Genomic DNA, 121,896 nt, shown 5'->3' with positions numbered 1-121,896 from the left:
TTCTACCGATGATGTAAAAATACCAAAATGGCGATTTACAGTTAGTCATAGAATTAGGAATTAGAATAAAAAAATATATACAAAAAAAGTAATTTAATAGGATCTCTATGGTTACAGTCAGCTGGTGTTCTAAAGCCTAGTATTTCCATTTCCCTTTAATAGAAATTCTGCAATAACCTTCATGACCTAGTAGTGGACCAAAGACAGCAAAGCCTAAACATTCCATATATTAAGAATGACATGAGGCAGGTTATTTCACTGACAGAAATGTATTGAAAAAGTACATATTGTAAATAATGTGGTTGATGAACACAAACATTCCTGAATAGTATTTGTATTTTTGTATTTATTATGGATCCCCATTAGTTCCTGTCAGGGCAGCAGCTACTCTTCCTGGGGTCCAAACACACCAAAGCACCCACATTACATATAAAACAAAAGATAAAGCAGTGAACTATGTTTGTACTGAATGAGCTAAAGATAAAACAGTACATCATATAACATCCCTACACCACCACATATCCATAACACAAAATGTTCAATACCACCATACATATGTGTGCCTATGCATGTGTCTATACCTTTGTGTGTGTCTCTTCACAGTCCCCGTTGTTCTATAAGGTGTATTTTTAACTTCTTTTTAAATCTGACTCTACTGCTTGCATCAGTTATCTGATGTGGAATAGAGCTCCATGTTGTCATGGCTCTATCTAGTACTGTGCGCCTCCCATAGTCTGTTCTGGACTTGGGGACTGTGAAGAGACCTCTGGTGGCATGTCTTGTGAGGTATGCATGAGTGTCCGAGCTGTATTTTAAACAGACAGCTTGGTACAGTTCGGTACATTCAGCTTGTCAACAACCTCTTACAAAAACAAGTAATGATGAAGTCAATCTCTCTTCCACTTTGAGCCATGAGAGATTGACATGTATGTCATTAATGTTAGCTCTCCGTGTACTTTTAAGGGCCAGCCGCCCTACCCTGTTCTGAGCCAAGTCAGTGCAAAGAATACCTCATCAGTAGCTTTGATTGTTCAATATATGTTTAAGATTGGTCTAATAATAACCAAGTATTTGAAAATTACAAGACTTATACAAAGGACATTAGCACTTACATAGAGTATATCACAATAGCAAATCTACCACACACAATGTCCTAACACAAATTAAATGGAACTTATGATAACGAAGTATATTTCTCATATAGATGTTTCATTCTCCGTCTGATCCTTATGCACTTGTTGACTGTTCATCCATTTACGATGAGCGTACTGATCTGTCCAGGGAGTGTGTAGAGGATGAGGATGAGAAAAACCAGCAGGACTGCCAGGATGAGTAGAGCGATGATGTACTTCTTGTATTTTTTCCAAATGAAGAAGACGAAGGTCTTCAGGGGGTTGATAAACCAGTTGAAGGTTGTCTTGGGGCGACTAATATAAGGTAGAATGAGGAAAGAGACAAAATTAACAAAAAAGTTAGCAATGTTCCCAGTTTCATGGATTTTTTTCATAATTGTTTTTTATACAGTAGGCTATGACATAGTGTGAGCAGTAGGACTCATGTGTAGAGTTTGCACCGATTTCTCCAGGGGGAATAGAAGATAGGAAAAAAGGTCAAGTAAAAGTAGAATAAAAGGAATAAGGCATTAAGGTAAATAATAAATGAATACATGTTCATGTTTTAGCTTTGTCTTCAGTGTAAACTTAGCGAATTGCACAAAGTGTGCCCACGGATCAGATTCAATCAAACCTTCTAAACTGTAGCAATGTTTAAATGCAGTCTGTGACCCCATTTACACCTTGTATAAAACATGTGAATGGTATGTGCATTTGTATTCACTTAACAACAAACACATGTTAATGCAAGATCAAATGCGCTCAATGGCCCTGATTAAGCACATGTAAATGTAACATTATTCCCTTTTTATGCACTCTATACCTATTCTGACCTTGATCTTAAGCTATTCACCCGCTATTCGTTCAGGGTGGAGATCTAAGAAATGAAGGTGTGGTAGAGATGTCTTCAGATAAGCCGTATTCTGACTAACTTAATTCCACCACCTTTACGCACAAGGAAACCATGAACAAGGTTTTGCAAACCTACCGGTTCCAAGTGGAAAAAGCATATACTTTATTTTTTCTGAAGCAAATAACAGCATTCTCCATGCACTGTCATTTATAAATGGCTATTGATAAGAGCTAGGGGTCTGAGTACTTTCCCGAAGGCACTGTATTGCCAATTTCACTGTTGAAAAGGGGCCACAATACATGTCATGTTGATATGATTTTCAGTTTGCTTCCATATGTCTGCTTTCACAGTGATCATAAGGAAAAATCATCTAAAACAATTGCTATGTGTATTTATAATCCCCATTCTCCAAACGGATTATTCATTTACCTTGACTTATTCCACACTTTGTTACGTTACAGCCTTGTTCTAAAATAGATTAAATCAATAAAACATCTCTGCAATCTACACACAATAGCCCCTTAACGACAAGGCAAAAACAGTTTTTTTGCAAATTAGAGAATTAAAAACAGAAATACCTTATTTACATAAGTATTCAGACCCTTTGTTACGAGACTCGAAATTGAGCTCAGGTGCTTCCTGTTTCCATTGATCATCCTAGAGATGTTTCTACAACTTGATTGGAGTCTACCTGTGGTAAATTCAATTGATTGGACATGATTTGGAAAGGCACACACCTGTCTATATAAGGTCCGACAGTCGACAGTGCATGTCAGAGCAAAAACCAAGCCATCAGGTCGAAGGAATTGTCTGTAGAGCTCCAAGACAGGATTGTGTCGAGGCACAGATCTGGGGAAGGGTACCAAAACATTTCTGAATACAGTGGCCCCCATCATTCTTAAATGGAAGAAGTTTGGAACCACCAAGACTCTTCCTAGAGCTGGCTGCCTGGCCAAACTGAGCAATCGGGTGAGAAGGGCCTTGGTCAAGGAGGTGACTAAGAACCCAATGGTCACTCTGACAAAGCTCTAGAGTTCCTCTGTGGAGATCGGAGAACCTTCCAGAAGGACAACCATCTCTGCAGCACTCCACCAATAAGGCCTTTATGGTAGAGTGACCTGACAGAAGCCACTCCTCAGTAAATGGCACGTGACAGTCCGCTTGGAGTTAGCCAAAAAGCATCTAAAGACTCTTAGACCATGAGAAACAAGATTCAACCAAGATTGAACTCTTTGGCCTGAATGCCTAGCATCATGTCTGGTTGAAACCTGGCACCATCCCCACGGTGAAGCATGGTGGCAACATCATGCTGTGGGGATGTTTTTCAGCGGCAGAGACTGGGAGACTAGTCAGGATTGAGGCAAAGATGAACGGAGCAAAGTACAGAGAGATCATTGATGAAAACCTGCTCCAGAGCGCTCACGACCTCAGACTAGGGCAAAAGTTCACCTTCCAACAGGACAACGACCCTAAGCACAGAGCCAAGACAACGCAGGAGTGGCTTTGGGACAAGTCTCTGAATGTCCTTGAGTGGCCCAGCCAGAGCCTGGACTTGAACCCAATCAAACATCTCTGGAGAGACCTGAAAATAGCTGTGCAGCAACACTCCCCATTCAACCTGACAGAGCTTGAGAGGATCTGCAGAGAAGAATGGGAGGAACTACCCAAATACAGGTGTGCCAAGCTTGTAGCGTCATACCCCAATAGACTCCATGCTTTAATCGCTCGATGCTGTAAGGTGCTTCAACAAAGTACAGAGTAAAGGGTCTGAATACTTATGTGATATGTTTTTTTATTTTTAATAAATTAGCAAACATTTCTAAAAAACTGTTTTTGCTTTGTCATTATGATGATTTTTGTGTGTAGATTGATGACGGGGAAAAAAACGATTTAATCAATTTAAGAATAAGGCTGTGACGTAACAAAATGTGGAAAAAGTCAAAGGCACTGTAGCTGTGCCGGTACTCAGAATTTGTATTGTGTGCCCTCAAAATTTGAATGGATTAAATCTGGACACCCAAGCTATAGGCTTCTGTAGGGCTGAACCTGCCAAATTGATGTATGCGCTTTAGAATATTTTAATGATAGTCTACAGTATGCCTGGGCTTTTCTCCATTTTATTTTACAATTTGTATCATACAATTTGTTAAATACTAGCCACTATCGGGAGCCACCATCAGTAATACCCACATATATTTATAACTGTCACTTTAGTGTTCATTTTCTTCATTTTGTAGATTACATTTTGCATCATTCCATTCTGTTTACCTTTTACTTCCTCTGTCACTTCCGTGTAAATTATTCCTGTGGGTCGCTAGCATTACTGGATTATATTAGGCTAATGTTGTGCAATAATTCGGGACAAGTAGCCTATTTGAATCATTATGGAATTCAAGATCACATGTAGCAGGTTAAACCTGGAGCCTGGTTCACCACAACTGGACACTTGTCCTATAGTTCCATGATTAGTGAGAATTAGGGCAGATTTATATGACTATTGTTCAACCCCTATTGTACACTTTTTCCCATTTCCAATATTTCATGGATTGAACTTGAATATGACAACTTTCAGGATGAATCAAACCACTGTATTTTTGATTCATCAATATATTTAGTGCGTAAAGGCTCTCCAAACCAGTTTTTTTTAATAATTCATACATACTTTCCTAACCCTAAAATGTGCGTAAATAATCTACAAGATCAGAGTATTTTTGTTAGCTAGTATGCCCGTGTGCAGTGAATTTGCATGTTTGTACAATTGTGTTTCATGGGCTAAGCCAGGTTTGCAGTGAAGTAGTAGTAGAACCTTAAATGTTTTATTACTTTTTGAATCAGGTGTGGGTCTCTGGTCCGTGTGTAAACTTTTAAGCTTGTTTGCAGTGAATAGTAGTAGAACCTTGGATGTTCAGTTCTCCTTAACGTATACCTCACTGATGTGTGTAGTGTCACTTTTTAGCACCTTCTTCGGGTCATAGCAGCACTTCTGACAGGGTTACAGAGATTGCAGGAATTTAGTAGGTCGTCTAGCATTTCATGCATGCTTTCTTATGAAATTGTTTAGTTAATAAAGATAATTGTTTGCTGTATCTGTATTGAGTTTTGGTGTCCTATACTTTGATGCTGGACCATACCGGTCAAACAAAGGTGGTGGCAGCATCACTCTACTCTGCTCAATCCAGTACTTGCCCCACCTCTTGGGTGGTCTAGTGAGCTTTCTTATAACACTTTGTCTTCGCATTATCCGGTAGGCTATTGGCAATGTTATTTCTGATATTTTGATATAGGTATTTTTGAAAGAGTATAGATTAGGCCTACTGCAGATAATCTTGTCGCAATAAAATAAGATATCATATTATGAAATGACAGGTGCATTGTGTGAGCTCTCCAGGCTGCGCTTCCAGACCCCGATAAAACTCCCCTACTGATTAGGCCTACGTTTTTAGGGACAAGACAGTTATCCTACCTACAACAACACAATGCAATGAATATTAAAATATACAACCGGTTGTAATAATTGCGTTGTTTTCTCTATAATACATTACAATTGCATTCATACACCACCGTGATATATACAGTAAGGCCGACAAGCCATACATCGTTTAGAGATCCATCTAGCTCTCACAGTCTCACATCAGAATTAGATGTTCATCCATGTTAATCAAATGTCAAATTTCAAAGTTGTTGCAAACATCACATTTTGTAGTGTTCAAGCTTAGGTTTAGGCATTAACTCCAAATTGATAAGGTAAGGGTTAAGGTTTGGGATAGACTTAAAATAAAAATCTAAAAAACAACTTTCTATTGCCGGATTCGAACTTGCAACAGAGGCAAATGCATCCACCATCCTTGTCCACAATGCCCTAGCAAAACCAAAACCTACTTGAAGGTAACAGTGCTTACTGTTGCCCATAGTGGCTTGTTTCCACATCATCTCCTGACATCCACAGGCATGGATGGACATCGAATACTGACTTGTATCACAGGTGACCTGGCTTTTACAGACACTGTTCCAGTTGGCCTAAACAGTGGCAGAATAAATTAAACCACATAGCCTAGGCTATTTGTGTTTATCACAGTTAAAACCGGAGAGAAAAATCTGTTTGGCAAAGTCCCCAAAGCAAATATTGCATGTGACAGTTAGGTGACCTACACAGCATGATCAAATGCAAGTTCCTATAATAATAATCTTGCTGCAAATTTCACTTTTGGTTTGCTTGTATGCTATTAAAGTCCTCACTAAAATGTTTCCAAAGCAGCAAGATTATTATAATGGGAAATACAACGGCAATGCACTTCAACTTTGACATGTTGCAGGCTAAGTATAGGGAGAAGCCCCCAGATTACTGATGGTAACCCTACATTAAAAAGGCGCACACCTATTTTAGGACCACAGACATTACTGTAAGTCATGCAAAAAGTGCTGCCTCTGCTATTTCCGCACCACCAGCTGGGCTGGGCACTGCGCGCAACGAGCACATTCACACTCATCACAATAGGCAATAAACCTATGCAGAATATATGCCCGCAGTTTAGTACACAATAGGTAAATAGTTATTGCAATATTGTGGCGAAGATGGCAGCATGTTCATTCCGAAATAGCCCAAAATGCTTAACTGAATGAAATGTATTTTAATCAGGACAGTCAAAGGGATGATGGAAATTAGAAAACAGTTAATATGAGTAAATTAAAAAACACTGGAAAATGACATGAAATGTCGCCAGTGCACTTTGAAGAAGAAACAATGTAGCCAAACAACATTTCTCGCAAAAGGGGGGTGGGTACATTACAGCACAGTAGAGTACAGTAAAGAAAAGTAGTGTATAGTTCAGTATGGTAAATAAAAGTAGAGTATAGTTCAGCACAGTAATGTACTGTACTGAACTAAACTCTGCTGTACTGAACTCTACTGAACAATACTGTACTGAACTGAACTCTACTTTACTGTTCTATGCAGTACTATACTGTGCTGTATGTTGATGTCCAATCTATGATTGGTTCAGGTTTGGTCCGGTCTATACCAACCAAATTTGGTCTTGTTTGGTGGCGGAGCTCATTAAAATAAACCATTGTGTAGAATAATACCCAAATATGCAAAGGAGGATATTGCAGATTTCTGCCTTGGTGTACCCATTTATGACATTCATATCCATAATTATTAATTTCTGTTTACTACAGATCAGGGACCCATGATGAAATTCTGTTAATGCAATTCGGTTACCGGGTGTAAAAATTCCATTACCATGGAATTGCCCTGTGGCCATACAATCATGCCAAGCATAGGGTTGTTTTGGAAGATGGAAATGGGAAAATAACGGACCCGTGAAAAAACATTGAAATAGCACTACAATACCCTGATGTAGGCCTATATGCTATATTTCATTTTACTACTAGAACTGTGACCACAAACAAATCTGCATCAACGGGAGGGAAAAGTGAGATCCGAAAACAATGCAGACACAATGCGGCCAGAGTGCACGCATTTTAATACCAGGAGTATGAGGTCCGTGTTCGGAATGTCATCCTATCACACCTGTTTGGATAGCGATAATACATGGTGTAAATGTTTGCTTCCAGTTAGCTTGGGTCCTGGATGCTGATTGGATGAAACAGCATTCCAGCTGTGTGTACATCAGAGAATGTACCATGGGTATTACGCAAAACTACTTGTTTACTGTTATATTTAGGTTGGTAACCAGTTTATAATAGCAAAAAGGCACTTCAGCGGTTTGTGGTATATGGCCAATATACCATGTCTAAGGACTGTTCTTACACACGACGCTACACGGACTCAGCCCTTAGCCGTGGTATATTGGCCATATATCGCAAACCCCTGAGGAGCCTTATTGCTATTATAAACTGGTCACCAACATAATTAGATCAGTAAAAGTAAATGTTATGTCATACCCGTGACATACCACGGCTTTAAGCCAATCAGCATTCATGGCTCGAGCGACCCGGTTTATAATGGCCGCTTTGTGTCGTTCCTAAGAACAGCCCTTAGCCGTGGTATATTGGCAATATACCACACCTCCTCGGGCCTTATTTTTTAAATATACCACACCCCCTTGCGCGTTATTGCTATAAACTGGGTGGTTCGAGCCCTGAGTGTATGACAAAACATTTATTTTTACTGCTATAATTAAGTGGATAACTAGTTTCTAATTGCAATAAGGCACCTCTGGGGTTTTGTGGTATATGGCCAATATACCACGGCTAAGGGCTGTATCCAAGCCTTAGCCGTCGTTCCTAAGAACATGTACTTAAGAACAGCCCTTAGCCGTGGTATATTGGCCATATACCACAGCCCCTCAGGCCTTATTACTTAAATATACTACATCCCCTCTGGCCTTATTGCTTAAAGGTCTGCCCACGTACTCAGCACTCACACATTCTAAAAAAAGGAAAGCATTTAATTTGATATGACCATGAGAGCTTCTTGCACAATTTTTTTGATTGAATAACGATACTTTTTGTCACTTACTCTGGTTTTTCAAGTGGCTCAGGTTCCTTGCGGGCTTTTCCCACAGGAGCCAGCTCTGCCTCCTCGAGTGTCACCAACTGGAACTCTGCCTCCACTTTTCCCTAAACAACAAAGAAAATACAAAGAGTTATCATAAAGGGCCCCGTGTCTTGCACAATCATGTGACATGCCTGGACTTTAACCTTTTACCCTATTTAAAGTTTTCTCCACTTTTCATTTTATGTCAGATTGTCCAGCACCATCCTGGTTTCATTGGTTTCATTTTGTGTGTAATTCAATTTTTTGGGTGTAATTCAAATCCTGGTTTCTTTGGTTTCATTTTTTGTGTAAATCAAATTTTTGGATAAGGTTTAAAAGACAAGATACAATCTTACTATGTCAGATGATTGCGCAAAACACAGGGCCCTAATCACAATACACATACAGAAAGGTTATATTTAAGTTCTACACGTATCACTACCACCAATTCGAGACTAACCCATACCCTCACTAATCTGATTCCACTATAGTCATTGGAGGCTCAACCAAAGCTGCTCGAAGTCATTAACATTTAGCTATTTGATTTTGAATTTTAGGACCACCGCTTCAGGTATAAAAACATGTTTATTTATTTTTAATTTGGCCTTTACTACACTGAACAAAAATATAAATGCAACATGTAAAGTGTTGGTCCCATGTTTCATGAGCTGAAATAAAAGATCCCAGAAATTTTCCATGCACACAAACTTTTGTGCACAAATTTGTTTACATCCCTGTTAGTGAGCATTTCTCGTTTGCCAAGATAGTCATGCTGATTAAACTGACGGATTTTGATGTGGATTTTTTAAATTATGTTTCTTAGAATGACGCACGGGCGTCAATAGACTCTTAAGGATAACTGCCATGCACTTTAAAAGTGTCTGGAAAGTTTAACAACGGCACAATTAAGTGGACGACAATTAAGAGGAAGGTATAAAATACCAAACTTGCATGGAGTTTGGGCTAACTAGGATCCTCCCCATTACCTCAGTTATTAATGTGTGACCCACACCAGGATTTACTCCTGCCCAACCCTCCAGGTCAATTATAATCTCAATTTGCATTACCATAAGGAGATAAGTGCTCCCACTGCTGTCTACAAACTGAAGGTCCTCCGGCTTCATCTTTCTATTTTTCTTTTTCTTCTTGTTCTTCTTTGCCTCTTCAGCCTCCTTCTCCTCCCTCTCAATGTCCTCCTGACTCTTGAGCTTGATGAGGGGCCACCATCCTTTCATCCTTTTGTTAAGGAAGATAGAGAAGCGGGGACTGGCCTTGTCCTCGGCCATCTTTATGCTGCACTGCCCTGAGGTCTTGGCTGCCCGCACCATGTCGTTCAGACGCAGCTCAATGGAGCCTGGGAGAGAGGTGACAGAGGGGTGAGAGCAACCTTTAGCAGCTGAAGAGTATCAAGCTAAGCAATAGTTTTCCTGCCATTTTAATATCTACACACCCCAAAAGGAGTCAACATCACAGCAATAACGGCCGGCTGTGACACAGCCTGGGATCGAACCTGTGTCCCTAGTGACGCCTCAAGCGTGCCTTAGAACATTGCGCCACTCGGGAGGCCCCAAAGGTCATGTTTTTAACAATGGTTTGTTTGAGTGGTAAGCCTAACGAAGCCAACTGCAGACAAGTCGAGGAGTGAAGTCGGGGGAGGTGCATTTGCGACAGCCGTTAGTTGGACACTGTAGTGGTTTTCCAACAGCAAGGCTCAGTTCAATATGGCAGTTTCAACATATCTGCTATTGTTTATAAAAGCGTATCTGTATAAATGTTGAAATAAGCTTTTCTATACCCCCATATCACACACACAATGATAGAGTTCTTGAGTCATCTTAGATTAATTCAGACTATTTTGAGGAAGTGTATACTGGCTACGGCGTCTCAAAATGGACAAACAGTACTATTGCGACTTTTTTCAATTTTTTTAAGCGAAGGTCTTTTAAGGGAGGACAATTTTTATAACCATAATGCAACACACTTTGTAAAGGGGTGACCAACGATGGTCACCGACTTCACAAACGGGATCCACCCCTTTTCAAAGTGTGTTGCATTATGGTTATAAAAATGGTCTTCCCTAAAAACACCTTCACTTCAAAAATTTGAAAAAAGTGGCAAAAGTACTGTTTGTCCATTTTGATACACCGTAGCCAGTATACACTTCCTCAAAATAGTCAGAATTAATCTAAGATGACTCAAGAACTCTATCATTAATTATCGTTTTTGCGGAAGATATAAAGTTGCACGGCTAAGATCTCTAAGATGTTTGGTGCAGTATTACTCAATGACAAAAGTTGCTTGAAAACTAGTCGTCTCTTGTTGAATGACAACAAACTTCATTGAAGAATCCCTACTGTTGACCAATCACTGACGATGGGGTGTTACCTCCAAAAAATATGTTGTGTGCCTGAACAACCGAAAAGAAAACTTCACAAAATGTAGTCATAATATATGCATGAACACAGAGAGCCTGTTCTAATGGAAAAAAATATATAGAAAGCCTTCATTACAGCAGACTGAAAACAGTTGCATGCATTTCTGAATTGCGGTTTATTTATTGTTTAGGCTAATTATTCAAAGCTCCCTTTATTATTTCATTTTAAACCTAAAATGCTTGATTGCATTTCAAAGCATGAATGTCTCGTATGCTGTGTGATCGAATGAATGAATGATTGAATGATTGATTGATACCGTATATTGAAATACAGTGGGGGAAAAAAGTATTTGATCCCCTGCTGATTTTGTACGTTTGCCCACTTACAAAGAAATGATCAGTCTATAATTTTAATAGTAGGTTTATTTGAACAGTGAGAGACAGAATAACAACAAAAAAATCCAGAAAAACGCATGTCAAAAAAGTTAGAAAATGATTAGCATTTTAATGAGGGAAATAAGTATTTGACCCCTCTGCAAAACATGACTTAGTACTTGGTGGCAAAACCCTTGTTGGCAATCACAGAGGTCAGACGTTTCTTGTAGTTGGCCACCAGGTTTGCACACATCTCAGGAGGGATTTTGTCCCACTCCTCTTTGCAGATCTTCATTAAGGTTTCGAGGCTGACGTTTGGCAACTCAAACCTTCAGCTCCCTCCACAGATTTTCAATGGGATTAAGGTCTGGAGACTGGCTAGGCCACTCTAGGACCTTAATGTGCTTCTTCTTGAGCCACTCCTTTATTGCCTTGGCCGTGTGTTTTGGGTCATTGTCATGCTGGAATACCCATCCACGACCCATTTTCAATGCTCTGGCTGAGGGAAGGAGGTTTTCACCCAAGATTTGACGGTACATGGCCCCGTCCATCGTCCCTTTGATGCGGTGAAGTTGTCCTGTCCCCTTAGCAGAAAAACACCCCCAAAGCATAATGTTTCCACCTCCATGTTTGACGGTGGAGATGGTGTTCTTGGGGTCATAGGCAGCATTCCTCCTCCTCCAAACACGGCGAGTTGAGTTGATGTCAAAGAGCTCCATTTTGGTCTCATCTGACCACAACACTTTCACCCAGATGTCCTCTGAGTCATTCAGATGTTCATTGGCAGACTTCAGACGGGTCTGTATATGTATTCTTGAGCAGGGGGACCTTGCGGGCGCTGCAGGATTTCAATCCTTCATGGCGTTGTGTGTTACCAATTGTTTTCTTGGTGACTATGGTCCCAGCTGCCTTGAGATCATTGACAAGATCCTCCCGTGTAGTTCTGGGCTGATTCCTCACCGTTCTCATTATCATTGCATCTCCATGAGGTGAGATCTTGCATGGAGCCCCAGGCCGAGGGATATTGACAGTTCTTTTGTGTTTCTTCCATTTGCGAATAATCACACCAATGTTGTCACCTTCTCACCAAGCTGCTTGGCGATGGTCTTGTAGCCCATTCCAGCCTTGTGTAGGTCTACACTCTTGTCCCTGACATCCTTGGAGAGCTCTTTGGTCTTGGCTATGGTGGAGAGTTTGGAATCTGATTTCTTGATTGCTTCTGTGGACAGGTGTCTTTTTTACAGGTAACAAGCTGCGGTTAGGAGCACTCCCTTTAAGAGTGTGCTCCTAATCTCAGCTCGTTACCTGTATAAAAGACACCCGGGAGCCAGAAATCTTTCTGATTGAGAGGGGGTCAAATACTTATTTCCTTCATTAAAATGCAAATCAATTTATAACATTTTTGACATGCGTTTTTCTGGATATTTTTGTTGTTATTCTGTCTCTCACTGTTCAAATAAACCTACCATTAAAATTATAGACTGATCATTTCTTTGTCAGTGGGCAAACGTACAAAATCAGCAGGGGATCAAATACTTTTTTCCCCCACTGTATAAGCCTAAGTAAGTTACGGTATTAAAACTAAACAGGACACGCTCTTTGGCCTACAGCTCAATGGTGGTAATACAAGGCTACTATACAAAGCCTACTAATGATAACGACATTGCCTATTATGATTATCATTATAATAATAATAATAAGTACTCTTAAGAATAAGATGGAGATCAAGAAAAGGAGGGTTTAGGAGCGAGAGCTGCGTGTATATTGTGTGTGACAAACATGTGCTGTGAGATTACAATATTATTTTTCTGACTGTTTGGAACAGTGTAAACAACACTAAATAAATTATAAGTAATACCAGTCTGTTGAAAAGGAAAACATTTGTTAAGCCTTTGTTGCAGCTAGTAGTGACGTGAATGAATGGAAACCAATAGGATGCTAACATTAAATGTGTAACAGGGTACAGTTTGTAAAAGCAGCCTTGTGCCCCTGTCAGTGCCAGGTGTGTGAGATTGCAATTAAGAGTGTGGCCTTCACTATAAAAATTGCTGTTTTATTCTTTCAGCAGATCCCATTGCTGTGAGAAGGTTGGCGTGCACAGGGAACACAGGAGAGGTGGTCGATTGAGTATGTTACCATGCACACTAGTCATTTCATATTAAACTGATTATGGCAATAGGCCGAGTATGGCATTAGTCATGTAAACACCTTACCTTGCTTATCTTAATCGGCGTAATGTCATAATTGAAGTAAGCATACACTGATTAAAACACCTGTTTTTCTGAGCAATCTTTCTTTTTATTAGGTCATGTAAACAGCTTAATCGGAGTTCAAGCGGTATATTTGATCTGCGCATGTGCCAGCACCAGCAGCGCAAGCCTCCCTCTTATGCATGATTGAAGTGAGTTCGGAAAAAGTATGCATTTTAGAAATAGTTTTCCCATACAAAATGTATATTTACAATACCAGTAAAAAGTTTGGACACACCGAATCATTCAAGAGGTTTTCTTTATTTTTACTATTTTCCACATTGTACAATAATAGTGAAGACATAAAAACTATGAAATAACACATATGGAATCATGTAGTAACCAAAAAAGTGTTAAACAAATCAAAATATAGTGTATATTTTAGATTGTTCAAAGTAGCCACCCTTTGCCTTAATGACAGCTTTGCACACTCTTGGCATTCTCTCAACCAGCTTCACGAGGAATGCTTTTCCTACAGTCTTGAAGGAGTTCCTACATAAGCTGAGCACTTGTTGGCTGCTTTTCCTTTACTCTGCAGTCCAACTCATCACAAACCATCTTAATTGGGTTAAGGTCAGGTTATTGTGGAGGCCAGGTCATCTGATGCAGCACTCTCCTTGGTCAAATAGCCCTTATACAGCCTGGAGGTGTGTTTTGGGTCATTGTACTGTTGAAAAACAAATGATAGCCCCACTAATCACAAACCAGATGGAATGGTGTATCACTGCAGAATGCCGTGGTAGCCTTGCTGGTTAATCAGCAGCATACCACCCTGCATCCCACTGCTGGCTTGCTTCTGAAGCCAAGCAGGGTTGGTCCTGGTTTGGTTGCTGGATGGGAGACCAGATGGTGCTGGAAGTGGTGCTGGATGCCAGTAGGAGGCACCCTTTCCTCTGGTCAAAATATAGCCCAATACCCCAGGGCAGTGATTGGGGACATTGCCCTATGTAGGGTGCTGTCTTTCAGATGGGATGTTTTTTTATATTTAACCTTCATTGAACTAGGCAAGTCAGTTAAGAACAAATTCTTATTTACAATGACGGCCTACCGGGGAACAGTGGGTTAACTGCCTTGTTCAGGGGCAGAACGACAGATTTTTACCTTGTCAGCTCAGGGATTCAATCCAGCAACCTTTCGGTTACTGGCCCAACACTCTAACCATTAGGCTACCTGCCGCCCCAGGTTAAATGGGTGTCTTGACTCTCTGGTGTCACTAAAGAGCCCATGGCACATATCATGTCCTGGCTAAATTCACAGTCTGGCCATCATACCATCTTGGTCACCTAATCATCCCCAGCTTACAATTGGCTCATTCCTCTCCCCTGTAACTATTTCCCAGGTCGTTGCTGTAAATGAGAATGTGTTCTCAGTCAACTTACCTCGTAAAATAAAGGTTAAAATAAATAAATAAAAAGTGTGCCTTGAATTATAAATACATCACTGACAGTGTCACCAGCAAAGCACCATCACACCTCCTTCTCCATGCTTCACGGTGGAAACCACATATGCAGAGATTATCCATTCACCAACTCTGCTTGTGTTTCTTGGCCCAAGCAAGTCTCTTCTTATTATTGGTGTCCTTTAGTAGTGTTTCTTTGCAGCAATTCGACCATGGAAGTGGGTATTTCACGCAGTCTCCTCTGAACAGTTGATGTTGAGATGTGTCTGTTACTTGAACTCTGTGAAGCATGTATTTGGGCTGCAATTGCAGGTGCAGTTAATTCTAATTAATTTATCCTCTGCAGCAGAGGTAACTCTGCGTTTTCCTTTCCTGTGGCAGTCCTCACGGGAGCCAGTTTCATCATAGCGCTTGATGTTTTTTTGCGACTGCACTTGAAGAAACTTTCAAAGTTCTTCAAATGTTCAGGATTGACTGACCTTCATGTCTTAAAGTACTGATGGACTATCGTTTCTCTTTGCTTATTTGAGCTGTTCTTGCCATAATATGGACTTGGTGTTTTACCAAATAGAGCTATCTTCTGTGTACCACCCCTACCTTGTCACAACACAACTGATTGGCTCAAACGCATTAAGAAGGAAAGAAATTCCACAAATTAACTTTTAACATGGCACACCTGTTAATTGAAATGCATTCCAGGTGACTACCTCATGAGCTGGTTGAGAGAATGCCAAGAGTGTGCAAAGCTGTCATCAAGGCAAAGGTTGGCTACTTTGAAGAATCTCGAATATAAAATATATTTTGATTTGTTTAACACTTTTTTTGGTGACTACATGATTCCATGTGTGTTAATTCATAGTTTTGATGTCTTCATTATTATTCTACAATGTAGAAAATAGTAAAAATAAAATAAAAACCTTTGAATGAGTAGGTGTTTCCAAACTTTTGACTGGTACTGTATATGTTTGACTAAAGCCAGTGTGTCTATGTATGCGGATGACTCAACACTATACACGTCAGCTACTACAGCGAGTGAAATCACTGCAACACTTAACAAAGAGCTGCAGTCAGTTTCAGAATGGGTGGCAAGAAATAAGTTGATCCTAAATATTTCAAAAACTAAAAGCATTGTATTTGGGAAAAATCATTCACTAAACCCTAAACCTCAACTAAATATTGAAATTAATAATGTGGAAATTGGTGACTAAACTGCTTCAAGTAACTGGATCAGTGGTAGAAAAAGTACCCAATTGTGATATTTAAGTAAAAGTGTAGATACCTTAATAGAAAGTTACTAAAGTAAAAGTTAAAGTCACCCAGTAAAATTCTAATTGAGTAAAATGTAAATCGAAAATGTACGGAGTAAAAAATACATTATTTTGTTTAGGAATGTATTGAAGTAAAAGTAGTCCAAAAAATAAATAGTTAAGTACAGATACCCCAAAAAACTACTTAAGTAGTACTTTAAATTATTTGTACTTAAGTATTTTACACCACTGCCCTGGATTGTAAACTGTCATGGTCAAAACATGTTGATGAAATAGTAACTAAGATGGGGAGAAGTCTGTTCATAATAAAGCGTTGCTCTGCCTTCTTAACAACACTATCAATAAGTTAGGTCTTACAGGCCGTAGTTTTGTTGCACCTGAACTACTGTCCAGTCGTGTGGTCAGCTGCCACAAAGAGGGAAAATTACAATTGGCTCAGAACAGTGCAGCACGGCTGGCCCTTAAACGTACACGGAGAGCTGACATTAGTAATATGCATGTCAATCTCTCATGGCTCAAGAGAAGAGATTGACTTCATCACTACTTATTTTTAAAGAAGTATTTACATGCTGAATGTACCAAGCTGTCTGTCTAAACAACTAGCACATAGCTCGGACACCCATGTATACCCCACAAGACATGCCACCAGAGGTCTCTTCACAATCCCCAAGTATAGAACAGACTATGGGAGGCACACAGTACCACATAGAGCCATGACTACATGGAACTCTATTCCACATCAGGTAACTGAAAGCAGTAGAATCAGATATTTAAAAAAGATGAAAAATACATCTCATGGAACAGAGGGGACTGTGAAGAGACACACACAGACATGCTAACACACTCTCTCTACACATACGTGCACATGGATTTTGTATTGTAGATATGTGATAGTAGAGCAGTGCCTGAGTGAAAAGACTTAATGTGTTGTGAAAAGTGTTATGTAATATTTGTAATTGTATATCACTGCCTTAATGTTGCTGGACCCCAGGAAGAGCATCCTAAATAAATACAAATACAAATGTCCGAACTCAGAATCAACTAGGCTTCCCAGCTTAGTAGAACGTTTATTTTGACTGGCAATTTTCTGCATTTATCAAAGTCCCATCAGGTAGCCTGATTTCAGAGGTGTCCATGTAAACAGGATTATTAGAAAATGTGTTATTCTTGCAAACGCTTGTAAACTTTTAAATAGAACTATTATATGAATCTGACTATTCACAATAATCTTAATATTGTCTGTATGTGAACGTACCCATTGTTGCATAGTCCAAACAGAGAACAAGCCTAATGGCTGTGAGTATGTCTGTATATGGTGTAAGTGCCCATATGCCATTGACCTGCTCACCTTCTCGCTGGGCACACCCTCCTGTGAATGTGAGTGCTGCACAACATATTGATCTGAGTTACATATATTGACCGGTGATTTAATTGTTGATCTATATGCCAACTGTTTCTAAAGTTTTAATATTTGTCCTGGTATAGGGATATGTACCTGGAGCTGAAGATGAAAATATTGTTCTGTGTTGTGTTACTCAGCAGGGAAAAAAAGACCATTGTTGATCGCTATTCCCATGTGCCACCTCTGATTAAAAGAACCTGTGTGTGTTAGTTTAATCCTGAGGTCACCTCGTGTATAGAAAAAAGTGCCGTAGTATCGGCAACATGTTACATTTGGCGTAGTCGGCAGGTTGAGCTGACTATCCCGGGGTAACCCTGATTGGCTTGGCTGTGCAAACCCACTCCGGAACCAAGACCTGGATCTTGTGGAGTGCTTTTCCTATATGATATTGTGTATTTGTATCTTTGTAATTTAATTTATTATGGATCCCCATTAGCTGCTGCCAATGCAGCAGCTACTCTTCCAGGGGTTTAGCAAAATTAAGACAGTTATACAATTTTAAAAGCATTACAATACATTCATGACAAATTTCGCAACACACTATTGTGTGTCACACATGTTTAACATTTGCTAATGTGTATTGAAGATTTGATTTCTTAATATTTTGCATGCATATTTTCTTATTTTTATTGCATGCTAATTTTATTATTGTCCAAAATGTGAGGACACATTTTGAAATTGCAGGGGGAATATGTGACATGCGTCACATCTAGACTGATTGCGCCCATTTGCATCTTATTATTGGGTAGTGGGGTTTGCCTTAGAAATGCCAGTGTTTCCATGTGCTCAGCAGTTTCACTTTACGTGTGAAGGTTGACGTGCCTCGGGAGGACGAGAGCGGTGACTGTGCCTTCAGTCCAAATTCCAGTGTGGCAGTTTGGTAGCCTAATCGTATGCTGAGTGTGTGGTTGGCAAGAATGTGCCCTTCAGCCAGGATCCGCTCTCCTTGGGCACTTCCTCATCTATTTACTCTCTATAAAGTTAACTATGGTGATAGAATAATTGTACGCGTTACAGCACTGAAGATTTGGTTATCTATGCTTATATGCTGAGCACTCCGATGTTGATTATTGATGTGTGAAACTACGAATCTATTGAATACAAAGCTGACGCTAAAACTATTAATTGCTGCTGCTGAAAATAAAATGACTTCTATTGCAATCTCGTTGTGTGCTTGTTATTTTCACGTTCCACCGCTGGTGATAAAGAACCTGTGTGCTTTATAGTGTTTTAGATCTTAACGTAATTATCAGAGGACCGATCACCTCTCCAAAAAGGTGATGTAGCGGCTACATCCTTCAACTGGTCACATTATGCAAACGTGACAAACTATTGTAATTAAATACATTAGTTGATTGCTGTGATAAATTGTTCATGGTCTCCTTCTGAGGTAAGAAGATGGTTAAGATGTCAGGAAACTGTCACTTTAACCTGTTTAGGATAGGGGGCAGTATTTTCACGGCCGGATAAAAAACGTACCCGATTTAATCTGGTTATTACTCCTGCCCAGAAACTAGAATATGCATATAATTGTTTGATTTGTATAGAAAACACCCTAAAGTTTCTAAAACTGTTTGAATGGTGTCTGTGAGTATAACAGAACTCATATGGGAGGCCAAAACCTGAGAAGATTCTAAACAGGAAGTGCCCTCTCTGACCATTTCTTGGCCTTCTATAGACTCTTTATCGAAAACAGAGGATCTCTGCTGTGACATTTTCTAAGACTCCCATAGGCTCTCAGAAGGCGCCAGAACGTTGAATGATGACTCTGCAGTCCCTGGCTGAAAAACAGTAGCGCATTTGGATAGTGGTCGATATAAGAGAACAATGAAACGGGTGCGCGCGTGCACGTGAAGAGTCCATTTTACATTTTCAGTCTTTGAACGAAAACAACATCGCCCGGTCGGAATATTATCGCTATTTTACGAGAAACAGCGTTTGACATGCTTCGAAGTACGGTAATGGAATATTTTGCATTTTTTTTGTCACGATACGCGCCGGCGCGTCACCCTTCGGATAGTGTCTTGAACGCAAGAAAAAACGCAGCTATTTGGATATAACTATGGATTATTTGGAACCAAACCAACATTTGTTGTTGAAGTAGAAGTCCTGGGAGTGCATTCTGACGAAGAACAGCAAAGGTAATCCAATTTTTCTTATAGTAAATCTGAGTTTGGTGAGTGCCAAACTTGGTGGGTGTCAAAATAGCTAGCCATGATGGCCGGGCTATCTACTGAGAATATTGCAAAATGTGCTTTCACCGAAAAGCTATTTTAAAATCGGACATAGCGATTGCATAAAGGAGTTCTGTATCTATAATTCTTAAAATAATTGTTATGTTTTTTGTGAACGTTTATCGTGAGTAATTTAGTAAATTCACCGGAAGTTTCGGTGGGTATGCTAGTTCTGAACGTCACATGCTAATGTAAAAAGCTGTTTTTTGATATAAATATGAACTTGATTGAACAAAACATGCATGTATTGTATAACATAATGTCCTAGGAGTGTCATCTGATGAAGATCATCAAAGGTGAGTGCTGCATTTAGCTGTGGTTTTGGTTTTTGTGACATTATATGCTAGCTTGAAAAATGGGTGTCTGGTTATTTCTGGCTGGGTACTCTCCTGACATAATCTAATGTTTTGCTTTCGTTGTAAAGCTGTCACGTCCTGGCCAGTATAAGGGTTAATTGTTATTGTAGTTTGGTCAGGACGTGGCAGTGGGTATTTGTTTTATGTGGTTCAGGGTGGTGTGTTGGTAAGAGGGCGTTTGATTTAGTATTTCCGGGTTTTTGATCTATGTTTATGTAATTCTATGTTGAGTCTAGTGTGTCTGTTTCTATGTTTGGGTTCATTGGGGTTGGGACTCTCAATTGAAGGCAGGTGTTGTCTATTTGCCTTTGATTGAGAGTCCCATATATGAGGGTGTGTTTGTGTTTGTCTGTTGTGGGAGATTGTTCTTGGATTGCTGTGTTGCCTTCAAGACTGTTATTTTGTCGTTCATCGTTTTGTTATTTTTGTATACGTGTTTGTTTGGTTTTTCCTTCTTTTCCCGTAATAAAGAGGATGAGTATACACATACCTGCTGCGTTTTGGTCCGCCATTTCTAACGACGAGTGTGACAAAAGCCTTTTTGAAATCGGACAATGTGGTTAGATAAAGGAGAGTCTTGTCTTTAAAATGGTGTAAAATAGTCATATGTTTGAAAAATTGAAGTTTTTGGATTTCTGAGGTTTTGTAATTTGTGCCACGCCCTATCATTGGATATTGGAGCGGTGTTCCGCTAGCGGAACATCTAGATGTAAGAGGTTGTTAAGGTAATTTTTTTCTGAATTTATGAATTTCTGCTTGGACAGTATGAATATAGACCAATGTTTGTCATGCCAACACTCACAACTAAGATCTGAACCTTTAGCAGCCTTTGCCTTCATTTCTCTATTAGTATATGTTTACTTGTAGGGATATACAGTGTTGAATTCTACTAACCAATCTAGAAACAAACCATTATGTATTATGAAAAACATACCCTAGATAAAGGATTGTGTGTGATTTATTTTGTCAACAGCACCATTAACTCTTCATATTTGCTTTTGTTCTACTTCATTACAAGCGGAAAACACTTGATTAAGTCATCATTAAAAGACCTGGGCCAGTAAAAACTTTAAGTGGATACGTTAGTGCCTGGGCCAGTGAATTATTTAAACTGGATACATTGGTGACTCTCGGGCAAATAAAAATGTAGAGGACGTCTTTATTGAGATATGTGATTGTTTTTCTTGAATCCATCTATATTTTTGTATTTTCCTGTATTTTGCAAAAGGTGTAACATTGTAAAATGCAGGGCTCCCATGTGAAAAAGCCCTTGGTCTCAACTCCCTGTTGAAATAAAGGTTAAAAATATATATATACAAAGATGAAGTGCTAATTTATAGTTTATGTTTACTAGTAGTTGGTACGTTCATCAGTCGTTCTGGTTTGTTTCGTAGCCAATATGAACTGAGAAGAGGAAAAACTAAAAATCTAAATAATTGAATACTTATGCCATTTAGCAGGCACTTTTAGCCAAAGCGACTTACAGTTATGTCTGCATAAATTATACGTATGGGTGGCTCCAGCGTAATCAAACCCACGACATTTGGCATAGCAAGCTCCATGCTCACACAGGACAACAGAACCATAAAGATACAAACTCATCATGAACACTCACCCAGGAAGTCATTTGAGGCGATGAGGTCATAGTCCCACACCTGAAGCACAAGAACGGCAGGCTGGCGGAACTCAGATTCCTCCAGAGAGAAGATAGACTCCTTTTTTGTATAGGTGATCTCTTTCTCTGTGGGGAGGTAGTCAAACCGGAAGACAAAACGCCAGTTGAAGTTCCCCTCCCCAGTCAAGGAGTTGAAGTGGACATCAGTCTCCTGTTTGTTCCCATCTAAGCCTTTAATCCAGCTATATTCAGAGTGACAAACAATTCAACGTCAATTCAAACATCTTTCTACAAATAATCTTTATATATCATCCATAAAATCCGAATCCAGTTACTGTACATCTGAGAGGCACATCTGGTAAGAACAACTCAAATGGCCCCATTGTTACATCTGGCATTTCATCACCAAATTGATTTACAAAATAATTCATCCATTTGGTTTCCTAGGTCGTTGTGTGTGTGTGTGTGTGTGTGTGTGTGTGTGGTTTTTACCAACCCTTTCATGTATATATCACTGGAAGGATTTCCAGTGAAGGGGTTGACATCATCCAGGACGACGTCATCAGTATTCCATATGATCACGCGCAACTCATAGCTTTAGTGAGAGAGAGAAGTGGGTGTTGCTGAGTTATCTTTGTGGTTGTGGATCCTAGTATGTAGTAGTATGACATGGTGTCTCACAGACACTGTAACATTTAACTTTGAACATGAGTCTGGATTACCTTATAGGCAGCCGGGGTTTGATATCGATAGGTGGAGGTGCTGGTACGTCCATAGGAAACATATCGATCCACATGTGAGCGTAGCCCTGAAAGCACCGGGCACAAAGCAGTCAGGACAAGGACTCGTGAAAGAAACCTGAACCAGTGTTCCGGGGTAATCACTGGAACACCAATATCGCCATGTCTAAAACTTGTGGTTACATTAAACACAAATCAGGGCATCCACTACCTCTGGTCCAGGCCGTCATGTGCAGCTTTTGTAGCCGTTTCCTGCAGCCAACTGGCCCTTGGCATCATGGGTGTAATTTTATTCATCCTTTTCATCATTTCATAATTAATAAACATACAAAAAATGTAAACGCCAAAAATCTACTGTTTCTATGTCAAATGGTTTTGTTATATTTCAGTCTTCTGTGATGTGTATATAAAGTGTAATATTGGGATGCAAACTAAAAATGTAATACATTTCAACTCTATATCTGACATGGTGCAGTATTCTTCTTCTTTTTTTATCCCATAACCATGTGTGTGAGGTGTATACTTTTGTTTCAAAGTATACATGTTTAAGACTACCAAGAAACACTGTGACTCTGATTTAGCCCACTGCAGTAAAAGGTTAATGCCTCCCAGGCACCATGAAGCACCGAGTGTGATGCCCCATAGAGGAATTTTGTTTTGGGACTGAATTCACTCATACGATACTGGACACTGTATCACGGGACGCCTAAATTTCTAACAAATGCAAGACCACACACCCATCACTGTGATCTATCAGATATGGTGAAGTGGCCCTCCCTTCCCACAAGAAGGACTACTGCCTACTTATCTATGCTCCTTATTAATAAGGTAATCACAAATGTATAGCCTCTGTCTCAGATACTACTATCTTTCACTGTTCCTAAGACCAGGACTAAATATGGGAAAAATACAATTTTCTTTTATTGCTCCTTGGTCTTGGAACGACCTGCAAAATACTTTAAAACAGAAGGAGAGTGTATCGCTTGCTGAGTTTAAAGCTCTGATTGAAGAAAATGTTGTTGACCATTAAGACCATGTATTGTATTGTGCTTTTGTGTTATGTACACGCGGACTACAACCTGCTGACCTCTTGCCAGGTCTCCCTCGCAAAAGAGGTTTCTAACCTCAAGGGTTTTTTCCTGTTAAATAAATAAAATGTTGCTAGAGTGCTGACAAACTTTTCTGTCCAAGCGCTGGGGTGTCCTTTCTCAAAAATCCTAAATAAACAACTTTTGAGCACTTTGTATACCACCTCCTTGATCTGTTCATGTGACATGTGGCTTACCGAGGAGCAGAGGTAAAGAAACCAAGCAAGGCGGCCATATGCAAAGTTCTTAAAAGTAGTTTATTTCTACAACTAAATTCCCAGACAAGCCTTATTTGCATTGCAATTTTCACTTTGTTTTCGTGGGAGGAAAGCACACCAGCACTTTGTTTCAAGATTATGTATTTGAATACATGTCTGATATGCTTTTAAAGCCTTGTTCACACTGCAGGCCTTAATGCTCAAATCAGTTTTGTTTTTTAAATCAGCTTTGGAATACTGACAGTCCAAACAGCAAGTTACAAGTGACCAAATTGGATTTGTGTGTGTTCAGACTGTAGTAACTTGCTGACATGGCTACCCTACATGTCATGGTGGTGTGTGTGCTGTGGTGTAGGCTGGTTGTGTAGCAAGCAAGGTGACAACAATGCCTGCCATAGAAGTTTCCCAGTTGCATTGCATGTTCGAAATCATAGCGTCAAGGCCTTTCCAGACGGTATGATTTTAGCCGTTTTATGCAATGATTTTGCTGTCCCAGCCAAGATGTCTCTGTCGTAGGCAAATTCTTAGGTTGTAACTCCTTGGCTCGTTCAGTGTGACAGGGTCTAGGTCTGCCAATGAAGTACCGACACGTGCAGTCGTAGGCTCCGACAAAGTTCTAGCAGTGTCAGATTGTTTTTGCATTTTGTCGTGTAGTGTGGCTGGTGTTGAGAGCCGATCCCAGTGACTGACCAATAGGAACACGGCCGGCACTGAGTATGCGCACAATAATACGATTATTATGAATAGTCAGATTAATATAATAGATTGATTTAAACGTTTCGCCTACATGCTGTGCAAGAATAACCATTTCCCTAATAATCGTGTTTACATGACACATCTGAAATCAGGCTACCTGATGGGATTTTGATAAATGCACAAAATCAGCAATGAAAATAAACGTTCTACCACATGTTATTTTGGGGAAGCCTATTTGATTCTGAGTTCGAACATATAAGATGCATACTTTAAGTTTTCCCGAACTCACTTCACTCACCCATAAGAATAGAGTGAGGCTTGTGCTGCTGGCACATGCGCAGATCAAATACATCGGCTGACGTAGACTTGCAAGCCAATCGCTGACAGAACTGACCAGGTTGATAGCAAGATTGTAATTTGGTAACATTGCACAGTGTGACGTGATAACCGTAAAAGATTGAATCCGACATACAGTCTGCAAAGGCCTTAAGATCACTTTTAAAGCTAGCTGTTAAGTTTGCTAGAACATTCACAAATTTGTTTGTAAACAATTAACAAGTTAGTTAGCTACCACATGTTCTTGTCAAACTGTCAACAGAGTAACTAACAAGTGACAAGATATGCCAAATAACAGTAAAAAAAGAAACACTTGATGGCAAATAAATCAGATTTGACAGTTCAGACACAAATCGCATTGACAGGAATCAGACTTTTCAAACCATCTATGAAGGTAGTTTAAAATGTGGCTTGAAATATCTGATTACATGTGCGTTTTGGCTGTTCATACTGCAAGAAAAAGTTCAGATTCGAATCAGATATGCAAAAAAAAATAGGATTTGAGTTACTTCAAACTGCCAGTGTGTCACGTCCTGACCAGTAAAGGGGTTATTTGTTCTTATTAGTTTGGTCAGGACGTGGCAGGGGGTATTTGTTTTATGTGGTTCAGGGTGTGTTTGAGTATGTGTTCATGTAGAGGGGTATTTGATTTATTATTCCTTTTTTTTTTGGTTAGTTCTATGTTGTTAGTTCTATGTCTGTGCTAGGGTATTGTATTTCTATGTTTAGGTATGGGGATTGGGGCCTTCAATTGGAGGCAGCTGTCTATCGTTGCCTCTGATTGAAGGTCCTATATTTAGGAGTGTGTTTGTTTTGGGAATTGTGGGAGATTGTTTCTTGTTCTGCTGTATGCCTGACGAGACTGTCTAGTTCGTTTGTTTTTTTGTATACGTTGTTTGTGTTTTTCCTTCTTCACTAATAAAAAGAAGATGAGTATACATTTTCCTGCTGCGTTTTGGTCTACACCCTACGACACCTGTGACAGAATCTCCCACCAAACACGGACCAAGCAGCGGAGGAGGGAGCAGCAACAGATGGACTGTCGGGAGTCATGGACCTGGGAGGAGATTAAAGCCGGAGTGGGCCCATGGAGGAAGGCGAAAGAGGACCGGGAATGTTACAGGGGAACACGGTTGGCGTTCAAACCGGAGAGGCAGCCCCAATAAAAAAAAAATGGGGGGGGAGGGGCACACGGGTAGTTTGGCTGGGCGAGAATTAAGCCCCAAGCCAAATCCTCGTGCTTTTGTTAAGCAACCTTTGACTGGACAGGTCCCGTGCTTCGGGTTAATGCGTACTGTGGCGAGGCCAAGTATCTTCAGGCCGGTGTGCGCAGTGCCAGCGCCCCGCATTTGCCAGGGGGAATTGGGCACCCAGCCAGTACGGGCGGTGCCAGTCCTGCGCTCGAGACCGCCAGTGCGCCTCTACGGTCCAGTGTATCCTGCTCCTCGCAATAGCCCCGAGGTGTGTGTCTTCAGTCTGGCTCATCCAGTACCAGCACCACGCACCAGGCTTCCGGTGCGTCAGCCCAGTCCAACTCGTCCTGTTCCTGCTCCTCGCACTAGCCCCGAGGTGCGTGTTTCCAGTCTGGCATATCCAGAACCAGCACCACGCACCAGGCTTCCAGTGCGTCAGCCCAGTCCAACTCGTCCTGTTCCTGCTCCCCGCACTAGCCCTGAGGTGTGTGTCCCTAGTCTGGTACCTCCACTACCAGCCCCACGCATCAGGCTTCCAGTGCGTCAGCCCAGTCCCGAGCTTCTGACGACAGTGCCCCGTCCAGAGTGTCCGACGACAGTGCCCCGTCCAGAGTGTCTGACGACAGTGCCTCGTCCAGAACTTCCGGTAACAGTGCCTCGTCCAGAACTTCCGGTAACAGTGCCTCGTCCAGAACTTCCGGCAACAGTGCCTCGTCCAGAACTTCCGGCAACAGTGCCTCGTCCAGAACTTCCGGCAACAGTGCCTCGTCCAGAACTTCCGGCAACAGTGCCTCGTCCAGAACTTCCGGCAACAGTGCCTCTTCCGGCAACAGTGCCTCGTCCAGAACTTCCGGCAACAGTGCCTCGTCCAGAACTTCCGGCAACAGTGCCTCGTCCAGAACTTCCGGCAACAGTGCCTCGTCCAGACTGTCCAGAACCAAGAGAGACGGCCCACTGTCCGGAACCAAGAGAGACGGCCCACTGTCCGGAGCTCCCGGAGTCGTCCTACAGTCCGGAGCTTCCTGGAGTCGTCCTACAGTCCGGAGCTCCCGGAGTGGAGCTCCCGGAGTCGTCCTACAGTCCGGAGCTCCCGGAGTCGTCCTACAGTCCGGAGCTCCCGGAGTCGTCCTACAGTCCGGAGCTCCCGGAGTCGTCCTACAGTCCGGAGCTCCCGGAGTCGTCCTACAGTCCGGAGCTCCCTGAGTCGTCCTACAGTCCGGAGCTCCCTGAGTCGTCCTACAGTCCGGAGCTCCCAGAGTCGTCCTACAGTCCAGAGCTCCCAGAGTCACCCTACAGTCCGGAGCTCCCAGAGTCCAGTCCAGGGTCTAGAGTGAATGGCCTCAGGCAGAGGTATTCAGTGGGGTTGGATTGGTCAGGTAGGGGATTAAGGCCTGAGCCTGAGCCACCTACACTGTAGGAGGGTTGGGGAGGGGGGGTGTAACATGGGAGCCGTCGGTGACGGCAGCCACCCTCCCTTCCCTCCCTTTGGTAAGGTTTTTTTTTGTCAGGTGCATCCGGGGTATGCACCTTTGGGGGAGGGGTACTATCACGTCCTGACCAGTAAAGGGGTTATTTGTTCTTATTAGTTTGGTCAGGACGTGGCAGGGGGTATTTGTTTTATGTGGTTCAGGGTGTGTTTGAGTATGTGTTCATGTAGAGGGGTATTTGATTTATTAGTCCGGGGTTTTTTGGTTAGTTCTATGTTGTTAGTTCTATGTCTGTGCTAGGGTATTGTATTTCTATGTTTAGGTATGGGGATTGGGGCCTTCAATTGGAGGCAGCTGTCTATCGTTGCCTCTGATTGAAGGTCCTATATTTAGGAGTGTGTTTGTTTTGGGAATTGTGGGAGTTTGTTTCTTGTTTTGCTGTATGCCTGACTAGTTCGTTTTGTTTTTTGTATACGTTGTTTGTGTTTTTCCTTCTTCAGTAATAAAAAGAAGATGAGTATACATTTTCCCGCTGCGTTTTGGTCTACACCCTACGACACATGTGACACAGTGATAACAAGGCTTAAGATACAGTGAGCTCCAAAAGTATTGGGATAGTGACACATTTTTTGTTTGTTTTGGGTCTGTACTCCAGCACTTTAGATTTGAAATGATAAAAAGACTATGATGTTAAAGTGCAGACTGTCAGCTGAGAAAGTTACAGACGCACAAATATCATACCCCCAAGACATGTTAACCTCTCACCATTACAATAACACGTGAGGTTAGCATTTTGGGGGGGTATGATATTTGAGCATCTGTAACTTTCTCACTCATCATTATTCACGACTCATTCAGGATTATCCGTAATCATGGTAACATCCACATAATTGTATAAGTGCTTAGAAACATATTCTTATTTTGAATAAAAGTGACTCCAAAATGACACAATACATAATTTACCATTCCTTTCTATTGGGAACAAAATAATCTGAAACAAAACCAAAACAAACAGCAAATACTTTTGTAGCTCACTGTATGTGCCTGGTCGGTCTCTCAGATCCCCTGACACTGTTTTTGTTCCAAAGCCAGAACAAAAACTTTTGGTGAGACTGCCTTTAGTCACTATGGTCCTAGCCTTTGGAACAGCTTGCCAGTTAGCCCATGGGCCAGCCGGCCAAATTTCACATATTGGTTAACCCCTCAAAGTGGACACATTTTTCCACTGGCCCATGGACTACTGAGGATTTTTGATAACTTCAAAAACTGTAAAAGAAATTAAGAAAAAATAAAAGCTTCTCTTTAGCTGTGCTTTTACCAAGGGTGTTCTTAGTTGTCTAAGACATATTATTTACTTTATTTATTTTATCCCATACTGTAAATCTTATTTATTTTATCCCCTTTAATTTATTGCTGCATTAGTCTCTCATATTCACTGTTATTTTACTATTGTTATACTACTGTAATCTTGTCTATCTTAATTTTATATTTGTATAGAAACGTAAAGTTTTTGTTATATTTCTCACCTTTTATTTTATTTGTTGTTAAGCACTTTGAACTGCATTTGTTGTAAGAAATGTGCCCTCACCTGAGGCAGTCCTGGTTTCTCAGGGTTGAGGAGGGAGCGCACCTCCAGGTGCTCTGGTACAAGGGGACAGGCTCCCTCACAAAACTCTCTCATCTCCCCCCACCGGTGCAATACACTCAGGGCCTTGTGCTCATCCAGCTCACGCAGATCCTCTTCTGTCTTCTTGTTCTTCTTCAGCAACTCTGAGGACACAAAGGAAACATGATTATGATAGTGCCACTTGTTCATGTTATGGATTAGTTATTAAAATGCTAATAATGCAGCTGCAAATATTGTCTATGGGCACATGATTGCTATCTGTGTAAATCAGTTATGGGTTGTTCCACACGAAACTGAAGAAGAAAAAAGAAAAAGCGAATTACTTTTTGGATCATTCTGAAATGTAATACATGAAAATGTCTTCTGGAGCAAGGATATTTGGTATATGCTGTATATTTGATATTTGGATCTAGACTCTACAACATTTAATTTCCTTACAAGTTTGAAAACTGGAATGTGTGATGTAATCCTTATTATAAATCCTTATTATTTTGTCTAATGATTTTCAATTTGAGTATCATTGTCTCTATATAGCCTACACTTTCTCGTTCTAAACATCTAACGCTGGTGGGATATAAGGATGACTGTGGTTTCGTGACAATGACCATAAGAGCAACTGCTCACCGATTTGACAGTTCCAACGCAATTACACTTCCGACACCGCCTAAACAAAAGCAATGAAAAGCTATGCGTTTGTCGGCTAACCCGGGTTGCCGATGATCTGATTGAATCCTGGACATGGTCTTTTTTTTCTTCAGTTTCGTACAGAACGACCCACATGTTAAAGGAATTAAAGGAAACATACCTTCAGGAAACGCTTCATCAGGCACTTTGAAGATCTTGTTTAGAACTTTGATTTCTAATTCCCGGTATTCCGGAGAGGGAATCGCATTTTTCCTGCAGAGCTCTGCCAGAATGGCAGATGGTTTCTTGGCATCTCTCCACTTATTGTATCCGTCTCTGCAATCACAGAAAACAGCTGCCTTAAATGACGCTGCAAAGACCAGTGATGGGGTTATGCCATTCTGATGCACCGTAATATCTTGTGCCATTATTGAGATGTAATGTCAGGTATGGACAGGAATATCAGACACACGTGTCATAGTAGAGGGCGATGCCACAGCCTGCGTAGTGGTGGCTGTAGAAACGGTTCTCCAGGTCGATTCGTGTCTCTCCGATGAGGTCATCAGAGCCCACCAAGTTGTGGTCAAACACCATCAGAGTAAGTTCCGTCTCCAGTGGGAAGGACACGGTCAGCTCAAACACTCTACAGGAGAAGTGCAACATGTAAAAACTTGCAGAACCTCCTGAAAAAGGACCTGTGTAAGCGTATTTTGGGAAACGGTCGTAAAATAAAGCTAATCATATTGTCACACTTTCACAGCTTTTTCAGCTATTGTACAAAGAGGATATGAATCTGAATTTGACTGCGCTGGGCCTTTAATGTGTTTGTTAAATAGTGATAGTTTCTGCAATACTCCTTGAAAATGGTTCCGCCTTAAAAAACACAATGACATCATTCATGTCAGCAGTTCGACAAGCAAGAGTTTTTGATTTAATGTTTGATTTAACTCTGGATAATCATATTCGGTAGTTGAATATTTATAATTCTTCCTTTTGCCACTCACTCGCCAAACACTGGGTTGAGCTGTTTGGGAATATAGCTGTCCTTGCTGTCCATGCTCTGTCCACCAACTTTCACCACCACATAGGGATCTGCCTTTCCATTAGGGTCAGTAGGGGCCAGGTTGGTGGCCTGGAAATTCATGGGGGAGATTGATAACATTGTTCTTTAATTTGCTCTTATGTAGTAAGGTTGCTATTACTTGAATAATAACATTGTATTAACATATTACAAAGTCATTTATTAATTACTTTGAAATTGCATAGCAATGGAGTTGTGCTGAGGTTTTTCGAAATTCAGTTCACATGTCTTGAAAACATAAGCAACAAAAACATGCTAGCTTATAAGCCTACCTTCACAACATACACCCGCACTAGTACTTTAATGGGTGTATTTTGGGGAATTCCTTTGGTAATCTGGCGCTCTGCATGTTCGTCCTCAGGTGAGATGGGATAAATCAAAAAGGAACCCTGTGACAACAAAAAACACTTTTTTTACTAACACTGTCTCAACCAACCACACAGTATCAGTACTGAAGAGTGGTTTGACACAATAGTGTCACTCTCTAAGACACTTATGACAGTAAAAATCTATCTGATTTGATTTATTGAGGGAGACACATTTCTCTTTTAGGTCTAGAGTAACAATTTGTTCTTATCTCGCTCACCTTGTATTTCCCCATGCTTCTCTCCTCTTCATCGTCATCCTCTTCCTCATTGGCTTTGCCTTTGTAGATGGGGAATGTGTGCAGCCAATCCATGAATTCGCTAAACTCATTCTCCAATTCTGATTTATAGAGCTGAGAAAACACCCAGGTTATTAATGTAGCCTTACTGTATTTTGTGCTCACATATTCAAGTATATTGGACAGACACAATGAGGAGATAGAAGAATGTAAGGAGGAGGGATGGTGTGCTAGAAGGGCGTGGACCGGATTTGAAGCTACACCAGCATTGGCATACATACTGCGAGACCACACCAGCCCACAGCCTTACTGTATTTAACTGTGGATATACCGTGGTAGATATCTAACATTTCCAAAATTGTAGCTTTACCATAACATTACTGTGGCCATAACGTGTTTATTTTTTGAGTGAACATACTCTAGAAAGGGCTTTTTGTGCTCCTGCCATAGTGCTGTACAGGCTTCATCAAATTCTCACAGAGAAAATTCTCACCTGGAGAGTTGCTATCTTTTTCCGTTTCGGTTTGGGCGGTGGCTCTATCTCCACTATCACAGCATCCTCCTCCTCTGCCTCTAATGTGCCACCATCTGTTGAATAAACATGACTTTTAACTCAGAGATTACAATTGCTCTGTGCATTGAAGCCTTCAATGAGATACAGCGTGTGCAGATTTCCACACTGAGATGGGGAAAGGATCACTTGGCACACATGGCTGATGCATTACTACTACTGTATTTATTTATTTATTTTGCTCTCTTGCACCCCAGTATTTATACTTTCTACTTTGCACATTCACCTACTGCAAATCTACAATTCCAGTGTTTTTAATTGCTATGTTGTATTTACTTCGCCACCGTGGCCTTTTTATTGCCTTTACCTCCCTTATCTCACCTCATTTGCTCACATTGTATATAGACTTATTTTTCTACTGTATTATTGACTGTATGTTTGTTTTACTCCATGTGTAACTCTGTGTTGTTGTATGTATCAAACTGCTTTGCTTTATCTTGGCCAGGTCGCAATTGTAAATGAGAACTTGTTCTCAACTTGCCTACCTGGTTAAACAAAGGTCAAATAAAATAAATAAATACATTTCTGCTGTTGGGTTCTGAGAATATGAAACATACTTATTCATGTCACTGAGGGAAAGAGGGTAATGTATAACGTTTACATTATATCAGCGATCTTATTGAAATATTGAGTGCTTAGGGTTAGAGGGTCTACACTAGAAGTTAATGGTTATCTGTAGGAGGAAGGTATATAGTGTGTGCAATTAAGCTTGGAATGTGCTGAGTGCAGGGAAGCGATCACATGTGGCAGGCATTGATAAGGGGAGAGAGCTATGGATTAGTGATGAAGAGGTTGAAGTCAGGTCAGATCACGTTAAGGGAGAAAGAAAAGTATATGGCCTATTACTTAGTTTCCTGCCTAGCAGTAAAGATACAATGTTTGTTCAGATGGTAAGAGGAGACTCAGCCTAGGAGAAAGGGTTAAATATCAGTGCTTGTGTGGAAATGTTTTTGTCTAATGCAGCTGTATTGATCCTCTTGGAAGAATAAACTTGGTTAAGCTTCCATATCGTCCGTTAAGTTTTTTACTCTGAGAATTAGAACCTAACACTGTATTAATGGATGCTGGGAATGTCATTATATTAAACTCTTGTATAAAAGATTAGAATTGCCAAAAATGTATGAAGAACAGGGCACAAATAAGAAAGTAAAGCATACATAGAATTCTTTAATTTCAAAAGCTCTGGGGTGATTTTACCAAATGCTTCGTAAGTAAAAGGTACTGTTTTTCTTGATGAACCACACCTACATCACTGGTAGAGCAGCAAAGTACTTAAGACTTCATTAAGATTGACAGTCAAATATTGATTTTAAAATGGTTGCATTTTCCATTGTAGCTATGCGGTTTTGGGAAACTCACCCCAGTTGAATTGAACAATTGTAAGGAGGAGTTCACACAATATAGACTTGCAATTTTGAACATAAGTGGTAAGAATAAAATCAAATAGTCTGTGACAATTTTCATTCCCCTATGCATCTAACTAAGACCGGGCCGTAGACCTCTGTATTAGACAGACAACAACTCTCAGCTGTGTGGAGTACCTGTTTCCTGTTGTTCATCCATGTCCTCCTCGTTCTCAGTCTGGAAATAATAAAAATATGTCTCACTATCATCAAAACAGATAAACATTACTGGCTTCAATTCTATGATAGTACTGTAGCAAAACCAAATATTGACATTTCCTGTGAATGAAAAATGTATTGCAAAACAAATTAAAAGAGTGATTTGATTGTATGCTGATGCTGTATAAAGTATCAACAAACCTGGCCCTCAACAACAAATGTTGGTTTGGCCCACCAGAGACTTCCAGAAACATCTGATGTAATTATGAACAATGTTGTCTTTTTATTTGTTAGCCTGCAGCTCACTATTGGATTACATTTCAGCACACCAAGCCCACCCTTGGTATAAAAACATTGCTTAGTTACACTCACTATATACCTGGTTTCTAAGCTCTTCCAGTGACGCATAGTACTTGGACCACCAATCCAGCTCGTCTTTCTCTGGGGTCTCTTCTTCAAGCTCCTCCACTTTGTTCTTCTTTAGTTTGTTCAGTGGAGACTGAGGATGAGAAGTTGATTTGAAATGGATTTATTCTGTCACAAATCTCATACTGCACTATAAGACCCCGTGCCTTTGCAGTAAAATATGGAAATATACAATAATACCATATTGCTGCTTTGTATTATTCAAAACAAGCAGTGGTAGGAACATTTAATCTTATCAGTCCCAGGAAATCCCACAGTGAAATTAACTTAATTCATTCATTGCTTGCTCTACCCTCACATTTCACCAATGTCAGCAAAAACCTGATAAAAAAGACATTTATAAGAATGCTGTATGTAAATATAAATATCCAACTAGTCAGAGACAATGGTGGAGTTTGTGACAGCAACTATGTGAACTTAAAGACACTCTGTCCTGGGATTTCCTATGATCTTCAAAAAAGGTTGAAGGTCAAATAGGTGGTGCTTATATTTTAACTGTGTACTGAAGAACCTCTAACCTAACGTAGCAGGTGTTAAAGAAACATCTGAAACTAGATCGCCTACATAATGGTCTTGACAAGAAGGGAAATCATTTTTTGGTGGAGGTTCTCTGCTGCACTGTTCAACCAATCCAGTAAATGTGGAAGAGGAGCCAAGATTGAGTGTCGCCTTGTTAATGTCCAAAAGCCGAAGTCTCATAACAAGCTCTCTTTCCATTTCCCCTGAAAACCGGAACATCTGGCTGTAGGGTCCTCACCTCTGCCGAGTCCCCAACAACCGGCAGCGGTGTGAAGTACTGAAGTAAAAATACTTTACAGTACTACTTAAGTAGTTTTTTTTGGGTATCTGTACTTTACTATTTATATTTTTGACAACTTTTATTCCAATACATTCCTAAAGAAAATAATGTAATTTTTACTCCATACATTTTCCTTGACAGCCAAAAGAACTCATTACATTTTGAATGCTTTGGCGGACAGGAAAATTGTCCAATTCATGCACTTCTTAATTACCAGAACATCCCTGGTCATCCCTACTGCCTCTGATCTGGCGGACTCACTAAATACTTGAAAGTCACCCATTAAAATAAGTGTTTGAAAGTCACCCAGTAAAATACTATTTGAGTAAAAGTCTAGAAGTATTTGGTTTTAAATATAGTTAAATATCAAAAGTAAATGTAATTGCTAAAATGTACTTACGTATCAAAAGTAAAAGTATACATCATTTCAAATTCCTTATATTAAGCAAAGCAGATGGACACATTTTCTGTTTTTTTATTTATTTACAGATAGCCAAGGGCACGCTCCAACTCAGACATAATTTACAAACAAAGCATGTGTTAGTGAGTCCACCAGATCAGAGGCTGTAGGGATGACCAGGGATGTTCTATTGATAAGTGTGTGAATTAGACCATTTTCCTGTCCTGCTAAGCATTCAAAATGTAACTAGTACTTTTGGGTGCCAGGGAAAATGTATGGAATAAAAAGTACAATGTAGTGAAGTTAAAGTAAAAGTTGTCAAAAATATCAATAGTAACCCCAAAAAAACACTTAAGTAGTACTTGAAAGTATTTTTACTTTAGTACTTTACACCACTGCTTTTTTTTGTAAATGATGTAAAAGCATAGATATCTTAGTAGAAAATGACTTAAGTGAAAGTCCTCCAGTAAAATACTACTTGAGTAAAAGTCTAAAAGTATTTGATTTTTAATATACTTAAGTATCAAAAGTTAAAGTATAAATCATTTCGCATTCCTTATATTTAAGCAAACAAGATGGCACGATTTTTTTGTAAATGATGTCTGAGTGTTGGAGTGCACAGCTTTCGACCTTCGCTTTCGACCTTTCAACTCCGTACGGAAGTTGCAGCGATGGGACAAGACTGTAACAACCACCATGAATACCATGAAATTGGGGAGAAAAAGGGGTAAAAACATATAAATATATACAAAAAAATCATAAATCATTTCGCATCCCTTATATTAAGCAAACAAGTTGAAAGGTCGAAAGCGAAGGTCGAAAGCCGTGCACTCCAACACTCAGACATCATTTACAAAAAAATCGTGCCATCTTGTTTGCTTAATATAAGGGATGCGAAATGATTTATACTTTAACTTTTGATACTTAAGTATATTTAAAATCAAATACTTTTAGACTTTTACTCAAGTAGTATTTTACTGAAGGACTTTAACTTAAGTAATTTTCTACTAAGGTATCTATACTTTTACTCAAGTATGACAATTGGGTATTTTTGCCACCACTGAAAACTGTTGAGCGTTCATGAGTCTCAGCTTTTCATAGATGGGTCATGATTGTTTGTAGCTTAAACCGTTACGAATTTACAGATGTTTTTGTGAGAATAATAACTGTTTTCGGGATCCGCCCTTCTCTCACAAACACCGCTCTAGCTCACCCCCCCCCCTGCTAATCATACATACTAATGAAATCAGTGGATGCAGAAGAAATAGATAGTCTGTAGCTCAAACACACAATGTTAAAAAGGGGTTAGAAATCCAAAACGTGCCAGCGTCACGGTGGGACTACCAAAGCTCCGGTAAACAAACAAGCATTGACAGTACACTGAGCACAGATACCCAGCCGAGGTGCAGGGCGAGAGAGTGTGAAACAGATTGACTGCTCCTCAGCGGGGAATCAACAGGACACCTGCTGTGAGCATGATGTGCATTTAATCCAACAGTAATCAGTGGCCTCTGAGACAAACGACTGGCACCAGTATTACAGCAAACCCCACTGCACATTGTGTGCCTGGCTAGCTCAGGCACACGTTTGGGCACAATCAGAATGTGGACAGGATCAGGACAAAGGATGCATGTTAGCACCAGGCATAAACAGGGCTGTAGCATAAATGGCAACCTTTGTCTTTTTAGTCTTTATGGAAGAGGGAAAAAGCATTTGTAGGTGGGTTGATTGATCGGTAAAGAGAGGAGCTGCAGAAGGCTCAGTTGAGCAGAAAGATGAGATAGGCTAAGGTACAACTACTCACAGTGAAGTTTAGGGGGTTGATGGGAATCTTGGAGGTTTTGATCGGAAGACCTCTCAGGTCCATTTGCTTCACTGTATTGAGAAGGGATGTCCTCATGGGGGGGTTATTTTCTGAAGGCAATAAAGAGAGGACATGGGACTGATTATTTATATTTATTATGGATCCCCATTAGCTGCTGTCAAGGCAGCAACTACTCTTCCTGGGGTCTGGCAAAATTAAGGCAGTTATGCTATTTTAAAAACATTACAATACATTCATTACAGAATTCACAACACACTAAGTGTGTGCCCTCAGGCCCATACTTCACTACCACATATCTACAAAACAAAATCCATGTGTACTTGTGTGTATAGTGAGTATGTTATCATGTGTGTGTATGCATGTGTCAGTGTCTATGTTTGTGTTGCTACACAGTCCCTGCTGTTCCGTAAGGTGTATTTGTATCTGTTTTTTTAAATCTGATTCTACTGCTGGCATCAGTTACTTGATGTGGAATAGAGTTCCATGTAGTCATGGCTCTATGTAGTACTGTGCTAGTCGTTTTAACAGAGCTCGGTGCTTTCAACATGTCAATAACTCTCACAAATACAACTAGTGATGAAGTCAATCTTTCCTCTACTTTGAGCCAGGAGAGATTGACATGCATATTATTAATGTTTGCTCTCTGTGTACATCCAAGGACCAGTAGTGCTGCCCTGTTCTGAGCCAATTTTCCTAAGTCCCTCTTTGTGGCACCTGGCCACACAGCTGAACAGTAGTCCAGATGCGACAAAACGAGAGCCTGTAGGACTTGCCTTGTTGATAGTGCTGTTAGGAAGATAGAGTAGCGCTTTATAATGGACAGACATCTCCCCATCTTAGCTACTGTTGTATCAATATGTTTTGACCATGACAGTTTTCTACACAATGAAATGACACATATGGAATCATGTAGTAACCAAAAAAGTGTTAACCTGTTAGGGCTAGGGGGCAGTATTTACACGGCCGGATAAAAAACGTACCCGATTTAATCTGGTTACTACTCCTGCCCAGTAACTAGAATATGCATATAATTATTGGCTTTGGATAGAAAACACCCTAAAGTTTGTAAAACTGTTTGAATGGTGTCTGTGAGTATAACAGAACTCATATGGCAGGCAAAAACCTGAGAAGATTTCATGCAGGAAGTGGCCTGTCTGACAAGGTGTTGTTGTTCTTGCCTCTGTTTATTGAAGAGTCAGGATCTTAGCTGTAACGTGACACTTCCTACGGCTCCAATAGGCTCTCAGAGCCCGGGAAAAAGCTGAACGATGTCGAGGCAGCCCCAGGCTGAAACACATAATCGCCTTTGCCAAGTGGCCGATCAGAGGACAAAGGAATTAGGCGCGTGCCCGAGTCGACCCCATGCTGTATTTTCTTTCGGCTGTTTACCTAATTGCAGATTCCCGGTCGGAATATTATCGCTTTTTTACGAGAAAAATGGCATAAAAATTTATTTTAAACAGCGGTTGACATGCTTCGAAGTACGGTAATGAAATATTTAGAAATCTTTTGTCACGAAATGCGCCGTGCGCGTGACCCTTATTTACCATTCGGATAGTGTCTAGAACGCACGAACAAAACGCCGCTGTTGGAACATAAGTATGGATTATTTTGGACCAAACCAACATTTGTTATTGAAGTAGAAGTCCCGGGAGTGCATTCTGACGAAGAACAGTAAAGGTAATAACATTTTTCTTATAGTAAATCTGACTTTGGTCAGGGCTAAACTTGGGTGGGTGTCTAAATAGCTAGCCCTGTGATGCCGAGCTATCTACTTAGAATATTGCAAAATGTGCTTTCACCGAAAAGCTATTTTAAAATCGGACATATCGAGTGCATAGAGGAGTTCTGTATCTATAATTCTTAAAATAATTGTTATGCTTTTTGTGAACGTTTATCGTGAGTAATTTAGTAAATTGTTAGTGAATTCGCCGGAAGTTTGCGGGGGGTATGCTAGTTCTGAACGTCACATGCTAATGTAAAAAGCTGGTTTTTGATATAAATATGAACTTGATTGAACAAAACATGCATGTATTGTATAACATAATGTCCTAAGATTGTCATCTGATGAAGATCATCAAAGGTTAGTGCTGCATTTAGCTGTGGTTTGGGTTTATGTGACATTATATGCTAGCTTGAAAAATGGGTGTCTGATTATTTCTGGCTGGGTACTCTGCTGACATAATCTAATGTTTTGCTTTCGTTGTAAAGCCTTTTTGAAATCGGACAGTGTGGTTAGATTAACGACAGTCTTGTCTTTAAAATGGTGTAAAATAGTCATATGTTTGAGAAATTGAAGTAATAGCATTTCTAAGGTATTTGAAAATCGCGCCACAGGATTCCACTGGCTGTTACGTAGGTGGGACGAAATCGTCCCACTGGCCCTAGAGAAGTTAACACCAATGACTCGTGACTTTACTTGGACTTGAGCCTTTTGACTCGACCTGACTTGATACCCTCACCAAGCCCAAATATAAAAAATTATGCTATTAAAAAAAGTGTGCAGTGCATCAACTCTTCATTTAAAGGATTACAGTTTGAAACGACGCTGTATCAACAAAAAAAACAGATTGCAACTTGAAAAACATGCGGGAAGAAAATTACAGGGAGGCGCAATATTTTACAACTTTGTTCGACATTTGAAGCTGCACAAAGAACGGTAAGTCGTGGCTAATATAGCCAACAAAATGTATAACTTTGCTAGTGTAGCATGTAGACTAACGTAACGTTAAATCAATAAGCCTCCACACAGTCAGTCAGCGCTAGAACGTGCTCATTTCACCCAAGATTGAGCTACAACTGGCTAGGCAGTTGGTAGCCTAAATCCTCCTTGATGTTACTGCTGTTACTAAAACCATTGACATATGTTAGCCTACTGTAACCACACACAGAGAGAGTGTGTGTGTGTGTGTTAAGGTTGGGCTGTACAAGCAAGCCTACATCGCCCGATTGCGCCCCATAGCAATCACTATTGGGGGGGGGGGGGGGGGGGGGGGGGGGGTTCTCGTGGCTACCCATGTATTTCCATGGAAATATAACGTTTATTTGGAAACTAATAAATATATAGATATTTTTAAAAGCATTCATGATTTGCGTTAATGTAATATACTAACTATTACTCTTGTTAAAAATATGAAATGGTATTACATTTGGTGAAGAGCACATTATGACTTGTTTAGGACTCGAAACACAAAGTTTAGGACTTGAGACTTGATACTTGTCGGTCTTGACTTGAGACTTGACTCGGACTTGCCTCTCCTGACTTGGAACTTGACTTGGGACTTGAGTGCTAAGACTTGAGACTTACTTGTGACTTGTAAAACAATGACTTGGTCCCACATCTGCCAGATACTGACTGTTACTTTTGATTTTGACCCCCCCTTTGTTCAAGGACACATTATTACATTTATGTTAGTCACATGTCTGTGGAACTTGTTCAGTGTATGTCTCAGTTGTTGAATCTTGTTATGTTCATACAAATATTTACACATGTTAAGTTTGCTGAAAATAAACGCAGTTGACAGTGAGAGGACGTTTCTTTTTTTGCTGAGTTTATTTTGTTGTCCTCTTTTTACTAAAACAGAAGTTATTATCCTGGTTGACCTAAATTATGATTGGGATGCAGGCTTCAGACAATCTAAAAGACGTGTAATGACCTAAACCTAACCCAGCTGGTGACTAAGCCTACACGGCCCAACCCTAAAGATCCTTCAAAGTCAACTCTGATTGATCAGAGTCATTAATAAAAGAGATGATGCTTGGGTCAAGGCTAGGAACACAGGCTTAGGACGGGACTGGCAAGCTTTTAAGCAACTGAGGAATCATTGTGTAAGACAAATCAGAAAGGCTAAATATGACTATTATGTAACCGCTCTTTCGTATTGTAATGGAAACCCAGCTAAATTCTTGAAAAACTGTCAAATCACTGAAGGTTTCTACTTCCTCCTCTCTGCCACAACAAATTAATTCAGACACTGGCCTCATTCTGGACAAAAATGCCATCATTGATGCATTTAATAATTTTATTTCAGCAGGCTCTTTTTGAAAGAACTGCTAAGTCTATTCACAATGATACTGGGCTGGATGCTGATATGAAAAACTTTTGGGGGGGGATATTTACAGAAAAATAAGTCCTGGATGCTTTGCTAGCAATAGACAACAAGAAATCAACAGAGAACGACAAATTGGATCCGGTCTGCTTAAGAGTGCGTCGTGGTTGGCTCAATAACCCATATATTTAATTTAACATTGTTATCAGGAAATATTCCCAAATTATGGAAATCAGCTCTTGTGCTGCCACTCCATAAGGGCGGGGATAGTAATGATCATTATCACCCCATTTCAAGGCTTTCTTGTCCAGTTAAGATTGAGTCCTTGGTAAATATTCAGCTTTGCTCTTTTATATCTGAGAAATGCATTTTCAATGTAAACCAATCAGGGTTTTGGCCTGGGCATAGCACTATTATAGCAACCACTTTAGTTATTAATGATCTTGTCAGTGCTTTAAGACACTAAAATTAAATGTGCTGCTTTGTTTGTGGGCCTGTCAAAAGCTTTTGATGTTGTTGAAAATGTTGATTGTTTCACAATAAAAAATACTTATTCAAACAAGAAATAACATACAAAAACAGAAAACTTGAGCGTGCAATACTTTGTAGAGCCACCTTTTACAGCAATTACAGCTGCAAGTCTCTTGGGGTATGTCTCTACAAGCATGGCACATCTAGCCACTGGGATTTTTGCCCATTCTTCAAGGCAAAACTGCTACAGCTCCTTCAAGTTGGATGGGTTCCGCTGGTGTACAGCAATCTGTAAGTCATACTACAGATTCTCAATTGGATTGAGGTCTAGGATTTGACTAGGCCATTCCAAGACATTTAAATGTTTCCACTTAAACCACTTGAGTGTTTCTTTAGCAGTATGCTTAGGGTCATTGTCCTGCTGGAAGGTGAACTTCCGTCCCAGTCTTAAATCTCTGTAAGACTGAAACAGGTTTCCCTCAAGAATTTCCCTGTATTTAGTGCCATCCATCATTTATTCAATTCTGACCACTTTCCCAGTCCCTGCCGATGAAAAACCTCCCCACAGCATGATGCTGCCACCACCATGCTTCACTGTGGGGATGATGGTTCTTGGGGTGATGAGAGGTGTTGGGTTTGCACCATACATAGCGTTTAGTCTCATCTGACCAGAGTACCTTCTTCCATATGTTTGGGGAGTCTCCCATATGCCTTTTGACGAACACCAAACGTGTTCGCTTATTCTTTTCTTTAAGCAATGTTTTTTTTTCTGGCCACTCTTCCGTAAAGCCCAGCTCTGTGGAGTGTACGGCTTTATGTGGTCCTATGGACAGATACTTCAATCTCCGCTGTGGAGCTTTGCAGCTCCTTCAGTGTTACCTTTGGTCTCTTCCGTGAGTTTGGCAGGTTTGTTGTGGTGCCATATTCTTTCAATTTTTTAATAATGGATTTACTGGTGCTCTGTGGGATGTTCAAAGTTTCGGATATGTTTCTATAACCCAACCCTGATCTGTACTTCTCCACAACTTTGTCCCTGACCTGTTCGGAGAGCTCCTTGGTCTTCATGGTGTCGCTTGCTTGGTGGTGTTGCAGACTCTGGGGCCTTTCAGAACAGGTGTAAATATACTGAGATCATGTGACCCTTAGATTGCACACAGGTGGACTTAATTTAACTAATAATGTGACTTCTGAAGGTAGTTGGTTGCACCAGATTTTATTTAGGGGCTTCATAGCAAAGGGGTGAATACATATGCACGCACCACTTTATTATTTCACTTCACCAACTTGGACTATTTTGTGTATGTCCATTACATGAATTCCAAATAAAAATGTATTTAAATGACATGTTTTAATGCAACAAAATAGGAAAAACACCAAGGGGGGATGAGTACTTTTGCAAGGCACTGTATATACTGTATTCTTTACTATCTATTGCATCTTAGCCTATGCCGCTCTGACATTGCTCATCCGTATATATTTTATTCCATTCCTTTACTTAGATTTGTGTGTATTAGGTATTTGTTGTGGAATTTTTAGATATTACTTGTTAGATATTGCTGCACTGTCGGAACTAGAAGCACAAGCATTTCGCTACACTTGCAATAACATCTGCTAACCATGTATGTGTCCAATATAATTTGATTTTGATTCATCCCCTGTGGATTTATATCTGCGTTTTCTCTTTGTCTGTTGCCAGTTCGTCCTGTATTGTCAGGTCGTCCCAGCGTGTTTCCTGTTTTCCCTGCTCTCTAGTTTTTTGTTTGTAGCTATTCCGGTTCTGACCTTTCTGCCTGCCCTGACCCTGAGCCTGCTTGCCGTCCAGTACCTGTCGGACTCTGATCTGGTTACAAACCTCTGCCTTTTCGACCTGCCCTTTGCCTGCTCCCTGTGTTATAATAAATGATCTGAGAACTGAAGCATCCGCCTCCTGTGTCTGCATCTGGGTCTTATCCTGAGTCCTGATAGGTTTATCTGTAAACAAAATAAGACCTAGGGCAAAAGATAGGACTAACATGCTAGTCACTCGTACCCCAACGTTCAGGCTCCTCCTCATCGTCTCTCCATTCCTCCAGGTTTTTTGGTGCAAATTGCATCAGACTTTGGACCACGTGTGTGCCCACCAGTACCAGCCTGCCAAACGCCCGCTGCTCCATCACAAAGATGGTGAGAGGAGGGTGAAGGTACGTCAGCTCTGGAAGGTCCTATAGGGGGATAAAACAAGAAACTGGAGATCAGGGATGCACAACTCTAGTTGGGGGCTCACGAGTGGCGCAGCGGTCTAAGTCACTGCATCTCAGTGCTAGAGGCGTCACTACAGACCCTGTTTCGATTCCAGGCTGTATCACAACCGGCCGTGATTGGGAGTCCCATAGGGCGGTGCACATTTGGCCCAGCATCGTCCGGGTTAGGGTTTGGACGTCATTGTAAATGTGAATTTGATCTTAACTGACTTACCTAGTTAAATAAAGGTAAACAAATGAATAGTCCCTTGAGGGCCAGAGTTCTGGCTGTCATTTCTCTATGAGACTTAATTGATCAATTAGTGTCATTGATCGGTATAATTTGGTCTCTGATTAAAATACGCCAGACGGGGACAAAAACCAGCATACAATCTGATCATCAAGTATCAGACTTTTGCACTCTTACACTAAATGAATGGCTGGACTAAAGGCAGCACATGTGTCCAACCCCCTTGAAGTAATCCTTCTGGTCATTTTAGCTGTACAAGTACTCATGTTAATAATTCACATCTAAAACCTGGAGCTACAGTTCAATATTAAACACAGTGGGCCAGTTTTGGCAGTGGAAAATAAGTACTTACCACATCAAAGTGTTTGACAACCTCTTTGAAGTTGGGAAGGACTTGGTAGCCCTCGATTTCCTCTGACTCGATCCTTTGTCCCGCACACTCCATTCTCACTTGAGGCCTCTCCACTTCAAACAGGTTGACCCTCTTCAGGTCTCGCACACCCCAGTACAGCACCTGAACACAATCAATCAAATGTATTTATAAAGCCCTTCTTACATCAGTTGATGTCACAAAGTGTTGTACAGAAACCCAGCCTAAAACCCCAAACAGCAAGCAATGCAGGTGTTTAAGCTAGAGGTCGACCGATTAATCGGAATGGCCAATAAATTAGGGCCGATTTCAAGTTTTCATAACAATCGGTAATCGGCATTTTTGGACACCGATTATGGCCTATTACATCGCACTCCACGAGGAGACTGCGTGGCAGGCTGACTACCTGTTACGCGAGTGCAACAAGGAGCCAAGGTAAGTTGCTAGCTAGCATTAAACTGACCTTATAAAAAATAATCAATCTTAACATAATCACTAGTTATAACTACACATGGTTGATGATATTACTAGCTTTTCTAGCTTGTCCTGCGTTGCATATAATCGATGCGGTGCCTGTTAATTTATCATTGAATCATAACCTACTTCGCCAAACGGGTGATTTAACAAGCGCATTCGCAAAAAAAGCACTGCCGTTGCACCAACGTGTACCTAACCATAAACATCAATGTCTTTCTTAAAATCAATACACAAGTATATATTTTTAAACCTGCATATTTAGTTAATATTGCCTGCTAACAAGAATTTCTTTTAACTAGGGAAATTGTGTCACTTCTCTTGCGTTCTGTGCAACAGAGTCAGGGTACATGCAGCAGTTTGGGCCGCCTGGCTCGTTGCGAACTGTGTGAAGTCTATTTCTTCCTAACAAAGATAGCCAACTTCACCAAACGGGGGATGATTTAACAAAAGCGCATTTGCACAAATGTACCTAACCATAAACATCAATGCCTTTCTTAAAATCAATACACAGAAGTATATTTTATTAAACCTGCATATTTAGTTAAAAGAAATCCAGGTTAGCAGACAATATTAAACTAGGGAAATTGTGTCACTTCTCTTGCGTTCATTGCACGCAGAGTCAGGGTATATGCAACAGTTTGGGCCGCCTGGCTCGTTGCGAACTAATTTGCCAGAATTTTACGTAATTATGACATACTTAGACTTATGGATGCCACCCATTAGATAAAATTCGGAACGGTTCCGTATTTCACTGAAAGAATAAACGTTTTGTTTTCGAAATGATAGTTTCCCGGATTGGACCATATCAATGACCTAAGGCTCGTATTTCTGTGTGTTTTTATGTTATAATTAAGTATATGATTTGATATTTGATAGAGCAGTCTGACTGAGCAGTGGTAGGAAGCAGCAGGCTCGTAAGCATTCATTCAAACAGCACTTTCCTGCGTTTGCCAGCAGCTCTTCGCTGTGCTTCAGCTCTTCGCTGTTGCATATACCCTGACTCTTGAGCTGTTTATGACCTCAAGCCTATCAACTCCCGAGCTAGTTAGCGGGGTGCACGCTAATAGCGTTTCAATCGGTGACGTCACTCGCTCTGAGACCTTGAAGTAGTTGTTCCCCTTGCTAATGCAAGGCTTTTGTGGAGTGATGGGTAACGATGCTTCGACGGTAGCTGTTGTCGATGTGTTCCTGGTTCGAGCCCAGGTAGGGGCGAGGAGAGGGACGGAAGCTATACTGTTACACTGGCAATACTAAAGTGCCTATAAGAACATCCAATAGTCAAAGGTATATGAAATACAAATGGTATAGAGAGAAATAGTCCTATAATAACTACAACCTAAAACTTCTTACCTGGGAATATTGAAGACACATGTTAAAAGGAACCACCAGCTTTCATATGTTCTCATGTTCTGAGCAAGGAACTTAAACGTTAGCTTTTTTACATGGCACATATTGCATTTTTACTTTCTTCTCCAACACTTTCTTTTTGCATTATTTAAACCAAATTGAACATGCTTGATTATGTATTTGAGGCTAAATTGATTTTATTGATGTATTATATTAAGTTAAACTAAAAGTGTTCATTCAGTATTGTTGTAATTGTCATTATTACAAATAAATAAATACATAAAAAACAATCGGCCGATTAATCGGTATCGGCCTTTTTTGGTCCTCCAATAATCGGTATCGGTATCGGCATTGAAAAATCATAATCGATTGACCTCTAGTTGAAGCACGGTGGCTAGGAAAAACTCCCTAGAGAGGCCGGAACCTAGGAAGAAACCTGAGAGGAACCAGGCTATGAGGGAGAACAGAACATGACCAAGAGGTTCATATGAACACAAGCATCACAGTGGTCTCAACTGACACTCAATAGCACTGAGGCAGCAGCATCACATGACAGGAAACACACTCAACATACTGTAGTACAGCAGCCATCAAAAGGTATTGTGTCCCACATAACATTTTTCAGTGATATAGCTCAGATGGTGAGCGTTGCATTAGCAACACCAATGTTTTGGGTTCATATCCCACAGGGATCACATACACATAATACTGTATGCACTCACTGTACTGTATAAGTCACTTTGGATAAAAAGCTTTTATAAAGTGACATATATTATAATGTCATACACATTTTATAGAGGAAAGGTTTTCACCTACTTCTATACGAAATTTCTTCAGCACAGGCCTAACCCCATCTGGGATGATGTAATACTTCTCTTCCTTTAGATACTCAGGCTCCCTGGGGTCCACATCAGCAGGTAGTGATGGCTGGGTAGATAGAGAGGAGAAATAAAGTCAGAAAGAGTATACTTTCCCAACCACAGCAGAAATGCTACCATCGTGGGGCATATATACATCTAAATTATTAATATATTTACCACACTATAAGTGTAAACATAGTGGGTTAATAACGTACAAGATTGTATTTCTTACTTAGTCTCTATTTGCTTTGACATTCCAATCTCTCTCTCTCTCCCCCTCCATCTCCCCCTGTCCAGTCTCACTCACTCTTTCACTCACTTGCTATATTGTTTTCCTTATAAAGCAGGGCTTCTGACCTTGCTATTTCCATAAGAAATGAATGCTTTAAGTGTCTGACCTCTCCAAATCTTGAGTAGTCCAGCTCTATCAGCTCAAAGGCCGCCAGGAGCTCCCCCGCTGAGGATTTGCCTCGGCTGATGTCAAAGAACTTCAGAACAGGCTTCTTATATGGCTCCTCAACAAACTTCAGCTCCGGCTCAGCGAACGCTCGGCCGAGGGGCTCAGGACTCCCCTGTGACATCGTTAACACAGAGAAATACATGAGACCTGGGTGAAGTACCTGATGACCACCTGTGTATGCATGTTTTCAACTGATAGTTATTTTTAAGGGATTTTATTGACAAACTGTTATCCTAATTGGATATTAGGATAACTTATTTGGCATCATGATGTCCTGTCATTTTAGGGTCGACAAATGTCCTTGTATATGCGAAAGATGTAACAGGGTAGAACTGCTGAATTGTCTTGAACCCATAGAGATCCTATTCTAATTCCTAATTGTATGCTTGAACCTGTCTATTGGCCTGTTGGTTCCCAGGTGTGCCTCGTTGTAATTAAGAACGTGGCCCAAGGTATAAATGTTTGTCCGTTTCATTCATTTAGGGGATCCCCTTACTATTTGCAGGCTGGCGTGCCTTGGGAGGACGAGTGCGGCGACTGTGGCCTACACCTGGGGTTCTCAAACGTTTTGAGTCCTTTTGCGATAGCAAATTCATCAGAGACCCTTCAGTCATAATCAGTACACAATTCAAGTGACATAAAAATAGCATACAATAAGTTTTACTATGACTTCGGCAGAGTATGGCCAGACAAAACAAGTCTCGGGCCCTGGAAAGAAACATTTTAAAGACCCACCTCTTGACATCAGAGAGAACATTTTCCAGTTTTCAAGCTAATTTCCAGAGATTTTTTGCTGTTGCAACCTTAAAGCTAATACCCTGCAATTCTACAAATTTGTCCATGAGGCAAAGAGAAAACTTTGCAGTTTTAAAGCTTAAATTACAGTGCATTTATGTGTTTAAAAAAAAAATTACCCCAGTACTGTGGAAAGCAATTTCCCTGTGAGCCTTCAAGGCCCATGTTGCCCAGGGTTAAGAACATAAATGTCACGTCCTGACCAGTAATAGGGGTTATTTGTTATTATAGTTTGGTCAGGACGTGGCAGGGGGTGTTTGTTTCATGTGGTTTGGGCTATGTTTTTAGGTAGAGGGGTGTTTGGTTTATGTGGTTCGGGGTTTGTTAGTCTATGTTCTATGTTAGTATATTTTCTATGTTCTATCTAGTCTTTTGTATTTCTATGTGTAGTTAATTGGGGTTGGACCTTCAATTGGAGGCAGCTGGTTATTGTTGCCTCTGATTGAGGGTCCTATAATTAGGACTTTGTTTTTCATGGGTTTTTGTGGGAGATTGTGCTTGTTTAGCTGTGTGCCTGACAAGACTGTCCAGTTCGTTTGTGTTTTGTATACGTTTATTGTGTTTCCCTTCTTCACCAAATAAAAAGAAGATGAGTATATATTTTCCCGCTACGTCTTGGACTTTACCCTACGACAACCGTGACAATAAATTGTAGATTAAGATTACATTGTATTATACCCTCTAAATGTATTCCATGGATACATTTGTTTAATCTGTTAGTAATATTCATTAAAACATTATATATATATATATATATATATATATATATATATATATATATATACATACATATACATATATATATATATATATATATATATATATATATATACATACATACATACATACATACATATACATATATTTAAATATATATACACTGCTCAAAAAAATAAAGGGAACACTTAAACAACACATCCTAGATCTGAATGAAAGAAATAATCGTATTAAATACATTTTTCTTTACATAGTTGAATGTGCTGACAACAAAATCACAAAAATAATCAATGGAAATCCAATTTATCAACCCATGGAGGTCTGGATTTGGAGTCACACTCAAAATTAAAGTGGAAAACCACACTACAGGCTGATCCAACTTTGATGTAATGTCCTTAAAACAAGTCAAAATGAGGCTCAGTAGTGTGTGTGGCCTCCACGTGCCTGTATGACCTCCCTACAACGCCTGGGCATGCTCCTGATGAGGTGGCGGATGGTCTCGTGAGGGATCTCCTCCCAGACCTGGACTAAAGCATCCGCCAACTCCTGGACAGTCTGTGGTGCAACGTGGCGTTGGTGGATGGAGCGAGACATGATGTCCCAGATGTGCTCAATTGGATTCAGGTCTAGGGAACGGGCGGGCCAGTCCATAGCATCAATGCCTTCCTCTTGCAAGAACTGCTGACACACTCCAGCCACATGAGGTCTAGCATTGTCTTGCATTAGGAGGAACCCAGGGCCAACCGCACCAGCATATGGTCTCACAAGGGGTCTGAGGATCTCATCTCGGTACCTAATGGCAGTCAGGCTACCTCTGGCGAGCACATGGAGGGCCGTGCTTCAGCCAGGAAGCATAGGAACTGAGAAGTGGTCTGTGGTTACCACCTGCAGAACCACTCCTTTATTGGGGGTGTCTTGCTAATTGCCTATAATTTCCACCTGTTGTCTATTCCATTTGCACAACAGCATGTGAAATCTATTGTCAATCAGTGTTGCTTCCAAAGTGGACAGTTTGATTTCACAGAAGTGTGATTGACTTGGAGTTACATTGTGTTGTTTAAGTGTTCCCTTAATTTTTTTGAGCAGTATATATATATATATATATACACACACATACATACATACTGAGTATACAAAACATTAAGAACACCTGCTCGTTCCATTACATAGACTGACCAGGTGAATCCAGATGCAAGTTATTAAGATCTCTTATTGATTTCACTTGTTAAATCCACTTCAATCAGTATAGATGAAGGGGAGAAGACAGGTTAAAGAAGGATTTTTAAGCCTTGAGACAATTGAGACATGGATTGGTGTGCAATTAGAGGGTGAATGGGCAAGACAAAATATTTAAGTGCCTTTGAACGGGGTATCGTAGTAGGTGCCAGGCGCACCGGTTTGTGTCAAGAACTGCACCGCTGCTGGGTTTTTCACACTCAACAGTTTCCTGTGTGCATCAAGAATGGTCAACCACCCAAAAGACATCTAGCCAAATGCCAACTACACACAACTGTAGGACCCATTGGAGTCAACATGGGCCAGCATCCCTGTGGAACGCTTTCGACACCTTGTAGAGTCAATGTTCTGACAAATTGAGGCTGTTCTGAGAGCAAAGGGGGGGGGGGGGGGGGGATTCCTAATGTTTTTGTACACTCAGTGTATATTGAGATCTGGCCACGGACCCCTTGCAGTATATTGTACACCCCCACTTTGAGAACCTCTGGCCTAGACCAAATCTATGATGAGAACGAATCGTGATTATGTTTATGGCACACCTCTCAGGAATGTTGTGTTTCATTATTGTTGAGCCAGAAACCATAGTGTTTATTGAAACTTCCTGATATTGAACACTTGAATAGGTTACTTATTGAATACCTGTCTGTGATGAAGTTGATTTGTGATAACAAACTGTAACCTGTTGAACCCAAAGCTATGGTAGTTACTGACAGAGAGAACAAGCTCTCCTTGAGTTGCTCCAGTTTCTATGAATTAAACATGTATTTTTGATATCTGACTGGTAATTCCAACGCTTCCCTCCCTGTGTGAAAGATAACCTGTGTGGTAGAATAGTCCAGAGAACCTCCCACCTTGTGTAAAAAAAAAAGGTGGCGTAGTATCGGCTTCAGGAACAGTAAAACCTCAGACACACAGGTAGGATTGTCAAACGTTTGCCTGCCGACAATACTTAGCACTTCTGAACAGAATTTATTTTGTGTTCACACAGCAAAGATCTTGGAGGTCGTCAGCCTTGTTAAAATACTCCAAACCAGAAGGTGGCAGTAGCGTTGTTTGGCAATGCATATCTGTCCGTATTGCTTATGGTCTAGAGCACGTGTCAAACTCATTCGACAGAGGGCAGAGTGTTTTCACTCCTCCCTTGTACTTCATTGATGAATTAAGGTCACTAATTAGTAATAACTCCCCTCACCTGGATGTCTAGGTCTTAATTGAAAGGGAAAGAACTCAAACCCGCAGACACTTGGCCCTCCATGGAATGAGTTTGACACCCCTGGTCTAGAGATTCCAAGCTATCTGAGATAATTTTGCCAAACGTTTAGCTAGCTAGATGAGCAGTGCGAAGTAGAAACAGTAGGTTCGTCACTACCGGGTCGGCACGCAACAAGTACCGCTTTTGTTCTAGCAAGAGAAGGAATGGCCTCCAGCTGTGATAAATGCCTATCGGCAGTCTATCGGCAGTGAGATTCTCTTTGTCTTTTATGCTTTAGGCTATACAAATCCCCCATGTTACATTTGAAGATAGTCGGCAGGATCAGTGACCGGAACACGATAACATTATTGGTTTTAGTAATTCAATTATTTATTGGTAAGGGATCTTTTAGCATATGTATTGGTGCATTTAGTTTTAGTATCCCACCCTGGATAGTCTTAGTTTTAGTGTAACCTCTGAAGCCTGGTATGTTTTTTGGGTAGGTGGGATGGAGGAGTGATAAGGGGCACTCGCCCGGCACTATTGTGGCCTCAATGGCTGTGCCCTCCTCTGCCGTCCCGATGTATGTAGTGTGTGGCATAACTGCTGGATAAGTACAGTACCAGTCAAAAGTTTGGACACACCTACTCATTCAAGGGTTTTTCTTTATTTTTACTATTTTCTACATTGTAGATTAATAGTGAAGACATAAAACGTATGAATTAACACGTGGAATAATGTAGTAACCAAAAAAGTGTTAAACAAATCAAAATCTATTTTATATTTGAGATTCTTCAATGTAGCCAACTGGAGGTGTGTTGGGTCATTGTCCTGTTGAAAACAAATGATAGTCCCACTAAGCCGAAACCAGATGGGATGACGTATCGCTGCAGAACGCTGTGGTAGCCATGCTGGTTAAGTGTGCCTTGAATTCTAAATAAATCACAGACAGTGTCACCAGCAAAGCACTCCCACACCATAACAAGTCCTCCTCCATGCTTTACGGTGTTAAATACACATGCAGAGATAATCCGTTCACCCACAACGCATCTCATAAAGACAAGGCGGTTGGAACTAAAAATCTCCAATTTGGACTCCAGACCAAAGGACAAATTTCCACGGGTCTAATGTCCATTGCTTGTGTTTTTTGGCCCAAGCAAGTCTCTTCTTATTATTGGTGTCCTTTAGTAGTGGTTTCTTTGCAGCAATTCAACCATGAAGGCCTGATTTTCATGCAGTCTACTCTGAACAGTTGATGTTGAGATGTGTCTGTTACTTGAACTCTGTGAAGCATTTATTTGGGCTGCAATTTCTGAGGCTAGTAACTCTAATGAACTTATCCTCTGCAGCAGAGGAAACTCTGGGTCTTCCATTCCTGTGGAGGTCCTCAAGAGGTCACCCTGGAATGAGTAGGTGTTCTAAAACTTTTGACCGGTAGTGTATATAGTATGTATAAACTGGAAGTATAAGCCTAAGTGTTGTTGTCCATTAGTTTACTCCAATTAGGGGAGATATGGGAGGGTTAGGGGAAAATAATAATGGAAAAATAATTTTAAAAAATGTATATATGGAGGATTGGAAATGATGCAGACAATTACATTGATTAAAGCCACGATCTATCTGCAACATTGAAGCTGATCTACCCCTTAAAAAACATCTTAGTTAGTTGGTGGTTTACGTGCGGCTGTGCGTTTTTGTTGCTAAAATTACTTTGCTACCTGACAACTTTAAGGTTTTTACTTTTAATCACTGTTTATATTTTTAGTTTTTCCCTCACTCAACTTTTTTTCATTAGACTTTTTCACTCCGGACGCTTTATCTGGACGTGGTTCGTCAGGACCTCCACCAGCCGAAGCTAAGTAGTAACATTAACATGCCTTCTAACTGCAGTCGCTGTACTCATAATATACAGGAGAACGATCGCCTTGCGGCGAGGATAGCTGTGCTGCAAGCCCAGCTTCAGACGCAATCGTTAGGCAAGGGTAATTTCAGTGTAGGAAAGGATGAAACAGCGTCTGTGCCACCAGTAAGTAGAGATAGTAGTATAAATCCCCTCGCACGGTCCCCGCAGCCGGACAACTTTCTCATGGCTTCTGGAGGGGAAATGCTGTAGGAATGCTCAACCGGTGTCGCTCATTCAGCCGACAGTAACTTTCAACTGGTTCTCCCCATTAAGCAGCGAGTCGGAGTCAGAGGCCAAGCCTTCTCTGGTCTCTACTCCTCCCGTTACGGGATCTGAGACGCCGAAGCCTCCAACCATTAGCTCTGACAAATTGAAAACCCTATTCATTGGCGACTCCATTACCTGCAGTATTAGACTTAAAACGAATCATCCAGCGATCATACACTGTTTACCAGGGGGCAGGGCTACCGACGTTAAGGCTAATCTGAAGATGGTGCTGGCTAAAGCTAAAACTGGCTAGTGTAGAGAGTATAGGGATATTGTTATCCACGTCGGCACCAACGATATTAGGATGGAACAGTCAAATTAGCTAGAAAGATGTGTCGGCATCGAGTAATTGTCTCAGTTAGGGGGAGTGATGAGCTCTACAGCAGTCTCACTATTCAATCGCTGGTTGAAAACTGTTTTCTGCCCCTCCCAAAAGATAGAATTTGTAGATAATTGGCCCTCTTTCTGGGACTCACCCACAAACAGGACCAAGCCTGGCCTGTTGAGGAGTGACGGACTCCAGCCTAGCTGGAGGGGTGCTCTCATCTTATCTACAAACATAGACAGGGCACTAACTCCCCTAGCTCCACAATGAAATAGGGTGCAGGCCAGGCAGCAGGCTGTTAGCCAGCCTGCCAGCTTAGTGGAGTCTGCCACTAGCACAGTCAGTGTAGTCAGCTCAGCTATCCCCATTGAGACCGTGTCTGTGCCTCGACCTAGGTTGGGCAAAACTAAACATGGCGGTGTTCGCCTTAGCAATCTCACTAGAATAAAGACCTCCTCCATTCCTGCCATTATTGAAAGAGATTGTGATACCTCACATCTCAAAATAGGGCTACTTAATGTTAGATCCCTCAATTCCAAGGCAGCTATAGTCAATGAACTAATCACTGATCATAATCTTGATGTGATTGGCCAGACTGAAACATGGCTTAAGCCTGATGAATTTACTGTGTTAAATGAGGCCTCACCTCCTGGTTACACTAGTGACCATATCCCCCGCGCATCCCGCAAAGGTGGAGGTGTTGCTAACATTTACGATAGCAAATTTCAATTTACAAAAAACCCAGAAGTTTTCGTCTTTTGAGCTTCTAGTCATGAAATCTTTGCAGCCTACTCAATCACTTTTTATAGCTACTGTTTACAGGCCTCCTGGGCCATATACAGCGTTCCTCACTGAGTTCGCTGAATTCCTATCAGACCTTGTAGTCATAGCAGATAATATTCAAATTTTTGGTGACTTTAATAGTCACATGGAAAAGTCCACAGACCCACTCCAAAAGGCATTCGGAGCCATCATTGACTCAATGTTTTTCCTCATGATCCTGGACTATCGCACCACCATTTTATTACGTTTGCAATTGCAACAAATAATCTGCTCAGACCCCAACCAAGGATCATCAGAAGTCGTGCTATAAATTCTCAGACAACCCAAAGATTCCTTGACGCCCTTCCAGACTCCCTCTGCCTACCTAAGGACGTCAGATGACATAAATCAGTTAACCACCTAACTGAGGAACTCAATTTAACCTTGCGCAATACCCTAGATGCAGTCGCACCCCTAAAAACTAAAAACCTTTGTCATAAGAAACTAGCTCCCTGGTATACAGAAAATACCCGAGCTATGAAGCTAGCTTCCAGAAAATTGGAACGGAAACGGCGTCACACCAAACTGGAAGTCTTTCGACTAGCTTGGAAAGAGAGTACCGTGCAGTATCGAAGAGCCCTCACTGCTGCTCGATCATCCTATTTTTCCAACTTAATTGAGCAAATTACGGACTCCTCTTTAAATCTGCGTATTCCTCCAAAGCTCAGTTGTCCTGAGTCTGCACAACTCTGCCAGGACCTAGGATCAAGGGAGACACTCAAGTGTTGTAGTACTATATCTCTTGACACAATGATGAAAATAATCATGGCATCTAATCCTTCAAGCTGCATACTGGAACCTATTCCAACTAAACTACTGAAAGAGCTGCTTCCTGTGCTTGGCCCTCCTATGTTGAACATAATAAACGGCTCTCTATCCACCGGATGTGTACCAAACTCACTAAAAGTGGCAGTAATAAAGCCTCTCTTGAAAAAGCCAAACCTTGACCCAGAAAATATAGAAAACTAAATCGGCCTATATCGATTCTCCCATTCCTCTCTAAAAAAATTGAAAAAGCTGTTGCGCTTCAACTCACTGCCCTCCTGAAGAGAAACAATGTATCCGAAATGCTTCAGTCTGGTATTAAACCCCATTCACAGCACTGAGACTGCACTTGTGAAGGTGGTAAATTACCTTTTAATAGCGTCAGACCGAGGCTCTGCATCTGTCCTCGTGCTCCTAGACCTTAGTGCTGCTTTTGATACCATCGATCACCACATTCTTTTGGAGAGATTGGAAACCCAAATTGGTCTACACGGACAAGTTCTGGCCTGGTTTAGATCTTATCTGTCGGAAAGATATCAGTTTGTCTCTGTGGATGGTTTGTCCTCTGACAAATCAACTGTAAATGTCGGTGTTCCTCAAGGTTCCGTTTTAGGACCACTATTGTTTTCACTATATATTTCACCTCTTGGGGGATGTCATTCGAAAACATAATGTTAACTTTCACTGCTATGCGAATGACACACAGCTGTACATTTCGATGAACCATGGTGAAGCCCCAAAATTGCCCTCACTGGAAGCCTGTGTTTCGGACATAAGGAAGTGGATGGCTGCAAATGTTCTACTTTTAAACTCGGACAAAACAGAGATGTTTGTTCTAGGTCCAAGAAACAAAGAGATCTTCTGTTGAATCTGACAATTAACCTTGATGGTTGTACAGTCGTCTCAAATAAAACTGTGAAGGACCTCGGCGTTACTCTGGACCTGATCTCTCTTTTGACAAACATATCAAGACTGTTTCAAGGACAGCTTTTTTCCATCTACGTAACATTGCAGAAATCTGAAATTTTCTGTCCAAATATTATGCAGAAAAATTAACCCATTCTTTTGTCACTTCTAGTTTAGACTACTGCAATGCTCTACTTTCCGACTACCCGGATAAAGCACTAAATAAACTTCAGTTAGTGCTAAATACGGCTGTTAGGATCCTAATCTGGACTACAGCCTAAATTACAGTAGCAGCATCAACAAGGACTTCATATTATTCTATTATTTTTCCTTTGCCAATCATTGAAATACTTTCTATACATTTTATGAAGAGACATTCTGTATAATAAATATCAGAACGTCATTCCAGTCTCAGCCTCTTCCCTCCCACCAGCTCTAAGAACCTGTATTGTATGGTTAGGCAAAGCTCCCCATGCTCTGGTTTAAACATGGGGTGGTATAGGATCGGCTACACTTATTTCTCTACCTCCTCACATATACAAAAGAGGTCAGACATTTAGCACTCAACCCAGGCAGTAGAACAAATAATTCACAACAACACCAAAGTTTACAAAAAGAGCCATACTGGATTCATAGCATAACAGAGTTTACCATTGTGTCGTAATCATAGACATTAATGATGATTACTGGGGGGTCGTCTCTTAATTCGTCCTTACTACCCTCCATGAGGATCTGGTCAAACAGGAGCAGCTCACACCAGGTCGGGGAGAGAGTCTCCTCCATCACCTAAAATACAACCACAAAAAACAACAAAGGAAGTCATATAGACCTACTGTACATACATGGGTACTTATTTGTGCATGTTTTCATTTAATTAATAAAGACATCATTACTGTATTATTATGGGTACTGACAGACTTCAAACACATAGTCCAAAAGCCAATTGTAAACTACATTGTTCCAGATTGTTCCATTGCATGTGTCACAGGTGATTTCGAAGGTTGAATTGGGATTTTGTTAGTGCACACACTGTTGCTTTTCTTTGATAATCTATGTTAGTAGATCATGATAGTAGATGTAATGGGGAATATTTATGATGAGTAAAAGTTAATATTCAGTTAAGAATGATTAACACAATGCTAAGCATATTGTTTTCCCTTTCTGTAATACACATGATTTCCAGAGTTCTATTTGTGACTCTCAAGGTTGATGTTCACTAGACTCGATGCATTATGTTATGTATTAAACTAATATCTGTTGATAGCGACTGACGCCAGACTGGCTGTACAAGGACTGAGGACACCAATATGTTATCTAGTATGGGCTCTGTGGGACGCTAGCGTCCCACCCGCAGTACAGCCAGTGAAATAGCAGGGTGGCAAATTCAAAACAACAAAAATCTCATAATTCAAATTTCTCAAACATACAAGTATTATACACCATTTTAAAGATAAGATTCTCCTTAATCTAACCACAGTGTCCGATGTCAAAAAGGCTTTATGGCGAAAGCAAAACATTAGATTATGTTAGGACATCACCTTGACAAGAAAAACCACACAGCCATTTTCCAAGCAAGGAGAGGCGTCACAAAAACCAGAAATACAGCTAAAATGAATCACTAACCTTTGATGATCTTCATCAGATGACACTCCCAGGACTCAATGTTACAAAATACATGTATGATTTGTCCGATAAAGTTCATATTTATATCCATAAACCCCATTTTACATTGGCGCGTGATGTTCAGAAAATGTATTCCCACCAAAACACCCGGTGAATGAGCACATCAATTTACAAAAATACTCATCATAAACGTTGATAAACTTTACAACAGTTTTGAAATAATTATAGATATACTACTCCTTAATGCAACCGCTGTGTCAGATTTTAAAATAGCTTTTCGGCGAAAGCACATTTTTCAATATTCTGAGTACAGAGCTCAGCCATCAAAGCAAGCTATACAGTTACCCACCAAGTTCTGGAGTCAACTAAACTCAGAATTAGTACTATAAATCTTCCCTTACCTTTGCTGATCTTTGTCAGAATGCACTCCCAGGACTCCCACTTCCACAAGAAATGTTAGTTTTGTTGGAAATACTCCATATTTATGTCCAAATACCTCCTTTTGTTCGCGCGTTCAGGTCACTAATCCAAAGGCATAACGCGAGAGCGCTGAACCAGAGACAAAAAGTAAAATAGTTCCATTACCATTCATAGAAACATGTCAAACAATGTTTACAATCAATCAATAGCGTCTTTTTAACATAAAACGTCGATAATATTCCAACCGGACAATAGCGTATTCATTACAGAAGAAAAAGAAGGAGCGGTGCGCCAAACGTGCCTGCGCAGTAAACAACTCACTGCTCCCAAGCAGTCCACTGATTGAATGAGCTCCTATTCTCTGCCCAGTAACAGTAGACGGATGAAACAAGTTTCTACAGGCTGTTGACAGCCATTGGAAGCCTAATGAAGTACAAAATGACCCCACAGACACTGTAGTTTGAACAGGGATTAGATAGAAGAACTACAAGTCACTTCCTGGTTGGATTTTTTCTCAGGTTTTTGCCTGCCATATGAGTTCTGTTATACTCACAGACATCATTCAAACAGTTTAGAAACGTCAGAGTGTTTTCCATCCAAATCTACTAATAATATGCATATCCTACCTTCTGGGCCCGAGAAGCAGGCAGTTTAATTTGGCCACGTATTAATCTGAATTTCTGAATACTTGTCACAGTATCTAACGAAGGTGGGCGGCGCTCGGCGGTCGTCGTCGCCGGCCTATTAGCTGCCACCGATCGTTGTTTCTGTGTCTTTTGGTTTTGTCTGTATCTCGCACCTGTTTTGTGTTTGTCATTAGTGGGGGGTTATTTAGTGTGTATTTTCAGTTGGGGTTCTCGTGCGGGATTGTTTATTGTCCACTCAGGACAGTTGCGATTGTAAAACTGTTATTGTCTATTATATTGCTGGGCTGCGCCCCGTGCGCTTTTTTTTCTTCAGTGCGCTTATTTTGGGAAGGTGTTTTCCCCTGGCGGACTTCGCCACGCGCCCTGTGCCCTACGGCTATTGCGTGTTGCTATTATTATTAAAACACAGTTGCTCCGGCCCTCTGTCTCCTGCTCCTGATTCCACATCTCCACTGGTACTAGACAGACGTGACAATACTGCCCCGTCACCAAGAAGTTATTGTATTGATGACCTTGTGTGATTCTGTAGCATCTGGCAAAGTAGTCAGTGTCTTTTGTTTTGATTGTGTTCAAGCCTCTCGGGCTGATGTTTACAGAACATTGGTACTGTGAGATTAAAATATAAGGGCCGGCTGAGAGAAGGCGAGTTAGACATTTTCTCTGCTACAGTGCTAGAGGTGTCTCCCTGTTGCAACTTGTATTAAACCAGGTTGATTTATGATTGACAATATATTTTGTTCACCTGAATATCCCCTTTACAGTAGATCATGATAGATCATTTATATGATAGTAAACTGTTCAATTCTTCACGTATTCTGTCTGTCCATCCTATAGTTGTATAATTTTCCACTGTATATTATCTTCTATCCCAGAAGTATATGAACTCCATTCCTCCCATTGAAACCCAGATGGTACTCTAGTGGTGGGTTAACAAGTGCCTCCGGTTTGTGACTCACTCACCCGTGAGACCTGGCATTGTGTGGAGAACACCACCTTGGTGAAGGGGTCAGACAGTCCATTGTCATCTGCTGCCACGATGCCACGAGCCTGGTAGATATGGGCACGCAACTGGAAATAGCGGCTGTCTGGAAATACAGAAAAGCCGGAGAAACTCATTAAGATGTCAGATTCAAATAATGGGTGTGTAGTTTATCCATTGTGAGTGACAAATTGCAACAGGTTTGTGTATATAGATATGATATCTTAATTCTTTTACTTTGCTGTTGCAGAGAATTTTCCTGCACCACAGTTCTCTGTCTCAATAGATCTCACACCTAAACTACAGCCTACCGTAGCCTATAAAAAGTAATTTCCTGTTTTTTTAAATAATCAAATACTACTGCAGGATTATTTTACTTGTGCAACGAAACTGGTCAAATTAAGATCCGACATCTGTATGTGTGCCCATCCGTGCATGCCAATGTAAGGGTGTGTGTGGGTGAATAACAATATCTTGACCATTAGTCCAAGAGGGAATTCCCCCTTGAGCCGAGGGTGACACTGATTTTGAAGTCGCAAGGCGGGGCTACCTCATCACGAGACCATGAGCCCAACTCATGTCCACTACATGTGTCAGGCTGCATATGTGTGTGAGTGAGTTTGAGTGTGTGTATTGCATCCGAGGGAGTCATCAGAGGTAACGGTGGAACTGTTACCTTCGCAGGAGAGTTTGATGGGGGCCATGTTCATAGGGACAGGGATGATGCCCATAGCCTCCTCGTACACAGGCTTGAACTCAGCTGGCAGGCTGGTAACACAGTTCTTGGAGTATTTGGTGATACCAAGCCATAGATACACCTCCAGCTTAGCAAAGATCTCCCCCACTGGGCAACCTGGAGCCTAAAGACACAAGAGAACTTTGATTTGGAGTTTGTTGATTGTTAAACACAGGAATACAAAGTTCTCGAAATTCCATAGAATAACATTAAAATGCAATATGATACTTGTATGAATTAAATTAAACAGTGATACATATTATACATTAATACAGTTAGTATAGAACACCATATAGAGATTTGGGAGATACCTTCAAGTATATGGTGGTGAGTTTCCCACAGTCTTTCCCCCTTTCCTCCTCCACCAAAGAGAAGAGGATGGAGTGGGAGGGGATCCTGGCAAAGGCCACCCGTTTCCCTACACTCATCATCCACACAAACACATCTGGCAGGGTGCTCTGAGGCTGCAGATAGAGAGAGAAAGAGATAGAGGCAGACAGGCAGAAAGACAAAAATAGAAATAGATTGAGAAAAAAAGTCCTGCATAGAAATAGTTAACATCTAAAAGTCAGTAAGAGCTGTTGATCCTCATTGTCTCCTTACTGCTGTACTGTTTGCTGCTACTTGGCTACCTGACCTGCCTAACTTTTTGAGTGGCTTTTTACTCTTAATAACTATTTATTCAAACTCTTTATTTAACAAGTTTACCAACGTCTTAGTTTTGTCCTCACATAACTTTTTTAATTCAATTTTTTCACCCCGGGCGCTTTATCTGAACATAGATCTGCAGGACCTCCTCAGGCCGAAAAATAGCTAAGTAACATGATGCCGTCTCATTGCAGTTGCTGTACTCTTAATATACAGGAGAACTATCGCCTTACGGTGAGGATAGCCGAGTTGCAAGCTCGGCTTCAGACGCAATCATTAGGCAAAGGCAATTGAAGTGTAGGAAAGGATGATACAGCGTCTGTGCCACCAGTAAATACAGGTAGTAGTGATAATCCCCCTGCACAGTCCACGCAGCTCGACAATTTTCTCATGTCATCTGGAAAGAAATGCTGTCGGCATGCTCAACTGGTGTCGCTCATTTAGCTGATAGAAACTTTCAACCGATTTTCTCCACTAAGCAAGGAGTCGGTTTCAGACCCCGAGCCTTCTCCACCCAATACGGGGTCTGAGCCACCGAAGCCTCCCACCATTAGTTCCGACATTGAAAACCCTAGTCATTGGCAACTCCATTACCCGCAATATTAGGCTTTAAAAAAATCATCCAGCGATCATACATTGTTTACCGGGGGCAGGACTACCGACATAAAGGCTAATCTGAAGATGTTGCTGGTTAAGGCTAAAACTGTCAGGTGTAGATTGTATAGGGATATTGTTATCCACGTCGGCACCAACAATGTTAGGATGAAACAGTCAGAGGTCACCAAACGCAACATTATGTTAGTGCGTAACTTAGCTAGAAAGATGTGTTGACATCGAGTAATTGTCTCTGGCCCCCTCCCAGTTGGGGAAGTGATGAGCGCTACAGCAGACTTGCACAACTCAATCGCTCGTAGAAAACTGTTTTCTGCCCCTCCCAAAAGACAGAATTAGTAGATAACTGGCCCTCTTTCTGGGACTCCCACACAAACAGGACCAAGCCTGGCCTGCTGAAGAGTGACGGACTCCATCCAAGCTGGTGGGGTGCTCTCATTTTATCTATCAACATAGACAAGGCTCTAACTATATCTCACATCTCAAAATAGGACTACTTAATGTTAGGTCCCTTCCAAGGCAGTCACAGTCAATGAACTAATCACTGATCGTAACCTTGATGTGATTGGCCTGACTGAAACATGGCTCAAGCCTAATTCATTCACTGTGTTAAATGAGGTCTCTCCTCATTATAAATAACATGAGCACGTCATCAGAGCGCGACGTATGTTTGTTGTTGTTGAACGCTGTCAAACGCCGAAACTGAAACCTGTCGAACGCTGAAACCTGAACTAAACAACATTCGCAGAGTACAACCCTGCCTTACACAGGAAGCGGCGCAGGTCCTAATCCAGGCACTTGTCATCTCCCGTCTGGATTACTGCAACTCGCTGCTGGCGGGGCTCCCTGCCTGTGCCATTAAACCCTTACAACTCATCCAGAACGCCGCAGCCCGTCTGGTGTTCAACCTTCCCAAGTTCTCGCACATCACCCCGCTCCTCCGCACACTCCACTGGCTTCCAGTTGAAGCTCGCATCTGCTACAAGACCATGGTGCTTGCCTACGGAGCTGTGAGGGGAACGGCACCTCCGTACCTTCAGGCTCTGATCAGTCCCTACACCCAAACAAGGGCACTGCGTTCATCCACCTCTGGCCTGCTGGCCCCCCTACCTCTGAGGAAGCACAGTTCCCGCTCAGCCCAGTCAAAACTGTTCGCTGCTCTGACACCCCAATGGTGGAACAAGCTCCCTCACGACGCCAGGACAGCGGAGTCAATCACCACCTTCCGGAGACACCTAAAACCCCACCTCTTTAAGGAATACCTAGGATAGGATAAAGTAGTCCTTCTAACCCCCCCCCCCCCTTAAAAGATTTAGATGCACTATTGTAAAGTGGTTGTTCCACTGGATATCATAAGGTGAATGCACCAATTTGTAAGTCGCTCTGGATAAGAGCGTCTGCTAAATGACTTAAATGTAAATGTAAATGTAATTTTGTCCCTGACTGAGTCTGTAATACCAACATGTTTCAAGCAGACCACCATAGTCCCTGTGCCCAAAAACACAAAGGCAACCTGCCTAAATGACTACAGACCTGTAGCACTTAAGTCCATAGCCATGAAGTGCTTTGAAAGGTTGGTAATGGCTCACATCAACACCATTATCCCAGAAACCCTAGACCCACTCCAATTTGCATACTGACCCCATTGCACTCCACACTGCCCTTTCCCACCTGGACAAAAGGAACACTTATGTGAGAATGCTATTCATTGACTACAGCTCAGCGTTCAACACCATAGTACCCTCAAAACTCATCACTAAGCTAAGGATCCTGGGACTAAACACCTCCCTCTGCAACTGGATCCTGGACTTCCTGACGGGCCGCCACCGGATGGTGAGGGTAGGTAGCAACATATCTGCCACGCTGATCATCAACACTGGAGCTCCCCAGGGGTGCGTGCTCAATCCTCTCCTGTACTCCCTGTTCACCCACGACTGCCCGGCCAGGCACAACTCCAACACCATCATTAAGTTTGCAGACGACACAACACTGATAGGCCTGATCACCGACAACGACGAGACAGCCTATAAGGAGGAGGTCAGAGACCTGGCCGGGTGGTGCCAGAATAACAACCTATGCCTCAATGTAACCAAGACAAAGGAGATGATCGTGGACTACAGGAAAAGGAGGACTGAGCACGCCCCCATTCTCATCGACGGGGCTGTAGTGGAGCAGGTTGAGAGCTTCAAGTTCCTTGGTGTCCACATCAACAACAAACTAGAATGGTCCAAACACACCAAGACAGTCGTGAAGAGGGCACGACAAAGCCTATTCCCCCTCAGGAAACTAAAAGGATTTGGAATGGGTCCTGAGATCCTCAAAAGTTTCTACAGCTGCAACATCGAGAGCATCCTGACTGGTTGCATCACTGCCTGGTACGGCAATTGCTCGGCCTCTGACCACAAGGCACTACAGAGGGTAGTGCGTACGGCCCAGTACATCACTGGGGCTAAGCTGCCTGCCATCCAGGCGGTGTCAGAGGAATGCCCTAAAAATTGTCAAAGATCCCAGCCACCCCAGTCATAGACTGTTCTCTCTACTACCGCATGGCAAGCGGTACCGGAGTGTCAAGTCTAGGACAAAAAGGCCATAACTCCTGAACAGGTAATCAAATGGTTACCCGGACTATTTGCATGGTGTGCCCCCCCCCAGCCCCTCTTTTTACGCTGCTGCCACTCTCTGTTTATCATATATGCATAGTCACTTTAACTATACATTCATGTACATACTACCTCAATTGGGCCGACCAACCAGTGCTCCCGCACATTGGCTAACCGGGCTATCTGCATTGTGTCCGGCCACCCACCACCCGCCAACCCATCTTTTACGCTACTGCTACTCTCTGTTCATCATAAATGCATAGTCACTTTAACCATATCTACATACTACCTCAATCAGCCTGACTAACCAGTGTCTGTATGTAGCCGCTCTACTTTTATAGCCTCGCTACTGTATATAGTCTGTCTTTTTACTGTTGTTTTATTTCTTTACTTACCTATTGTTCACCTAATACCTTTTTTTGCACTATTGGTTAGAGCCTGTAAGTAAGCATTTCACTGTAAGGTTGTATTCGGCGCACGTGACGAATAAACGTTGATTTGATTTGATTTAAAGAACTGATTTTAGCATGAAAAGACTCCAAAAAAGTATTTCAATGTTAATGGTCCAGTACCATCGTTGGGCCACGGGTGTGAAAGATTCAGCAGACTGCTGACATTACACATCTGGCTAAAAGACTACAGTAGCTCTGCTGGAGTCACTTTTATTGATAACTTCAACACCTTCTGGAAACAGAAGATTCTCTACAGGAATGACGGAGTCCATTCAAATCATCTTGGCTCCTGGACTCTGTCCACGCATTTCAAGGCTGCGTTAAAACAATGACTGGTAAATGATCCAAGACCAGCTCAGTTAATCCCTACCAGTGTGACAATGAGTCGTCATAATGCTGCATCAAATGTACATGATCTTAGGGGCATTGGCAAACACAATGTAAGAAATGTAATTTATGTACCTCTAATTGCACCGAGCACCAACTCTTTATTAATACCCATGATTTTGGAATGAGATGTTCAACGAGCAGGTGTCCACATACCTTTGGTCATGTAGTGTCTCTCTTCGATTTGGTCCTGCCTTACATACCTACACGTAAACTATGATCACAAGACGCATGCCTCCTTATTGTCCCTAGAATTTCTAAGCAAACAGCTGGATGCAGGGCTTTCTTCTGTAGAGCTACATTTTTATGGAATGGTCTACCTATCCAGGTGAGATACGCAGACTCGTTCTCGACCTTTAAGTCTTTACCGAAGACTCATCTCTTCAGTAGGTCCTATGATTGAGTGTAGTCTGGTCCGGGGTTGCGAAGGTGAATGGCAAGTGACGAACCGCCCTTGCTGTCTCTGCCAGGCCGTCTCCCCTCTCCACTGGGATTCTCTGCCTCTGAACCTATTAAGGGGGCTGAGTCACTGGCTTACTAGTGCTCTTCCATGCCGTCCCTAGGAGGGATGCATCACGCCAGGTTTTCTTCACTATACTCTACTTGAGTGGGTTGAGTCACTGACATGATCTTCCTGTCTGGTATTGTGGAGGAGATCTTCGTGGGCTATACTCAGCCTTGTCTCAGGGTAGTAAGTTGGTGGTCTGTTGATATCCGTCTAGTGGTGTGGAGGCTGTGCTTTGGCAAAGTGGGTGGGGTTATATCCTGCCTGGATGGCCCTATCCGGGGGGGATTGTCAAACTCAGTGTCCCCAGACCCCCCCTGTGTCTCAGCCTCCAGTATCTATGCTGCAATAGTCTATGTGCCGGGGGCTAGGGTCAGTCTGTCCTATTTGGTGAAATTGTCCTGTCTTATCTGGTGTCCTGTGTGAACTTAAGTATGCTCCTAATTCTCCCATTTCTCTCTCTTTCTCTCCCCTCCCAGAGGACTTGAGCATTAGGACCATGCCTCAGGACTATCTGTCCTAATTACTCCTGGCTGTCCCCTTTGTGGCATCTGCTGATGTAAAAAGGGCTTTATAAATACATTTGTTTGAATTCGATTGAAAGACCCAATCCCACCCCTGCAAAGCCCTCGCTTCGACTCACTTCTTTCGTCAGGAGTTGTAGCCTCTTTAGGATCCTCTTGGTGTCTGTCAGTCTTTCCTTCACTGTACGTCTGGTCACCTTCCGCTTCACTCGCAGAGACTGCTTGGCTAGGACAATCTGAGGAAAGAGATATGTATATATTTACATTAAAAAAAGATAAAACAGTACAACATATAACATTATTACACCACTACATATCTACAATACAAAATGCATAATACCACCATACAACATTATTACAATGTACGTGTGTGTAGAGTGTGTATCCTGTGTGTGTCTCCTCATAGATACCATATCACAGGATAGAAACATACTATCAATATAATCAGTGAGAATTGGGTTTGTAATGTGGAATAAGATAATAACGGATGAGATTAGTGGCTCTTGTTTTTGCCTCACTCACAATGTTCTTCTTGATAAACTCCTTGCGGAATTTGTCCAGGTTGTTGCGCTTCGCTGGTGTCTTCCTATCTGAGTTGGAGTTGTACTGCCTTCAGGGCAGGGAGAGACATGGTCATTTTTATTATTAAATTGTTTTATTTATTTAACCCTTATTTTACCAGGTAAGCTGACTGAGAACACATTCTCATATAAAGCAACGTCCTGGGGAATAGTTACAGAGGAGAGGAGTGGGGATGAATGAGCCAACTGTCAGCTGGGGATGATTGATAAACATTTAAAAGCATCATCGTAACCTACTGTAAGCAATTGACTAAAATGCTACAGGTTGTCCACTTGTTGTTTCCAAATGCTGAGATGGTATTGTAGCAACTCACTTGCAACTCGTGACAAACTCCAAAAGCACCTCCCCTAAGCGCTCCTTGGCATTGCTCCTTGGTCTCTTTAGAAGTTTCTCCACCTCATCAATGCCATATTCCTAATGAAGAGGGAACAGCCCTCAACATCAGTATCTTTGCGGCTTCCAGGGAACCGATGGAGATCAGGTCACAAGTTAAGCACAGGTTACAGTATTTAGATCTGAGCACTTACCAGCCTATCAGCCATCTTGTGCAGCCAGTTGGCATTGTGGTAACGGAAGCAGTGGTCCTCAAAATGGGTCCACAGAAACATACAAGGCTTCTCACATGCCATTGGGACACAGCTAAATGATCTGTAAATGTAAAAAAATTAAAAAAAGATTTACACTGCCTTGGTATCTATCTGGAAGATGGCTGGGGTGCATCCATTGTTAGTTTGTCTGTTGATATTTCATCAGATGAATAAGACTTTGAGTTACCTGTCATACTCAGTAAACTGGGGTCTTCTTGGAGCAGTGATAGAACTGTCCTGTGACCCGGGGCTTGGGCTTGGAATGTCCTCCCTCTCCAGTTCATCTTCTGATGATTCCAACAGAGACTGTCTCTCACTGCTTAGATCCTCTCTGCTCTGACCCTTCCTTGGCTTCACTACCACCTCTGCTGCCTTACCGTAGTTCCCTGTTCACATCCAAAAAATACACAACACACAGAATATATCTCAGTGAAAAGACCTTGACAAAATCCATGTTTGATAGAAAAACAGTTATGGGCACTGAAAAGTTAACCTGTATTGCAACACTTCAAGGTGGATATAACTGCACCACCAGGGGCAGATTTCAGTAATGTATTTCATTACATAGGTTACAGTTAGATGATTGCTAATTAACTTGGCACTAGTCCCAGCAATGTCTAGTTTCTTATCTTGAAAAAGTGGGCAAAATGTCACAGTATTACCAATGGATAACTCAAAGGTCACTGGCTTGCTTCCAATGATGGGATCAATCATGGTTACTTCAAAGAGGGATGCGAACAGCAAAAATTCATCCTTTTCTCCAAAGAAATTCTGTAAGACAAAATAAGACAAGTTGTCAAATACACCAGGTAGTCTCTTGTAACAAGAACACAAGAAAAGGGGTCTTAAATACTCAAACTTGAACAATCAGGCAATAATAATGCAGCAAATGTTATGTCAGAGTGGGTTTATTATTGTGTTAGGTTTCTGGGGGATGTAGGCGGTGCTGACCTCAGGCAAGGGATGAATCTCCTCCACCTCCACAGTCACAGCCCCGGGTACCTCTGTACCTGCTTCCTCAGACTCCTCTGCAGGCCCACTAGAGCCTGGTGCTGGTACACATCACACCAACAACAACAAATCACCAAAGCTCGCAGAACAACCTATCCCTTCCTATACTTAGCCTTTAACTGATGGCACTGCACTATACCATAAAACAACATCACACACTAACAACATACTACACTGCAATCCAAAATACAACAACCATTGTAACTTGCACAATAACTGTTTGCTACCTTCTTGCTTCTTTTCCTTGGACTTCCGACTCTTCTTCTTGAGGGAGAGCTTGCTAAGGGCGCTCCTGGCACTGGCTGTGGCCTTGCTGTTCTCCACGGCAGCAGTGTTAGGGGAGGAGTAGACCTCCACACTGAGAGACAGCAGCATGCGGCCCCGGTAGAAGATGCCCTCACTCAGACCTTCATTCAGAACCTGGTGGATGTCGCCCAGGGCAGAGTTCTGAGGGGAGCCGTACAGGTTGATCCAGGATGGGCCAAAGGTGGGGTTGAACCCTGGAGAGGATGGAAAGGATGAACCCAGGGAGATCACACCAGAGAGAGGGGAATGATAATGTCATTACTGAGAGATACAGTATAATTGACAGATGGATGTTTACATCAAATTTGTAATAGACAGGACCAAAGACGGTAACACCATGAAATAATTTTGATTCATAAGAATTGGTTCCCAGAGTAATTTCTTCCCATTTCCACCCCTGATTATGCATCTTTATCAGCAGTTATAAACACCCATGTTGTGCATGCATAGCATTATAAAGAAGTTATTATAAGGTAAGTGTTACTTAAGACAATTCCTATATTTTTATAGTAAATCCCTTCCCCCAAGAAAAACCTTTATCATTCTGTCGATAGTAGCTTCGGACCGCAAAATGGATCTTGACAGGACATTGGGCTTAGATGTATCATAGTTGTGTGAGGCTCCAGTGCCTGGCGTCTGAAATCAATACAGACCTAAAGTATACCGTTTCACCCCAAAAACTTTTCCTGTCAACAAAGGCATATCCATAATCTCCAAGAACAATACTTACCACCAGGCAACATGTTAAACTCTGACTCATTAGATACATTTAGATTATATAAGTCGTATCAAAACATGCTTAGTACTGTTAGAAAGGTAGGAACCGTGGGATTCTGATACAGGTGTCACCCACAACTTGACTATTACAGAGCTAGAGCAACAGCAGGCAAAGAAAAGCAATGTATTATCATTATTATTTATTTATTTATTATCCCCATGTTGGGGAATAAAATATTTGAAAGTCTAGGTTTTAAATAAAATATCTCACTAATTTAGGGTGACAACATTTAAAATACCCAGATGGGGGACAACAGGATGATATTGCGGGACATTCGTGGGCCAGTGTATCCAACATGAATCCTTTTTAGAAGCAGCACTCCCCCCTTTGGAAGATGCATAAAATGCATACACATATTGCAACGTCTGCCTATGCCCAAACATAGTAAAAAAATATACAAAAATAATAAGATACCCTCAAACCCCAAATAAGGCATACCGAATTTCAAAATGATAATTCTTCACGTTTTGCTGTGAAACAACCAAGCTACATCTGCATGCCAATCATTTGATCTCAATAATTTTTATGGGAATATGCATTTAGATCTTTTTGAATTACTGTTTTGTAAGCCAATTAGAGAAGATGGTGTGAACAAACTATATAGCCTTTATGTATTTTGTTTAAATTAAAGCACATTCTGCCTAGTGGCACGCGCTGTTGAGTTTTGGACGCATGAGAATAATTTTTTGACTATTCGGCTAACCATCCTAAAATATTATTAGAAATGAGGTGGTGTTTTTGGTGTAACAGTAAGGCTATGCTATTATATTTGTTTCTGTTATGTAGAATACTAATAATCATTATGTGATCTTCCAAGACACTGATTCAGCTTTGATCTAACTTTACTAAACGAGCACCATTGTGAGGGTGTAGTGCGCTCCAGCAGCATTACACCCCTGCAGCACTACACCCCTGCTCCTGCTGCACCAAACAAGCTAATTGATAAGCACCAAGTACTACTATTTTGCCTTGCGCAAAATGTGGTGATACAGAAACGAGAGACCACGTGTGGCTGTTTTATGAAAATCTGGGAATATTTAGCCAAGGAAATATTTCTGGTTGGTCTCAGGGAATGTAAAACAGTTAGGAATGGAGACGTTTGAAATGGGATTGAGTAAAGTAGCAGCAAATATGTTGAATGAGCAACTAATGAGCATGGAGAGCCTCACAAGTTTGACAAAATGAACTTGTCTTTCAGTCTAAAATGGCTATGTACTTACTATGGTAGCTCTTAGTCAGAAGTACACTTTTTGTAAGAAGTTAGGTCAGCTAACTGTCCTCTCCAAATTTTGCTGGAATTTCAACCTGGACTCAGGGTTAGGTAACATAGTAAATGTAAATCCGGGACTCTCCAATTAGTATGACATTGTATGGTATGTATTAATTTGTGGATGTCCATCATCCATTTCTTATGTTATGTTAGGAATTACAATTCGGGGTTAAGGTTAGGAGTTAAGGTTAAAGAGTCAACAACGATTAACATCCCCTTTCGGCCTACTGTATGATATACAGTACCAGTCAAAAGTTTGGACACCTATTCATTTAAGAGTTTTTCTTTATTTTTACTATTTTCTACATTGTAGAATAATAGTGAAGACATCAACACTATTAAATAACACATATGGAATCATGTAGTAACCAAAGAAGTGTTAAACAAATCAAAATAGATTTTATATTTGAGATTCTTCAAAGTAGCCACCCTTTGCTTTGATGACAGTTTTGCACACTCTTGGCATTCTCTCAACCAGCTCACGAGGTAGTCACCTGGAATACATTTCAATTAACAGGTGTGCCTTGTTAAAGTTAATTTGTGGAATTTCTTTCCTTCTTAATGTGTTTGAGCCAATCAGTTGTGTTGTGACAAGGTTGGGGTGGTATACAGAAGATAGCCCTATTTGGTAAAATACCAAGTCCATATTATGGCAAGAACAGCTCAAATAAGCAAAGAGAAACTACAGTCCATAATTATTTTAACACATGAAGGTCAGTCAATATGGAACATTTCAAGAACTTTGTGCAGTCTAAAAAACCATCAAGCGCTATGATGAAACTGGCTCTGGAAAGACCCAGCGTTACCTCTGCTGCAGAGGATGAGTTCATTAGTTACCTGCACCTCAGACTGCAGTCCAAATAAATGCTTCACAGAGTTCAAGTAACAGACATATCTCAACATCAACTGTTCAGAGACTGCGTGAATCAGGCCTTCATGGTCGAATTGCTGCAAACAAACAACTACAAAAGGACACCAATAAAAAGAAGAGACTTGCTTGGGCCAAGAAAAACGAGCAATGGACATTAGACTGGTGGAAATCTGTCCTTTGGTCTGATGATTCTAAATTTGAGGTTTTTGGTTCCAACTGCCGCGTCTTTGTGAGACGCAGAGCAGGTGAACGGATGATCTCCGCATGTGTAGTTCCCACCGGGAGGCATGGAGGAGGAGTTGTGATGGTTTGGGGGTGCTTTGCTGATGACACTGAGAGATTTATTTAGAATTTAAGGCACACTTAACCAGCATGGATACCACAGCATTCTGCAGCGATACGCAATCCCATCTGGTTTGCGCTTAGTCGGACTTTCATTTATTTATTTTTTTCAACAGGACAATGACCCAACACACCTCCAGGCTGGGTAATGGCTATTTGACCAAGAAGGAGCGTAATAGAGTGCTGCATCAGATGACCTGGCCTTCACAATCATCCGACCTCAACCCAATTGAGATGATTTGGGATGAGTTGGACTGCAGAGTGAACAAAAAGCAGCCAACAAGTGCTCAGCATATGTGGGAACTCCTTCAAGACTGTTGGAAAAGCATTACTCATGAAGCTGGTTGAGAGTATGCCAAGAGTGTGCAAAGCTGTCATTAAGGCAAAGGGTGGCTACTTTGAAGAATGTAAAATATAAAATATATTTTGATTTGTTTAACCTCTCTAGGATAGGGGGCAGTATTTTCACATCCGGATAAAAAACGTACCCGATTTAATCTAGTTATTACTACTGCCCAGAAACTAGAATATGCATATAATTGTTTGATTTGGATAGAAAACACCCTAAAGTTTCTAAAACGGTTTGAATGGTGTCTGTGAGTATAACAGAACTCATATGGCAGGCAAAAACCTGAGAAGATTCTGTACAGGAAGCGCCCTCTCTGACCATTTCTTGGCATTCTACACTCTCTTTATTGAAAACTGAGGATCTCTGCTGTAACGTGACATTTTCTAAGGCTCCCATAGGCTCTCAGAAGGCGCCAGAACGTTGAATGATGACTTTGCAGCCCATGGCTGAAAAACAGTAGCGCATTTGGTAAGTGGTCGATCTGAGAACAATGAGACGGGGGTGCGCATGCACGTGAAGAGTCCATTTTAGATTTTGAGTCTTTGAACGAAAACAGGCTTTCCGGTCGGAATATTTTCGCTTTTTTACGAGAAAAATCGCATAAAAATTGATTTTAAACAGCGTTTGACATGCTTCGAAGTACGGTAATGGAATATTTAGAATTTTTGGTCACGATACGCGTCCGCGCGTCACCGTTCGGATAGTGTCTTGAACGCAAGAACAAAACAGAGGATATTTGAACATAACTATGGATTATTTTGAACCAAAACAACATTTGTGGATGAAGTAGAAGTCCTGGGAGTGCATTCTGACAAAGAACAGCAAAGGTAATCCAATTTTTCTTATTGTAAATCTGAGTTTGGTGAGTGTCAAAATAGCCCGTGATGGCGAGCTCTCTACTCAGATTATTGCAAAATGTGCTTTTGCCGAAAAGCTATTTTAAAATCGGACACCGCGATTGCATAAAGGAGTTCTGTATCTATAATTCTTAAAATAATTGTTATGTTTTTTGTGAACGTTTATCGTGAGTAATTTAGTAAATTCACCGGAGGTTTGCGGTGGGCATGCTAGTTCTGAACGTCACATGCTAATGTAAAAAGCTGGTTTTTGATATAAATATGAACTTGATTGAACAAAACATGCATGTATTGTATAACATAATGTCCTAGGAGTGTCATCTGATGAAGATCATCAAAGGTTAGTGCTGCATTTAGCTGTGGTTTTGTTTTTTGTGACATTATATGCTAGCTTGAAAAATGGGTGTCTGATTATTTCTGGCTGGGTACTCTGCTGACATAATCTAATGTTTTGCTTTCGTTGTAAAGCCTTTTTGAAATCGGACAGTGTTAGATTAACGAGAGTCTTGTCTTTAAAATGGTGTAAAATAGTAATATGTTTGAGAAATTAATGTAATAGTATTTCTAAGGTATTTGAATATCGCGCCACAGGATTCCACTGGCTGTTGAGTAGGTGGGACGATTTCGTCCCACTTTTTTGGTTACTACATGATTCCATATGTGTTATTTCCTAGTTTTTATGTCTTCACTATTATTCTACAATGTAGAAAATAGTTTTTAAAAAAGAAAAAGAAAAATCCTGGAATGAGTAGGTGTGTCTAAACTTTTGATAACGAGACAGGTTGAAATGTCTGACTTAAATACCAACCTGGACTCATGGGTAGATGTAACATAGTAAATCTAGGGCATAAAGAGATAGGTTGGAATGTCTGACTTAAATACCATGTATTCATTTTGCGGATGTCCATCAACCATTTCATATGACATTGTCACGACTCCCGCCGAAGTCGACCCCTCTCCTTGTTGGGGCGGCGTTCGGCGGTCGACGTCACCGGCTTACTAGTTGCCACCGATCGATGTTTCACTGTTCGTTTGGTTTTGTCTTTATTGTGTACACCTGTTTTGAGTTTCCCTAATTATGTTCATTATTTAAACCTCTGCATTTCCTGTTTGTCTTGTCGGTGATTGTTTGTCCGTTTAGTGTAGTTGGAGGTGTTTTCTCCAGACTATGTATTTTTAAGAGAAGATGGATTTAATAATTTTAGTAAACACGTTTTGGTTTACCTTCATCCCTGTGTCCTGCGCCTGACTCCTCCACTTCTCTAAGAAGATCCGTTACAGAATCACCGACCACCAATGGAGTCAGCAGGAGCAGCCAGTTCTCCTAATCAGCACGTTCAGCAGCAGGCTAAAATGATCCAGGATCTACTGACGGCCATGGAGGGCGTGCTGCTGACCATGGAGAGATTGGAGAGGAAAGGATGTCCCGTCGACCCAGCCACACCACCGCCCGGTACACCTCTGGATCCTATCCAACCGCCGTCTGGATCCGGTGGGATTCGGCTCTCGCTCCCGGGAGCGTATGACGGAGCAGCTGCCAGGTGTCAGGGGTTCCTACTCCAGCTAGAGCTCTACCTGGCGGCTGTCCGGCCGCCGCCCTCGGGACGCGAGAGAGTGAGCGCCCTCATCTCCTGTTTGACTGGTAAAGCCCTAGAGTGGGCCAACGCCATCTGCGAGGTGGAAGACCCGACTCGGGAAAACTACGAGGATTTCTCCCGCCGCTTTCGGGCAGTGTTTGATCATCCACCAGAAGGAAAAGCGGCGGGAGAGCGCTTGTTCCATTTAAAGCAGGAGATGAGGAGCGCTCGGGAGTTCGCACTGGATTTTAGAACTCTAGCGGCTGGTGCAGGATGGAATGAGCGGGCCCTGATCGATCACTACAGGTGTGGTTTGCGAGAGGACGTTCGTAGGGAGCTAGCCTGCAGGGACACCATCCTCCACCTGGACCAGCTGATGGACTTATCTATCCAGCTGGATAACCTGCTGGCCTCCCGCGGACGTCCGGATCGGGGTCCGTTGGTTCCATCCTCCAGTCCCTTAGACCCAACACCAATGGAGTTGGGCGGGGCTGGTACTAGGGAGACCGGAGGGGAAACCGTTCCATGCACCAGAGGTGATCGCAGAGGACACACTGCTGGTCGGTGCTGGGGAGGTTTTCCAGGTCGTCGAGGTGGTAGGCGGAACACTGGTGGTTCATCTCAGGTGAGTAGGCACACGACTCACCCAGATCCCCCTGATGCTCACATGTGGTTGTCTATAAGATTTCCGGGGTTTTCCCCGCATTCCCAGCATAAGGCGCTAGTAGATTCAGGCGCAGCTGGGAACTTTATAGATCGGTCTTTGGCCAATAGATTAGGGATTCCTATTGTTCCCGTTGATGTTCCCTTCCCTATACATGCCCTAGATAGTCGTCCTTTGGGGTCTGGGCTGATTAGGGAGGTCACAGTTCCCATTGCTATGGTGACGCAGGAGAGTCATGAAGAGAGTATTAGTCTCTTTCTGATTGACGCTCCTGCGTTTCCCGTTGTATTGGGGCTTCCGTGGTTGGCTTCTCATGATCCTATTATTTTGTGGCAACAGAGGGTTCTCAAGGGATGGTCCTGTCAGTGTTCAGGGAGGTGTTTAGGTGTTTCCTTAGGTGCCACTACGGTGGAAAGTCCAAACCAGGTTTCCACCATGCACATTCCCCCCGAATATGCTGATTTGGCAATCGCTTTCTGTAAAAGGAAGGCGACTCAATTACCACCCCATCGACCGGGGGATTGTGCGATAAATCTCCTGGAGGGTGCTGCACTTCCCAGGAGTCACGTGTATCCTCTGTCACAGGAGGAGACGGCGGCTATGGAAACATATGTCGCTGAATCTCTGGGACAGGGACATTCGGCCCTCCATTTCACCTGTCTCCTCGAGCTTCTTTTTTGTGAAGAAGAAGGATGGAGGTTTACGCCCGTGCATTGACTATCGAGGTTTGAACCAGATTACTGTGAAATACAGTTACCCGCTACCTCTGATCACCAGTATGACAGAGTCATTGCTCGGGGCGCGCTTCTTCACAAAATTGGACCTCAGGAGCGCGTACAATCTGGTGCGTATCAGGGGAGGGGATGAGTGGAAGACGGCATTTAGCACTACATCTGGGCACTATGAGTACCTCGTCATGCCGTATGGGTTAATGAATGCTCCATCCGTCTTCCAATCATTTGTGGATGAGATCTTCAGGGACCTGCACGGGCGGGGTGTAGTGGTGTATATAGATGATATTCTCATATACTCCACCACCCGCGCTGAGCATGTGTCCCTTGTGCGTACGGTGCTTGGTCGACTGTTGGAGCATGACCTTTACGTCAAGGCGGAGAAATGTCTGTTCTTTCAACAGTCCGTCTCCTTCCTTGGGTACCGTTTGTCCGCGTCAGGGGTGGAGATGGAGACTGACCGCATTTCAGCCGTGCGTAATTGGGCGACTCCAACCACGGTAAAGGAGGTGCAGCGGTTTTTAGGGTTTGCCAACTACTACCGGAGGTTTATCCGGGGCTTTGGCCACGTGGCGGCTCCCATTACCTCCTTACTGAAGGGGGGACCGGTGCGGTTGCGGTGGTCGGCTGAGGCGGACAGAGCTTTTGGTAACCTGAAGGCTTTGTTTACCACGGCTCCAGTGCTGGCGCATCCTGATCCCTCCTTAGCGTTCATAGTTGAGGTGGATGCATCCGAATCTGGAATAGGGGCTGTGCTATCTCAGCGCTCGGGTAACCCAACAAAACTCCGCCCCTGTGCTTTCTTTTCGAAGAAGCTCAGCCCGGCGGAGCGAAACTATGATGTGGGGAATAGGGAGTTGTTAGCTGTTGTCGGGGCTCTGAAAGCGTGGAGACATTGGCTTGAGGGGGCTAGACACCCTTTCCTCATTTGGACTGACCACCGAAATCTGGAGTATATTCGGGCAGCGAGGAGACTGAACCCTCGCCAGGCTAGGTGGGCTATGTTTTTCACACGCTTTTCTTTCACTCTTTCTTATAAACCAGGTTCCCAGAACGTCAAGGCAGACGCACTGTCCCGGCTGTATGATACAGAGGAGCGGTCCACAGAGCCCACTCCCATAATTCCAGCCTCATGCCTGGTGGCACCGGTGGTATGGGAGGTGGACGCGGACATCGAACGGGCGTCACGTGCAGAACCCACTCCCTCCCAGTGTCCCGTTGGGCGCGTGTACGTGCCGTTTGATGTTCGCGATCGTTTGATCTGTTGGGCCCACACATCACCCTCCTCTGGTCATCCTGGTATAGGTCGGACGGTGCGCTGCCTGACGGGGAAGTACTGGTGGCCCACGTTAGCCAAGGACGTGAGGGTTTATGTCTCCTCCTGTTCGGTATGCGCACAGTGCAAGGCACCTAGACATCTGCCCAGAGGGAAATTACAACCCCTTCCCGTTCCGCAACGACCGTGGTCACACCTATCGGTGGATTTCGTGACGGATCTTCCCCCGTCACGGGGGAACACCACGATCCTGGTCGTTGTGGATCGGTTTTCTAAGTCCTGCCGTCTCCTTCCTTTGCCCGGTCTCCCTACGGCCCTACAGACTGCGGAGGCCCTATTTACCCATGTATTCCGGCACTACGGGGTGCCTGAGGATATAGTCTCTGATCGGGGTCCCCAATTTACGTCTAGAGTCTGGAGGGCCTTTATGGAACGCCTGGGGGTCTCGGTCAGTCTTACCTCAGGGTTCCACCCCGAGAGTAATGGGCAGGTGGAAAGAGTCAACCAAGAGGTGGGTAGGTTTCTGCGGTCCTATTGCCAGGACCGGCCGGGAGAGTGGGCATCATTTATCCCTTGGGCGGAGATGGCCCAAAATTCCTTACGCCACTCTTCCACTAACCTTACCCCTTTTCAGTGTGTGCTAGGGTATCAGCCGGTCCTGGCACCATGGCATCAGAGCCAGATCGAGGCTCCTGCGGTGGATGAATGGTTTCGGCACTCGGAGGAGACATGGAACGCTGCCCATGTACGTCTGCAACGAGCCATCAGGCGGCAAAAGGCGAGTGCCGACAGCCACCGCAGTGAGGCCCCGGTTTATGCATCGGGGGATCGGGTCTGGCTCTCGACCCGAAACCTGCCCCTTCACCTGCCCTGCCGGAAGCTGGGTCCGCGGTTTGTGGGGCCATTTAAAGTCCTGAGGAGATTGAACAAGGTTTGTTATAGGTTACAACTTCCCCCTGATTATCATATTAACCCCTCGTTCCATGTGTCTCTCCTCAGGCCGGTGGTAACTGGTCCGCTCCAGCAGTCGGAGGTACGGGAGGTTCCTCCGCCCCCTCGATGGACATCGAGGGGGCCCCGGCATATACCGTACGAGCCATTATGGACTCCAGACGTCGGGCGAGGGGCCTTCAGTACCTCGTGGAGTGGGAGGGGTATGGCCCGGAGGAGCGAAGCTGGGTACCGGCGGAAGACATCCTGGATCCATCGTTAATCCAGGATTTTCATCGCTTCCGTCCGGATCGCCCTGCTCCCCGTCCTCCGGGTCGTCCCCGAGGCCGGTGTCGGCGCGCTGCTGGAGCCGCGCATCAGGGGGGGGGTACTGTCACGACTCCCGCCGAAGTCGACTCCTTGTTCGGGCGGCGTTCGGCGGTCGACGTCACCGGCTTACTAGTTGCCACCGATCGATGTTTCACTGTTCGTTTGGTTTTGTCTTTATTGTGTACACCTGTTTTGAGTTTCCCTAATTATGTTCATTATTTAAACCTCTGCATTTCCTGTTTGTCTTGTCGGTGATTGTTTGTCCGTTTAGTGTAGTTGGAGGTGTTTTCTCCAGACTATGTATTTTTAAGAGAAGATGGATTTAATAATTTTAGTAAACACGTTTTGGTTTACCTTCATCCCTGTGTCCTGCGCCTGACTCCTCCACTTCTCTAAGAAGATCCATTACAGACATGTTATCAATTACAATTTGTACGATATGTTACGAATTGCAATTGGAACAATATGTTATGAATTGCAATTTATACAATATGTACCATTCTCTAAGGCCTGGCCACCGTAGTTACTGTTGCAACCTCGGTCAACATTTTCCCGGGAAGCCCATATCCCCATATGAACCACTGGCAAAATCCCTTCACATTGATCTCAAACTGTGTTTTTAATACACAATTAAATTAAACACTACCCCTTGGTAATCAGGAGACTCTCGGATATGTTGTGATGGACTATCATTACAATTCCACGGGATCCTGGTTAAAACCACTAAAAGTATAAGCCGTTGGAGGAGGTGTGGGGTACTAAGCTAACATACAGTATGGAATTGTTTTAAGATGGTCATAACATGGATCATTTAGCCATTTGATTTTGAATTTTAGAACACCTTTAGGTATTAAACAAAAATATTTGATAAAATATTGAATTTGACTCTTTACTACTATGGCCGATAGAAACATATCGGCACATTCATAAATGGAGAAAAAAGAAGACAGTAAAAAAAGGAATTATACGAAATAAGGTTTTGAAGTGTCTGTCCTATATCTAGGAGATCTAAGAAGGTTCAGATAATATTTTTGCTTTTTTGGACACATATTTAACCACATATTTACCTCCATCGTTTCATTCCTTTGTATGGGTTACCTTCAGATGAGTCTTGTGACGTTTGTGGGGGTCGTAGAGCCAAAGGACGACATAGGCGGATGTGGTGGATTGCCAATGGAAAAACCTTGACATTTCTAGCTTAAATTGACAGATTTAGATTTTTTAAATTATGCAACTTAGATTGATATACAGGTGGATTTTAAATGAAGGATTTTAATTGAAGGTTGTAGTGTGGCTAGCCACTGGATGGCTCTGAATGCACTGTCAGCATGCAGCCAAAGTTACTAACCACTTTTGGAGCTAACTGGGACTCTCAAATCGTATCCTAATGTCGACAGCACATAAGAGTTGTTTTCATAACATGAATAACTTAGCTAATATACATTTTTTTAAATAAGTTATATTAACTGGCTAGCTAGCTAGCGTTAGCAACATTGGGTGGTCAATAAGACTGAGAGCTAGCTAACCAGCTGAGCTAGCAAACAATGTAACAAAAGTATGATTTCAGATTCGAAAAAATATTCCATCAACGGGCTCTGTATTTCAGGAATCACAGTAGCAAGTATCACTGGTGCACTGTTTAATTATTTTGCCATTTAAACAATTTGTTTTTGCATGAAAACTATAATGGAAGGCCTCAATGGCTTCCATGCATTTAAAATGTAAGCTTGTCCAAGGTGTCGGACTCAACAACAGTTAATTTGTTGCCACATATTCTGGGGCACGGATTAGCAAAGGGTAAATCACCATTCTGAAAGGATTGTAGATTTTTTGAAGAGAGAAAAAAGTTACATCTTTTAACTAATGGTGGCGCTCTAAACATGCACAGTTCCCATAGGTGTAGGGCTTGTACAACGAGCTATGCCTTAATTTTTCATATTACAGGAATTACAGTACATAGAAGAAAAGCTGAAGTCATAACCTTTTCACTGATGTAATCAGATCTCATGTCTAATTCCCAGTGCGTCCACTAATCGCAGTAGCAGATCACATGACGTGACTTGGCCACTTGAAACCAGATGTGTCTGGTTTGATCTGGTTTGGGTAGCGAACTGAACTGATTTTCAAGCCTGACAACTTAAAACTGCCTGGTGGTAAGTATTGTTCCTAGAGATTATGGATATGCCTTTGTTGAAGGGATTTTTGGGGGGATGAAACCGTTCACACTTTAGGTCTGTATTGATTTCAGACGGCAGGCACTGGAACCTCACGCAACTAGGATCCATCTAAGCCCAAAGTCCCATCAAGATCCTAGTTGTGGTCAGGATCCTACTTGTGGTCCGAAGCTATGTCGATAGTAGTCTGCTAAAAGGAGAGTTTAGGTCTTCTGCTGCAGACGCTACCATTTCTGTTGGGGTTGGAGATTTGCTGCAGGTCAAGAAAGTGTGTCCCCACTGCCACATCGCCAATGTTGGCATCATCCAGGATCTGCACTTTTATTCGCCGGGCAAGGGGAGGAAACTGCTCGATGAAAGAGATCTGCTCATTCCACTCAGGAGTGTTGGTGTTGGACTCCACTGACGTCTCACCCTTTGATAAAACGTAGTATTTCTCAATTGAAGCAGTCCATTGATAAATTCACATACTGTAGGTCTTACAGTTAAATTATAAAAATCAGGCTAATTTCATTTTAGATAAAGGTTAATTATTTGATTTGAAAACTCCCAAAAGCCGGAAAGTGGTTTAGTGCTATTGTAATCCTATCCCTATTCTTACAGTACATCCAGAGAAGGAATGCAGTAAAGGAAATATAGGGCTGTGCCGTGATGTGAATGAGGTGACAAGGCAGCCACGGTGACACACTCCATTTGTTTGGAAACAGTGGTGTGTTTGCCATTACCTAACCAGGAAAGACAGAGTGTACTGTACAAATAAAGGGACCACAACCCAGTAAACAAATAGTGGGTGTATTGTAAGAGTGAGTGTTGTTGGGAGTTGAGGCATAGAAACACAAGCATATCACAGGGAGGACATGGATGGCTTGTACGAGACCAGGCGGGTATAGGTGAGAGGAACTCAAATAAGGAAGAGACATCCCATATTAAAAAATATTACAGTTTACTATATAATACCCCTATATTTACTAGAGAAGTATGTAGTATACTGTCGAATACTATACTACACACTGTAGTGTCCCTCGTTCATGTGTAGTACTTACTATTGACAAATTGGATCCTGGTCTGCTTAAGTGTGCAACGCCCATCAATGTTGGCTCAATAACCCACATTTTTTATTTAACATTGTTATCAACAAATATTCCAAAAGTATGGAAATCAGCTCTTGTGCTGCGACTCCATTATGTTTAATTAGGCATCCCAGTTAAGAACAAGTTCTTATTTACAATGAAAGCCTACCCCGGCCAAACTCTAATCCGGACGACGCTGGGCCAATTGTGCGCAGCCCTATGGGACTCCCAATCATGTCCGGGAGTGATACAGCCTGGAATTGAATCAGGGTCTATAGTGACGCCTCTAGCACTGAGATGCAGTGCTTTAGACCGCTGCGCCACTCGGGGCCGTAATTATAGCCCCATTTCAAGGCTTCGTTGTCTAGCTAAGATTCTTGAATCCTTGGTAAATGTACAACTTTTCTCTTTTTTATCTGAGAAATGTATTTTGAATGTAAACCAATCATGGTTTAGGCATTGGGCATAGCACTATTACAGCAATCACTTTAGTTGTTAATGATCTTGTCAATGCTTTAGGCACTAAAATTAAATGTGCTTCTTTGTTTGTGGACCTGTCAAAATGTTATACTGTTTAACATTTTATTAAATAAGTTGTCCTCGATAGGCCTGAGCTCCAACACGTTAATGGTTTCATGATTATCTTAGTGACAGAACTCACGCCATCGTGATTGATGGGGTTAAAGGAAAACTCCACCCAAAACAATCTTTTGCTATTTCTTTTGAAAACTTGATTGCTGACAAGCAAAACATTTTGGGTCTATGTCAACAATGACTAATGAAACAAATACCAAAAGATCGTTTTGGGTGGAATTTTCCTTTAAGTCCGAATTTCTTGAAGTACGTAAAGGTGTTTCGTGGGGTTGAAACTAGGACTTCTTCTTTTCATTTTTTATATAAATGATATTGGTCAATCAAAATGTAATTGAACCTATATGCAGATGATACTATTATGTACGCAATTTCCCCAACTGCTGACCTGGCTGTGACAAGACTACAGTCCGATTTTGCAGTTGTGCAGGAAGCCCTTACTGATTTGAAACTCGTACTTAATACGTGCAAAACAAATACGTTGTTTTCAAGGTCATGTAAGACTGTCTCAGCTGGATTACATCTTTACTCATTGGATGGTTCTTTAATCGAACGAGTCCCTGCATACAAATGCCTTGGTATGTAGATTGACAATGATTTATTGTTTTAAAACACACGACTGAGCTTGTTTAGAAACTAAGATTTAAAGTGGCTTTTTCTTTTACAGAAACAGATGTCTCTCTCCAGTCAGCAGGAAGCAGATTGTGCAGTTGATCTTTCTACCTGGTCTTGATTATGGTGATACTATTTATCGAAGTGCAGCTGCTTTTAATCTTAAACCCTTGGATGCACTTTTATCACAGGAAACAGTTGTAGCCTAGTGGTTAGAGCGTTGGGCCAGTAACCGAAAGTTTGCTAGATTGAATCCCCGAGCTGACAAGGTAAAAATCTGTTCCGCCCCTGAATTAGGCAGTTAACCCACTGTTCCTAGGCCGTCATTGTAAATAAGAATTTGTTCTTAACTAATTGGCCTAGTTAAATAAAAAATGTACTCCCTGTCAAAATAAAGGTTAAATAAAAAATACAAAAATAAAAACTATAGAATGTTGCAGTATATTGTAGAATATCCACACAAAAAAAATCGCTGTAGTATATACTACAGTAATGTCCATAACCTACTTACAGGTACACTAGACGGCTTACACTATAGTATATACTCCCTCACTAGCTTTAAGCACCAGCTGTCAGAGCAGCTCACAGATCACTGCACCTGTACATAGCCCATCTATAATTTAGCCCAAACAACTACATCTTCCCCTACTGTATTTATTTATTTACTTATTTATTTTGCTCCTTTGCACCCCATCATTTATTTCTATTTCTACTTTGCACTTTCTTCCACTACAAATCTACCATTCCAGTGTTTTACTTGCTATATTGGATTTACTTTGCCACCATGCCTTTTTTGCCTTTACCTCCCTTATGTCACCTCATTTGCTCACATTTTTAAATATAGACTTATTTTTCTACTGTATTATTGATTGTATGTTGATTGTATGGAGTCCCGTGTGGCTCGGTTGGTAGAGCATGGTATTTGCAACACCAGGGTTGTGGGTTCGATTCCCACGGGGGACCAGTACGGAACAAAAAATTAATGAAATGTATGCATTCACTACTGTAAGTCGCTCTGGATAAGAGCGTCTGCTAAATGACGTAAATGTATGTTTGTTTATTCCATGTGTAACTCTGTGTTGTTGTATGTGTCGAACTGCTTTGCTTTATCTTGGCCTGGTCGCAATTGTAAATGAGAACTTGTTCTCAACTTGCCTACCTGGTTAAATAAAGGTGAAATAAAATAAAAAATAAATAAAAAGTTATTTTATTTATTTTTTCATTTATTTATTAATTATTTATACTATAGTTAACTGTTAACTGTTAACTGTAAATACTACAGTATACTACAAAAACACTACATTAATTACTATAGTATATATTGCAGTTTTCTTTTACTACAGTATTTATACTACAGTAAAGTCAGCAAAAACACTACAGTACAGCAAAAACACTACAGTGAATACTTAAATGCAGGGCTCATCTGCAAAATAGGCCATGACTCCCTGGTTAAATAAAGGTTAAATAAAAAATAATTGTATACTACAGTATTTTATCATGTGAACTGGCACAACAAAGAAAACCCTGCACTAATGACTGAATACACAAAACCAACAAAACCATTTTATAGACTATTGTTATATGAATGCGACCGAAATTGGTTTGATATACCTTATTTCTAGCATATAATCCAACAGATTGGGGTCAATTCCATTTAAATTCAGTCAATTCAGGAAGTACATTTTCCTCATGACGAAAATGGAATTGGAATTTCAGTTTACTTCCTGAATTGACTGAATTTAAATGGAATTGATCAAAACCTTGTTATTCAACATCTAAAAGAACCTGCACCTGTACCTGTTGGCCTGCGAATGTGACCTGCACGTAAGGGTCAATGAAGACCTTTTTGTCCCCCATCATCTTAGAGAGGCTACCCAGGAAGCCAGCGCTCATACTGGGTAAACCTTCTGCCTTGTAGATCTTCACCAGGAACTTAGCCCAGGGCCTCTCCATTGGCATTCTCTTGGGCAAGAGCAGGTTCCTACAAAGAGAGGAAAGCAACATGAGCCCAATTTCAATTCAAATCAATACAACTTAACTTATCCCCTCAGGGGCAATTAAGAAAGGCAAATCCAGGAATAGTGAGCAGTTAAAGCTTACCTACATCAATATTTTTTTGAATGAATGAACAATACGGGCAGAAGAAAAATAAAATGGGAAATCAGCCAATGAATTCAAGTAATAAACACAGGAAAAAAAAGAAACATCCCTTTTTCAGGACCCTGTCTTTCAAAGATAATTCGTAAAAATCCGAATAACTTCACAGATCTTCATTGTAAAGGGTTTAATGACTGTTCCCATGCTTGTTCAATGAACCATAAACAATTAATGAACATGCACCTGTAGAACGGTCACTAAGACACTAACAGCTTACAGACGGTAGGCAATTAAGGTCACAGTTATGAAAACTTAGGACACGAAAGAGGCCTTTCTACTGACTCTGAAAAACACCAAAATAAAGATGCCCACGGTCCCTGCTCATCTGCGTGAACGTGCCTTAGGCATGCTGCAAGGAGGCATGAGGACTGCAGATGTGGCCAGGGCAATAAAATGCAATGTCCGTACTGTGAGCCGCCTAAGACAGAGCTACAGGGAGACAGGACGGACAGCTGATCGTCCTCGCAGTGGCAGACCACGTGTAACAACACCTACACAGGATCGGTACATCCGAACATCACACCTGCGGGACAGGTACAGGATGGCAACAACAACTGCCCGAGTTACACCAGGAGGAACGCACAACCCTCCATCAGTGCTCAGACTGTCCGCAATAGGCTGAGAGAGGCTGGACTGAGGGCTTGTAGGCCTGTTGTAAGGCAGGTCCTCACCAGACATCACCGGCAACGTCGCCTACGGGTACAAACCCACCGTCGCTGGACCAGACAGGACTGGCAAAAAGTGCTCTTCACTGACGAGTCGCGGTTTTGTCTCACCAGGGGTGATGGTCGAATTCGCATTTATCGTTAAACGAATGAGCGTTACACCGAGGCCTGTACTCTGGAGCGGGATCGATTTGGAGGTGGAGGGTCCGTCATGGTCTGGGGCGGTGTGTCACAGCATCATCGGACTGAGCTTGTTGTCATTGCAGGCAATCTCAACGCTGTGCGTTACAGGGAAGACATCCTCCTCCCTCATGTGGTACCCTTCCTGCAGGCTCATCCTGACAAGACCCTCCAGCATGACAATGCCACCAGCCATACTGCTCGTTCTGTGCGTGATTTCCTGCAAGACAGGAATGTCAGTGTTCTGCCATGGCCAGCGAAGAGCCCGGAGAGCCCTCATGCAGTCCACGAGGAGGAGATGCACTGCAGTACTTAATGCAGCTGGTGGCCACACCAGATACTGACTGTTACAAGATTCAATTTCTGTTAGTCACATGTCTGTGGAACTTGTTCAGTTTATGTCTCAGTTGTTGAATCTTGTTATGTTCATAAAAATATTTACACATGTTAAGTTTACTGAAAATAAACGCAGTTGACAGTGAGAGGACGTTTCTTTTTTTGCTGAGTTTAGCTTAAAGTGAGTTATAAACACCACCCACCAAGGAGTAGTCTACATGGCTAATAAAATGTTAAGCATTTTTCTTAGGAGGTTCCTTCAAGAAAAAGCTATGACTTACGTCTCAATGTCATTGTTCTGACTGCCTAAAGGAGGCAAACTGGGCATTCCCATTGCGTCTCCTTTCATCACAACACTCAAGGTGCACTTCACGAAACCTTTTATCCCTGCCCGGGTGTCACTGGGATCAGTAAGGGGAGCCCATTTCTGGTAGAACCTGTGATCTGTTGTGACAGAAAGACATACTTCTTTATGAGTACAAAAATACAAGGCTGATATTTCTATTGAATAGTGATGTCAAAATGAATGACTATCCCAACTCCCTAAAATTACAATATTGAAAGATTAAGGACTATTCCCTTTAAATCATAGTCTTATCAGGGCACCACAGAGTTTATCTTCCCTTTTATACATGCTTCCAAGTTTTTGTGTCATATCCTGTTTACCTTGCTGACTGTAGACAGTGCTGATGTCAATTTTGAAGGTGCCGATAAGTGTCATCATAAATCCCAGCATCTTTTTGTGAACAACCTATGTGTTAAAACAAAGGCTCAGTATATCCAAGGATAACATTACATTATCTTAACTGATTCAGTGAGCCCAGGACATTATGTATCACACCACATGATCCTGTGGTTCCAGTGTGAAAATGCTGCTTCAGGACAAAGATACCTCCTTTCACTTTACACTGATATATATTGAATCAAATTATGATTATCAAAAATATCAAGTCCAGACATACAACTAACTATTTTTACAACTTACCGTTATCTCAATAACTTTATCAAACAGAACATCTTGTGTCTCCTGGAACTCAAACATGAAGTTCTGAGAGAGGAAAGAAACATTGAAGTAACGTGTTGAGAATTGAAACCTTACGTAAAGTCTCTTGGATACCTCCACATATAAAGTAAATTATCTTATTCGATTACACTCAACATCATATGTATTTGGACAGTGAAGCAAACATTTTTTATTTGTCTCTATACTCCAGCATTTTGGATTTGAGGTCAAATGTTGCATACAAGGGTATTATTTGAGGGTATTTTCATACATATTGGTTTTACTGTTTAGAAATGAAAGCATTATCTAGTCCCCCCATTTGAAGAAGTCATAAGTATTTGGATAGATTCACTTATGCATTTGCAATTTGTTTTAGTTGTGTTTTGGGTTATGTTTTTCCCAATAGGAGCTGATCGGTGAATAATGACTGGAGTCATTTTTTTTATATAAGTTTGGTAGATAAGATGTTTCTGAACACAAATTAATTCTGATAATGTCATGATAAAGAAAAATCATGAATGAATCATGAATAATGATGACAGCGGAGTTTAGCATTTTGGGGGGGTATGTGAATTTGTGCCTATGTAACTTTCTCACTCATCATTATTCACAGTTCATTCATGGTTATCCATAATCATGGTAGCACTAGTATCCAAATTAATTTAGAAGTGTTCACAAACATCTTCTATTCTTACTTACAGTAAAAGTGACTCCAAAATGGCACAATACATTATTCACCATTCAGTTCCTATTGAGCAAAACATTATCTGGTGAAAAAGATATGCATGAAAATACCCTCAAATAAAAGGTGACATTCTGAAATGTCGACTCATATGAAATATTTGATTTCACATTCAAAATGCTGGAGTATAAAGACACATTTAACATTTTAGCTTCCCTGTCCAAATACAAATGGTGTTGAGTGTATATTCTATACCCCTGAGACTCAGGGTTAAATAGCCCACCTCATTGTAGAATGGACAGTTGGTGGACTTCTGTGTAGCAGTTTTCTTCTTCACTTCTCCCACTCTGATGTACACGGCTGGGTTTATGTTCACGCCCACCAGTTTCTGGGCCTCCAATACATTCACATTAACCTGAGAGAAAGAGCAAAAGAGACTTTAAGATGCTGGTCTTGAATTAAGTTTTTCATGGGACAAATAATGGTGTGATCATAAAGATTAGATGGACCCAACTTTGTCCCGCTTTAAATTAAGTGCAATTTATGAAGGCCTTATCAAGCATTAATAAAGGCTTCAAAATCACTATATTATTGTGTCACAAATCATCTAGGACTGTATGTCATGCTCTATCAAGGATTCATAAATGTGCCATAACTGTGTGACATAACCACCAATGTCAAATGTGACATAACCCACTATGTCAAATATTACATAAACCAGTGCTTTTTAAAGGGTGACTTAATAATGGTGTTTGGGGAAACTTGTCCTTTGCCTTCTCCTCCATAACTTTCATCACTCACCTGGAAGCTCTGTACTCGGGGTGTGGCAGCAAGCACATGCTTTGAAAGAGGTCTGCAACGACTAAAACACAGACAACTCAGCATAAAAATATAAACGTTTTCAATGTAAACTACTGTGTCTAAAAATCCCTCTACAGAAACAAGAGGGAAAAAAACACCTTAAAATGGGAGTGAACATTATGTTGGCAGACTCCATGTCTGATATATCATAATCGTCATCATCCTCGTCATCGTCTTCATCATCCTCGTCCCCGGTTTTGACCAGACCGCGCCCTAATTTCCTGGTCTCTCGGTCGAGTTTCTCGGGTCGCAGACTCTGCTTTAACCTGAGAGTCAGAGTATCATCATTTGGATCATTGTCATATGAAATACAATAAGAAATACAAATACAGGTGTCTGGACAAATGAACAAAATGTCTAAACTTGAGAAATCGTCCACAGAAACTTTCCATATGACTAGAGTTCACTGAATGTGATCTTATCTCAGAATGGCATCAATCAATCCAATTTGAGCACTCTTCAATAACAATCTCAATTACAGTGTCTAGGACTTACCTAGGCTCAGCAAAACCTGAGTTTCTGATAACATAACCTGAGCTGAGAAAGGGGGAAAGGAGAAAAAATGAGAAGAGAGTTTGATATGGGACTTGAAGATTTTTTAAATATAATGATATATTAATTCATCAACATTAGGAAGAACATAACGCCGGTGAGCATGCAATCTGTTATCAGGTGTAGACAAATATGATGGACGAAATGGTGCAGTATTCTACATACTATTCTTTCACTCACTCATCATTGTCTTCCACATTGAGGAATTCCTCACCCTCCCATCCACCGGCAGCACCTTGCACAGGGTGGTATCGTACGTCCAGCTCAATGTATATCTGAACATATGAAGTATATTAAAAAAGTGCCTTTATAGATAAATAAACCTGTGTGTGTGTGTGTGTGTTGTGCATGTGTGTACCAGGATCATACGTTTCAAAAATGCATTCCACAGTAAAGTGGAGGTTCATTCTCGGTATCCTCCCTGCAGAAGCCTCCACTGGTGTATGTGTTTGACTTACATTTGTCTGGCTGTGGTTGCTGTCTGTCAGTGGCTCTCGGAGTATCAGTCTCCCAGAGGTCACCACATGCTGGAGACTGATGATTAATTTACCCAGGAGCCTGAGGGAGACATCACGGTCAAACAGCTTTGGACCACCCCTCCATATATGCATATTATATATATCAATTGAATTAAACATTAGATTAAATTCAGCATTTGTCTTTTGTTGGGATTTATTTTTCCCCTCAGTGAAGAAAGGTTGGTCACAAACTCTACATACAGTAAGGTTGACAGGTTGGACTGCGGAGAGGTTTACTTGTGTGAGGAGGTGCCGAGGAGACAAAAAGCTGGTTACTCCACCTTAAAACTCTCCTCCTGTCCATATAGATGCGTAAAGTGCGCGCTGGACAAAAACGATAGAGCTGTTCTTCCTCCAGAGAGGAGAAAGGCAGTGGGTGAAAAGCATTCTAATCTGAAGCAATTGTAGGACAGGCTGTAGGGTAACCTTAGATTACCCCAGGGCAAATTGCAGGCACGAGTGATGAACTGCATACAGCTCACACACTTCTTGATTTGCAGAAGTAAGGGCAAGTAGCAAAGCAGTTTTGAAAGAGAGGCACTCACGCTTTCCATCGGCTCTAAAGGCTGCAGTGAAATACTGTAGCTTAGAGCACAATAGACAGGGGTGTGTGCTTAGTCCCTTCCTGTACTGCTGTACTCCCTGTTCACACATGACTGCGTGGCCAAGCACGACTCCAATATCATCATTAAGTTTGCTGACAACACAACGGTGGTAGGCCTGATCACCGACAACGATGAGACAGCCTATAGGGAGGAGGTCAGAGACCTGGCAGTGTTGTGCCAGGACAACAACCTCTCCATAGGGAGGAGGTCAGAGACCTGGCAGTGTGGTGCCAGGACAACAACCTCTCCCTCAATGTGATCAATACAAAGGAAATGATCAGGGACTACAGGAAAAGGAGGGTCAAACACGCCCCCATTCTCATCGATAGGGCTGTAGTGGAGCAGGTTGAGTGTTTCAAGTACCTTGGCGTCCACATCACCAACAAACTATCATGGTCCAAACACACCAAGACAGTCGTGAAGAGGGCACGACAACACCTATTCCCCCTCAGGAGACTTAAAATATTTGGCATGGGTCCTCAGATCCTCAAAAAGTTATACAGCTGCACCATCGAGAGTATCCTGACTGGTTGCATCACTGCCTGGTATGGCAACTGCTCTACCTCTGACTGCAAGGCACTACAGAGGGTAGTGCGTACGGCCCAGTACATTACCGTGGCCAAGGTTCCTGCCATCCAGGACCTCTGTACCAGGCGGTGTCAGATTAAGGCCCTAAAAATTGTCAAAGACTCCGGTCACCCAAGTCATAGACTGTTCTCTCCGCTACCGCATGGCAAGCGCTACCAGGGCGCGAAGTCTCGGTCCAAAAGGCTCCTTAACAGCTTCTACCCCGAAGCCATAGACTACTGAACAGCTAATCAAATGGCTATACGGACTATTTGCATTGATCCCCCCCTTTTTTTACGCTGCTGCTACTCACTGTTTATTATCTACAGTTGAAGTCGGAAGTTTACATACACCTTAGCCAAATACATTTAAACATTAGCCTATCAGAAGCTTCTAAAGCCATGACATCATTTTCGGGAATTTTCCATGCTGTTTAAAGGCACAGCCAACTTAATGTATGTAAACTTCTGACCCACTGGAATTGTGATACAGTGAATTATAAGTGAAATAATTTGTCTGTAAACAATTGTTGGAAAAATGACTTGTGTCATGCACAAAGTAGATCTCCTAACTAACTTGCCAAAACTATAGTTTGTTAACAAGAAATTTGTGGAGTGGTTGATAAACGAGTTTTAATGACTCCAACCTAAGTGTATGTAAACTTCTGACTTCAACCTGTATACATAGTCACTTTACCCCTACCTACATGTACATATTACCTCAATTACCTCGACTAACCCATAACCCCGCAAATTGACTTGATCACTCGTTTTTCCACAGATTGTTACGTTAAAGCCTTATTCTAAAATTGATTAAATTGTATTTTTTCCTCATCAGTCTACACACAATACCTCATAATGACAAAAGAAAAACAGGTTTTTATCAATTTTAAAATATTTATTATAAAATAAAAAATGAAATATCACATTTACATAAGTATTCAGACCCTTTACTCAGTACTTTGATGAAGCACCTTTGGCAGCGATTACAGCATTGAGTCTTCTTGGGTATGACGCTACAGGCTTGGAACACCTGTATTTGGGAAGTTTCTCCCATTCTTCTCTGCAGATCCTCTCAAGCTCTGTCAGGTTGGATGGGGAGCATTACTGTACAGCTATTTTCAGGTCTCTCCAGAGATGTGCGATCGGGTTCAAGTCCGGGCTCTTGCTGGGCCACTCAAGGACATTGAGACTTGTCCCGAAGCCACACCTGCGTTGTCTTGGCTGTGTGCTTAGGGTCATTGTCCTGTTGGAAGGTGAACTTTTGCCCTAGGCTGAGGTCCTGAGCACTCTGGAGCAGGTTTTCATCAAGGAACTCTCTGTACTTTGCTCCGTTCATCTTTGCCTTGATCCTGACTAGTCTCCCAGTCCCTGCCACTGAAAAACATCCCCACAGCATGATGCTGCCACCACCATACTTCACAGTAGGGATGGTGTCAGGTTTCCTCCAGATGTGACGCTTGGCAGACGTAACCAGAGAATCTTGTTTCGCATGGTTTGAGAGTCTTAAGGTGTTTTTTGGCAAAGTCCAAGCGGGCTGTCATGTGCCTTTTACTGTGGAGTGGCCTCCGTCTGGCCAATCTACCTTAAATGCTTGATTGGTGGAGTGCTGCAGGTATAGTTGTCCTTCTGGAAATTTCTCCCATCTCCACAGAGGATCTCCAGAGCTCTGTCAGAGTGACCATCAGGTTCTTGGTCCCTGACCAAGGCCCTTCTCCCCCGACTGCTCAGTTTGGCCAGGTGGCCAGCTCTAGGAAGAGTCTTGGTGGTTCCAAACTTCTTCCATTTAAGAATGATGGAGGCCACTGTGTTCTTGGGGACCTTCAATGCTGCAGAAATGTTTTGGTACCCTTCCCCAGATCTGTGCCTCGACACGATCCTGTCTCTGAGCTCTACGGACAATTCCTTCGACCTCGTGGCTTGGTTTTTGTTCTGACATGCACTGTCAACTGTGGGACCTTGTATAGACAGGTGTGTGCCTTTCCAAATCATGTCCAATCAATTTCATTTACCACAGATGGACTCCAATCAAGTTGTGGAAAATTCTCAAGGATGATCAATGGAAACAGGATGCACCTGAGCTCAATTCGAGTCTCATAGCAAATGGTCTGAATACTTATGTAAATAAGGTATCTGTTTTTTATTTTTAATACATTTGCTAAAATAAAAAAACTGTTTTCGCTTCGTCATTATGGGGTATTGTGTGTAGATTGATGAAGATCTTTCTTTATTTAATCCATTTTAGAATAAGGCTGAAATGTAACAAAATCTGGAAAAAGTCAAGGGGTCTGAATACTTTCCGAATGCTTTATATATAGCTCATTATTGTTATTTTATTGTGTTACATTTTTTTTAACTTTAGTTTATTTAGTAAATATTTTCTTAACTCTTGTTTTTCTTAAAACCGCATTGTTGGTAAAGGGCTTGTAAGTAAGCATTTCACGGTAAGGTCTACTACACCTGTTGTATTCGGCTTGGGGTCTCATGGAGGGACTAAAGGCTTTAAAACTGGGCATAAACGATGCACACCCTTCATAAAATGACAGACAAGTGGATGTTTTCCTCCTGTATTGTTTTGTAAAAAGCATATCACTTCGGATACACAGCACTTATTGTCATACAGTGAACATGTGGAAGGGGCCATGGCACCCGCAACAACCTTATGTGGCAGGCCTGTCGCATTTAGATTAATCCATTCACGGGCCAGGCCCAGAGGGCTAGCTGATCTGGATGAGGATGGAAGATTTATCCAGTAGAAAATGAGTGGTTTAATGGTGAACTGAACCCTGCATCCCCTCGCAATCGTGGATAGCGCATAGGGATGAACTGCACATGCGCATCAATTCTCCCTTTTGGCAGTGAGCTGTCCACAAGCCTGATGACAGAGATGGTGTGCTCCGACACTCTGGTGGCATTCTAGAGATTCACCCTTAACCTGTTATGGATAGGGGGCAGTATTTTCACGGCCGGATAAAAAACGTACCCGATTTAATCTGATTATTACTCCTGCCCAGAAACTAGAATATGCATATAATTATTAGCTTTGGATAGAAAACACTCCAAAGTTTCTAAAACTGTTTGAATGGTGTCTGTGAGTATAACAGAACTCATTTGGCAGGCCAAAACCTGAGAAGATTCCTTACAGGAAGTGCCGTCTCTGACCATTTCTTCGCCTTCTACACTCTCTTTATTTAAAACTGAGTATCTCTGCTGTAACGTGACACTTCCTACGGTTCCCATAGGCTCTCAGAAGGCGGCAAAAAGCTGAATGATGTCTTTGCAGGCCCTGGCTGAAAAACATTAGCGCATTTGGATGGTGGCTGATCAGAGAACAGAGACTGGAGGCGCGTGCAAGAGGCGACACCATGTTTTTATTCTTTCGTCTTTGAACGAAAACAACGACTCCCGGTCGGAATATTATCGCTTTTTTACGAGAAAAAGCATAAAAATTGATTTTAAACAGCGGTTGACATGCTTCGAAGTACGGTAATGGAATATTTAGAATTTTTTTGTCACGAAACGCGTCGGGTGCGTAACCCTTCGTCACCCTTCGGATAGTGTCTTGAACGCACGAACAAAACGCCGCTATTTGGATATAACTATGGATTATTTTGACCCAAACCAACATTTGTTATTGAAGTAGAAGTCCTGGGAGTGCATTCTGACAAAGAACAGCAAAGGTAATAACATTTTTCTTATAGTAAATCTGACTTTGGTCAGGGCTAAACTTGGTGGGTGTCTAAATAGCTAGCCCTGTGATGCCGGGCTATCTACTCAGAATATTGCAAAATGTGCTTTCACCGAAAAGCTATTTTAAAATCGGACATAGCGAGTGCATAGAGGAGTTCTGTATCTATAATTCTTAAAATAATTGTTATGTTTTTTGTGAACGTTTATCGTGATTAATTTAGTAAATTCACCGGAAGTGTTTGGTGGGAATGCTAGTTCTGAATGTCACATGCTAATGTAAAAAGCTGGTTTTTGATTTAAATATGAACTTGATTGAACAAAACATGCATGTATTGTATAACATAATGTCCTAGGCGTGTCATCTGATGAAGATCATCAAAGGTTAGTGCTGCATTTAGCTGTGGTTTTGTTTTTAGTGACATTATATGCTAGCTTGAAAAATGGGTGTCTGATTATTTCTGGCTGGGTACTCTGCTGACATAATGTAATGTTTTGCTTTCGCTGTAAAGCCTTTTTGAAATCGGACAGTGTGGTTAGATAAAGGAGAGTCTTGTCTTTAAAATGGTGTAAAATAGTCGTATGTTTGAAAAATTGAAGTTTTGGGATTTTTGAGGAATTTGTAATTCGCGCCACGCCTATCATTGGATATTGGAGCAGGTGTTCCGCTAGCGGAACGTCTAGATTTAACTTGGCCCTGTGCCCTTGGAGTAGGAACAGTGCTTGGTGACAACTGTGATGTTAGCCCAGCTAGTGTTAAACTGGGGCTATTTTAACATGCCCTTACCCATGGGCTTGAGCGTGGTAACACACAGCGTTTAATTTAGCTGAGCTAGCAGTATTTAGCTAGCTGTCAGCAGTCTGAGCTCTTTTATTCAATACATATCCGAACTAGAGCAGCCCTTGACAGGGACTCTGTTGGTAAAAAAAAGTTGTAGACTTTTTCCTCTAGCAGCACACTACAATGCGAGCAAGATTCAGGGTTACTGAACAAGACTTGGCCCTGCTCAACCCCCAGACATGAAATACAAAGGGGATATGAATCCTTGTCTGAAATCAAAGACCTGCATGCGCACGGACGAGGTGCGGGGTCCTTAGCCTTGTTAGAGTCGACTTGTGAATGGGGTGAGGGTAGCCATATCGCAGGGAGAAAGTTTGGTAGCTTTGTAAGCTAGCTGACATTAGCTGTGTGTAGACTAACCAGTGAATGGTTAGTGAGGGAGGCCCTGCTCTCTCGCTTCCCCAGTTGTTTAGTTAATTTTCATTCCAATCTCCTTTGCATTAGCGTAGCCTCTCCTGTAGACTGTCAACTATGTGTCTGTCTATCCCTGTTCTCTCCTCTCTGCACAGGCCACACAAACGCTTCACACCGCGTGGCCGCTGCCACTCTAACGTGGTGGTCCCAGCGCGCACGACCCACGTGGAGTTCCAGGTCTCCGGCAGCCTCTGGAACTGCCGGTCTGCGGCCAACAAGGCAGAGTTCATCTCAGCCTATGCTACCCTCCATTCCCTCGACTTCTTGGCGCTGACGGAAACATGGATTACCACAGAAAACACTGCTACTCCTACTGCTCTCTCCTCGTCTGACCACGTGTTCTCGCATACCCCGAGAGCATCTGGTCAGCGGGGTGGTGGCACTGGAATCCTCATCTCTCCCAAGTGGACATTCTCTCTTTCTCCCCTGACCCATCTGTTTATCTCCTCCTTTGAATTCCATGCTGTCACAGTCACTAGCCCATTCAAGCTTAACATCCTTATCATTTATCGCCCTCCAGGTTCCCTTGGAGAGTTCATCAATGAGCTTGACAAGTTCCTTTCCTGAGGATGGCTCACCCCTCACAGTTCTGGGTGACTTTAACCTCCCTACGTCTACCTTTGACTCATTTCTCTCTGCCTCCTTCTTTCCACTCCTCTCCTCTTTTGACCTCACCCTCTCACCGTCCCCCCCCCTACTCACAAGGCAGGCAATACGCTTGACCTCATCTTTACTAGATGCTGTTCTTCTACTAATCTCACTGCAACTCCCCTCCAAGTCTCCAACCACTACCTTGTATCCTTTTCCCTCTCGCTCTCCTCCAACACTACTCACTCTGCCCCTACTCAGATGGTATTGCGCCGTCGCAACCTTCGCTCTCTCTCTCCTGCTACTCTCTCCTCTTCCATCCTATCATCTCTTCCCTCTGCTCAATCCTTCTCCAACCAATCCCCTGATTCTGCTTCCTCAACCCTCCTCTCCTCCCCTTCTGCATCCTTTGACTCTCTATGTCCCCTATCCTCCCGGCCGGCTCGGTCCTCCCCTCCTGCTCCGTGGCTTGACGACTCATTGCGAGCTCACAGAACAGGGCTCCGGGCAGCCGAGCGGAAATGGAGGAAAACTAGCCTCCCTGCGGACCTGGCATCTTCACTCCCTCCTCTCTACATTTTCTTCCTCTGTTTCTGCTGCTAAAGCCACTTTCTACCACTCTAAATTCCAAGCATCTGCCTCTAACCCTAGGAAGCTCTTTGCCACCTTTTCCTCCCTCCTGAATCCTCCTCCCCCGCCCCCCCCCTCCTCCCTCTCTGCAGATGACTTCGTCAACCATTTTGAAAAGAAGGTTGACGACATCCGATCCTCGTTTGTTAAGTCAAACGACACTGATGGTCCTGCTCACATTGCCCTACCCTATGCTTTGACCTCTTTCTCCCCTCTCTCTCCAGATGAAATCTTGCGACTTGTGATGGCCGGCCGCCCAACAACCTGGCCGCTTGACCCTATCCCCTCCTCTCTTCTCCAGACCATTTCCGGAGACCTTCTCCCCTACCTCACCTCGCTCATCAACTCATCCTTGACCGCTGGCTACGTCCCTTCCGTCTTCAAGAGAGCGAGAGTTGCACCCCTTCTCAAAAAACCTACACTCGATCCCTCCGATGTCAACAACTACAGACCAGTATCCCTTCTTTCTTTTCTCTCCAAAACTCTTGAGCGTGCCATCCTTGGCCAGCTCTCTTGCTATCTCTCTCAGAATGACCTTCTTGATCCAAATCAGTCAGGTTTCAAGACTGGTCATTCAACTGAGAGTGCTCTTCTCTGTGTCACGGAGGCTCTCCGCACTGCTAAAGCTAACTCTCTCTCCTCTGCCCTCATCCTTCTAGACCTATCTGCTGCCTTTGATACTGTGAACCATCAGATCCTCCTCTCCACCCTCTCCGAGTTTGGCATCTTCGGCGCGGCTCACTCTTGGATTGCGTCCTACCTGACAGGTCGCTCCTACCAGGTGGCATGGCGAGAATCCGTCTCCGCACCACATGCTCTCAGCACTGGTGTCCCCCAGGGCTCAGTTCTAGGCCCTCTCCTATTCTCGCTATACACCAAGTCACTTGGCTCTGTCATATCCTCACATGGTCTCTCCTGTCATTGCTACGCAGATGACACACAATTAATCTTCTCCTTCTGATAACCATGTGGCGAATCGCATCTCTGCATGTCTGGCAGACATATCAGTGTGGATGACGGATCACCACCTCAAGCTGAACCTCGACAAGACGGAGCTGCTCTTCCTCCCGTGGAAGGACTGCCCGTTCCATGATCTCGCCATCACAGTTGACAACTCCATTGTGTCCTCCTCCCAGAGAGCTAAGAGCCTTGGCGTGACCCTGGACAACACCCTGTCGTTCTCCGCTAACATCAAGGCGGTGACCCGATCCTGTAGGTTCATGCTCTACAACATTCGCAGAGTACGACCCTGCCTTACACAGGAAGTGGCGCAGGTCCTAATCCAGGCACTTGTCATCTCCCGTCTGGATTACTGCAACTCGCTGCTGGCGGTGCTCCCTGCCTGTGCCATTATACCCCTACAACTCATCCAGAACGCCGCAGCCCGTCTGGTGTTCAACCTTCCCAAGTTCTCTCACGTCAGCCCGCTCCTCCGCACACTCCACTGGCTTACAGTTGAAGCTCGCATCTGCTACAAGACCATGGTGCTTGCCTATGGAGCTGTGAGGGGAACGGCACCTCTGTACCTTCAGGCTCTGATCAGTCCCTACACCCAAAGAAGGGCACTGCGTTCATCCACCTCTGGCCTGCTCGCCTCCCTACATCTGCGGAAGCACAGTTCCCGCTCAGCCCAGTCAAAACTGTTCGCTGCTCTGGCACCCCAATGGTGGAACAAGCTCCCTCATGACGCCAGGACAGCGGAGTCAATCACCACCTTCCGGAGACACCTGAAACCCCACCTCTTTAAGGAATACCTGGGATAGGATAAAGTAATCCTTATAACCCCCCCCCCAAAAAAAAATGTGTAAGTCGTTCTGGATAAGAGTGTCTGCTAAATGACGTAAATGTAAATGTGGGCTTTAGCCCATACAAGAGAGCTAAGTTAGCAGTGTGCTAGCAGAGGTAAACCGAGTGCGCATTTAGCCTAGCTTAAGCTAGCAGTGGCACAGCTCGTCTTGGTGCGTTAGCTGGCCTGTTTTTTGTAATCTCGTCAGACCGGATCACCGTGTGATGGGACTGGTTTCATTAGTAAGCACAAAGCAACTGATTGCTAGTTGAAATAAATACGAGCGCTAAGCTAGCAGTTGCTAGATGGCAGTTAGCTAGCTGACGTTAGCTGTGTGGGTTAGTAGCCTAGCTTAAGCCACGGGATAGCAATGTGGATGGCGTCTTCCTTCACTTTTGGAGTTTCTCTGACCTTATCACCATGAGGTGGGTCAGTCTATTAAGCACAACGTTAGCTGTGAGGCTTTAGTTTTAGCTAAGCTGTTAGTTAAACTAGTAGTTAGCTAGCGGGCATTTGCCTCGTGGGCTAGTAGCCTAGCTTGAGCTAGCACAAAGCTAGCCGAAGAAAGCCGCGTGGGTTGCGTCTTTCTCCGGTCTTGCATGTCCCTTTGACTGTAGCACCGTGAGGTTGGACAGGGCAGTTAGCACAAAATGACTGAATGCTAGGTGTGCTAAACAAGGGAGCTGGATAGCAATTCCACCATTGGTGGGTAGGACTCGCTAGAAGCGGTAGCTAGTTTGCCTTGATGAGTTAGCTAGCTTGGTTAGCTCGCTTTGCAGTTTTAGGAAGTCTAGTTATCTTAGCTTTGCAGTGTTAGCTAGCCTAGTTTCGAGAGCCTCTTTGTTTCACACGCAACGACTTATAAAGGGGGAGGGTCCCGGTCGCAGCGCAGCCTGTCTGTCTTCGACAGAAGTGCTGATACCCCAACGAGAGATATCGTGAGATATCGAACAATTATTTGAAAGAGAACCACTATTGATTGATATGTGTGGCCTTGCATTTCACAGTTACGTCATATGATCTGTAGACTGACCTGTTGCTGAAAACCTTGCTGCAGTTGTACACACTGACAGAGAGTACCTCGTGCTTGATGACCTTCCCATAGTGTGGCCACCTGAAGTGCTGCAGAAATGGAGACATTCAAGAGTATAGAATAGCTGTTAGTAATTTGTGAGGGGGCAATATTCTCTCATCAATCACACATTTGCTTGCCATTTCCAGGATCCCAGGACAGAAGTGAACTTTGTATCTTGTAAACAAAACACTTAAAAGTCACTGATGACATCTGTATTTAAAGTTTTGCTAAAGAGGGACCAACATGATTGGAATTTCTGCAAAACTTTTCAGGCATTAGTTCATTGTTTTTCCACTGTAGATATATTTGTAAAAAAACTGTTCAGGAAAACAGTAACACCATAAAATGGGATCATGGATGTGTTTGTTCAAATTGTATAATAACATCAATCAAACATACCTGTAATTAGCAAAAAGATAATTAGCAGTCGATAACTGTCACTAACTAACCCTCAACAACTGCGAATGCAAACAAGAAACTGAATAAGTTTCTTTACGAGGGACATGGAGACTCCTCATGTTGATTCAGTACCACCTTCAATTTGTGTTTGTGAAAGGTTAACCCCAGTCTCTCTCTCTGTCTGTCTGTATTTGTGTGTGCATGCATGTGTCACCCAGTGCCACTGTGAGCTTAGCACCCGTGTTTGCTATGTGTGGAGAATGTCCACCCATTACCAGTAAGGTAAATGACAACTTGATGACTCACAGAGAGAAGAATAGAGCCTTGAGCTCCATCCAACCTACAAGTAGAAAAAGCATTGCTAATAAAAGATCATACAAAGAACTTGAAGAAGTAAGAAGAGAGAGAGCAAGCTGTTCCTGGGGCTCTGTTCACAAACACAAACACATCCCACAGATCTCCAGGACAGCAACACAATTAGACCCAACCAAATCATGAGAAAACAAAAAGATAATTACTTGACACATTGGAAAGAATTAACAAAAAAACGGAGTAAACTAGAATGCTATTTGTCCCTAAACAGAGAGAATACCTGACCACTGTGACTGACCAAAACTTTGACTATGTACAGACTCAGTGAGCATAGCCTTGCTATTGAGAAAGGCCACCGTAGGCAGACCTGGCTCTCAAGAGAAGACAGGCCATGTGCACACACTGCCCACAAAATGTGGTGGAAACTGAGCTGCACTTCCTATCCTCCTGCCAAATGTATGACCATATCAGAGAAACATATTTCCCTCATATTACACAGAGCCACAAAGAATTAAAAAACAAACCCAATTTTGATAAACTCCCATATCTACTGGGTGAAATACCAGTGTGCCATCACAGCAGCAAGATTAGTGACCTGTTCCCACAAGAAATGGGCAACCAGTGAAGAACAAACACCATTGTAAATACAGCTTGATGCTGCTTTCCGATAATTTTATTCTGGTGTCATGATGACCAATGCTTAAAACCTCTTTAGGATCGGACCCTTCTTAAAATTACATACCCAAATCTAACAGCCTGTGGCTCAGGACCTGAAGCAAGGATATGCATATTCTTAAAATCAAATAAAATTGTATTAGTCACATGCGCCGAATACAACAGTGAAATGCTTACTTACGAGCCACTAAACGATAGTGCAGTTTCAAAAAATACAGATAAGAATAAGAGATAAATGTAACAAGTATGCATATTCTTGATACATTTTGAAAGGAAACACTTTGAAGTTTGTGGAAATGTGAAATTAATGTAGGATAATAACACATTAGATCTGGTAAAAGATAATACAAAGAAATAAACATGCATATATTTTTTTTGTACCATCATCTTTGAAACGTAAGAGAAAGGCCATAATGTATTATTCCAGCCCAGGCGCAATTTAGATTTTGGCCACTACATGGCTATGTGCAAAGTTTTAGACCGATCCAATGAACGATTGCATATATGTTGAAAAGGTTGTATAAAGACGGCCCAAATTGGCCTAATTGGTTTATTAATACATGTTCAAGTTTATAATTGCACACTCTCCTCAAACAATAGTATGGTATTCTTTTACTGTAAGAGCTACTGTAAATTGGACAGTGCAGTTAGATTAACAGTCAGATATGTAATATCACCATGTAGACTAGACAACCCGCACAGCCTACCCGCACTGTATCTGCGAGCTACTGTCTAGAGCGCAGGTGCCAAGACAAGAGTAAGCACATTTACTATTTAATGCAGCTGTTTTTGTGACAAAACTATCAGTAGACTTGAAAATACAATGGAAGCACATCGAACTTCACGCACTGATTTTATCTGCAACAAGTCCATTTGGTGGAAAGTGCTCATATTTTCTTTATGCGGATTCTAGAATATTCTCATGAAAATCCGTCGCCAATTGGATGGAAAGCTACTGACTTCCAAACCATGTACATAAACCTTCACTAGCCCTGATGCTAGTATTTATTTATACAGCTTCCGTTTGGGTAATGTCTCTTCTGTCCACCTTGATCATGGTTCTGCAGCACTGACAGCTGTGTTGTTGACATGACAACTGGGCCGGAGTTCCGAACCTTCGAATGGATCATGTGACAAAAGCATTCGTTTTGATTGGCTGTTGCTTGCAATTAGTTGCACAAATCCAAAGTGGACATGTGGTGTTTGTTTGTGTGTCTTCAGATCAGAGGGAGCAGGCGCTCTGTGCGATGTAACTTAGGGAAAGACCTGTATCTTGCTTTGCGCTTAGGTACATTGCACCATTGAGGGGAGTGATTATCTGTGGTAGTGTTAAGTGTGGAGGTGGAACAATTCAAGTTGAAAATTCCTGATGTTCGTGATGCCCACCGTTTGACCCGGTGGGAGCATGGTGAAAGAGAGGAGTCACTGTCAGTCCTTTTGAGTTTTGAGTCAGTCTTTACCATACGAGGTCACGTTAGGACATATCAGTTATCCTGTTAAAGCTTTTGTAGCGAATCCACTGCGCTGTTTCAAGGGCAACGTTTATGGTCATGTCACAGCAGTGTGTAGGAGGGAGATTCTAAGATGTGGGAAGTGTGCAGGAGGGCATGGGATAGAGGATTGTGTAGTTTCGGTGGATACATTTGTGTGTGTCAACTGTAAGGGGTGCACATGTTGCTGGGGATTGGAAGTTTCTGGAGTGAGAGAGGCAGGTTGAGGTGGCTAAAGTCAGAGTAGTGCAAAAAGTGTGGTATGCTGAAGCAGTGATGAAAGTAGAGGATGATGCGTCAAGGGTGAGGGATTCTGAGAGGATCCCTGTGAATAGTAGTTCTGTGCGAACAGAGGGATATGCCAATTAGTGAAATATGCTTCAGTAAGGTTGTCTTCTTAGCGTTTGTAGCAATGGTTATCAACTGTACAGCAGAAATGGAACTTAAATCACAGAAACTAGGTGTTGTTGTGGCAGCTGCAGAGAAGTACTTGGGGGTACAAGATTTTAATTAAGAAGAGTTACAGTGTGTTGAGTGGCAGTGTCCTGTCCTCTCAGGCCGTTGGCCTGGGGTAGGATCAGATATGGTTAAAGTAGTGGAATAAGGTGGTGGGTTTTAATGAGTAACTCAAATATATGTTTATTTCTATTTATTTAAAAAAAATCCTGGTTCCTCCATTTTGTATCACAAAGTGTAATGGATCTATACTATAGTTCAGTTGGGCGTGGTAATGCAACATATTGGATGCCGACCGCTGTTAAACCTCACAGAAGAAGAAATTATAAGAACTAGTTGCACAAAGTTGAAAAGTTTCAACTGAATGCAACCAAGTTGCAGATAAGTTGCTTATTAGTTGCAGGGGGGTGTTTCACATAGCAATCAAAAAGCAACTCAGTTGCAAGCAACTACATTTGTGTGCAAGTTGCGTCGTGTAAAATGCTCCGATGTTCACCAGCTGCATATGCGTTTTGTTCTGCCAGATGTCTAACCCACATTTTCCGTACGACGCACGTGCTTTGCTTTTCAACTAGCTAAATGCTAGCTAGTTGGAGTCTGTGTGCATTTCTGTTTGTACCACCGCAGAGTAAAACAATGCACGAGTTGAAAATATTGAATACAATCAGGCACAGAACGCACCACGCCAAGTGCTATGTAGCGTATTGGACTGCTCCATTGACAATGAATGACTTCCGCCTGAAGACAAAGAGTTTGATGCATCTGGTGGACATGAGGCGTTAGGGATAATCAACGAGGGGCTGGCTATGTGTTCTATGGAAAATAATGAACGATGTGGAAGGTGTTCCACGACACTATAATGGAGTGGAACTAACTTTCCACAGAAGTTGCCTTATTTTCCAGAGAATGCATAGAGCCCCGAGTTGATTATCCCCATTATACCATGGCTATAATTTAACACATTTGCTGCAAACATTTTTTTATTTTGCAGGTAAAAATGTGTTCAACATCCACTGAAGTAGGTAGCAGTTTCACTAGATAGCTAGCTACAGTAGTTGCCTTGGTAATCAAACCATCAGTCCTAGCTTGCTATTATGAAAATGTAATTCAACCATGCCAATAATGTTTTCAATTCGACTTTAGCTTTCAAAAGCAGCTTAAACATAGAACATGTAAGATTGAACTATAGCCATTGAATTCTACCGTGCTGATATACTGTGCGTTATAGGGAAATAATGCACGCTCTAGAATTCCCTTCAAGCCAATCAGAAACGAGTATTCAACAATACCATGATATAATTAAGTGATAATGCCCGAAAAGCAGGTGTTTGGTAGGAAATATTGGCACGGGTGTTCGTCTCGGGCCGGGAAACCCTGCCAATATATCCTCCAAACACCGGCTCCGAGGGCATTATCACTTTTATACAACTGGTTACCAATATATTCAAATAATGATACATATTTTCTTAAATGTATTCATACTATTTCATCTGTCCACAATATATAGTCCCAACACAAATCTAGGGTTGCTACCCAAGCCGGCTGGTTGCCAGAGACGCGACCCAGTATTTCAGTCTTTTTGTTCTGTATCTATGGACGCAGTAGTTCGTTCTAAATGTTCCATTGCCATACTTGCTGCCAACGTTCTTATCCCTTGATTGCTAGCTAGCTACAAGTCACGTCAAAAAGTGCAGCCAGAATAACAGCAAAGTAGATGCATTTGCATTTGTTTAAACTGTTTGCTAGTGACATTTATTTGGATACATCCATTGCAATGAGCTAATGAGGCGCAATTTCGCCTGCCGTAGAAAATCTGCTCATTCGTCAGGACACTGTTGTTCAGAGGAGCTAGCCTACAACACAGCTAACATAATCACTTCAAACTGATGCTGGAAAGACTGAGTTCCACTTTGTTTCATTTTACCTTTTTTCAATTGACATTTCTTTGTATATATCCATACAAATTTTGCCTGTTGATTCATGATTTCGACTGGCTGAGAATCGCTGCCTGCCTGTCTGTCTCGTCCCGACTCGTTCATTACTATGGGACAGCTGGAGATTGAATTTGAATATTGAAACAATGTTGAAAATGTCGGAGACAGACAGCAAGGTTTATACAAATCTCCGCTGTTGAAAACGAAATATTTGTCTAGAATAAATGTGAGATCATGTCTATATGTTTTTTATATTGGAGATCAAGTTTATAAATTGCTTGGCTGATGGATTAAGCAGTATTTTGAGGTTTAAAACTAAGACGTTTTGTGGTTGGAATTGCAGTATTTACTTCGTTTGAGAATTAAGACGTGAGCAAGCAACTTTTGACAAACTGGTTTCGTCTGGACAAACAAATAGATACCAACGTGTTCTGTTGAGAAAAAAAAGTGATGAGTTCAAATATTTGGATAATCGATGTTTATATTTAACGATGGCAGAAAGGCCAGATTCTTTGGTACATGACATGGATTACAGGGAGTGGATAAGGTGAAGAGACTGGTACCTACTGTAAACTTGGGGTTGGGGTCAATTCGAATTTAAATCAGTCCATTTAGGAAATAAACTGAAATTCCTTTACAATAATTGAAAAAGGGCATCTCTTTTCAATAAACTGAAAAGGAGAAAAAATTGTTCGTAAAATAATTTCCTGAATTGAATGATTCCAACTCAAATTGACTACAACCCTGACACTGGGCCAAATATATAATTCAAGAAGGATCTTACCTCATTGAAAATGGCAACATTTTCACACTGAAGAATCTTGGTTTTGTGGGTAAAACCTAGAAAATGGATAAATATGCTGAGAAGACTGCAGACATATTACACACATTGTATGAATATACTGTAGGACAGAAAACAATGGACAATTACACTGGCAACAACTCGAAAATGAGTATATAAACCACCGTAGTTTTAATAAGACACTGTTTTCTTGTAAGTAATTGAATGGGTCGTTCTTGAATTGCAGTGGCATTTGCGTCCCCCTCCTTTGCAACCATGAAACACACTTTAAAATAGCAAATAGTTACACATAATACATGTTTTTGTTTATATTGAACTGTTTACCATTGATACAACATAATGCAAGTCCTTTATACTACAAAACATTATGTTTATGATTTGTTTAAAGTACTTGGCTCATCCCAGTAGTAATCCAGTACAGTTGTACTGACATTAGGGAATTTATAGTATATATATCATTTTGAATGCAAGAAAGTAAGTATTGTACAGATCAATAAAAACAAAATCCTATTAAAAATAACTTTGATTAAAAAAAATACATAAATCATCCCTAAATTTTGTTGTTGGTGTTAACGCCTTGAAAATCACTTACAACAAAGATACACAAGGACCTTGAGCAGCAAATTTATCGTGGGAGGTGTCTATATTAAAGAGGATTATTAGCTAATCGCATTGATCATTTGATGTCTTAATTGAGTGTCATTGGTGTAACTCAATTTAAATGAAGGGAAATTACATTGTGAGCAAAATTCTTAATCATATCACTCTATTAAATTATTTAAGTGGTTAATGACCTTAGGTTTGATCGTCATTTAAAGGGGCAATCTGCCATAGCTACATAAATGTTCTGAGTTTTAAATGAATGATACAGTTGAAGTCAAAGGTTTACATACACTCAATTAGTATTTGGTAGCTTTGCCTTTAAATTGTTTAACTTGGGTCAAACGTTTTGGTTAGCCTTCCACAAGCTTCCCACAATAAGTTGGGTGAATTTTGGCCCATTCCTCCTGACAGAGCTGGTGTAACTGAATCAGGTTTGTAGGCCTCCTTGCTCACACACGCTTTTTCAGTTCTGTCCACAAATTTTCTATATGATTGAGGTCAGGGCTTTGTGATGGCCACTCCAATACCTTGATTTTGTTGTCCTTGGGCCATTTTGCCACAACTTTGGAAGTAAGCTTGGGGTCATTGTCCATTTGGAAGACACATTTGCGACCAAGCTTTAACTTCCTGACTGATGTCCTGAGATGTTGCTTCAATATATCCACATACTTCTCCTCCCTCATGATGCCATCTATTTTGTGAAGTGCACCCATCCCTCCTTCATCAAAGCACCCCTACAACATGATGCTGCCACCCCCGTGCTTCACGGTTGGGATGGTGTTCTACGGCTTGCAAGCCTCCCCCTTTTTCCTCCAAACACAATGATGGTCATTATGGCCAAACAGTTCTATTTTTGTTTCATTAGACTAGAGGACATTTCTCCAAAAAGTACAATCTTTGTGCAGTTGCAAACCGTAGTCAAGGTTTTTATGGCAGTTTTGGAGCAGTGGCTCCTTGCTGAGTGTTTTACTGTGGATATAGATCATTTTGTACCCGTTTCCTCCAGCATCTTCACAAGGTCTTTTGCTGTTGTTCTTGGATTGATTTGCACTTTTCGCACCAAAGTACGTTCATCTCTAGGAGACAGAACACATCTCCTTCCTGAGTGTTATGACGGCTGTGTGGTCCCATGGTGTTTATACTTGGGTACTATTGTTTGTACAGATGAACCTGGTACCTCAGGCATTTGGAAATTGCTCCCAAGGATGAACCAGACTTGTGGAGGTCTACAATTTATTTTCTGATGTCTTGGCTGATTTCTTTTGATTTTCCATGACGTCAAGCAAAGAGGCACTGAGTTTGAAGGTTGGCCTTGAAATACATCCACAGTTAGCACTCCAATTGACTCAAATTATGTCAATTAGCCTATCAGAAGCGTCTAAAGCCATGACATCATTTTCTGGAGTTTTCCAAGTGTAACTGATGTGAAATGGCTCGTTAGTTAGCGGTGGTGCGCGCTAATAGCGATTCAATCGGGTGAAGTCACTCGCTCTGTGACCTTAAGTAGTTGTTCCCCTTGCACTGCAAGGGCCACGGCTTTTGTGGCGCAATGGGTAACGATGCTTCGTGGGTGTCAGTTGTTGATGTGTGCAGAGGGTCCCTGGTTCGAGCCCAGGTTGGGGCGAGGAGAGGGACGGAAGCTAAACTGTTTAAAGGCACAGTCATCTTAGTGTATGTAAACGTCTGACCAACTGGAAATGTGATACAGTAAGTTATAAGTGAAATAATCTGTCTGTAAACAATTGTTCGAACAATTACTTGTGTCATGCACAAAGTAGATGTCCTAACCGACTTGCCAAAACTATAGTTTGTTAACAAGACATTTGTGGAGTTGTTTAAAAACAAGTTTTAATGACTCCAACCTAAGTGTAATGTAAACTTCCGAATTAAACTGTATATAGCCATTGAATCTTAAAGAATATAACTTAGTTCAACTGTCTAACTTTATCAGAACCCAAAAGCTTGTGGATAAGTTGCATTCACTCCATTGTTTGTTAACAATGTAATTATAAACAAACACTTTATGGCTTCAAATGTCACCAGAATTCAAGAACAACTGTAATACACTTGTGGATCTACAAGATTACTAAATGTACACCACCACCCAATATGAAACTATCCTCTTTCATCTAGTTAAACCTCAGGTTTCCTATCCAGGTAAAGCAAACATTTACTTTCATGTCAGTCAAATACAATAAATGTTCAGAGGATAAGTTGCATCCATGGCAGACAATCACATCAAACATATTCATGAAAGCTGAATCCCTGAAAGCTCAAAATAACTGCACTTATGTACCTCTAAAGGATAACTCCACTTTTCGATCATACGTCCCAGGTAAATTGATGATCCTCTTCAGGTTGACAGTGATGGACATGTTTCTGTTAAAGTATGTAACTGTATCCAATAGATATCATCGTACAGCTTTGATCTGTTTCAGTGTGGAGACCAGTAGCTCACATGCTGTCACCTGAACCTCTGACAAAATCTCCTATCCACATAGGTGTTGATTCAATGAGGACCTATAACAGTGTTTTTTTTCTAAAGGGGAAGTTCCTAATGTTTGAGGAATGTGAGGTAGGAGTTGCCCAGCCTGTTTCGTTAGAATCAGACAGAACACATAGGCTACGTTTACACAGGCAGCACAATTCTGATCTTTTGCTCAATTATTGACAGAAGAGCTGATCTGATCAGTCAAAAGACCAAATAGTAATAAAAAAAAATACAGAATTGGGCTGCCTGCCTGTGTAAACCTTGAGGGTCTGTCCATGTCAACTGGATTCCAAAGAATGTTTTTAGAATAAATTAAGTTGCTCATATTAGAACGATTGGTGTATTCACATGGGTGTCTTTAAAATCATTTTTTTTAAAGTTATGACTGAAGATACAGCTTCCTTCGCCTCAAGGCTTGAGTTCATAAATATACTCAACAAAAATATAAACACAACATGCAACAATTTCAAGTATTTTACTGAGTTACAGTTCATTAAAGGAATTTTAAATAAATGCATTAGGTCCAAAGCTATGAATTTCACATGACTGGGCAGGGGTAGGCCCGCCCACTTGGGAGCCAGGTCCACCTACTGGCCCAGCCAATCAGAATAGGTTTTCCCCACAAAAGGGCTTTATTACAGACAGAAATAAACCTGAGCACCCCCCCTTCCCCTCCTCAGACAATCCCGTAATTCTCTGGCAATAGCTCTGGTGGACATTCCTGCAGTCAGCATGCCAATTGCACGCTCCATCAAACCTTGAGACATCTGTAGCATTGTGTTTTGTGACAACAACTGCACACTTGAGTGGCCTTTTATTGTCCCAAGCAACAAGTGCACCTGTGTAATGATTATGCTGTTTAATTGGCTTCTTGATATGCCACACTTGTAAGGTGGATGGATTATTTTTGTAAAGGTCAAATGCTCACTAACGGGGATGTAAAAAAATTGACAAAATGAGAGAAATAAGCTTTTTGTGTATATGGAAAATGTCTTGCCTCTTATTTTAGCTCATGAAACATGGGACCAACACTTTACATGTTGTGTTCATATTTTTGTTCAGTAGAAGCAAACCTGATTCCCTTTAAATTAAACAAAAAAAACGTTGTATGTACTGTATATGTATGTACTGTATACATGTGGTCCCAACAAGTTTAGCATATTCATAGCAGCACTGATTTGGGTGATTGAGCTACTGTGGAATTACAAGTCTGTAAGTGCTTTTTTCTAATCTAATGGGTACATACGCTGCCATCACTGTCTACAGTCTTAATCTAAAATTGATTAAATTGTTTTTCCCCCCCTCAAACTACACACAATACCCCATAACGACAAAGCAAAAACAGGCTTTTCGAAATTTTTGCAAATGTATTAAAAATAAACTGAAATATTACATTTACATAAGTATTCAGACCTTTTACTCAGCACCTTGTTGAAGCATCTTTGGCAGCGATTACATTCGAGACTTCTTGGGTATGACACTACAAGCTTGGCACACCTGTATTTGGGGAGTTTCTCCCTTTCTTCTCTGCAGATCCTCTCAAGCTCTGTCAGGTTGTATGGGGAGCGTCGCTGCACAGCTATTTTCAGGTCTCTCCAGAGATGTTAGTTAGGGTTCAAGTCCAGGCTCCGGCTGGACCACTCAAGGACATTCAGAGACTTGTCCCGAAGCCACTCCTGCGTTGTCTTGGTTGTGTGCTTATGGTCATTGTTCTGTTGGAAGGTGAACCTTTGCCCTAGTCTGAGGTTCTGGAGTAGGTTTTCATCAAGGATCTCTCTGTACTTTGCTCTGTTCATCTTTCCCTCGATCCTGACTAGTCTCCCAGTCCCTTCCACTAAAAAACATCCCCAAAGCATGATGCTGCCACCATCAGGCTTCACCGTAGGGATGGTGCCAGGTTTCCTCCAGATGTGACGCTTAGCATTCAGGCCAAAGAGTTCAATCTTGGTTTCATCAGACCATAGAATCTTGTCCTTTATGTGCCTTTTGGCAAACTCCAAGCGGGCTGTCAGGAGCCTTTTACTAAGGAGTGGCTTCCGTCCAGCCACTCTACCATAAAGGCCTGATTGGTGGAGTGCTGCAGAGATGGCTGTCCTTCTGGAAGGTTTTCCCATCTCCACAGAGGAACTCTGGAGCTCTGTAAGAGTGAACATCGAGTTCTTGGTCACCTCCCTGACCAAAGCCCTTCTCCCCTGATTGCTCAGTTTGGCCCGGCGGCTCAGCTCTTAGAAAAACTTCTTCCATTTAAGAATGATGAAGGCCACTGTGTTCTTGGGACCCTTCAACACTGCAGACATTTTTTGGTACCCTTCCCCAGCTCTGTGCCTAAAGACAATCCTGTCTCGGAGCTCTACAGACAATTCCTTCGACCTCATGGCTTGGTTTTTGCTCTGACATGCACTGTCAACTCTGGGACCTTATATAGACAGGTGTGTGCCTTTCCAAATGATGTCCAATCAATTTAATTGAATTGAATCCATTTTAGAATAAGGTTGTAACGTAACAAAATGTGGAAAAGGGGAAGGGGTCTAAATACTTTCCGGAAAGCACTTCTTTGCACGTCAAATCCACTTCTTTGGCTTCAAAAGCACATTACACATTACTTTGTTGTAACACAGCATACTCTTGAATACAGGGTGGGTGTAATTTCAATCCGACAAATATCATTCACAGATTGGACCTATCCTTTCAGATCCTAGCTGGTACACCATTGAAATTGAAAAAGCATTGACATTGTAACTTCCAACTACTACCACAAAGATGGCTGCCGGTGTTGTGCTGAAAATCTCCCCTTGCCAGAATTCTCCCCGCTTCGCGTTCTTCATTGCTGCGACTTGCTTTCTGCTCTTTACTCTGTTGTCAGTTTAGCTTACATTTTTTTTGCCTTTATTTAACTAGGCAAGTCAGTTAGGAACAAATTCTTATTTTCAGTGATGGCCTAGGAAAAGTGGGTTAACTGCCTTGTTCAGGGGCAGAACCAGACTTTTATATGGGGGGGGGGGGAATTCTGGCAGGGGGGAGATTTTCGGCACAACACCAGTACTCCCACTGTCAACTTGAATGGGAATGTCAATTCTATCATATAAGTATGTTTCCTATAGAAGATTGAGAATATTATTTAAAACCTCAAAATGACCTAAAAATCAACATTTTGTCTTAATCAATGACTAAGATATTGATGTCTCATGGTAGAGTGTGGGGGAGGGTCCAAGAATAGGCTAAATGGTCCAACTTTGAGGACCTATATCTCCTGAACGGTTGTCATTCAGGTCAAATATTAATATTCTGACATTTTCTATCATGGGTAAATATTAGGGGTGAAACGGTACGTGTATTCGTATTGAACCATTCGGTACAGAGTCCACGGTGCAGTACAATAATCATATATTATAGCTAGGAAAATATATATTTCATTGTAAAAAAAATATTGCATTAACCAATGGCGTATAAAATAACGTGGGAAAAATATCCACTTAGTAATAAAGTTGTATTTAAAAAAAAAAAATAGTTATTTCGTCTCGTAGCTCTGCAGCTCTGCTCATGAGTTATTTCACTCTAGCGAGAACAGAGCTGAGACCGTCGTAGCAGCAATTAGCTTAAGAAGGAATTAGCAGTTAGCTAAATGCAAAGGAGCAACATGGCAAGCATTGGCATATCAGAACTAGAAGACGCCCCAGTATCATTCAGGTCTGCCGTTGTCATGGGCGTCGTAAGGAGTGGACCAAAATGCAGCGGGTATATTTATCATCTTCTTCTTTATTGAAGGAAAAACACTTAAACAAAACAAACGACGAAAACAGTCCCGTAAGTTGCACAAACTATACAGGAAACAACCACCCACAAAACACAAGTGAAACAAACCCCAACTAAATATGGCCTCCAATTAGAGGCAACAACAACCAGCTGCCTCTAATTGGAGGTCCTACCAAAACCCAACATAGAAATTGAAAAACTAGATAAACACTATAGAAATAGAAAATGTAGAAAAAAAAGAAGAAAAAAACGAACCACACAAAACAAACACCCCCTGCCACGCCCTGACCAAACTACAATAACAAATAACCCCTTTTACTGGTCAGGACGTGACAGCCATCTGGGAACATTTCTGTTTCCCTGTAAACTAAAACGGGGATTGCCAACGAGTGGTGGATAAAACTTCTACAACATGTAGGCTCTGTTCATTGCCGATACCCTATTCGAGTGGCAATACGAGTTACTCATTTGCGCCAACATCACCCCAAAGTGTCAATTGGTGGGACTAGGCGAAAAAATGAAACGGCAACCAAATGGGCAACCGCTTCTTCCCACAGCCTTCATGCAATAATATGCGGCTGACTCCGGTAGAGATAAAGAAATCAACGCAGCGATAGCAAAATTCATAGCGGCAGATATGAGACCCTTCTCTGTGGTAGAGAATGCGGGGTTCAGAAACATGTTTAAAGTGTTCGAGCCGCGCTTCACTATTCCTTCCCGTACACATTTTGCCCAGACATTAATACCTGCCTTATACAAAAAAACAAAATATCAACTTGAGAGCGAGTTGTCCTTCAGCCCTGTCCTTCAAACACATCCCCTTGAGAGTAGTCACACCAGTGTAAACTTGGGGGAAGAGCTAAGGGACGTACTTGCAGTGTGGAAGTTGGAGAGGGATAATGTAACGATTCCTGTGACCACTGACAACTGTAGAAATATTGTAAATGCAGTTGCACCAGCTGGACTGGGGCCACAGATAGGATGCTTTGCTCACGTTATTAATATAGCATCTCAAAAAGCAATGTCAGTGAATCCAATCTCTCGCCTCATAGCAAAAGATCAGGAAGGTGGTATCCTTCTTTCATAAAAGCACAACTGCTGCACACGTTTTCAAGATGAAATAGGAGAAGCCGGAGCTGCCAAACCACAAACTAATCCAAGATGTCCCTACTAGATTCAAGCCATGACATGGTTAAGAGATACCTTGAGCAGAAAGTTGCAGTGTATTTTACACTGACTGATCAAGCTGTGAGGAAGAATGTCATATATATTTTGACTGTCTGAAAATGACATAAGATTAGCAGAAGATATCAAAGTGTGCAAACCTCTCAAAACAGTCACAACACTGATATGCACTGAGAGCATTCCATCAGTTTCCATGGTCCTGCCTATGAAAACAATGATCCTGAAATCAATGGTGGCATCTGATGAAGATGAACCCGCAGTAAGGGATGTCAAGACTGCTATCAGAGTTAACCTGGAGCCTAGATATGCTGACCCTGGTGTCCAATACTTCTTACACAAGAGCACCGCTTTGGACGACCCGGTTCAAGACCCTGCTGCACCTGGATGCTGCTGCTCGTCTGAGAGTCTACAATGAACTCACAGCAGAGATTGTTACCAATATACAACAGGTGTTGTATTTATTTAGTTAATGTGACATTTATTTTATTCATTAGTGATTTAACAATTCATTATAAAGTAACAATTGTAATTGTCATAATAGTGTCTGATAGATATTTCTAACAACAAATCATATTTTTAAAGCCACTAAAGAAAGTAATTTTCATCAAATAGAATTTTGCAGGGTCAAGCCATATACCACAGGAGCCAACCCCTCTCCAGAGACGGCAGACGACAGGGGTTCTCTTCCAGAAAATAAGTCTGCCATGGCTGAGCTTTCGGGGGAAGTTGTTCACGACCCAGGAGCAGGGAACCAAGTCAAACGTCAAGGTCATAGAGGTGTCCTCATACAGGGAACTGGACTGTATTCCCCTGGATGCTGATCCACTTACATGGTGGAAGACCAAAGAGTTAATATACCCTCATGTTGCCATGTTAGCAAGGCGCTACCTGGCTGTGCCTGGGACCTCTGTCCCTAGCAAAAGTATTCTCCACAGCGGCTGACATTGTCACAGCAAGCCAATCTGTGCTCATTGCAGATTTTTATTCGTAATGGATCCCCATCAGCTGCCAAAGCAGCTGCCACTCTTCCTGGGGTCCAGCGAAATTAAGGCAGTTTATACAATTTTAAAAACATTACAATACATTCACAGATTTCACAACACACTGTGAGCCCTCAAGCCCTTACTCCACCACATATCTACAGTACTAAATCCATGTATATGTACATAAGTTATATATGTATATATGTTATCGCGTCTGTCTGTGCCAATGTTTGTGTTGCTTCACAGTCCCCGCTGTTCCATAAGGTGTTTTATTATCTGTTTTTTAAATCTAATTTTACTGCTGGCATCAGTTACTTGATGTGGAATAGAGTTCCATGTAGTCATGGTTCCATGTAGTACTGTGTGCCTCCCATAGTCTGTTCTGGACTTGGGGACTGTGAAGAGACCTCTTGTGACTTGTCTTGTGGAGTATGCATGGGTGTCTGAGCTGTGTGCCAGTAGTTTAGACAGACAGCTCGGTGCATTCAACATGTCAAATACCTCTCATAAATAAAAGTAGTGATGAAGTCAATCTCTCCTCCACTTTCAGCCCGGAGAGATTGACATGCAAATTATTAATGTTAGCTCTCTGTGTACATCTAAGGGCCAGCCGTGCTGCCCTGTTCTGAGCTAATTGCAATTTTCCTCGGTCCTTTTTTGTGGCACCTCACCACACAACTGAACAGTAGTCAAGGTGCAACAAAACTAGGGCCTGTAGGACCTGCCTTGATGATAGTGTTGTTAAGAAGGTAGAGCATCGCTTTATTATATACAGACTTCTCCCCATCTTAGCTACTACGGCATCAATATGTTTTGACCATGACAGTTTATAATCTAGTGTTACTCCAAGCAGTTTAGTCATCTCAACTTGCTCAATTTCCACATTATTTATTACAAGATTTAGGGTTTAGAGAGTGTTTTGTTCCAAATACAATGCTTTTAGTTTTAGAAATATTTAGGGCCAATTTATTCCTTGCAACCAACTCTGAAACTAACTGCAGCTCTTTGTTGAGTGTTGCAGTCATTTCAGTTGCTGTAGTAGCTGACGTTTATAGTGTTGAGTCATCCACAAACATAGACACTCTGGCTTTACTCAGTCAGTAGCATGTCGTTAGTAAAAATTGAAAAAAGCAAGGGGCCTAAACGTGGATAAACTAATCTTCTTAAAGAAAAACTTGAAAATCTGATAAAAAATGTTTTTATTTTTTTCCCGTAACCAGTCTCAAGTGGTCCTATTTTGTTTAAGGCACTGCAATGTGACTTAATTTTGATATAAGCTGCTGGACTATGTTGAAGTTCTGTTTTAAATTACTATTTTATTTCACGTTATAAAGGCAGGCACTGCTGTTTTTTATTGTCCCTTTGTTTCCATATGCTCCTGGGAATTCAAGCTACCCATGTTTACTATTATAATAAATGGAAAATCTAAATACAGATTACATATTTCTCAGGCATTAATTTTGTCAACGTACCGAACCATGAGTTTTGTGAACCGTTTCACCCCTAGTAAATATGCATGCAAGTTTTGTTCTAATCAAAAGGGTCACGCTCAAACATAGCCCCTTTTTCATTTAATTAATGTGGAACGACTCTATAAAGTAAGAAAATAGAATGGGTGAAAGTATCTAACAACATCTGGACCAATAGCAATTCCTGATAACTATATGTTTTTTAATGGGAGTAGTAAACAATCGATGAGAAGTTCTACAGCACTACTCTTAAGGCAATTCTTATTCATCTTTGGTATAATCCAATTTACATTAGTATTCAGACCCTTTGCTATGAGACTCAAAATTGAGCTCAGGTGCATCTGGTTTCCATTGATCATCCTTGAGATGTTTCTACAACTTGATTTGAGTCAAATTCAATTGACTGGACATGATTTGGAAAGGCACACACCTGTCTCTGTGAGGTCCCACAGTTGACAGTGCATGTCAGAGCAAAACCCAAGCCATAAGGTCGAAGGAATTGTCTATAACGCTCCGAGACAGGATTGTGTCGAGGCACAGATCTGGGGAAGGATACCAAAAAACGTCTGCAGCATTGAAGGTCCCCAAGAACACAGTGGCCTCCATCATTCTTAAATGGAAGTAGTCTGGAACCACCAAGATTCTTCCTAGAGCTGGCCGCCCGGCCAAACTGAGCAATCGGGGGAAAAGGGCCTTGACCAGGGAGGTGACCAAGAACCCAATGGTCACTCTGACAGAGTTCTAGAATTCCTCTATGGAGATGGGAGCACTTTTCAGAAGGACAACGATCTCGGCAGCATTCCACCAATCAGGCCTTTATGGTAGAGTTGCCAGATGGAAGCCAGTCCTCAGTAAAAGGCACATAAGATAGCTACCAAGAGGCGCAGCGGTCTAAGGCACTGCTTCTCTGCAACCATCACTCCTGTGTTCCAATGGCATGTTGTGTTAGTTAATCCAATTATATCATTTAAAAGGCTAATTGATCATTAGGAAACCCTTTTGCAATTATGTTAGCACAGCTGAAAACTGTTGTTCTGATTAAAGAAGCAATAAAACTGGCCTTCTTCAGACTAGTTGAGTATCTGGAGCATCAAGATTTGTGGGTTCGATTACAGGTTCAGAATGTCCAGAAACAAAGTACTTTCTTCTGAAACTCGTCAGTCTATTCTTGGTTCTGAGAAATTTCCAAGAAAGAAACGCTGTGTATTACTCCCTTCACAGAACAGCGCACACTGTCTCTAACAGAATAGACAGAGTGGGAGGCCCCAGTGCACAACTAAGCAAGAGGACAAGTACATTAGAGTGTCTAGTTTGAGAAACCGACGCCTCACAAGTCCTCAACTGGCAGCTTAAATAGTAAAAATAGTACCCGCAAAACACGTCTCAACATCAACAGTGAAGAGGCAACTCCGGGTTGCTGGCCTTCTAGGCAGAGTTGCAAAGAAAAAGCCATATCTCAGACTGGCCTAAAAGATTAAGATGGGCAAAAGAACACAGACACTGGAGAGAGGAACTTCGCTTCACTGTTGACGATGAGACTGGTGTTTTGTGGGTACTATTTAATGAAGCTGCCAGTTGAGGACTTGTGAGGCGTCTGATAACGGAGTTTGCAGGTGTGCTAACATTATTGCAAAAGGGTTTCCTAATGATCAATTAGCCTTTTAAAATTATAAACTTGGATTAGCTAACACAACGTGCCATTGGAACACAGGAGTGATGGTTGCTGATCATGGGCCTCTGTACGCTTATGTAGATATTCCATTAAAAATCAGCCGTTTCCAGCTACAATAGTAATTTACAACATTAACAATGTCTACACTGTATTTCTGATCAGTTTGATGTTAGTTTAAATGGACAAAAAATTTGCCTTTCTTTCAAAAACAAGGACATTTCCAAGTGACCCCAAACTTTTGAACGGTAGTGCATATATTACACACACACCACCAGTTAAACCTTTCGTGTTACGTGAGTAGCCTACTTTATTCCATCAAATGTTTTGAAGGTGCATTTCATCCTTTTCCCCAATTTTGGATCACCACCATTGTTGAACTCCTTGTTAATTCCTGACTCAGAGGAATGAAAGAAGAATATCTGAAGCAGAAAAGAATAAGAAATATCTATGATTGTAGAAAATAAAATAGAAAATACGGTTACATGTGGTCCTAATTGGTATCAAAAGGCACAATGAGCATTGACACAGTAATTCCAGAATGTGATTTACACTTCTGATAGTGGGCCTACTCATTTCCCTGTGTGGTGTGTTGGCTCCCTCGTGTGGCTAGGAGAGCGAAGCGCTGCAGTTCTGCTTGCTCCACTAAGCCTTGAGGGCAGCAACATTGACTGGATCTAGTTTCAGCATCTTGAAGTAGGAAACAAGTTGATTTGGCACCTCAGCCAAGACGCTCTGGGCGAGGGCTTCCTTAGGATCACAGTGTCATGGGATGAGTGCCAACAGCAGGACAACAAAACAAACAAACTCAAGATAGAAAAGTATGTAAAATCTGTCAATATTTTACCAAAGTGGTATGGACTGGTGCTTCACTACCCACTGATACTATTACAGACTAGACTGATGTAATGTGATGTTCCATCGTGAATCTTCTCAGTGGTACGGACAACACACTGCACAATGACACAACCACAGACTAAAATAAACATACATTGGCAAACTGTCTGAAGGGCACAAACTGAACAATGTCCCTGGCCACGGGTTCGCCACTCAGGGACTTTTCCTTCTCGGGTCGTGGGTGTATTTTGCCAATCATAACACAGGGCCGCGTAGCAGAGATGCGGTGCGCTCGGTCCACTTTTAGGCCTTGGGGGAAATTGTCAAATCCCCAACAGTTTTGGTATGAGTTCTGCCATGAACTGTGTTGGTCTGCCCTTCTTAATTTTTTCTTCCAAGCCTGTGATTTTGATATTCGAACGCCTTGAACGTCCCTCTAGGTGAATTAGCTTGAGTTTCATAGCTTTGTTTGCTGTTAGTAGCTCTTCATACTGTCCCTCGAGGGTGGTGATTCGTGTCTCGTGGTCACTTGCTTTTCCTTTCAGATCAATAATGCGGGTTGTATGTTCAGCCAGGGAGGTTTGCACTGATTGTAAGGATGAGCCAAGATGATTAAATCGAGCGTTCATGTCCTCTTCCATTTTCTTGATAGCTGCTAATATAATAGTCGGTGAGGGCTCCGAGTCAGGGATAGCCATGCTAGCCATTACGGCCAGGCTAACGCAAGCCTCCTCGTGCTGTGGTGGGGACTTTGCCGTGTTTCTTTCTGGTTGTTTTTGGATTAATTAGTTTCCCCTTGGCCGTGTTTCTCATGGAGTTGCTCATTGTAGCAGTTTGGTCGTGTAAAAGTAGAATTTAAATGAAATTTAAGCAAGGGTGAGGAGGAGTTAGTCGGAGACGCGTCTACTCCATGTGGTGCTCACTAGCGCCCCCCATGATCGCTCACCTTTGTTGTTGTGAGTGGTAGGGGGAGGGCTTGGGACAAAAGAGGCGGAGCCAGAGGTTTCAAACTCACCAAAATCTGTCCAAAATAAGCCCAATGTATTTATATGCGCTTATTTTCAAACTAAGCTGGTCACCTGCTTTCTTGCCTTTTGGACAACGACTCCCATTGTTAGGGCGGAGACATGAGCTTCTTGTCATTATATACATATCTCTGGTGTAAATGGGAGGGTGCCCAGCACAGAAGGACCAAACGAGACCAAAAAGACATGAGAACAAGCGGACATATAATAAACGCTCATAAAAACGAAAAATGTATTCTGCAATAGAGACATTTGGAATACATTGTAATTTGATATATCGCCCAGCCCCACATTCAGTGTCTTGATAAGTAACTCCAGCGTAGATTTGGCCTTATGTTTCAGGTTAATGTCCTGCTGAAAGATGAATTCATCTCCCAGTGTCTGGTGGAAAGCAGACAACCAGGCTTTCCTCTAGGATTTTGCGTGTGCTTTGGTCCATTCAGTTTTATCCTGAAAAACTCCACAGTCCTTAAAGATTACAAGCAAACACATAACATGATGCTGCCACGACTATGCTTGGAAATATGAAGAGTGGTCCTCAGTAATGTCTTGGATTTGCCCCAAACATAATAGTTTCTATTCACAACAAAAAGTGAATTGCTTTGCCACATTTTTTGAAGTTTTACTTTAGTACCTTATTGCAAACAGGATGCATGTTTTGGAATATTTTTATTCTGTACAGGCTTCCTTTTCACTCTGTCAATTAGGTTAGTATTGTGGAGTGACTACAATGTTGTTGGTCCATCCTCAGTTCTCCTATCACAGCCATTAAACTCTAACTGTTTTAAAGTCGCCATTGGCCTCGTGGTGAAATCCCTGAGCTGTTTTCTTCCTCTCCGGCAACCGAGTTAGGAAGGACGCCTGTGTCTTTGTAGTGACTGGGTGTATTGATACACCATCCAAAGTGTAATTAATAACTTCACCATGCTCAAATGTCTACTTTTAAAATGTTCACCAATCTACCAATAGGTGCCCCTCTCTGCGAGGCATTGGAAAACCTCCCTGGTCTTCGTGGTTTAATCTGTTTCAAATTCACTGCTCAACTGAGGGACCTTACAGATAATTGTGTGGGGTACAGAGATGAGGTAGTCATTAAAAATCATGTTAAACACTATTATTGGGGCCTCACGAGTGGCACAGCATCGCAGTGCATGAGGCTTCACTACAGCACCGGGTTCGATCGGCCGTGACCGGGAGACCCATGAGGCGGCGCACAATTGGTCCAGCGTCATCCGGGTTAGG

General features: G+C 41.9%; 1 protein-coding gene across 1 annotated transcript; it reads right to left on the bottom strand.

The window, feature by feature from the left end:
• Positions 1-250: 250 nt before the first annotated feature.
• Positions 251-109,742, bottom strand: fer1l4 (fer-1 like family member 4). Its single transcript, XM_045705303.2, has 46 exons — positions 109,539-109,742; positions 106,622-106,677; positions 100,530-100,618; positions 90,320-90,419; positions 90,042-90,136; positions 89,805-89,846; positions 89,408-89,575; positions 89,250-89,310; positions 88,732-88,863; positions 87,749-87,811; positions 87,430-87,514; positions 87,045-87,207; positions 85,223-85,406; positions 81,381-81,567; positions 68,925-69,197; positions 68,638-68,738; positions 68,349-68,457; positions 67,874-68,072; positions 67,627-67,747; positions 67,413-67,513; positions 67,040-67,127; positions 66,637-66,753; positions 61,101-61,253; positions 60,730-60,913; positions 60,035-60,159; positions 57,036-57,170; positions 47,395-47,568; positions 46,953-47,063; positions 44,295-44,456; positions 43,503-43,674; positions 36,933-37,042; positions 33,883-34,002; positions 33,483-33,522; positions 31,864-31,958; positions 31,353-31,484; positions 31,039-31,155; positions 30,690-30,817; positions 30,158-30,328; positions 29,867-30,021; positions 29,023-29,204; positions 22,459-22,544; positions 22,233-22,331; positions 21,737-21,978; positions 9,532-9,818; positions 8,447-8,547; positions 251-1,427 (listed from the first exon to the last, which is right to left on the bottom strand). Exons 1-46 carry the CDS (start codon positions 109,615-109,617, stop codon positions 1,247-1,249), a joined length of 6,075 nt encoding a protein of 2,024 aa, XP_045561259.1. The 5' UTR covers positions 109,618-109,742; the 3' UTR covers positions 251-1,246.
• Between the last annotated feature and the right edge of the window lie 12,154 nt (positions 109,743-121,896).

The sequence above is a fragment of the Salmo salar genome, chromosome 22 (assembly GCF_965601325.2).
Source record: "Salmo salar chromosome 22, fSalSal1, whole genome shotgun sequence".
Taxonomy (NCBI): domain Eukaryota; kingdom Metazoa; phylum Chordata; class Actinopteri; order Salmoniformes; family Salmonidae; genus Salmo; species Salmo salar.
Note: the sequence above shows the minus strand (reverse complement) of the source record. Positions and strands in the feature narration are given on the sequence as shown.

Coding starts and splice junctions, on each gene's coding strand:
- fer1l4 (XM_045705303.2), bottom strand. CDS start 109,617: ATGTCCATCACTGTCAACCTGAAGAGGATCATCAATTTACCTGGGACG. Junction 87,208..87,429: donor CACTGTCTACAGTCAGCAAG/GTAAACAGGATA, acceptor CTGTCACAACAG/ATCACAGGTTCTACCAGAAA. Junction 60,160..60,729: donor CATCAAACTCTCCTGCGAAG/GTAACAGTTCCA, acceptor CTGTATTTCCAG/ACAGCCGCTATTTCCAGTTG.